At 41.5% G+C, this 144,179-nt stretch overlaps 1 protein-coding gene across 6 annotated transcripts; it reads left to right on the top strand.

Annotated features, from left to right (window-relative positions):
• The first annotated feature begins 29,621 nt into the window (after positions 1 to 29,621).
• Positions 29,622 to 113,476, top strand: CTDSPL (CTD small phosphatase like). 6 transcript variants are annotated; one of them, XM_080639446.1, is made up of 10 exons: positions 67,359 to 69,764; positions 71,283 to 71,320; positions 78,690 to 78,844; positions 85,973 to 86,005; positions 89,240 to 89,293; positions 92,582 to 92,683; positions 97,018 to 97,074; positions 104,045 to 104,137; positions 105,774 to 105,959; positions 108,061 to 113,476. In XM_080639446.1, the coding sequence occupies exons 1-10, from the start codon at positions 69,700 to 69,702 to the stop codon at positions 108,184 to 108,186; spliced, it is 909 nt and encodes a 302-aa protein (XP_080495572.1). In that variant the 5' UTR covers positions 67,359 to 69,699; the 3' UTR covers positions 108,187 to 113,476. The 6 variants fall into 6 exon arrangements, with proteins under 6 accessions (XP_080495573.1, XP_080495577.1, XP_080495575.1 ...); XM_080639447.1 differs by lacking the exons at positions 67,359 to 69,764; positions 71,283 to 71,320 and adding an exon at positions 29,622 to 30,181; XM_080639448.1 differs by lacking the exon at positions 89,240 to 89,293.
• Positions 113,477 to 144,179: the final 30,703 nt, after the last annotated feature.

The following is a 144,179-nucleotide window of genomic DNA, read 5'->3' as shown; positions in this document are numbered from 1 at the left end:
CCAAGACGAGATGAATCAGGGCATTTACAGGACTGTGCAGCACAATGAGCATCACAGGTTGAGTTGGTAGGATGTAGAACAACCCACAGTGTTAGCTTTCTACTTAGAGGAAATGAGACTGCTGCAAGGTCAGGCTGGGAAAGCAGGGTGCTGCGAGCACCATCTGTGTTGCAAATGCAGCGATGCTGAGGGAGCAAGATGCAGTCTATCAGCCAGGAAGAATATGAGCCCAAGGCCAAAAGTGGGGATATCTGCCCAAGAAGCAAGAAATCTCTCCCTCAGCAGACGCTGTGGGCTCAGAGCCTCTAACAGCTGGCGACTGGGATAATGCAGACAGGCAGTGCCGGTAGTGCCCTGAGCCATAGTCAGGGAACCATGCAGAGGTGACCACCATGGGGCATTCATACCTTCTCAAGGCCCACCAGCCCCCACATGCCACAGTGAGACCCCAGCTCTTCGGGTGCCTCATTGGGATGCCAAGCAAAGCCAAAACTGCATCTTTTCAAATCAGAGAGAGAAAAAGCAGGGAGAACACGTTTGCATGTGACCTGGGTGACACAGGCCTGCAGGCACAAATTACATACTTTGCAAGTGGGATTTGCTGTCATAGGAGGAGATTTGAGTGAGGCTGTTTAAAATTCAACTAAACTCTGCCTGCAAAGAGGATGGCATGTGGTCTTCTTTTTCAGTCCCCAGGGTGACACTGTGATGTTTCTAGCAAGGAAATCCCTCTCCTGCTCCCAGATTTGGGTTTTGCCCTAGGCATGGGATTCATATGTTGCACATGAATCTCTGGCTGCTTTGCAAGCTCCAGGCCAGAATCACTGTCAGTAAGCACCATGGGAATTGATTTATGTCATCAGAGGGTCTGAGTTAGACAAGCTAGGGTTACAAAGCTCAGGAGATATTCAGTAGATTTCCCCTACCAGCTCCACTGTGCAGATGGAGAAACCAAGGCAGAGTGATTCATGTGCCTTTCCAGTGCACACAATCATAACAAGAGATCATGATACAGATCTGATCACCTGGTTCGCATCATCTGGACCGGTGTCCATATCCTACTTTCCCTGCAATGAGAGTGACAAAAGAAATGGTAGCCATGCACAGAGGCTCCACCTGGGATCAGAGGCACTCAGAGACACTGAGTAGTGGTGCCTTAGAAGTCTGTTCTATGTTGTCATTAAAATTTTTCTCTTGCTTGATGTGCAATACCCAGCATCAAGGGACTTCTCTCTCTCTTAGCCTCTAATCCTACTGACTTCAGGTATCCTATATGCCTGCCCTCTTAGCATCTCTCCCAAGGGATATGAGGATATCATAATGATATCCTCATTACATGAGGATGATCATAACCAGTGAAGTTTATCATGGTGTCAGGACCCATTCTGAAGGAGATGAGACCATCTGCTAGCTGCACAATTACATTCAGCCTTCTCTCCTCTAAACTTTCTCCATTGCCTCTTCTAAGCTGTTGCAATTTCAAAGGAGGAGACAGAGAAGATCCAACACCCTGTTCCAGAATCTCGGATAAAAGAAGGCATTCTGAAGAAAGTAGTCAGAATGCTTCAAGAAAGGCATCTCTTCTGGGCTATGCTGAAGGAGTAGTCAAATTCAGAGTTGCTTCCACCAGGAGAAATTGTAGGATCAAGATCTCCACAGTGAAATTGTGTCCATTGAGAAAGTTCTTTTTTTCTCTAGAAATGGTGGAAAAGATCTGAAAGCTGTTTCTGAGTTCACAGCTTCAATCCATTTTCCAGATAACTCAAGAAGTGAAAGTCAAATATATTATCACTCTCCTATTTCCTCAGCAAATGCTAACAGTGTTCCTGTGACTACGTTCATTGAATATTCTCTCTATAGTTTTCTGGTCTTTCTGACTCTCTTTGGACATATACATAGTGATATACAATTAAACTCTCTCTTCCATACGTGGTTTGCACATACTTTTGCTTTGATTTGTCATAGATGGCTGTATTGCAGTGATTTTATTAAGTCAGTTATCTCACAATACGGAATTACTTAATAATTTTCTCCATTTGACCTCATTGACAGAAACAATGTGTTCAACCATGTGTTATGTCAGCTCTTAAGAATTTTAAGCAATCTTGCAAGTCCTTGAGCGGCTCCATCTCTTTGTTTTATCAATGGGATGATCAGAATATATGACTCACCGCAGTGCTAAAGGATCTTTCAATCTACTGAAGAGAAGCAGGACACAAACTGAAGCCAGAAGTTCAAATCAGGCAAATTCAGATGAGACAATTACCAGTCACAGGGACAACCTATCAAAGATATTGTGGGACTGCCTATGTCCTGAAGACAAAATCCTTCTGATTAAATTACAGATTTAATATATCTACAGGGAAAAGCCAATGCTGACTCCTATCTCGCTATACACCTTTTAGTCCCTGTAGATATCTAGTCTATGAGTTCTATGTAGTCTATGGTTCTATGAGTTCTATGTAGTCTATGGTTCTATGAGTGCTATCTAGTCTATGATTCTATGAGAACCAAAGAGTTATTCTTGTCTTCTCAGAAGACACATCTAAAACTGAGCAGGTGCATCATGCCCTTGGAGTGCACATTTCCTACTACCTATGGTAAAGGGAGCCGGAAGCAGCCACATTAAACATAACTAGCTATATTATGAATGTCTAGTTAGGAGAGAAAAACTCCAGTTTTGGTGCCCAGCTCCAAACAGACATGTCTAGTGCTCTTTGGATATGTTTGGTATCTGCACCCATATCTGCTGGCAGATATGATAAAAGACCTATGCAGACTTCACTTCTCTGGAATTTCATGCCATCCAGACCTGGGTCTCCTTTAAGCCCTTTGTCTTAATTAAGTCCTGATGTCTGCCACTGCAGATGGCAGGTATCCTGGGTATCAGCTGTTTGGGAAATCTGGAGCATCTTGCATAGCAGTCAACAGAGTTGTTCATCTGACCAAATGAATCACTCTCTGGGGTCCACTGATGAATGAACAAGATCTCCACTCACTGCAACTCAGACACTCCATGCTCTTGCGGGCACCATTCTGCAGACACTTGCATCTAGCTGTCACCCTCTGTGAGCTGAACCCTACCCTTTGTATCATGCAGGGAGCTCCACTCTATTGACAACACTTAGGTATCTCACACCTCTTGAGGGTCTTGGATGTATCTTGCCCAACTTCTAGCAGCTGCTCCAAGAGGTGGGGGAGCCTGTAGGCCTGCATCATTTCCTACCAGACCTGTGTGGATGCCCCAGATTCCCACAGCATTTCAAAACAAAACCCCACACACCTCCGTTTAGGCAACTAAACAGTGCTCCGCATGTTTTCCAGGAACAGACACATTACTCAAGAATGCATTTCTGGATACAACGCAGAAATACGTGGGTGAATATTCATGGTGTATGTATACAAGTGTTCAGACTCAAAGATCAAATGGTGTTTCTGGCCATAAAGCTTCTGAATGCTCCTTGCCTATCTTACAGGATGTTTGCTTTGTTCAGTTCATTGGTGTATGGGAGACATTTTTATGGTGCTTTATCACAGCATCTCAAAGTGTAAATGATTTATATGAATACCGATGTTTATTCTACCAATGGGAACACTCAGTGAAGTTAAATAATAGTCAAACAATACGCACTAGGACAGAAAACCACAAGCTGCGTTTCACACATGTCCATAAACAAGCTCAGCTTATCAGAAAAATAGGTCCAAATGTGTAAGGGACCAAAGCAAGCTCTTGATTACGCCAGCTTCGAGTCCATAGCCAATGTGACTATTAGAGTATTTTCAGATAAGCAAGTTATAATCCCTGTTGGCATGTGTGAAATAAGGAATTGGTGACACTCATTAAGAAAGAAATGGAAAAACATGAAAAAGAAAGTAGCTTTATTAGTGCTGCCAGTATTGAATTATTGGCATTCAGGGCTGTGGCCAGGCTACGGTGAGAAGGCATCTAATTTGCGTGCCCAACACCAACATATCCTGCTAGGGAAAAATGCTAACTCTCTTGCCTTGGAAGCAAGGGGGAAGGAGGGCTAGAACTCAGCTGCTGCAACGAATTCCCTTTCTCCACCTTCCCTGGGAAAGCCATCCCCCTTTCAAGCTCCCCACTCTGTGCTGGCCAGGTCATAGCGCTCTGCTCTCAACCCCACAGGCTGTCTACAGCCTTATTCATAAAGGCTGATCTAAGATATTCAACCGCTCCTTTCCCAGCAGGGAGGAAAAAATCCTGGCTCTTTGGAATCTGATGACAATATTCTCAGAGACTCAGGGAAAGCAGAAGAGGGCTTCAGCATTTTCCCCATCTACTTGTGTCCAAGCCCTCCAGGTGCAGACTGGGATCAAACTCTGGCTCCCCTTGCCAGCAGTAAAAATAGGAGTTTCCAGCAGAGTGTATTTTTCCTAATTGTTCCTGGCAGGCATTTCACTGTCCATCTCTCCATAGGCAAACCAGCTATCAGTCCCTCCACTAAAACCACAGCAAATGAGGTCTGGAGAACGAAACTGGAGATGACAGGGAAAGCCTTAAATAAAAAGGAAGAAAATAAAAAACAAAACCTGTGGCAAGTGCATAATCAAGTCAACCGAAATGCCCATCTGCACTACCAACAGCAGGGTGACAAATCCGCTCAGCAATGGTGCGAGAGGCAGAGCAAAGGCCCAGCAAACTATCTGAAATTCAGCACCCTATGATGAGTTGCTGGGGCCAGGACTCGACTTTGGACTAGCCGGATGTGGAAAGGACAATCTAGTGCTGCGTGCAACTCCTGCTTTCTTCCAGGAGATGCTGGTCTCCCGACTGATCCAGCACTAGAGGGTAACAGTGAGTCAGGCTGCTGGTGCTACATGGCTGACACAAGTCTTGGTGATTGAGATGGAAGGGTTGGAAGTAATGAGAGGTAAGAGAAAACGCAGGGGCAAGTTGCACCCCCAGTTGCTGCCCTTGCTACGGGGCACTTGTGGGCCTGGGCCACACCAAGATGAGAGAAGCAAGTGTGCTGGCAGGGTAGCCCTGTGTGCTGGCGGGAGAAGAAATGAGGAGGCATCAAAATTGGGTCACTAAGCTTCATGGAAGTGCAGGACCATGGGATGGGAGCCCAGGGAAGGGGATGAGGAGCCTGGTGGAAGGCGCTTTCTGCCCCACACAGGATAATTTTGGCCAAAAGCCCACTTACTGCTCTGCTTCTGCACACAGAGCAGGAGGTGTTTTCACGTGTCACTCTCAAAGCCTGGGTTGCTTGTATTTAGCAGCTAAATTACACGCTTTTGAACACTTAATGCAACAGAAGCCCAGTGTAAGGTGTAAACCCACAGCTTGCTGCTTCTTCAGTTCAGGACCTCATCTTCTGGACGTGCAAAGCTCTGCCAGACACCTGAGCTGCCCGCAATGGCAAGAGCCAGACCTGCTGCCCATGTCAGTTGGCATCGAGCCTAAGACCTCATGCTTATACAGAGCATGCAGCAGATCAGCTCTTCTTAAACAGTGCTTGTATTCCCTGAGGGGCTGTGCCCGCTCATGCATCACTTGGTAAAGGTGTAGTGAATTATTTTCATCTTTAAAGCTCCAATTTTTTTTGAATCTTTAATCAAAATTGTAAAGCCTAAGAGTAGGTTCTCTAGCAATTGATGTTAGGTATCTAGTGGTTAGAAAGAACCAGCAGTCAGGACTCCTGAGTCCCATTTTCAAATCTCCCACTGACCCTCTGAGTGACCTTGAAGAAGTCAATTAATTTCTATGTCATTTTCTAGACAGGTAAAAATGAGGAGATAATTCTTCCCCAGCTCGCTGGGGGATTGTGAGACTTAATTGTTTGCAGGGTACTTTGCTATCCTCCCACGAGTGTAAAGGACTTTTACTGTACCACAGCTGGAGGAAGGCTGAAGCTTAGCAAGGAAAGTCATGAATCCTTCAGGTCTGGATCTGCAGTGCTCAAAGGGCACATGTGTCTGCTGCAAGGAGGAGAACCACTCAACCCTGCATCCCATGCCCTGTACATATGGATAGCAACTTTCCAGCATGGAAAACCAGCAGTGCTCTGCACCAGGAGGTCCAGCTTTCTCCATCAGCTGCCCTAAGGCTTTCATCAGCTCTGGAGGCTGCTGTTTCATCACAGTCGTGTTATGGGGTCAGAGGAGGAACCAGCTGCTTCCACCCAGAGCCGTTCACACACATCCATCTTGCATCCCCCCAGGCTCCCAGCTTTGGCACATTTGCCAATCCTCACCGGTAAGGTGCTAATACCTCACCAACAGGGATGCATCAGCAGCTGGCAGCCTTTCAGCATCCAGCCACAGCTATCAAGTCCCATCTGGGATATTAGCTGCTTTGTGAAGATTACCAAAAAATCCTTTAGGGCCTTCACTTTGCTGGAAAATTGAATATTTTCAGATACAGAACGAGGTGATCCTTTCGTTCTGTTGCAGGTCTGTCTGCTCCACTGCTGAGGTCAGTGGAGCTGCGTCAGGCCAAGCCAGCCTGCCCTGGGGTGTAAATGACTCCTGAAAGAAACAATTTCTGAGTTTATGTATGTGTATATATGTGAAAATTTATTTTTGCCTTGAAGGAAAGCTTGTCACTGCCCTGTCTGCAGAGCTGATCACTACACAGGTTTCCCTGGGCAGAAGAGAGGAAGAGGAGCTGCCATCAGGGAACCCCATCCAAATTAACCTACTTACCAGGTGGCTCTCCTGTCTGCACTAGGAGAATGGCTGTTCGTTTGCTTTAGGCCATTTCTGGGTGAGGAGTAACTAGAGATGAGTAAAATTCATAGAATTTCTGCTCCCAGGGGAAATTTCAGCCTTTGGTCGGTTTGCATCCCAAATCAGGCCAGTTCAGCAAAATGAAATTCTGGTTGAACTCACTTGAAACAGTTGGATTATCTCTGGCAAAAAATCGGAAACTTGGGAAAGAAGGGGGGGGGGGGGGAATGGGGGGAAATGTTCTTTTAGTTACAGGAAACTTCCCTTTTAGAGAAATTGTATTTTTCACTTGTTCCAACCCCAAACTCCTCCAGAACAAATGCCAGGAATTCTCTCATCTATTTATACTCAGTTTGCTGTCTGGGTCTTATTGTACCTGGCATTTGCTGTGCTATATGACCGTGTTGCAAATAATACCAAGAACATTTACGTCGTGGAAGTATTGTGGAGGGAAGGTTTCCAAGAGCCCTTTGTTAACCTGTTGTCACCAACCTGCAGGGACTGTTCCACCCTGCCAGCAAGGCCCCAGAGCCCTGTGGCTTTTTGAACACTGCATCTACGACAGCATGTGTATATTTGGGGGGGGCTAAATGCTCTTGCCAGTGAAAAAAAGAAAGGCAGCCACACTGTGAATTTCTGTCAGTTTTGCCAAATGAATTCATTTAGAATTAAAAAACCTAAGTTGCTTGAGATAGATTGCACTATGAAATGTCTCTATGTTCAGAGCTTTCCTTTCACTTTGTTTTTCTTCTTAATGTGAGAAATGCTTAGAAGTGGACTGAAATGTTTTCTCTGGGATTGAGCGAAACTTCCTTAGTAGAACAGGAACAATATAGATGTGTATAATTATCTTTCACCATTGCCAGCAAACCATAACATCTCTTACTCACATCGTTGTAATTGAAAGCATCATGGGACACCCGTTAAAATTGAAGCTGTTTGCAGTTGGCTTGAATCCAAACAAATAACTCTTAACTGAAACTCCTGTTTCTACACAAGGAGCCATGAAAACATTACCATAATGAATATCTGTTGGAGCTTACTTTGGGGGACAACTGCCAAATGGTGGTTCTGAATCTACTCTCATCAATTCTGCTGTAATCACAGGTAAAATCAGGTCTGTGGACTGCTGTTTTCTTGGTATTAAGCTAATGTCAACACGAGACAGATTAGATCTGGGATAAGATTCACCTGACCTCATGTAAATGTCTGTATTTGAGTTCCCTTTGCAGTCACAGAAATCTAGTTATGACAGTCTGTGGTGCCTATGGAACAACTCACCTCCTCCTGAAATAGGTGTCTAAAACAGTGTGGCTAAACCACACCTTGAAAATACTTTCGTCTCTACGTTGACTGCAAAAACAGCCCCAGGTCACCAGCTCTGATGGAGACACTGAGGGTGTAAATGTGCAGGAAGGAATGCAGGCACCTAAATACAGGCATCTCATGCCTTTTGAGATGCCCTGGTGTATCTCACCTGGCTTCCAGTTGCCAATGCAGAAGGGCACAGATCTCACACATGTTCCATCACCTATCTACCAGCCTCATGCAGATGTCCTGACAACATGGGTCATCTAAAGTGGCACTTAATGGCTGATTCATTCTCCTGAAGTTGCAGGAGATGAAAATCATTCCCAGAGTCCTCAGGACGGCCAGACTTGGAAATGCACAATGTGGAAGCTCTCGTGATGGGACCATATTTCCAAAGATGGATCACGTAACAGCAGCCTGCAGCGTGACAGTCCTACCCAGATCTTTGTGAGGTTACCCAGCCGAGTAATTCAGTCTCTTGTTACCTTACATAAGACACATGGCGAGAGGAGGAATTGCTGTGGAGACTGTATGATGCTTTCTTGAAAGGTATCTGAAGTAACTTCCAACCTTTTGCCACCTTCTGTATAATCACTTCCATGATTTTCCTGCTGACAAGTCACACCTCTTGCTTTGGAGGGGCAGCGCCAGGCCAAACTGCCCTCCCTCTTCGCAAGTGCAGAGCTTGCTTGCATCACGCTAGGAAGCAGGAGATTTACACCAGTGGGATTGCGCAATCGCCCCAGATAAGATGAAAGTAACGTGTCAGCAGTGTATATGTCTTTATCTCTGTACGTAGGACATATAGGAACACACAGATCTCTGTGGGGTCGATAGAAAAAAATATCCCCCCCCTGCAGTTTGTCTGGACATGAGTGGTGTAGAGTGGGTAGCACCATTTGACCCTGTGCTGTTTATCTGCTAATAGACCAGAGCTGGCACTGCTTTAAATCACGCATTTCCCTTTCACTGTCATTTATAATCAACAGAGATATTTTATGTTTATATAGCTTCTTTCATCCTAAGGATCCCACGGGGGGTTATGAGGCGTGATCCAGATGTGCTCTCCTGTTCTGCAAGTAGACTGGCTCATGAGGACATCATGATGGGCTTCATTTGGGAAGAGCCTGTCTGGGCATTGTGCCCTGGTGGCTTTTTTGCTCATGGATGTTCTGATCAGTGGTGGTTTCACAAGTAGTAATGGAAAGAAGCACAACCATTATGTTCAGATTCCCCTGTTACAAAATACTTCCTAGAGGATGGCTTGAGAGAGAGATATGCCCCGGGGCAAGAAACTCATGAAAGTGTAATTTCTGCAAAGGGCTGTATGTGTAGGTGTTTTAGGGACCAAATTCAGATCACATCTCAGAAAGAGGACAAATCCATCTCCAGAGATGACTGACTGAAGTGAAAACAGATTGAACAGTGGTTTGATTTTAAAACCCTGAGATCAGTGTAAACTACACTGCAAATCTGCAGGTCTCTAATAAAATCTGGAGACCTCAGCTGTAGATGTCTATCTCTGAACTCATTTGCTAGACTCCACTAGAGTTCATGAAAACCAGGGTCTTATAGGGCATAAGTCAATATGGCACATCTTGTAAATGTCTGCTTTTGGATGAGGTAAATTCCTGAACTGTAAGGGGGTCCAGGATGACTACTCAGAAGTAATTGTCCATTACAATTGACATTGCAGATGTCTAAAGTGAAGAGATATGAATCTTACCAGTCTGTACCTTGTAGCAACACCTGTGAGCCCAAAACAGAGCAAGGAATCTAAACAGTAAACAAAAGTCCTTTCATCTTGACATCACTTTTGTGTCCTACCAGAGCAATGGAGGAGATCTAGCAAACAGCACTAGGCTCTTTGTTACTTTGCATCCATATGACGAGCCAGAGAAACAGGCCTTGCCAGACAATCCCTCTAACAGTAGTCAAAAGGTTGCTTAGTTTAATTACCCAGGCCAGAACGTGGTATAGAAATCAGCAAGTGCAGAACCACTGATTCACACATACCCAGAAATAACAATCCTGATATTTAGACCACTGAAGTAAAAAGAGTGGGCTGGAGATAGGATGAGAAATAGTAATATTTAAAACATGACCTATTTTAATGTTTCTTATAATGACAATTGTGAAATTACAGGATGAGATGCAAGTTTCCTATTTAGCAAATTAAAGAGAGGTTTCTGGGCTTTCCAGGAGCTTCAGACAGCTTCAAAACCAGCACAGATCAAAACTAAACATCATCCAGACTAATCACAGTCCTGATCAGAAGAACAGATCTAAGAATACTTTCTCCAAGCAACTGATTCACAATTGATGGAAGTCTTTCCACTGACTTCTCTTGGTTTCGGATCTATGTGGAGCTATTTCCCATTAAACACAGATGATCTTAGCCTGGTGCCTACAGCTGCTAATAGAGGCAGTGTTTGCCTGTCTGCATTCCAGAGCTAATGCACATTCCAGCCCCTGCAGAGGACTTTGCCTCACCTCCGACGCACAAGGTCAACTCACCTTTGATCCTCTGCATTGGTGTAAGGCTATCCGAGGAGGGCTGCATAATGACTCAGCAGCTCGCTGCCTGCTATGTTTCTCTCTTTAACTGGATTTTTTGCTCCAGTGAGGCTGTTCTCAGAATGGCTGAAGCTCACATGCCCGATCTTGAACCTAGTGAGAGCACAATTACTGAGCAGGTGTAAAGCTGGCTAATGCCAGTACAACGCAGCTCAGGCATGCGTCAGGCGGGATGATGTGTCAAATGATTGTTGTTGTTGCCACGGGAATGACAACACAGGAGAACAGCATCACGTAACAGCAAGACAAACTGTCACATGTCAGCAGGGTATCAGCTTTCACCCACTTCACCTCAGCTGGACAAGGGGACCGTGATTTGGAGACACTGTGCACATTTGGGAGAACTTTTCATATCAACTTGATGAGGCCTGTTTGTCCTGCTAAACCCCAGCAGTGACTGATACTCCTGAGCTCATGCGACACATACCAGAGTCTTAAGATGGCCAAAAACCACAAGACAAGTGACCAGTGGAAAGGTAAATTGAGGGGAGGGCCTAAGAAATAGCACATAGACCAGGTATGTCAACTACTTTCTTAGTTCCCCACTGCCTTTTGTGGAAAGGAGTCTGGATATCTGTTTAACTCTCAGGATTGTCTTATGATGTCAGCTTAAGCAACCTTGTCACTTCCACTCTTTCCTTAACTGAAAGTCTAAATCACACAGCTGCCTCAACACCAGCCAAGCCTGAGAGGTCTCCACATAACCTAGACCAGAAGAGATGTACATGAGTCAACATGCAACCTAACAACTCTAGGTGGGCCACACTAGAGACCTTAGTAAAAAACTTACCTAGAGTCTTGCAAAAATCACTACTGCTAGTAAAGTCCCACTGAACACTGGCCAACATACCACTATGTCACATAGCTCCCTTCAAACACCTTTAGAAGGACATAGCTCTGAAGACACCACAAGTACCCCCATCTCACTCGCTGCATTAGTTCTCCCTCAGTATGAACCGTCATTAAGTACATTAATTAGTGTTGTTGGGAACTCTTGAGAAAAGCATGGACAAATACTGAGCAAATACTTAATGCCAAAAAGCCTAAAATATCTCAGCTTTACCTAGTTTATAGTGTATCGTAGTATCCAACTTTCATCACAGGGGACAAAAATAGCTTCCAACGATATTATCACTTTGTTATAATGGGCTAAATTCAGCCCTGAGGGGCTATAGAAATTAACGGACTTTAGCCCAACATGTGGTTAATGAGAATGGTCTATTTCGAGCCCATAAGGTACCATACTTCTGCCACTACAGATTGTCTGGGAATAATTCACCTCTTCAGAGACACTGTATTCACTTCCAGCCCTAGCTATGTTTGCTCTAAATAGAGGCAGTAAAAATAGACATCAAAATGAAAAACATTTCTTTCAAACTCCAAATGCCTCTGGCTCTGATTTTGATCTCGCATGCGGTAGAAGCTCAAGTGAGTGAAGAGGTTTATTTCTTATTTGTGACAGTAAAAATGAAATGGACCCACCATGTTTAACATTGCTTTAGAATGCAGAACATTTAAGACAGTAGCTATACACTCAGAAAATGTTAACCCTGGTTAAACCCGGCTAACCTTTACTTCTTCAGATCTCTTCCTATGGATAATCTCTCTGCATCTTCTGATTTTTGTAACCACCTAGTTTCTAACTTCCCTGCCCATATTGCTAAATCCACCTCCCTAGAAATCCCTTCTCTAGAACTTCAGAATCAAATTCATCTAGCATCAGCTTTCTACCTCTGCACAACCATGTCCTCATCTCTAGAAAGCATGTAAGCTCATATTCACCTGTTCAGATGAACATGTGTTTATCTGTAAGAAGAGGTGCATAAGGATGCTTTCTTGGAAATCTTAGTCTTAGCCTCCGATTTGAACTTAGCCTTTATGTCTTTGCTGCTGATGGTCATTTTGAAACCAGGCACAGCCACACAGGCTCAAAGTATACCCTCAACTCTTGTATCCAAATTCTCCATCATGCCCTCTATTTTCCACAAACACTGAAAACCTCCAAAAAAGCAGAATGCTCCAGAAAGTACTAAACTACAATTCAAGTGGTGCCAGAGCTTTCAAACAGTCTTGTTATTTTTCATATGGATGATTTGCATAAAAGATCTCATATATTCCCTCTTCCTCTTAAAACTTTTCTCATCTTATTCTTAGCTGAAGAGGTAACTGAGGAAGGATCTGCCCTGAATGTTTGAATGTAACCTAACAAGTTTTAGCTACGCATCTTCTAGTGGACTAAATTTTGCCAGGGAGAATTTTATGTTCCAGAGGCCAACTATCAAGTCTGTCTGTGCTCATACTATCAAAGTACTTCAGCCTACAGAAATGGGTGACCTCATCCAAGCTACCTACGGGGAAGGCTCCCTCATCCATGTGAACTTCCAGACAGTGGCTGCACACTGTTTGGGACAGCACTAAGTGGCCTGGGCCAGGGATCATTCTAACAACCAGAAAAAGTAGAATGCAAATTATAGAAGGTCAACACTTTATTTCACTATTGTAGAGGCATTCTTTAAAACCTTCCCATCATCACCAAAAAAACCCACTGGATCAACTATTTCTGGACTACTTGCTTTTAGCTTACAGGATCTCCTTTTCCTAGAAAGAAAGAAAAACGTTCACTGATGATAAAAGCTGTGCTAAGTGAAGCACTTCTACATCTTTCCTTTGGGATAAGCTTACGATTTCATTCCTACCGCTTATAACTTTAGCCCACCAGACTTGCTGACTTTCAGCAAGATAGCCATAGGTGGGACTTGGGACTGTAAGTGTGGACTCAGGTAGACTACAACTATGTATACTAGGGCTTTCTAAGGAGGCTAAAGAACTAAGTGCCCAGCTTCTTTCAGACCCAAAGACTCTACCTGGTCTTCACTGATACAAACAGTACCTCCCAGCAGACCACTCTATGTCCCAGCAGAGGTGGAGGGGAGGACAGCTAAGGTATTATGTTTCATCTTTTACCACCTCCAAGCATACTTCATTAATTACTTGGATCACAATGAAATAAAGAGCTGATTTGAGATTCTCATCTACTTAGTCATTTGTTGACTTTCGATAAAACTGAGCTTTGTCTTCTTATCTCTCTTTGCCAAACAAAGAGGCCAAGGCCAGCAAGTGAACCTCATCTTTCACACTACTCACCGGATTCAATCAGTCACGTATTGTAGTTGATCATTACATTTTCTAGATAACTACTTGCCCTCTATTCTATGATACAAAAAATGTTTGGTGCGCTAACCAGCATTTAATGAGAAGGAGGAGAAAAGACAAAACTTCACTGATGATATATCTTTGTTATCAGTTCCATCAGTTTAAAACTGGCAATAATTTCACAATGTGTTTTGAACATAATCAGCAGGAATAACTTGTCTCTCTAGATGAAAACACAACCTTTATCCTCAATATACAGACATTATAACTCACTCTCTATGGAACATTTTAACATAAAAATTGCCCAATGAACAGACTTCACCATATTTTATCATTATGATTTCTGAATCCTCAAAATATGAATCTAGTCTTCCTTCAGGAAGCTTTGAACACACTTAATCCATTATACAATTCATGTTAAAGGCCTAGCCCTTCCTCATGGATGCTCTATGTTTCTTGGGAACTACCTCTCAAATATAACCACTATCAGCTTCACTTTTCTGACTAACATATCTGCTCATATCTGTCAGGCCTCTCTTTTGGAAGATATTGGACTTTCTTGGAAACAAGCTGACATGTCCAGCCTATTTTTTAAAGTCACAATTCCTAATTAGTCACCAAATCTAAGGGAAAATGGAAACATTAAAGACTTTGAAAATCTACTTTAGAAACCTCATCATCAGTTCTGAAAATCTTAGCTTTGGACAGAAGCCCTCATGATGGAAAGACACCTGTACACATTTGGTAGTAGTGATAAAATTTTGCCCTCATTTATAATAGTGTAATTCTGGAAGCATATTTAGTTAGTCCCTACAACTATTTCCTTTGGCTAAGTGTAGATTTATACATATGTAACAGATTACGACCATTCTCCCACCCACTCCAAAGCTTTGGCACCACATGTATTTATAGTATTATGCATACAATGCCAACCTCATGAAGTTCAACAAAGCGAAGCGTAAGGTCCTGCACCTGAGTTGGGGCAATCCCAGGCACAGCTACAGGTTGGGCAGAGAAGAGATTCAGAGCAGCCCTGCAGAGAAGGACTTGGGGGTGTTGGTCGATGAAAAAATGAGCATGATCTGGCTTCAGTGTGCACTTCAGGTGGGCCAGAAAGCCAACCGTATCCTGGGCTGCATCAAGAGGAGCGTGACCAGCAGGTCGAAGGAGGTGATCCTGCCCCTCTACTCTGCTCTCGTGAGACCTCACTTGGAGTATTGTGTGCAGTTCTGGTGTCCTCAACATAAGAAGGACATGGAACTGTTGGAACAAGTCCAGAGGAGGGCCACGAGGATGATCAGGGGACTGGAGCACCTCCCCTATGAAGATAGGCTGAGAAAGTTGGGGCTGTTCAGCCTGGGGAAGAGAAGGCTGCATGGAGACCGCATAGCAGCCTTCCAGTATCTGAAGGGGGCCTACAAGGATGCTGGGGAGGGACTGTTCATTAGGGACTGTAGCAACAGGACAAGGGGTAATGGGCTAAAACTCAAACAGGGGAAGTTTAGATTGGATATAAGGAAGAAATTCTTTACTGAGAGGGTGGTGAGGCACTGGAATGGGTTGCCCAGGGAGGTTGTGAATGCTCCATCCTTGGCGGTGTTCAGGGGCAGGTTGGATGAGGCCTTGGGTGACATGGTTTAGTGTGGGGTGTCCCTGCCCATGGCAGGGGGCTTGGAACTGGGTGATCCTTAAGGTCCTTTCCAACCCTAACCATTCTATGATTCTATGATACAGTAAGCAACCACCCTGTAAAATAGGAAGGCACCTCCAGAGAATGAATTGTTGCCAATAGCAAAGAACTGGCTAGTTAAAAGGGTGGTTAATGGTCTGAACTGAGTGACTAACAACATGTCAAGTGGCTTTTGAAAGAATGCTTGTATTTACTCAGTGGTCAATTATTCACTCATAAATTCATTGGTTTCATTTCCTTGTAGTCTATTTCCTCTACTATATATTCATAATCATCTTCTTATAAGTTCCCCTCCTACAGTTACTAATTATTCTCTATGTTCACCACATACCCTTTTGTGCCATATAGATGGTGAATATTAATTCCCATAGAGAAGAGGGTTTTTTTAATTAAAACAATGTTCCTTAGAAAAAAAATAATGCAATAGCCATCAGTTAAATTCAAATTACATCAATCATACTTCCACTGTTCCAAAAGGTTGATTTAATCAGTACAAAGTCCACACGGTTTCAGTACAAGAACCATTCACACACATTACTCTTTATTTCTCTGGAAGATGCACTTACAAGGTCAGTATCTGGTGCAATCAAACAGTATCTCAGCTACTCTGGAAAAAGATGGGCAAAAAGGTGTGCTCCACAGGATGTTCTTCTGAATAATCTATAGGAAGACATCTCAGACTTTGCATGATATCTTCACTCCTCCACATGAACAGGATAAGGTACAATGAATGGAAGCATTTGAAAATATGTGAAAAATATATGAAAATACACCACTAAAAATAGGGGCTTAGATTCTCTGGGAACTCAAAACTATTAACCTCTACAGGAGACAATCAAGTTTCACACCTTTTTCAATGAGGATATTTTCCCCTTCTCCCCTCCCCCCCCCCAAAAAAAAAAAAAAAAGGTGCATGAACTTTTTAAGGTCTGCAAAGGGAGTTTTTCTGCATCAACACTTCTCTATTCTGTTTAGTCAAAGTAGCTGAGAGGGAAGGACATGGTCACCGAGAAACTTGAACTAGATGAAGAAGAGTAGTCTGGTGAGTCTTACAGAATTCAGTATTTTAGATCTTGGCTTCAAGGGAACAGGTTAAGAAACGTGCAACTCCAGAACTGGATATCATCAAATATTTATTGCATACACCTATACGTTACACAGGACTGAGCAGCTATACATGGTCATTCATACTGTAGTTGCATGCTATTGTATGCTTTTCTGTTACGTGCAAACGTTATGTGTTTTAAATACCTATTTGGCCCTGAGAAAAGAAAAGAATAGTAAGTTCTGTGGTAGAGCAGTCTTTTGGTCCAGAAGTTGGATTGTCTCCTAGAGCTATCTCATAGATCTGCTTTCCAGAATTGCAGCCAAACACACACAACACCCATTAAAGTAATTGATTGCTCTGTGAGCTTAACATTTCAATATCCCAGGATCTATAGATTACAATACAATATGCTATATCATAATATATAGCAAATAGCATTGAAGTCATTTGGCATCAGCTAAGTAAAGATCAAACAGAAGATGGATATCAGAGTCCAGAAAGAGGCACAAGGGATATGTTAGAAGCCAGTAGCCAGCTGTTCAGAGTTTAACCCATCTATGATATTTCTGTGAGGGCTGCGAGCAGAAAATCCCATCCCATTATCTCCAGAGAAGGAAGAAGGATTGTGAAGAGAGAAGAGTGCATTATTAAAGGATAGGCCAAGTATAACTGAGAGCTTATTAAAAAGGGAGGAGGATGGGTAAGTGGAGAAACAGCTTGCTAGTCTGGTTCTATTAAAACTGAAGGCCAGATCCTCTGTGTAAATTAGCACAGCACCATTGACTCTGGTTGACTGGTTGAATTCTCTGACTTTATGGCAGTTTACTGGCTGACATTTTAGCCCACTAACTTGAAGCACTGCATGTTTTCCTGTGAGCTTGGTGTTTGCTCTGTCCCACACACTTTTTTTTTTTTCCTGCCAGAACTGACAAAATTTTGCAGCTGAAACATCTGAGGAATGATATCTCATCAAAGATGGATGTTTCCATGGAAATATCTGTTTCAGATGAAGTTTTTTGAGTCTTTCACAGATAAAATATAAATAACTGGTTGGACAAGTTTTCAATAAATCAAAATAGAAACTTTCCTGGAGAAGCTGAAATGTTGTTTGGGTTGCATTTTTCCTCTTTTCTCTAATGAAGAACATGCAATGCCTGAAGAAATGACCAAAATGAAAATTTGCTGAAAACTTCCAAGAAATAAAACCATGTATCAGGTTATTCCCCCACAGATGCCCAGATTCATAGCCCTGAGGGCAGAAAGACATAATGAGGAGCTGGTGGCAGTGAACGCAAGGCAGAGAAGTGCTCCTAGCTTCTCTCTAAATGAGGGCCTATTCTTTCTCCCTCTTTCCCCTGCTCCTCCCTTCCCACTCATTGCAGCTAGTGCCTCAGACTGTAATCTGCTGGAAAAAAACCCCAGAGCAAGCTGCGCCTCCCCTGCACCAGCCGTTGCCGATAGAGAGATCCTCTGACATGAATCTAGAGGGCTATTTCTTCCTCATTTTGAGCACTGATTTACCCATACAAATGGACCGACATTTAATCATATGGGAAATACATTCAATGGGTGAAACTGCTGTGACTGTTTCCCAAAATATGATCCAAAGGAAGAAGAACTGGTTATGGAAAGTTATGCACTGAAAATGATTTTACAAATGAATATGTTAAATAAAATGCAGAGTTCTGTTCAAACACATAGAGGAGTCTGACCAAAATGGAAGTTGGTAACTACATATCTGAGAGCCTTCACTGGGAGTCTCAGCCCAAGAATACCAGAGGGAAAAGGAATACATCCAGGATCCTGCACATAACCTACCATGCCTACATCTGTGAGTACTTCCATGCCCCAAAATAGTACTGGGGAACCACTCTTTGGAGGTCTTACCCAATGTGTGTAATGACAGCCAAGGCTGTGCTTTAAAATGCGAAGATAGTATTGAAGGTAAAAGATTCAGTTGAGTATTTCCAGGTCTTTACCTTACCACCACTACCCAGAAAGCTCTCTGTAAATTAAATGTTTCAACTTAATCCCTGCTTCTGGAAATGCAGTACCAGCTTCCCTGTCACAGTTCAGTATAGAGAAAAATCTAAGATGACTCCCACGATTGTGGAAGACAGCTAGAGCTACCAGCTGCTTTGAACATTTGTAGAGGAATACTTGGGGACTGGTTGCAAATACACCAATATATTCCACTTTCCAGGAGCCTGAATTATGTTTGGCAATATATAGGAGAGAACTGCTGTTGGTGTGAAACCTCAGCTGGGAGGTTGGCTAGAACAGTGCGTAACCCTACACATGGATTAATATGGTCATGCTATTTTATTGCTGTGCGTAAGGTCCTGTAAAGAATACGTCACTTGACTTACTTTTCACATATAAAAAATAAAAGGTATGTTTAAATCTTTGGTTAGCTTTAGGCAGCGCTTAGCTACTGACCAGTGTGGATATCCCATCTGATGGAGCTGAGGAAAAGACAAGCAGATTTGTCATCACTGACAAAGTGGTTTTGTGCAGCAAGTGTGAAAACGCAAAAAGAACTACTTATTTTAGTGGAAGCAAACTCCAGCTTTTCCTGTGATCTAGTTAGGTGAGATCAGCCAGATTAAAAAAAAATAGTTTGTTAAACCATAAATGCAATTAGAATCAAAGAGCCTGCACCGGGGATAGGTGTTATTCAGTGAGTGTGAGGGGTTGCCAAAATCTGGCTCTGAATAGTTTTGATTAACAAACCTGAATCTGAATTGCTAGAGAACTGTTCATTTCGTTAAGCCATTATTCATGGTCTGTGACTGGTCATAAGTAATGTTCTGCATCCTGATGAGAGGATTGAAGCTTACATGGGAATGATGAATGCCTGACAGCAGATAATGAATAGTGTACTTTCCTCACAATTCACAAATGCTCTAGGGTTTCTGAATTGTAAACCACCAGGCCAACTCACTGAACAAGTACATTGAAATAACATTCCCAAAAGCAGCAGGATTTCAGCTCTTTCTCTATGGGGTAGAGTTTCATTTCCCTAATCATCAAAGCAGAACGGGTCAAGCAGGTGTCCTAGAGCTGCTTGTTGCTTTTGTCCGAGACCCAGGCAGTCTGCAAATACAACCCAACCCCTCAGCCACAAATTCCTCCCCTGTGAGGTCAAACCCCAACTCTCTCAAAAAGTACTCACTCCATGACCTGGTCATTTCCACTTGTAGTTGGAGATGCATTAATACTTGCAAATAATAACCCACACTAGTACATAAATAGCAGCCAATGGAAGCCAAGTAATTCATTTATCAATGTATCAGCCAACAGACTGTCTTAATTATTTAACTATTCTGGTAAAAGCTAATGCATAAAGAACTTAAATGGTGCATGGATCTTGCACAGGGCCTTCAGCCAAGGGGAAACTTCACACAAAACGCCTGGTGGTTCAAAGTCTTCTCTGCATACAAACGGAACAGAGTACGCCTCTGCTACATGGACCTGCAGGAGTACTTGCCAGGGCCAAAGCATTGCAAATGATGCTTGGACCAACATATTACAATACCATTTTCCAGTTTTATCATAGTCTCTAAACACCAGTGTCATTGTTCAAACCCACCTGGTAACTCAGCACCACACAGCCACTCGTTCACACTGCTCTTTATTCCCCCCACCCAGGGCGGGATGGGGAGGAGAATCAAAAGAATGTAAAACTCACGGATTGAGATAAGAACAGTTTAATAACTAAAGTACAATATACTACTACTAAGGGAAATAACAAGCAGAGAGAATATAAAACCAAAGGGGAAAGAGAAACAAAAAAACCCTAAATAATAAACACAAGTGATGCACAATACAACTGCTCACCACCTGCTGATATCCAGCACAACCCGAGCAGCGATCAGTCTCCTCCAGGTAACTCCCCCCAGTTTATATACTGGGCATGAAGTGTTGCGGTATGGAATACCCCTTTGGCTAGTTTGGGTCAGGTGTCCTGTCTCTGCTTCCTCCTGGCTTCTTGTGCTACTCCTCACTGGCAGGGCATGAGAGACTGAAATGTCCTTGATTGGGGAAAGTGCTACTTAGCAACAACCAAAACATCAGTGTGTTATCAGCATTATTTTCAGACTAAAGCCAAAACACAGCATTGTACCAGCTGCTAGGAAGAAAATTAACTGTATCCCAGCCAAAACCAGGACAACCAGGATGACTTTTACCCAGTCATATAGATCTCCCCAACTGAAGCTAATGCAAGCATGTGAGGAAAATGTTTCATTCATTTATTTTCTTAAGGGAAAGTGAAATGTAGAATTGCTGTCAAGAGAAGCTTGAAGAAAAACACCTGAGAACATCAAGATACACGTGTTGCAGCTGAACATTTGATAGTCAATCACATGCAGAACACTTTATCCATGACAGACAAGAAAAAAATTGTTTGGCTTGAAATATTAGTACTTCACGGGCTGATCTTTCAACCAAGCTGAAGAATCAATTAATTGAATTAACATGGCATATCAGTCTCCAGAGCACTCAACATTTTGCAACTATGTGAAGTCTGTTGCTTTGGCAGGCCTGCCTACACATTTTCAGCTAAGAAAGGTACAATCTATGTGCTTCCATTTACAGCTACGTCCTTGCTAGCTGTAAATGACAGCAATGGCACTCATTAAGCTGGTGGCTTGGGACAGGCTTCAAGCAGGGAATGGCTCATGGGAGAATCACAGTTCAGCAGTAGCCTGCTGGGATGGCAGCTCCAGAAGTAAACAAGCAGAGGTTTCCCACTGACCCAGCATCAGTGACAGCTTTACATTTTTTTAACAAACGATTGCAGTTTTATGAGGCAATAGTACACACTCTGCAAGTCCTTTGTGTCTGCTCATAGGGCTGAGTTCCTGCATCCCACTGGGCCAGTCGGTGCTTCTGTTTACAGCGGCTGGCTGAGACGACCCGGAATTATGGACTTTGCTTGTCTTCTAGGAGTAGTACACAACTTACCACACTACATTCCTTCCTGTGTCTTTACCGGGTTAATTATCAAGATCTTAAAGGACAGCTTCAATCTCAGACTAGACAAGTAGCAGACTGGGTAGTCCCAATGCTGCCACTGTAACTGCCTATGTAATCTCAGTTGAGTTATTCTTATCCTAGATGGGTTTGGGTTGGAGGGGACCTTAAAGCTCATCTATCTCCAACCCCCCCTGCTATGGGCAGGGACACTTTCCGCTAGACCAGGTTATTCAACGCCTCACCCAATCTGGCATTTTCCTACTCTTTCAATCCTTTGGTTTTCCACATGAAATTACATTTCCTTTTACACTTCAACTGTAAATCTTTAGGCTGTGGGTCACTTCCTACTGATTTTTGTACAGAATCCAGCACAATGAGAGTAATTTTGAAAAAATTATTATCTTCATATCATCATCAAATTTTTTTATTAACCTTGATTTCATCCTGGTTGTACTATATAAGTGCATCTTCCAGATGCTTAGACCATTCTGTAACTTGTAGGTATTTATCAAGCAATCTGTTACATGGCCCTTTTACTGGAATACAGAATCTACAGTGAAAAGTATAGGATATTACTCCAAACAATTTGTGGATGACCAATGTCTCCTGCTTTGGGAGTTGCTAGGAACAGGTCAAGCAGCAGCACCTCCATTAGCTTTGCGTATTCAGGAAAGCAAAGCTATATGGAGCTCTTGGTGTCCACTGGACTCCTTTTCATTACACAGACAAAGACAGACACAGGCGGCAGAAGGAACAACTGGAGAAAAATACTATTCCCAAGCACAGTCACAGAATTTGTTTAAATTATTTCTTCCTTTACCCAACAAATGCCACCAAGTTTCTTTGAAGCTCTCCAGCAACCAGGTGCTGAAGATCACCCCACATTTGAAATGCCCTGCTAGGAAGTTCTCCAAGGGAAAGCCCCTAGGATTGTAAGGCTAAGAGGTTTTAGGAACTTTGCTTTAACGATTTCTTATCCCCTACCCTTTCTGTGGTTCATTTTCCTTCCCTCTGCCTTACCACTTCCTCCATCTACCCTTCCCCCTCATAGCTTGTGTATGGAATTCATACATGCCTAAGGCTCCCTTTCATTACATCTGCAGATACTCTCTCCTCACTTTTCCTCACTCACGCCTACCCACTTTGATTCTGATTTCTCTGCTTCCAGCCACATGGACCATGCCGCCATATGAGAAATGCTCTTTCACATTCTTGATGCTCTCATATTTCACTAACAGCCATGTGAAGAAAATTTCAATCAAACAAGTGGTCAGAGTGGCAAGCAGGCATAGCTCCAAAGACTTCAAAGACAGTTTGTGGTTTTCATGCTAGCATTTTTTGTGGTAGTCATTCACTGCTAGTTAGGTCTAGTATCAGCCTCAACCAATCAAGGCACTTCACTTTCCAAAGCCAGCTCATAATTAAAAAGGAAGGCCAGTAGACTCTCAATGATGATGCAATGATGTGCTTTCAGGTGCATTTCTAGGCATGAGGCCAAAAGCTAAGTTACCATTTATGCAATTTGAAATGAACGGCATAAAATTAGGCACTGACTAGAATTTCTCATTGCAATTCTTAATCATTTTGACTTTATTTTCCCAACAGTCAGCAGGTTTTTCTTCTGAGAAGTCTTTTTTTTTTTTTTTTTAAATTAGATGGCTACTTAGCATGACTATCAGTTGACTCAGATGTCAGGACATTGCGCTTACAAGTGCAATTTCGTGTTCCTTACTCCTAGTTTTCTGTTTCTCAATTAGGCTAAATTCTACTGCCTTTATTCATGCGATTGCTTTATTTCATAGCTCATACTAATGATTTCGGTAGTGACTCCTAGAATAAATTACCACTTCAGTGTGCCAAGATGGCCTGAAGTCCTTGCTGACGGCTGTTTCAGGCCTTTGTCATGCCTTTCTTATCCCATTTGATCATCCACAAAGCCAGGACTTTCCCACAGCTCATCAGCTGGTTCCCCCAAAATTGGTAAACAAATACCTTCCCATGGTTACTGTGCTTAATGGGAAAGCATAACTGCATCACTAACGTGGCATGCATCTACTGTCGCTCTTACCAATTTTGCAATCTCATCTCGTATGTCTGTAAGAATGGTGTCTTGTCTCAAAAAGATAAGTTTTGTATGTCACAACAGTTGTGTTGGTCAATGCCTCACTGAATCAGGTATTATGTTGGTATTTCTCACATTTGGTGGATAAACAACACACTTCAAAGAATGAGTACCAGCAACTGAAATAATTCAGAACAGTTAGAAGCATTAAAATGCATGAACCTATAAGAGTTATCGAAACATCATGTACCTATCCTATTACCCTTCAGTGGAAGTCCAGCCAATTCAGCAGATCACTTATATAGCTGTGAAGATACCCACCTAGGCAGGTGCATGAGGTAGAGCTTAGTTATGGAATCTCTTCTTGGAAATATGTTGGGACATTTACAATATAAATCATGGGACAAAATCAATTACTTATCAATTGTGTCTCAGAATACCTAGAGTGCAAAGCCAAATCCCCAAAAAGATAGTGAATTCCAGAGTTAAGATGATCATGACCTAGCCTGAAAAGGACAAGCTGCTACACTTGATGCTATGTAGCCTGAAGGGAATGTGCAGTAACTAGTTACCCCAGTGCCTTATAAAATCTACTCCCAGGCTTTCCACAGTTGCTATTAATAGGAGTTATAAACAGCCATGGAACCATAACACAAGATTAGCTGTTATTATATCTATTTCGCAGATAAACTATCTGACAACTAGTAAAACTGAAAAGGAAACCAAGCCTCTGCAGACATATTGGTAGGAATGCTACAGCAGGATACTGGAGAACAGAGTGCTCACAATGGGCAACTTGATAAGTGCAGGGCCAAGTTTTATCTTATTCTACTGCTGTGCTCAAGTGAAACAGAAGTACAATCAAAAGTGAAGTCCTGCTACTGTTGTCATGTCTCCACTGTGGTCCCTTGATGACACAGAATTCCCACTTCTCATCTCTGACCAACAGCAAGAAGTTCTAGCATTGGATATGGTCTAATGCTGAAGTTGCTGTTGTCTCCTAAAAGGTTCTTTCTGGCCCTGTGGCATTGCTTCCCTAGCTTGAAAGAATCAGAGTAAGGCATAATCTGGTGTAGGCAAAATTATTTAGCCTAAGGAATTTAAACAGTTGCCTTCAGTCAGCTGGTTTTGACCAAGTGGGAGCTTTACTTGAAAATGTCTCTGCTAGCTCAATTCTGGTGGCAGTTCACTGCCAGCTCCGAGACATTGATGAGCACCTTAGGGCAGTAAATACTGTTTAAACTCGACTGTATGAAGCAGAAGACAAAACAAGCACACCCAGTGGGTGGGAGACTTGGTCAGTCTTTGAGAAGGCTGCGACATGATTAGGTTGCTTGCAGGCTCTCTTGCAAAGGTGCATCATTTGCAATTATGGAGGACTTGTAGGTCACAAGGTGATGAGCTCTACAGAGCCTTCCACCTGTTGGTCACCAGCTGAATTCAACTCAGCACCAAAATTACAGCCAGGTATTTTAATTATATGTTCACTTTAAACTTCATTGAGAACTTTTCAGGCATTGTTTCTCATGTGGGTGTCTAGCATCCGGCACAACTCAAGCTCATCTTAGTTGGGTTCCTTAATTAAAGTTTCCATATTAGGAGTCTATAGGAATTTGGGGTCAAACATAAACTGTTAATATGAGGAAAAAAAACCCTGCAAACCTTATCTTTGGCATTTATTTAACCCAAACTAAGGACTCATATTTTCTGCCATCATATGCACAGTGAAAAGTCAAGGAGAATTAAAAAACAACCAATCAGCAACAAACAACAAAACCAAGAACACAAAATTCGCAGTGTTACCTTTTCCCCAAAAAATCCTTTTATTGGGGACCAAGGAGGGAGACAATTTATGTTACAGTTTTTGAAAGAGGGTTTCATGAATCTTTCTGGGCTTGACAGTAATACCGATTGCTCCCAAACAACTCAGCCTGAAACAGAAAACTCATAATGTTCAAGTTAGGTATAGTTACAGCTGACTGGCAAAGGGACTTAGAACGGAAATTTTTATGCAACTGCTACTTTATGAACTGCTGCCAGATCTGAAGATAATACTAAAAGGAGCCATTTTCTTCTGATTGATTTGGTACTCTTTTATCCTTCTGTGAAATGACAACAGTAACCTCTAAATGAGTTTTCTCATTTCTTTTTGCACAGACAAAAAGAAATAAATACACCATATTCAAAGGCATAACATCGTTCACAGCACTTGGTGAAACAGAAAGTGATTAAGTAAGTACAAATCAGTTTAATAAATTCTGATGTGAGCAAATACTGCAACTGCTATGTTTTACTTCAGTCAAAGCAGAGTCCCAGCACACAATGCTCTGCAGTTTTCTCATCAAAACCTCTTATGCCATATCAAATAGGCCACTGCACTGGAATCACCGCTATATTTTAAGTAGATTGTGTTAACTTTATGAATGCATCGTAAATTGGGAACTCCATAACTTTGTATTGACACTGGATTACTGTTGCAATTTACCATTGCAATGGCACTATTTAGGAAGCAATGAATGAACTGCAATGAGATAATTAAGGAATAATCTCCATTACTTCTAAGTATACAAAGCAATAAACAGCTGCCAAACCCGATTAACAGCTGAAGCAAAGACATTTAATCAATCTAATAAACCATTTATTGCAAGAATAAGCGGCTTATACTAACTATGAGACATCCTATTGATACAAACTGCAGTATTTTCCTTTAGGATGCAATATCATGAGACCTTGATTGTTTTTCCATTAAAGTCAAGGATAAAACTCACATTGTGGGCCCAGGGTCAAGCCTTCACTGAGCTGATACGAATGAAAATAAATATTTCTTTTTAATGTAGAACAGTTCTTCTAAAATACATTTTTCCCCCCATTACAAAACATTCTATGGCATTGAAAGGGGGACACGTAGTGGCAAGGACAAATGTCACGAGTCATGATGAAAATCTGGGTCTCCTACTAGCTTGTTCTGCAATTTCCTGCGAAGTATTGTTTTGTCTGTGCCTCCACCTCCTATCTGTAACATGGAAATGAAACCATTCACTTGTTCCATGGGATTATTTACGATTTAGTTTATGTATCATATAAAGAAACATAGAAGATACTGTACACACTTCAGAGTGCCTCTAAAGTAAAAGCAGAAAGGAAACAACATGGATTGCTCTCAATTCTGTTACAACTATCTCATAACTAGTGCAGGAATGTGAGTTAGGAGGGTGGGAGAGTCTGGACTGCAGTCTCAGGAGGGACTTGTTTCCCATCTTACGGCAGTGCTGCCAGTACAAGTACAGCTAAGCTTCCTAAACTTCCACTCTCCTTCCCACTGCCCTGCAGAAGCATGGACTTTCTGTGGCTCCTAGTGTGCTATCAGTTCCCTGCTCTTCTGTTCTCCACTTTATACTGGAGGGATGGGGAAGCCTGCATGACAGTAGTAAAGGGAGAAGAACAGGGAGAGAGATCATCTCTTGTCATGTCCTCTCACCTTACTTCCACTTTATGTATTGCCATAAATAGCAGCTCCCCCTCTAAACGGAAGCACTAAATTCATTAGCAAGATGAATAAACAGCTAGCTGTTGGACTGAAGTTTTACAACGCAAGTTGCAAAAACATTATTACTAACATTTAAAACATACATAACACATTGGCTCAAGGTGAACACTGTGTTTGTCAAGCCTTACAAAATGTGCTTTTCATGAGACATTTATATCTCCTCATCCCTGCATAGAAAAGTCACCAGAGCACATGTTCTCCTACCATGTTATAACTAATTGCCTTTTCCCTGCAAAGAAACGGAAAACGCTTTTAGTGCTGGATGACTCTTGAACTTGCTCTGAAGCAACCCTTTAGTCTTAATGCTAGTAGGAAGCTACTTTGGCTTTATCCAAATATAAATATTGATACAGAAACTCATACCATATAATAACAGAGGTATGAATTTATTGTTTCAGCAAGAGCTTCCATGCAAACTAACCCTCAGATAATTAAAAATGCCTGAAGTGCCTGGGCAGGTAAAAGATCAAACACTTGCTGGATTACAACATAACTAGCAGCGTGATAAAGCATCATAATAGCTTAGAAGCAGGAGCTCACAACCTTTACAGGTAGCAGGACTAATTCCATCAGCCAACATGTACTAACTCCTATTCATCAGTGCCCGATCTAACCTGTAAGGGACTGTTTGCAACTGCAGGACTCCTGTCTTGAGAAGAAAAACCAAACAGCAGGTTGAAACTTGCACAATTAGATGCAATGCAAGCAGTGGCATTGCACTTATTCCCTGTGCAAGCGTTTGTCATAACAGCAGGATGGGCAAACCTAAAATACAAGTCCCAGAAACCTGCAATACTGGTATCTCTGCATGTACTGCTGCTTAAGGAGTGTTAGTTTTGGGAGAGGAAACACAGCTAGATTTAGAAAGGCTTTTTCTCCATGGAACAAATGCAGTGATTTGGACACTCACAGCAAAATGTTCAAGTGTGTTGACTGCAGGAATGCACTGGGAGTGAAAAAAGGCCCCAGAGCTTTAAGTAACTTTCCCCAGAAACTAGATGTGGCACTACTGCAGGAGAGAAATTCCTCGAGGCTGGGCCCATAGTCTCCTTGTATGGTGGAACAAGAACAGCTGCTTGCTGCCACTGGAATTAAACACAGTAGTCATTTCCACAACCTAGCCTGGCAGTTGAAATGCATTGGCTTTGCTACTGTTAAGTAAAACTGGTCAGCACCACATACCTATATATATATATATTTCAGAGGCACACAGGCACTAGCTTTCTCTTTCAGAAAGAAAAAAAAAAAGAAAAAGAAAAAAAAAAAAAGACATAGTTGTAACCAATCGAATAACTGCAATTCATGTCACACACCAGCTACAGGATTTTCCCATTAGTTAACGCCATTTAAAATACCTGTCCTTTTGTAGCAAGGATGCAATAGAAACCTCCACCTACATCAGATTTTCATTTTCCTAGGAGAGAAAGGAGGCTGCAATTCCTTATTTACGTTAAGCGCATCACCATGCTTTCTTAAAGATTTCCTCTTGATTTTACACGCTGACAGCCTCATAGAAGAGCTGTTGTTCTGAGTTTGCTCCCCCACCTACCTTCCCCACCATCGTGCCCAACAACCAGGCTAGAGAGCAGCTACTTGAGGAGGGTGGGAGGAGCGGGGCATGCACACTGCAGCCTGTTTCCTCAGGCACCAGCGAAGAGCAGCATCGGGAATTCCTGGAGAGTCAGACATGCTTTTTGAGATGCTCTAGGAAAAAAAAGAAGACACAACAGTCTATTTGCTCCAAGAGAGGCTGCCAAGGCTGCCTTCGGTACTGTCTAGGTGCACGCTTGCCACTGAAAACCACTTCATAGCCACCTGTAAAAACATCTTGCTCCTCAGCAGCCAGATCTCCTCCTCAGTTTATACCCGCTCCTGAAGTAAACCGGCTCACCCGACCCAACACTGCTACGGGACAGCCCCCAACAACAGACACACCACCTCACCGCCTTCCCGCCTCCCGAGGCCCCCATAGCCCCGAGGGCCCCTCAAGTGACCGCTGGCCACGCCCCCTCCCCGTGGCCACGCCCCCCCTCGCCCTCTGCACGCAATGATAATTACTGCCCTCGTAGCCCCGCCCCGGTGTAGTCCCGCCCCTAGCCGTGACCCCTCCCCCTTGTTTACCGCGCCGCGGGCCCCGGGCGCTGCCCGCTCCCCGCCTCCATGTTGGAGCGTCCCGCGGCGCGGGGGCGGGGTGGGGCGGGGCGCGGGCCGCGCCGGGCGGGCTGACAGGCTCCGAGCGCGGCGGCGGCGAGGACGGCGGCGGCGGGTTGTGGCGCAGCGCGGGGAGCGCGGTCCGGCTCGGCCCCTTTCCCCTCCCTTCCTCCCCTCGTACTGCGCTTCCCTTCTCGCCGGCGCACGGCGGCGGCCCGTGACCCGGGAAAGGGAGGGGGGAGGAGGAAGAGGAGGAGAAGGAGGAGGGGGGGTAGCCCGGCGTCGCTCCGCCGAGTCCGCAGCGCTGCCCGCGGGAAGGGGGTGGGGGGGAGGTGGGAGGGGGGCCGGGGGACGCGGGGATGAGATAAGCGCGGAGGAGGGCGGTGGCGGAGGGGGGTATGTAGGGATCGGGGGCTGTGCCAGGGGACGCGCTCGGGGGAGGCCCCGCGGGGCGACTCAGGTGGATGCGGGGGGCGGCTTGAGGCGGGGGCTCGCCGCGGGGGGAGGTGCGGCGCGGCGGGCCGGGGGCACTTCCCCGCCTCGGGAGGCGGCAGCGGGGGCTTGGAGGCAGCGCTGCCCGGAAGGGAGAATTGGATTAATTGCTGTTTCCTTCTTAAGGGGGGGTTGATTTGCCGCCCCCCTGCTCCGTGAAGAATTGGCGCCTGGAGGAGCGGCGGGGGCTGCGCTACCGGAGGGGCCCCTGTGCGCGGTGCTCCCCCCCTTCAACCCTCCTCCTTCCCGCTTGGCTTCGCTCCTGGAGGAGTTGGGTTTTTTGTTTCTCGTTTTTAAATACAAATCTGCGTATTGATTTTTAAACAAACAAACAATCCCCCCTACACACACGAGCCTGCCTCTGGGAGGGAAATAGCCAGGTGGAATCTCACTCTGTTTCCATGGACAACCCGTCCATTATCACCCAGGTGACTAACCCCAAAGAGGAGGAGATCCTGTCCTGCACTCAGGATAAAGGTGAGCCGCTTTCTCTCTTTCTCCATGTTTGCTGGTTTCTGGTTTACTTGTGCTCTTTTTTTTTTTTTTTTTTTAATTTCCTTTTTTTTTTTTATTTTTTTTATTTTTTTATTTTTCTGGAAATCACGGCTTAAAAATCCTCGTAGTAACAACTTGCATTTTTCAGTGACCATATAATCCTCTCTAGGCTGCTGGGAATAGAGGAGGGCTTGTTAGGTTTGGTTTGGTTTTGTTTGGTTTTTTTTTTTCTTGTGGGATGAAGGTATTTGCATGAAGGTCTCTGAAGCTGTTTGCGTGGATACAGCTGGGAACTTGTTACAGTGTTTAAATATGGAGTTTAATCAGCAGTTGTTATTTAAATGAAATACTGCTCCTTGAGGGTCAGCAAGGTAACTTTGTAAGGTGGTTGCTTTGCAGCTAGTGTTCTGCTTCAGGGAAAGGATACTTGTGCTGGATGTGTTGGAAGGTCTTGAAATCTCAGCTGTGGAGATTTTAATTCCCTCCTTCCTTCCCATTCTCTCCCTGCCTCCTCCTCCTCCTCCCTCCCCCCCCTCCCCCCCCGAATTTCTTGGAAAAAGGGTGTTTCCTGATTTCTGTCTCTGCTTCCCTGTATTTCTCCCTGCTTCACATTGAAGAATCTGTGTAGCTTTCAGGTTTGTTGTTGGAGGATACTTGTGAAAGGATCTCTGAAAGTAACATAGGCTACTTCTAAAACCTGGCTGTATTTACTCTGTAGATAAGTAGTCGTTGCTTGCGTAAGGCATCACACTTGGGTGGTGTTTTACTCCAAAATAAGACGAATCCAGTCTGGCCAAAGGAGCTGCTTCTCCTCAGAGTCTAGAACTTGGTTGCACTTAACCTTGTTTCCTCTTGGAAGCTTGGAGGGGTGCTTGGGCTGTGAGTGGTTGTGTCCTTGCAGAGGGCCATGAGGAAGGTACAGGTAAGCAGCAGGGTTCGAGTTGTGGGAGAGATTTTGGAAGTTATTTGGATGTGAGATTTATGCTTTGTTACAGGCACTGCTGGTGAAGCAGGGAGAAAGGATGGAAATGAGAAGTAGTGTGGTGATGTAGGTCCTTAGTAGGTGCGGTACTAGACCTCCCAGTGGTCTTCTGAAAATGGTAGATTGATACATCTCCCCACAAAACTGATACTTTTAGAATCCAGAAAGCTTCTGGTTTTGTATGGCTTATTTTATAAATAGTGAGGGGGCCTCTGACATTAGAGACGTTTCTCCCTGTGACTTTCAAATGAAAGGCTGTACGGGACGTATCCATCCTGTCATCTCACCAGTGTTGACTGCAGAAGTAGTATGGAGGTAGATTTAAAAAACATCAAAAAAAACCCTCAGTGTTTTTGTTTTTTTTTTCCCCAGTATCGGAGTGCTCTCATAACTCTTGAATTCATATCACTTGTGAAGTGATAGTTCCATGACGAAGCCTTGTTTGCCTCAAGATTTCTGATGTTTTCCTCCTTTTTAGCAGTATGGAGCATGGGGCATCTACAGTAAATAAGGTGCTGTTGCTTTGCCTGCGATGTCTCCTAAGACCCAGTTTGGAGTAGACGTAGGTGACACTGTTCTCTGATGTTGTTGTGATCTTAATGGGCTATGTGGAATGGAAGAGCTTCATTAATATTGTTAGCAGCTGGTTGAAATTTTAGTGTAAAAAGGCCAGTTAAGACAAATAGAGGAAAATCTCACAGTTCAAAATAAGAGTAAGCATCCACATCAAACAAGTGTCTTCAGAGTCCTCAGCGTGGTGAGCTACGCTGCATAGCAAAAATATGCATATAACTTGCATAACTATGCAGTAACTTGCATAATATGCATTGTATTCTTGCTGTTGGTTTGTCTTTGGCAGAGAATCATGATGGTCTTAATTGTGCAGCAGGGGCTGCGTGTTTCCAAGGGTGGGCTGAGTCGAAGGAGGGTAACTGGAGTTTGAGATGAGAAAACTTCAGGACAATTGTAGTACAGGAGATGGATTAATGTTTTTTTTTTCTGGGTTTTTTTTGCTGTGTTTTTAAATGTGGTTAAAGCACATGCTTTGGATTGACTATGTGCTCTGTGGTGAGACTTGGATCACGCCAGAGCAACTTTTGCAGAGAGAGAACTGCAGGTCTGTCTGTTCTGGGTGCTGGAAGGAGAGTACGGCTTGCTCCTGCCTCTTCCACTACAGGTTTTCCCACTGCTCGAGGTACGGAGCTTGTGAAAACCCGTTGCGCTACCTGCCTTCCTTGCGTGGTTGCGTATCGTGTCACCCAATTTTCTGCTAGATTTCTTAACAGTTTCAGCAAAGCCTTGAGGTCTCATGAGCTCCGAGAGAGCCCAAAGCTGAGATGAGGAATACAGATAGGTTCCTAGTGGGAGAGTGGCGTTTCAAGTGGGTCTTCACTGCTCATTCAGGTTGAACTGAATGTGTTGGTACAAATGGCTAACCAATATGTTAAGGTGTAATGAACTAACTCTTTATTTAACGAGTACAAGGATCGCTTGAGCCTATCTTCAGAAATTTTGTAATACAGTGAATTGCAACAGCACTTTACTGTGTGAGCAGACTGTCTAGTTTAATGAAAACCTCCCTTTTCCTCCGAGTTTAACATTTGGCTGCCAAAATGTGTACGAGGGCACTAAGTGGCGTGTTGTAGCTTCAGGAGTCAGGGTTTTCTTGGGGGTTTTAGGACCTTCTTCTGTTGATGTTTCTCATGCAAAAAAGTATTTTTTTCTTCTTAACATGGAGAGAAGTAGTTTTTACAGTAGCTGAACAGCTGCTAAATAATACACGTGTATACCTTCAAGTGTTTGATTCTTTTCTTTTCCCCCAGGATTTTTTGAAGCTTTTAATCAGCTGTGAGTTCAGCATTTAGCTTATTTTTTTTATTTTCCAAAATGTATTTATTTTTAAAAGGAGCTCAATGTGCAGTATATGCTTATGCCCAATTTCTCTTCTGCAAGGGAGGACTAATGGCAAAAAGCAGAGCAGCTCTCTGGTCGTGGAGTGGTTGTAGGTTTGGGTTTGGTTTTTTTTGTAAAGCAAATAAAAATGCCATAATATTTTCTTGCTAATCCAAATGTATTTAAATTAGCTTTGAGATAACTGTAGCTGTGATAGCTTGTTGAAGATGAGCTTGTTAATGCTAGGATGGAATTGTTAACTTTTTTTTAAACAAATGCTAAAAAATTTCAAAGGTGGAAAAAACCGGACTTGGTACATGAGCCATTCCCTAATAAGTTGCCACATGGTGGTGCACTGTATTTAGTTGTCTGTCAAAATGAAAGCTGAACATGGAAAGTTGCCTCAATCGTATTTTATTATTATTTTAACGTTTGTTCAGTAACATTTGTTCTGAAATGCCTGTGGTGTTCATGCTCCTGGAGGATTTGGTCCCTGTCTGTGTCATTAAATTAGTTCTGGCAAATAGAAACTGACATTCTCCCAATTGGAAGGGATACATAGGTGATTTCAGATATTTTGAGCACTGAATGGAGGATTTAAGTCCATGTTATTTTTATAAGTAAGAAAAATAGTAATGCTTTGCATAAATATTCTATGTTGTGGTCATTCGGCACTTCTGGAAGTTGGAAGCATTAATGAGACTTGTAACTTGAAATTAAAATGGAGACTTAAGTATATCAAAAGGGGTTTGTTACATCTGCAGTAAACATGAGCAACTAAGAAGAAACAAAACCTACAAATTAAAACTGAATATCTGAAACTCTGTATAATAAATTCTACAGATAAAATCAACTGTTTATAAGGAACATATTACTAATTGAACAGTGACCTCTAATGTAAAATTCATGCAGTTAAACCTATAGAAAACTCTGCAATGCTGGCAAGTCCTTGCACTGAGTGTAATGCAGAGGGTGTGACTGTGGATGGGCAATAGACATTCAGTCCAAAAAAGTGAGTTTCCCTTTTTCACCTACGTGATTTAATTTGATCCTAATCAAATAATGCAAATTCCTGTCTGTTTCCGTGTGCCAAGTCAAGTAGTAGCGTAATAATAGTCCAGCCCTTCTTCACGTACTACCTTCAGGCTGTGGTGTTGTGTTTTTTATCTTCAGATACATCTCTTCTGACTTCCATAACATTTGTCTGTCAGCTGAGCATCAATTTTCAATTATTTAGAGTAACTGAATGCTTTACTGTCCCTACAGAAGTGTATTTTCTTCTGCAATAAATTATTTGAAAAAGGCTCGCAGTGAAACATAAACCATCATAATTTTTTTTATGAGCAGTGTAATTCCCTGAGGATGCTTGCACAAACAAGCAAACCTTTTTGCCCTCCTTTCTTTCAAATAACTTTGGGGAAACAACAGCATAGAGACCACTCTTCATTATAATTTAAAATAACAAGATCTTAAGTTCTCAAGTTAAAAGCCCAAATAAGTGTCTTTAATTGTGTCATAAATAAAAGGCATTTTGAAAATATATGGAAAAGTTTTTAATATTCTTTTTTGCCATTGCATCAGCAGGATTCAGAGTATTCAAACACTGTAACATATTTAAATGTTCCTGAGATGTTGTTTCAACAAATTTTTATAATATTTATGTCAGAATTTCAACTTTAAAGTAGCATTTAAACCAAAAGATGTGGAAACCACTCCAGCACTAGCTTGGAATGAGGATTGCTTGCAGAGGGTAAAATTTTAAATCATTAACTAATGACATAGTTGTTATATGAAACCAGAGTAACCATACAGTAGGTTTTATGTTCCAGGGAGACTGTAGTAACCTGTAGTAACCCAAGATTTGATTTAGGGTAGCAGTTAACAAGCTGAAGTATACTGTCAGTAATGTAAATCATAATTTATATGAATATCTAATATTCAGTCCCTGTCTGTAAGCTGCAGCGTTATCATTTCTTCATAGCACTCATCTTAAATTCATTCTTGTTTCAGTGCAATGGTCTAACTAAAGTGTTCAGAAGTTTTAACATGCCTTTAAGAAACTAAAGTTGACCTGTGTTTTGTCAATTCAGTGTTCAGAAATGCGAATAGCATTTTTGACATAATCGGTAAAACACAGTGTGATCGATGCTACACTTCAGCTTTCAGAAATTTAATCTGAACATTCCAAATAAGCCCCCGGATAATGGCTCCATATTTGTTTCTTTTAAGTGATATGAAGTGAAATGCTGAGCAAGTGACAGCTAGGAGAAATGAAACTCACTAATTTGGTCACTGTTGGTGGAAGATGCTGTTTTCCGTTTGCCTGGTAGATTGGTATAACTGTGGGAAGCTTCATCATTTGAACATGAAAATAGTTGCAAATTAGTTATAGCCCAAAATTTTTGTATATGTTGAATCTTAAATGGAAGCAAGAGTGCCTTTGTTTTTTGTTAAATTTTGAGCTGGAAGAGTTGTTTGCCATGACCACTGTGGGTGGTACTCAATATTAAATTTTCCATTAAAAATCCTGTTTCAGGCACTCCTGGACATAGAAATGTTAACTTGAGGAGTGACTTTGTCCATTACTCAACCCTACCTAATGGAGAATTTCAGATGGATTACTTGGTATTAGATTTGAAGTGTTTCTGTCTGCAAGCTCTAACATTCACCTTTTTTAAAAAACAGGAAAAGCAAAGATAGGTCCAACTCCCTGCGTTCTTCCATTATCTACATTTTTACATTTCTTCCCTGTGACGCCCTGGCACAGGTTACCTGAAGAAGCTGTGGCTGCCCCATCCCTGGCAGTGTTCAAGGCCAGGCCGGACAGGGCTTGGAGCAACCTGGTCTTGTGGAAGGTGTCCCTGCCTGTGACAGGGGGCTTCGAACTAGGTGATCTTTAAGGTCCCTTCCAACCCAAACCATTCTATGGTTCCTTAGGTTTTACCCAGTGTATAGATCGGTTGGGTAAGATGTGAATAGTTCCTCCTTCTCCTCCCTGCCAGGGAGATTTGTGTTGGTGGGAGAGAAGCAAGGCATATAGATGTGTGTAGGACCAGGAAGAAGAAGAGAGCTGCCAAAGTGCTCCAGCCTATTTCCAGAACAGAGTTGGGAATATGAAGTCCTGGCTTTTGGGGGCTGCTGAGCTCATTTGGGGGCTGATAGTGGGACAGGGAATAGCTTCAGTGTTTACTATGGGCTCCCGACTCTCTGACCCCATCTGTCCTCATACCGCTTCTGGGCACTGGGTTCTCTCACAGTGAAGTCCATGTGTCTCTGCCCACCCACTTGGGTGGTTATGTGTATTCCCTTATCCCAGTTCATAAGTATATCCAGAAAGGGGAGGAATATCCCAAGCTGAAATTGAAGAATGACTGATAGAGCTTATGAGCAAGCCTGTTCAGATGTTTAAAGACCACATCTGGATTGTGCCCAAGGGTTATATACCCTTTTGACTCCGTTTGACAGTGGAGACCAGCTGGAAAATCTCACAGAAACACTCAGCAGCATCTCCTAATTTTTCATGTGTCTGTTCTATTGAAGGATATTGATACAAGCTGTATTGTTAGTGCTCATCTTCTTAGACAGGAGGCTCAAATAGGATCATATGGTATCGGTGGGTTTAAATGCTGTACTGAACTTCCAGAGCTTCTTGTAGGGGCTGTGGGCAGGCAGAGGGGAATGATGTCTTTTGTGTTCTAATGTAGCTAGAGCCTTTAAGAGCTTCATATTTGAAATATTCATCTTCTATAAATTCTACTTTTGCTGGAGTTTGACAGGAGCTCGCTTAATGTTTACTTGGAGAGGTTAAGGCATAAAATGGACATAGATGCGACAAATGTGGGAGGCATAAGTAGCATCTAAACAGATCAGAGTAAAAATATATTCCATGTGGTCTACTGTGGTATAGTTTTGGCCTTTTTTGTATTTCTAAAATGTTTTCTTTAAGACAAAAAAATTGAAGTGAGTCCTATACAGACCAGTCTTTTCCATACCAGTTACTACTGTATAACATAGATATTAGCTGCAAAATTCCAGCTTTAGACAAATGAGCGGGGAAAGTTCAGTGTGTGGTGTTGGGCTTACATAAAGTTTGTAGGCTTTATTCCGTATGTTATCAAAATCACTTGCATAATGGTGCCACATCTTGTTTTCTTTGTGCAAGATAATGAAGTATGAGTTGTAAGAAAAGAAAATCCCATTATTGGAAGTGTTTTGCTGTACTAGATACTAGACTTCTGTTATCTAGAAAATTTATTGTGAGTTAAATCTGAAGAAATATTTAGTAGACTTGGATTCTAAGGATGTCAGGGGTTTTTAAATGAGATTTTTTTTCCTCATTTCTTTTTGCAAGTTAAGAGCCATTACTCTCTTCTGAATACTTATTAGTACCTTTAAAGCATGACAGACAGGAGCAAATAGGGTACTGGAGAATGTATTTTGTACTGAAGAGCAGCCTCAAATGAAGGATACCTGATCTGCCAAAATTTACGTGTATGTAACTTTTAAGACTATTTATGAAAATTCAGAACAGTTTTGTAAGAAATATTTCATGAATGTCAGGCTGAAGTTAGAGTTTGTATACTGATGGTTTTCTTTAAAGTCAATTCATCTCTGGTGAGTAACTGGGAAGCCAGTTCTGTCAGTTGTTTTCTGCCACTGTTGCAGGACCTCCTGATTTGGTTGGTAGAAAGTGATGTATTGATTTTTATTCAGTGCTGTACCCCCCCCCCCCCATCTCTTACTTCCTGAGTTGTCGTCCAGGATTCCCATCAGAATTAGCAGTGAAACTAATCTTGGCTGTTTTCCTGCCTGCCGTAATCAACAGTAAAAGTTTAAACTTTCTGGTTTATTTGATGATTTGCAAAGCTTGGCCATCTCGTTGGTGTATAGCACTCCTGTCCTCACCTCTGTGAGTCAGAGAGATGTGTCTTGAGCACCTGGGGATGAACACACCTAGCCTTGGAAAACATTTTGGGGTAGATGGATCAGTTTCCGTCTTCATAGCTGTCAGAAAGAAATTCTGCCACAATGACGCTATTACAGTGGACACGTGTAGAAGAATTCAGACATGTTTCTTTGAAGTAATATTTTTAGGATAATATGTTAAAGGGTGTGATTTTGCGCAAAGCTGTTCTGAGCATACATTTAACAGTTTGCATGCTGTGCTGCTTTGTTTTTGTCCTCCAAAGCTGTTTTGTGTATACATGGCTGAATATTTACATACTTGGATTGGTTACCTCTGAAAGTGCATACATGTTACTGGGGATCTAATGATCCGAAAGCTTTGGTGAAGTTCCAAATGGTAGGCATAGGTTCTGAAGTTGTTCTGCAGTCTAAGGTTTGCTTGAACTGTAGAGCTGGAAATTTTTCCTACTGATATTTCATATCAATACTGAAATTTTTCCTACTGATGATTTGGGAAAGACAATGTAAGCGTGTATTTTACTGGAAGTTTTGGACTAAAGCCTGAACTTTTTTATTCTCTCACTTGCTGCATTTTTCCTTTTTTCTCCCCATTATAAGTTTCTGGATTGCAACAGTTCCTTCTTTGTGCTGTGATGATGCTGAAGTTAAAGGGACTCAGAGGTGTTTGCCACCGGTAGCTGTGTCCAGGGACAATTCTGGTATGCAAAGCTATAGTAGATGTTTGGAGAGTGAGATGGTGCAGTGGTGAGGAGCCCTGGACCACACTGCATGGACAGATCAGCCCCTGACACATTGGCTAAAATGGTGTAGGAGCTATCCTATAAGGAGAGACGTTCTCTGTTTCTTAACTCCTTGTTAAAATCTAGGAAGAGTAAAGGTCTTAATCTTGTGTTTGGTGTAGGATCACTGCTGCTGTGTAGCAGCTTTGAGTCTTAAAGCCAAGACATGTATTTCTTCTTCATAGCAATTGGTTAAAAGCCTTGAATGTAGTATTTAAAGGGAGGAGGTGCATGAAATATAACCAATAAAATAGTTAAGGTATGCCAAGGCTCTTTCCACAGTACAGCATGGGTTCGTAATTAAAAGCAGAAACGTACAATCATAGAATGGTTTGAGTTGGAAGGACCTTAAAGCTCATCTAGTCCCAACTCACTGCCATGGGCAGGGACGTCTTCCAATAGACCAGGTTTCTCCAAGCCCCATCCAACCTGGCCTTGAACACTGCCAGGGGTGGGGCAGCCACAACTTCTCTGGGCAATATCCCATTTGTGAGTATCCCATTTGAGTAAAAGGCATTTGCTCATGCATCGTATAGGTGCCCTGTGTAATCCTTGAAGGTATGGTTGCTAAAATAGGTTATCTGGGGATTCCTAAAAAAGATTAACTGACAGCAGTTTGTGTTTATTATATTAAAAGTAATTTTTTGACAGTACTGAAAAATAATGTTATAAAGGTACTAACTGTATTTCAGCATGTGAACCGTGTCATTAGTCAGTAGAGGAAGAAAGAGGAAAATGCCTTTAATGACCAACTGAACATGGCAAGTATCTGTATTTATATTGATTCTGAACTCTCACCAGCAGTTCTGCTGTGATGGGTTACATGTACTGGAAGATGATTCCTGCCACCAAGTCATGTATTGGCCAGCTGCCAATTCTCATGACTTTCTGTGATACTAAGCTGATCTTGTTGACAATCAGTAAACTGAAAATGGTTTGAGAGTTTTGGAATGGAGGGTTGGGTGGGGGAGAATGTTAGCTGAAGAATTAAAGAAAGAAAAGGAACAGAGTACTGGATGCAATCTGCAGTGCAATTCATTTGCTAATTACACATTGACATAAATTGAAAAGTCCCAGAAGGAGGGGGTTTACAACATAACTGTAAAACAATTTGCATCTGTGTAGAGGTCTCTGCTTATCCACAAAGGAATGAGATTTTAAGTGGATTTGTTTAATCAGATTTGTTGGGAGTACATAGTTCTGGGACTCCTTCTTCCTCAGATTTCAAAATCTCATGTCTTTCTAGAAGATTCCCTCTTTTGTTAATACTGATGATGTCAAGGAAGCAAGTAGGGTGAAGTTTAATGGAGAATGAAAGTGAAACCTAAAAAAAGTCCAGGAAATGTCCTCCTTCATTTTAGAGTGTATTGAATACTTGAATGTTTCTGGCTTCAGATTCTTATGGACAGTTTAATGCACAGTTTGGAATTCTAAACACTAGCAAATTCTTTCTGGCTGTGGTGGAAAGGCTGCTGATAACTTAGGCACACTAATTAGTATCACTACAAAGAGCATTCATTGTTAGTATTATGATAGTTTGGGTTTTTTTTCCCCTCTGAGTCTTTCAGACTTGTTGGTACCCACGCTACCCTACAGTTGCCACTACATTTTCTTTTCTAAACGTGTCATGATGACAAAAGGAATAAAAATTTGAACAAAACTGCAAATCAAACTTGGCAGTTTGAAACAGCCATCTGTTCGCGTCTCATTCCAGGATTTACTTGTACTATTACGCTGCACTTTATTATAAATCACCTGTTCAACATCGTTCTGGCAGGCAAATGAGCTCTGAGAGCCGAGTGTTTTTAAAAATGTCACTACCTCAGTTGTTTTGGCAGTGATGGTTTCTTAATACCTTTAAATCAAACAGTTGTTCGCCTTAGTAACAGTATGTAGTTGTTATTATTATCTGATGTATAAACCTGTAATATTATTAGAAGGAGAAGAATAAGCTTTCAGACAAAATCTGCCTCAGCTGCTAGAAGCAAGTTTGACAGATCACTAAGGACCAGGTGCCCCTAGAGCCATGAGTGTGTGCATGAGATGCAGAGCAGCACTCAGGAACTGTAATACCCCATCTCAAAAAAAAGATGAGATCAGCAGGAGGTTTTGCTTCATCATTTCTGTTCAAAGTGTCCTTTCAGGAAATGTCCTAAATAGAAACAATGAAGCTCTGCCATTTCATTTTGCACAGTGTAATATGCTAGATTAAGCCCTGAAGTGCAAAACTTCATGTTGACCCTGTGCTGTTGTAGTTCTGTTCAGACAGAATTTCCACAGTGGTGAATTCCTGTTGCACCAGGCGGTTCTGATTCTTCCTTCCACAACCCAGAAGTATTTCTTTCACCAAACTGTTCAAGTAACACTTGCAATCTTCATAAACTGTGTATCTAAAAATACTTATTGGGGCTTTCCAACATAAAAACTAACTCTCCTGTGCTCCTAAATTCAAGGAAACCAAAAACCAACACACACAGAGAAACAAAAATGAACCCAAACAATAAATTTCCAGTAATATTAGCAGGGATTTAAGCTGTGAAAAGAAAACTAATAATGAAAGTGTCAGAAAGCAGCTGTTTGATGATGACCAGAAGGGCACAGCAGTACAGTTCTTAGCAAGGTAGCCTGGCACTGTACAAAAAACTCCAACACCTTGAGAAAGTGTGGATGTTAGTGTGCAAGCATATTCATTTGTCAGAGTGGTGTTTGTACTAAAACATAGAAACTACATTGGTTTTGTTTTGGAAACGTCTTCGGTGGGTGCTAGGGAAAGATAAGAGTGTAATATGGCTGAGCTGACTCATTTCAGAGTATGCTGAGATAGTCCTAAATCCAACATGTGGAGATTAATATCTGTTTAGTTTAGGCTTTGTTTATCCTTAGTGATGTGCATAGGGGGATGTTAGAATTCACTTCAAATAATTTTAGAAGTCCATAGGTAAAAATAAACCCTTTTTTTCAGCAGATGGTAATGCACCTGCTTATGAGAATGCTTGATGGTTTTCTTTTGTTAATGGTGGTCCAGGATTGAAGGAAAATGTTTATGTTGGCCGCTTTAGATTACCAGTTGGAATCAAGGTTTTTTTTAAATTATTTTCAAGTAATTGTCAGCCTCATACATGCTGCTCTTTTTTTTAAAAAAAAAAAAAAAATAAATAAAAAAACCCTGAAATCATACTGCTTCACTCCACAGAGGCAAACCTGATCTCAGCATTAGCAGGGGTTAAAAAAAAAAAACCAAAACAAAACGAAAAAAACCAGAAAAAACCTCTGCAAGTATTTTATTGTGAAGATAATTTCTAAAGTCCCACTGCAGGTGGACTTTGTATGATAGCCTTCAGGTAATAAATGGCTTTGTCTTATCTTCTGCTAATAAAGTCAAGGATGATTTCTGTTTTGGATAGCAATTATATAGTTTTGAATTCCTCGTAATTCTGACTGGAAAACAGGTTCACAGCTTTCAACTTCTTAATACCTGATTAGGTATAGTCAGCTAGCTGGCTGTTACAAGTAGTTACAGAAGTAAACAAGCTTTCGTGCTTTAATTAACAGTGTATGTGCACAGCAGCTGTGATTGTCTGAGACTCCGTATCCTGTATTTTCGGTTAAATAGCTGATAAAATGTTGCAGTTGTGGAAATGACTACCAAGTTCAGCAGGCAGATGTCTTTGAAAGCAGTTTTGGTTTTGTTTTCTATTTCATCATACAAAACAACCAAACATTTCTTACGGTTTGATGGTGTTATGTTTGAACAAAATAAACATTGAATATTTTCCTAATAAGGTTGCTGTTCGTACCCACTATTCAGAAACACTTTTTCTCAAGTTCACTAAGTGGCAAACCACCTGTAAATTCTTGTTTTTTCTTTGCAAAGTCTGCATGGGTTAACTTCTCTGTAAACAGTTGTCTTGCTTGTTAAATAATAGTGAAAATGTATTGGGCAAGAGAGTTGAATATGAGTGTGTTAAATTCTTCAGTTGTGTTCTAAGGAAAGGGAGCATCAAGTATTTACTAGGGAAGTTGCTTTTTAATTCTTCTAGTTAAAAAATAAAAACATCAGCAGAACGGAGGACTTGGATGCTTAACCTGAAGACACTTTTTTGGCCATGTTTGGGTAAAACTGACCACTAACACCCTTCCCTCTGGAAAACATCACATCTATTCATATCACTTCCCAGAGGTTAAATGCAGCCCTTGAAACAGTCGCAGGAAATAATGCCTATGTGCGTCTAAACTATGACCTGCCTGTTGGTCAAAGTTGCCAAATACACCACTTTTCTTGATTACTGGGAGGACCATATGTAATTATTCTTGTCCTGTGTGGAGCTGGGAGGTGCCCACAGCCCCGACACTCATTGCCTATCGTGTACTCCCTTCCTTGCTGGCTGTTTTTCTTGCTGTGTTTATTCACAGATACTACTGTGTGTGAATTTCAGCTCTTCGGTCTTTTCTGAGGCAAAGCTGAGCCAGATGTTCGGTTGCCCCTCAGCTGCGGATGCTTGACTGAAAGAGATGGTGTGCTTGCCCATCTTTGCTTTTAGTTTGGTAATATTTTCTTAGAAACAACACTTTCTGCTATCACTAGTATATTAAGTACAGTCATTTGCCTTGCTTGGAGGAATTCTAAGTAACGCAGTACTTAGATATCTAGTAGAAGTTTTTGGTCAAGTACTCAAGCTGTTGCTAGCAATGCTGGAAATGTTTTCATGTCTGAAAAATGGAAATGCTGCTGTGCCATACTGAGTGGTCAGGAGCTTCAGCTGATAAAGTTAGAGGTCAGGGCATCTTCCATTTTGTTCAGTGTGTTTGGATATTTTTTGATTTTTGGGGAGGGGGGGCTTGATTAGAAAAAAAATCTTTGCTCAATAAAAATTAATGTAGCTTTGTAATGTGTGCATGTAAATAATGTGGTTTTGCTTTTATAATTGATGGAGGAAGCACAGACACTTGTAGAATGCAGTTGATTGTACTTCTGTAGTTACCTGCTTTAGGATGATGTGAATGCTGTTCTGGGGACTTGGTTAACAGTGAAGGAAGTGTGCACAGTTTTCCCCTGACCTCCATGCTTGGCTCGCAGCAAAGATAGGTGGAATGGAGTTCAAAATCCTGATTTGACAATTTTGTCATCTGCTCTGCATTCTGTATGTGCTGCACTGAAATGTAACCAGGGATACGGACTTGCAGAGTGCCACCATTTATCTGTAGCTTCTCTTCAGAGGAGGAGGAGAAGAAGAGGGAAAACTTGGCAAAAAAAATCTCAGTGGTTGTTGGTGGTGTTCTGCTTCTCTAAGTTTAGCAGCTTTGGGGGTGGTTGTTAAAATGGGCTCTCCAATTTTGAAACCCACTGCTCTGAGCAGCATTAGGTAATGTGATTCTTCAGCCTGCTAGAAGTGCATCCTATGCTGCAGTTTCCAAACAAAAGACCTGGCTGAATTTAATCAGTAACTTAGTAAAAACTGAAAAGATTCTAAAAGTTTCCCTGTTGCAGCCAAGAATTGCATAGTTTGCTCATTGATAAGCTCCAGGCAGCTTATTTGTGATTTTTGGAAGTTTACGCCATACTGAAATCATACTGCTTCACTCCACAGAGGCAAACCTGATCTCAGCATTAGCAGGGGTTTGTTGTTTTGCAACTGTAGAGAAACTTCTCCTTGTCTGTTACGCAGCTAGGAGAACAATATAGAGGGTTATGGAAAGGCTGCATTATTCCAGGGGCCTTTCTGGTGGGTTTCACATTTTCTATAGGATGTTAACAAATCTCCCACTGCAAAAAGCTGCAACTGAATCTGATAAAATATCACCTCATCTAATTCCTTCCCTGATGGATTTTGTCAGCTGGCTTCCTGAGTGAGTACCACCTGCATTTTTATATGCTTACCATTTGGCAGTTCCACAAAATCCATTTGAATTTTCTGTTTCTGAATTAAATAAGTATACTTGTGATATTGTGATCCTTTGCTTAATTATTTATGAAAACTCTTTGTAAGAAACTTTTTGCTCCCTGATGTTCTGAAGTGAACAGCATCAAAAGGAAATCAGTACTCAGTTATGGAAGGGGAAGGGGATTCATTCATCTGGAATGATAGCTAATGTTGGCTTATAGAAGGATGAGATGCTGTGGTGGAAAAAAGGGGAAAGATCACATGTACATGAGTATTTTGAGTGGATCTATCACCTATACTTGTTAATAGTCCAGGGTACTGCTAAGGGGAAAAAAAAAAAAAAAGACCAAAGTCTGTATCCTGTTGGAAGAATTGCTGTACTTTTCTTTCAGCATTCAGGAAGCATAAATTTGCTGCCCTCATCAAAATGAAATTTTCATAGCTCTTTAGGGCTGCTGATATCTTTTTATGGATTTCATTTGACTTTTTCAGTGGTTTGGGTTTTGGCTTCAGGTTCCTCTTATCAGTGGAGAGAATGGCAATGGCAATAGAGAAGCCTTCACAGATCAGCGTGGCCATGACAGGGATGGGGGGGGTCTGGCCGATACTGTCCTGGTAGGGCTTCCATTTTCCTAGTACACATCTTCCTTCTCTAGTGAACTTCAAGCTGCAGTATTATGGAATCTTGTCTCATCCCACAGGTATGCATGGCTTGGCATCTGTACAGGACTTTGTTTGTGTGAGCTTAAGCTCTAGTTCAAGGGGAGGCATTTTAGTGTAGATCCTTGCTATGTGTTTTGGGTTGGGAGGGTTGAATTTGCAGCAGACTTTAAACTTCTGTTCTGAAATTCTACTTTAGGACTGGATTAAATAATTCTGTAAGATCAGCTTTATGCTCAGTGGCATGATTTTAATGGTACTAGTCTTCGATACTAAGGATAGAATTTAGCTTGCTGCTGGAGCTTGACGCAGTGAGATTCATGATGCAAGTTTGTAACTTTAGTGTTTACAAGGCACGTAGCAATTTGTGAGATGCTAACGTTTTTCACCCTTTTTCTGTGAACCGTGATTAACAAGGTGATATTTTATTTCTACTAGCAGGCTATGGCATTGCTTTCTCTATACGTCTATTATTAGTGTCCCAGGAAGTGATTTAAGGGAATGAGGATGCCTAAATAGTGAGGATCTAGAAAAAGAAGACAGAATGATATTTTGGGGGTAAACAGAAAACTGAGAAAAAGGAGAATAAGGTTTCTAACATTAAACTAGAGGAAAGGTGGATGAAAGTTTTTAAAGAATTCAATGTGCTGTAAATGTCAGTTAAAAAAAAAAAAAATCACCTTTCGGATGTTGCACAAGCTCTTTTTAGGTTTTCTTATTTGGCAGTGTAGTGTTTCAAGATAAAAATACTAAGCTTTAATTTTCTGCTACATAAAAGAATTTAAAAGAAAAGGATTATTGTTCATACGAGACTGGCAGACTAATGTTAGAAAGGATTTTTTTTTTTTTTTTTTTTTAACTAGTATTTGTATTAACCCGTTAGTGGTATTTCAGCTGTTGCAAATAGTCATGTATGAATCTTCAAATAACTGGGAGTTAGTTATTACATTTTGCTTCAGGAGCATAAACTACACATAAATATGTTATTCATCTGTAGGTAACAGGATTTGTTACTGTGATGGGGATTGGCCAGTATCACCATACCATAATTTAGGTCAGAAGGGATATCTGCAGGGCTGAAGATGCTCTGAGAGTTGTTCAGTCAAGTTTTTAGTATCTTCAAGGATGCAGATTTCACAGCCTGTCTGGGCCCTTCTTCTGTTCTGTAATTCCTAATATTTAGGAGGAATTTATCCTGCTGCAACTTGGACCTGTTGCCTTTTCTACTACTATTCCAGTGAGATGGAGTCTCACTCCATCTTCTCTGGGTAGCTGTGCCTGCTTAAAATGTTAATCTAGATACGCAAAGCAGTAATAAAATGCTTGTTTGTCCAATGTTTCCCTCTTCCTTAAACAGTTCTTTATTCACTTAAATACGATTCTTCTGCAAAAAGCTTTCCCTTCCATTATGTTTGCAGTGGATTTAGTTTAAGGGCATATAATCATCTAAACCGTTTTTCAGTTTAGCATAATGATCTCTTGAAGGTATTTACTTTGCATGCATGGTTTTTAAAATTCTCTAGAATAAACAAAATCCCACTTTCAACTAAGTTATAGTATGTGTCAAACCCCCCTCAAAATCATTATGTCACATAGGAAAATGGAAGTTGAGTGTATTTGAAAGGGATACTCCTCTTTTCCAGCACTCCCTTGTTAAGGATTTCACATGCTGGTTCTTGAGACACCATACCCAAGTTACTAAGTGTTTCAGTAAATAACAGTCTGTTAATCCATGAACTTTTTTTAATTGCCTAGTGACATATTCAGAAAAACGATTTGGATAAGGGTGAAGACAAAGGCAAAATCAGGCTGGCAAACACTCGTGCTTTTTATGCTCATGTGTTGTACAGTGGTGTATGTCTCAGCCAAAGTCAGTCTCCCTCCTTCCCCCCCCCCCCCCCCCCCCAACCCACACCCTTTTATTGGGTTAATTTTCTCTCAAGAGAAGATGGGAACATATGGCCAGTGGCAGAGAGTTCTGCCAGAAGATTGCGTAACTGTGGTTTTACATCTTGAACATGTTACATCATTGTGCATTAGGCTGATAGCTGCAACATAGCATCACAGAATGGTTTGGGTTGAAAGGGACCTTAAAGCTCATCCAGTTCCAACACCCCTGCCATGGGCAGGAACACCTTCCACTAGACCAGGTTGCTCCAAGCCCTGTCCAGCCTTGAACACTGCCAGGGATGGGGCAGCCACAGCTTCTCTGGGCAACTTGTGCCAGTGTCTCACCACCCTCACAGGGAAGAACCTCTTCCTCAGATCTCATCTAAATCTCCCTTACGTCGGTGTAGAGCCATTCCCCCTTGTCCTTTCACTACATGCCTGTGTAAAAAGGCCCTCTCCAGTTTTCTTACAGGCTTCTGTAGGTATCGGAAGGCTGCTCTAAGTTCTCCCCAGAGCATTTTCCTGGAGGGCTTTTTCAACCCTTCTTTCATTCTGCCTGTTCTTATTTTCTGTGCCAGTTACTATCTTATGTTGCCAGGAAGTTCTGCAGGACACAAAAGAGATGGAAATGTCAGGCTGGAGTCTGTATCTTTCAAAATACTCCTCTTTAATAAACTATTACTAGCATTTGCAGCTAACATAAGTCAGTACTAAGCTTACTTGATTTTCCTCATCTGTAAAAATGAGTTGCTGATAGTCGTATCTGTGCAAAGGTGCAGCCAGAGCAGGGGTTAAAGATTGCAACAAGGGACAACTTACCCCTTGCAAAATGTTCTTCCAAGGTTACAGAAAACAACTGTAAAGACTAAATAGTGATTTTGTTTGGTGGTATTAATACCCAGGGTTCTTTGTATTTTATTTTTATTCTTTTTTTAACTGTTGTGGATAAGATGATATTTCTCTGCTGCTTGAATTAAACTTTCCCAGGACATGTGGGATGACAGTATTTTGGGGTATTACTTTTTGCCCTAACTTCTTTTAGCACAGAACCTGCAGAAGTAAAATAGTTTAATGCTTCATGCAACACAGCTTCCAGAAGAGAATATATACTTTTAAAAGTTATTATCTTAGCATTTCATCAGAATACCATGAACACTAATTTTCAGTACAGAAGATTCAAAAAAAATTATGGGGTAGGTATTCCTGTAGAAAATCTGTACCTTGTTTAAAAAAATCCCTCTGAGTTCTGACTTTAAAGAAGAACAATATGTGAAATTCCTAACATATCCTCTCTTTAGCTTCAGCTTTACCTTTTGCTGTGTCCTTTGTTTTATAGCTTTAATGCCAACTAGTCCATAAGAAGCCAACTCTTCCTCTTCTTTTAACTACATCGTAGTAGCAAGTTGCTTATATTCTTTTAATTCTGTCAAATAAAACAATTTGTGATAATTACTGCTTTGGTTTCTCACATTATTTGGGCATACAGCTCTATCACACTCAATAGCACATTTTCTGATAGTTTGTTTTGGTGACAGTGTTAGTGTTTCACTTCGGTGTTTTGCTTTAAGATTAACATATCATTAAGCTGCATAATAAGTTACAGTCTTTATTCTCATGCAGTGAAATGACAGGGGAAGGCGGGGCATAGCTTTGCAGTTTATTCAAGAGAAGCAAAAAAAGAAAAAAAAAAACCAACCAAAACCCAGTAATTTCTGGAAGTGGATTAGCCAATTACTTGGCACTCCATGGGATTGCAAGGCCAAAACTGAAGCATTTACAGTAAAACTCATGCGCAAGGAGGTGGATTTTTTTTTTTTTGCCAGATGTTACAAAACACCAAGCATTTGTACAAAAATAATCCGTGTAACTAGTTTTGCATAATTTGGGGACTGATTTACTGGCAGTATTTGGTATGTTTTTATTAATACATTGCGCTGTATGTCTCTGGTATGATGACTAGAGGTCTCTTTAATAACTGCTGTTCGGTAGATCAGCAGTTAAAATACTGTCTTTGCTTTTGGAGGCAAGAAGTTAATATTTGACAGCGTATTTTTGATGTGTTACTGAAAATCACTTTGTATGAGAGCTCTGCTACTATTTTCAGTGCTTGTTGTGGGGCTCTCTTCAGTAAAACTGCTGTCAATGATAGCTCTGTGGAAGCAAAAATAGCAGCTAATCAATGTGTGTGTTATCCACAGTGTTAAGCACTTAAATGGAAAACAGGTTTATAAATAAAAAATCTCTCCAATGAGATGTGGCAAGCTGCTGCAGCCTCATCTTCTCTTTCTGTGTGTTTGGCTCCCTTTCTGGACATAAGTTTAAACAGGAGTTGTGTTAGGTAGAGGAAACGTTGTGTGGTTTGGGTGTTTTTTTTTCTTAATGCCCCATAGGACTTTGCCTTTAAAATGGGATTCCATGTGGAGTAGATCACGGTTGTTTCTCTTCTGACCTTTCATCAATGGTGTATTCTCTTCAGTTACTATCTTGACTAGTACCCCAAAAATCAGGGCACTAGGCTATCTACTAGCAAGTGCTCCACATACAATTCAGTGTAAAAGCATTTGGAAATCTGTACTCGAAAGTGTTTCAGAAGAGTTGCTTCAAAAGTTCTTGAAACATAGAAGGTCTCTGTTGGCATGGAGGCTTGGGGTGCAGTCCAGGTAGTAGTGCCAACTGGTCTGCCACTGGTAATCTGTTGGATTCTTATTTCCTAAAACAAATAGTGTGTTTGGAGTGTGGTTAATATTTACTTATTACATTGCTGTCCAAAAGACACTGTGTTCTCAGTGCACACCTGCTTTTTATTGAGACAAGGTTACAGCCCTGTTCCTTAAAAACAGGGGTCATCAGGTCAGTTCCTGGAAGTATATTGCATCTGACCTCTCACTGTCACCTTCATAAATGACACTGATTTTCTTCATGATTCATCATTTTCTCATGACTCTTTCTGACTTCATGAGCTACTTGTAGAGCCAAATATGCCAAACAGATTGTTAATTGTTGCGGTTGCTTTTACTGGACTGTATAATGAGACATCTCATGATGGAAAGGTGGTTGGTTGTACGTGTCGAACACCTGATAGATGAACATGTCGCCATTGACACGAAGCATTACAAATGTGCCTGTAGTAATTTCATTCATCGCTACAAATGCGATTCTCTTCATCTGCTTGGCACGCATATATATGCAGAGTGGCTGAACAGATTTAAGCGTGCCTATATGTCAAACGGTAGCCTAGTTTGAGCACGGTGGTAGAAACATTGATGTTATGAGAGATTGTTGTATGTTTGGAGGCCTCCTCTGTTAGCTGTGCTGAGTGGTGATGATGGTTATTGCTTGAAACATGACGGGAACTTCTTAGTGTCAGTATAAGCTGCAAGCATTGTTGGTCTTGAACATTGTTTCCTCTTTGATTTTGACTCCTTGAGCTCTGCAGTTCTTTTTTTTTTTATATATGTTTAGTGTTTAAGCTTCCTGTTACTCTGAACATTTGGACATATACAAGGCTGTGTATATATATATATATCAGCTATATATATATATATATCGGCTGCATATATATATGTCAGCTCAGGACAACCACAATATAATTTTTATCTGTTCTTGTAAGGATGCTTAATAATGGTTAAAACTGTTGGTGGTCAGCTTATATTCTCTGCCTATAAGAAAAACTTCAAAGAATTGCATAGCATTTCACTGACCGCTGAGCCTGTGAGCCTGTGATTTTACCAATATGCTGCACCATCTTCAAAGATGGGTTAAGAAACAGTCAGTACAAAATTGCATTAAGTTTTTTGGTTGGTTGGTTGGGCTTTTTTGTTCTCTCCAAGGCATTTGAGTTCAGAATTAATTTAGAAGAAAAGCTTAAAACAAACAAACAGAAAAACCTTCACTAAAAATAAACCCACCAAATAAAAATACTTTTATTTTTGTGTGATTAGTCACAGAGTGAAAATGCTGGTCTTGGTGACAGCTTTCATAAAGGGAGCTGGGCAGCTTTGCAACTGAGGCAGAAAAGGCTGAAGTCGGGCTCTCATTTTCTTCAAAAGGGGAAACATGTCCTGTTGAAAGGTGCTTATATGGGGATTTGAGCAGAATAACAGATCGCTTTGGTGTGTTCCTGCATCTCTGGCACTTCCTAAACTCTAAAAACAGCCTGAAGTTGTCTTGGTAAGAAAGAAAGATTCATCCCTTAAGGATTAATTTGCACCTCTCTTAAAATGACTTTCATATTTCATCTAGACATGAAGGTTGGTTACAGCAATTAGTTTTTAAAAAGATCAGAGTTGTGCAGTAGTGAAAAAGGATTGGTGCGATGCAGACAACATAAAAGCTGTGGCTGTGAAAGGAGGGGATGCAGTTTGGGCAGAGTCCTTCCCCAGTGACAGACCACTTCTTTAAGCCACACAAGAACTTTGGAGATCTTGGAAGATGCTGGGAAGCGATAGTTCGTGGTTTGCACATACGCATTGTAGGGTGGATTAAGATGTACTTCATATGAACAGCAGCAGTGAAGATTGTAAGTTTAAAATAATGTTTGTGTTTGCTGTTTGAAGGCTGCCGCCCTCTGCTGTGGTGCGTCATAACAGCTTACCATCAGTGTTGTCCTTGCTCAGTGTAGCAAGTCAGCTTCAGGAGTGCTCTTTGTTGAATGGTAAAGCACTCAGAGGCTTTGTGGTGAGTCTTTATGACACATTAATTAAATACTTCATTTATGGAGTTAAAGAAAGAGTGAGATAAAATGTTAGTAATAATAAAACTTACTGTAAAGTAGTAGCACCAGAAAGCTTCTGTAGTGGCCATGTTCTGTAAAAACATATCTCTTCTGGCTTTAAAGTAACAGGGGAGATTCAGATTAGTTATAAGGAAAAAATTCTTCACTGCAAGGGTGGTGAGACACTGACACAGATTGCCCAGAGGAGCTGTGGCTGCTCTATCCCTGGCAGTGTTGGAGGCCAGGTTGGATGGGGTTTTGAGCCAAGTAGAAGGTGTCCCTGCCCATGGCAGGAGGATTGGAACTAAATGATCTTTGAGGTCCTTCCAACCCAAAACAGTTCTGTAATTCTATCACTCTCAGCATAATAGGCTGTAAAAGTGAGCACTGCTAGTGATGTCAGTACAATTACATTGGGTTAGATAGCTTTTCTTGGACATCTTTGCATCCTTACTCTGCTTTCACTGAAGTACCTGAAGTACATCTTGCAATTAGCCTGTGCCTTATGTTGTGTGAGTCCCAGAGTGATTCAAATCATGAAAGATGGTGTGGAAATTATTTTTGTAGCTAGACCCTTGGGGAAGGAGTGCAGCAGGGGACATTGTCCAGCACATCCTCCTAGCTTTCCAACAGGCTTGATGTAGGAAAGGCAGCCAAGAAATTGTTCAAGATGTGACTTTGAAATCATAGGTAAGGAGGCACCAAAAGTACAGAAGTGGAAGGTGGCTTAGAAAGGGTGACTCTGAAATGGTGACATTCATCAGAGGATTCAAGGGGAGAAGAGACAGAAAGAGAGCAAAACCATTAAAATCAGTGAGCTATGAGATGGCAAACCTCAATAAACTCTGAGAAGTAGGAGACATGACTCAGAGTTCTTTCAGATGCAAACCTGAAAGAGAAAGAGGATTTGAGATGGCAGTTTAATAGAGTTTTTTTTATTATGAAGACAAGCACAGACTGTCCCAGTTCAAATGAAGGATAGAAATTATAGTAACTCACAAACTTGATAAGTTTTTCCAGCACAAGAAGAAAGGAAGGAAGGAAGCATGCAGAGAGTCTGACCTAGTTTCCAATAGGGATGATTTGAGCAGGGATAAGTATAAAATTTTTTTTGGTGGTGCTTTTAATTTTTTTTAATTAATTTTTCATGTCCTGAGAGTTGTGCCTGCCAGAACATGCACCTAGCAGTGGCCATGGGGAAGATGCAGAATTGGCAAGTATTTTAGTAATGAAAGGAAGACAAAGGATTTGGTCTTCCTTGCTCAGCAGGAAGAGGAAGTAATCAAGTTCTGACGCTAAAATATTTTATTAAAATGGGGGAAGGGAAGCTTGTATCAGTCTTTGGCTAAGACTTTAATTGAGAGCAGATGGCAAATTAAATCACTGGATGCTTAATGGCTGGTGTGAAACTATACAACTTCAGAGCTGTGAGCTGTTGTTACCTTTGACACCCTGGGAAGAGTAAATAAGCTTCTAAAAAAAACCCTAGAAGAATGAGCGTAATACTTAAGCTGCCTTATTCATAATTTCTAATTTCGGTTCTCAGAAAGGAACACAAAAACATAAGCAACACTGCAAGAAACCAAGGAAACCGATAATATTCAGCAGATTTTTCTTTTCAAAAATAAACCCTGTCAAAGAAACTGAACTTACTTCTGTAACTTGGTAACAAGGGAAGGAAAAATTAGTAGATTACCAGGAGTTGAAGTGAGGCTTTTAAGACTCCAAACTAGAAAAATGTGGTCTGCATATAAACTGCTATAAAATGGCTGCAGAAATCTTTGCGTAATGTATCAGTAGTTCAGGGCCTTGAAAGGGATAGAGCAGGTCTGTTCTAGGTCTGGCACTGATCAGTCGTTAGTGACCTGGATGATGCAATGAGGAATATACTGAATCTGCCGGTACTGAAATAAAAGACGTACTGGGTGTTTCCACTAAAAATAGAAAGGGGCTGGGTGAACTAAATGTATATCCTGTGTTTTTCACATTACTTTGTCAGACTATTTCAAGATTTTTGTGGAATAATCCACTGCAAAAACTGAGAAGAAAGGGGTTGTGTTGCTAGTCTGTAGAAAATCCTGAGATATTTGTAGTAGTTGGATTTGACACGCAGCAGTAAAAATAAGATATATGCCTGTTTACACATTCCAACATGACAGCTGATTTGTAAGCATGGTGAAGTCGTCCTTCTGTACCCTGTTTTAGAAAGACTTCTTCTGAACTGCTGTGTAAAGCTTTGAGCAATGGATTTGGATTTGAGAGCTTTCCAAGGAGCTAGGAGAAAGAAATCAGAGTAGTAAAGCTGACCTGCAGTGAAAGGCTAAACAGAGAACTTTTTTCATCCTTGGGGGGGTCCTGGTTTTTGTTTATTGATATATGTATCTTTCCATAGTTTCTGTGACTGCAAAATTTCAATAGTTAGTTTGGCAGCAGAGATCACACTTGTGCTGGTATTGGCATACATTTTTTAATACAGAAAAGGTGTGCTGGTGTGGTTAATTCTGCATGTAGTTAATCTGTGTAGAGTCACTTCTTTTTCTTTGTTCCCACTTCTCCTTGCTGTTACATTATTAGACATTACAGAGATCCCATAGCCATTTACATGTAGTGGAACATGGAATAAAGGATGAGTGTTCAAAAGCATCAGGTTCATTCATACCACTGGCAACACCTTGAGTCAGGAAGCTGAACAACCTAAAAGAAATCAATTCAGCTGTCACTTAAAGCAGTAGCCCTTCTTCCCTCCCTTTTGAGAAAGTACCTTTTCTCTTAGACATATTGAATGCTTTTTGTGGAATACCTCAAGAGACTGATGGGTCCCTAATATGTCTTCATTTTGTGGTGCCCTGCGCACATCCTGCGGTGCTTTTGGTGAGTAGCTGGTTTTATAGAGCAGACCACAGTCATTCGGAGATGCATCAGTTCCTTTTGATGAGGCTCTCAATACAACAGTTGGTGTTTAAGTCAACAGTAGTTTGCTGCTGTGCTGTCTACATTTTAAATACTATAAAATTATTTAGAGTAAATCCAGTAAAAGCTGTAGTGGTATTTTAGTCAGCAACTGAAGGAGTTGTGAGTCTGGAAACTGGATAGTCCTCCCCTTCTTAAGTGGCATGTATACATTTAATTGAGTTGCAGATGGTTTTATATATAGTATAGCAGTTTTACTTAGGGTCAATAATTGAGGAAGCACCAAAATAATTGGAAAGGATGACAGGAAGGGTTTTTTGCTCTATTTTAGACCATGAAGTTCAGGAGGAAGGAATTGAGGAAGCTGCTGGGAGGGGGCCACACAGAGAAATAACTTTACCAAACACTACATTTTAAGATACAGAAATTTGGTGCTTGGTTGGTTGGGTTTTCTTCTCCTGTGGAACATACTGGGGGGGTCCTGGCAATGTTGTAATGGCCAAGAGAGTAGACAAGGAGATTCACCCTCTTTGGTTGAGAAAGAACCAAGCTGTTCAGAGGATGAAAAGGTCCGATGGTAGAATCCAGAGACTGCCATGGACTGAGCAGGTGGAGCAGCAGGAGGGGAGAGATGCCTTAGTGCAGAGAAACTCAGCTGCTTTCAGACTAAAAGAAGATAAATCAGAATTGTAGACTTCTTTCTTCCTTTACCCCCTTGATCTATTGCAGTGGGTTCCCAGGCTGCTATAGCCAGGCTTTTCTGCTTGCAACCACATCTTCCTCATCTTAACCATCTCCCACAAGTCTGCTATTGCTGCCACTTCCTCAACCCTGCACAAAAGCCAGTGAAAGTGCTTGAGAGCAGCTGCATCTGGCTCACATCAAGTGACTGAAGTGTAATGCTGAAACATGTGAATAAAGATATACGACATTCATGGTTATCTGGTTGTAGTGGTGTTGCAAGGTTTGTTTGTACCTTTAGATTTGGATTATCTGCTCTCTGTCTCGATGAATAATGTTTAGCTTGTTTGTTCAGCTGCAGGAATTTGTTAATCTTTCTCTCCTTCAGAAAGAAAATTCAGGGAGAATATGTTTGTAGTGGTAGCTGGAAGAGAACTGAATGTTGAGGATTAAGCTTGAGGCCCCAGCTTCCTGTATAAGGGGATAGGAGCTCACAAACCCGAGACGCCAGCCAAAAGGAAAAAGGGTAATGGACAAACATAGCCCATGCTGTTTGCAGCACTGTGTGCCAGCAGCTGCTGGGTGGACTTCCTGCTGTGAGGTGCAAGTGACGTTTGGGACAGGCACTGCCTAGGCAGAGCTGCCCTTTCACTGTGGAGCTAGATTGAGAGCAGCTCAGCAGATTGGCAGTTTCTTGTTTTAACAGTTCAGAGAGCAATATGGTTTTATTTCTGAGAGCTTTAGGTAAAAAAGCTCCTCATATGAATTTTATTATTTAAGACTAAAGCAAATGTTGAGAAGTAGGAAAGTAGAAGGTTTTGGAAAAAATAACATGAGGGTTTCAGACTCTAGTTGAAGAGCAGGAGGTTTGCAGGAGGCTGGCTCTTGAGCACACTGCAAAAGTAAGCAACTGGGGAATGATGATTCCAACCCTTTCTGGAACCTCACTTCCCTTTGGAAGCTCAGTTAAAAATGTGGTTTTTTACGGGGTTTACAGCTCGCTTCCACAATTTCTGATGTGGGAACTCATCACCAAATAATGTTTGCTAGGTCTCTACAAACGAAGCATTACAGAGTCTCTGTTTCCTGTGTGTTGCACCTTAGATTTGCCTTTTTGTAGGTAAAGTGAAGAGCCATCTGAAAATCTAACCCCGAGTGAAATCTTTATATGCAAATAACTTAATGATGGTTTTAAAAGGATTTATAGGAAATTAGGTAAAGAATAAATTTTTTCATTTCTTACTCTCTTGCTGTGGTAAAGATCAGAGTATCCCAGTTGATGTGGAATGTGATACCTTAAAGATATCTTCAAAGGGTAATTTGGCTGATACTGGCTTAAACTTGTGGTTGCAGCCATACAGTTGAGTCCATAACATTTCTTTCAGTTACCTTAAGAAAAATTACTCTTTATCTCTTCCCCCATTTCTGTTCATCCTTCTGGCAGAGGCAATGCATAAAAATGAAGACAAAGTTTGTATTTGGTGCATTTGTACTTTATTCCGCAGATTTTAGTGTGCATGCTCCTTTCTCAGAGGACACTTTGTCCAGTTCTTTAAGTGTTGTTAACTTGGTGGTAGCTTCCTGGAAATGATACTTGAAGGCTCCAGGGAATTGAACTCTGCGATACTGTGTTCTAACGCAGCCTTGCCAGACCCAAACACTTAAAAATTCTTCCATGGTAGCAATCTAATTGGACTCTTGCTTTCTGATTTCTGAAACATCTGGGTTCATATTCAGCAGTTTGTTTATTTTTATAGAAGCCTAGGAAGGACTAGGAAGCCTGAGGCTGTAGTGGAGCCATCAGCCTGCAGTCAAGCCTTAAACGAGCAGCACAAGATGCGGCCACTGTTCTTAGAAGGACTCTTCCTAGAAGTTTCCATCTTTTTAATAGGCAGTTATTTTGCTCCCCCTGCTCTCTTACATAATTTTTTCTGCTGTAAATGGTTTTGCTTGTGGGATTTGGTTTTATTTACATATGTTATTAGTAATGTGGACTACAGATGCCTACTTGAAATCAGGATTCTCTTGTCTCCTTCATGTAAACAAACCCATTTTCATGAATGGCTGAAAAAAATCTGTTCCACTTCAGATTATAACAGTGAGTTACGGATGAAAATGTATTATTCTCCTTATTGTGGATATGGTAAGCGATTATCTTTTTTTTGATGGCAGTTACATCGCTATGCAGTATTGCTTTAGAATTGCTCTGATAAATGGTGAAGTATTTTGTTAATATTGCTCAATTATGGAACACAACAGTTGATAGCTTACCCTTACTTAAACGTGTGTGTGAGCCTTTTCAAAGTAATAGAGCAAATATAGTACTGCTTCTGGAGGTTTAAAAAGAAGATTTGTTCTCTGATATTAAATTTTTAATGTATTATTCATGAGGAAAGCAAAGCTGAAAGCTTTTTTTTTCCCCTCAGTAGAAATGAACTTGAAGAATACATTATCTATATAGGAAAAAAGAAATTATGTAAAAGAATCTAACTCTTGCTAATACTGGAGTGGTGTATGCAAGTACGATTGGAATTTCCTCAGGGAAGAGAAACTGGAATTTTGTTGAAAATTAGCCGATATGATCATTGAATAATTCATACTATATTACTGGAATTCAGTTCCTAAAAGAGTCAGGGTAATTCTAGCCAGAATATCCTTTTTAGAAGGACAGAGTGACTGTATGTTGAAGTTACTTTAAACTCTATGTCTAAGAATTATTACCTCTCTGGTTTGGATACAGAGCTGGGCTGCATATTCTTGTTACCTGTACCACTTTCAAGCTAGCTTTTCCAGGTGTGTGCATATGCATGCCATGTATTCATGCATGTATGTGTATCCTGTTGGTTTATTAAGGCAGGCAGAATGTGCATGAGCTTTTTTGTCCATGGGTTGTAAATGGGATTTGAAGAGACATTTAAAGCTATTTAGCATTATGTAATACAATAAATTCTTTCAATATGGAATATTTTAAGCATGGTACAAATTTAGGTTTATAATTATTTTTTCTGATGTACTAGCACTATAAACAAGTATAAACCGAGTGACATAATACTTAGTGATCTTTTTGATTTTTGCTTTTCAATGTACTTTCTCCTTCCTAGATCATGCTTGATGTAGTTGCCTGAAACGACTCAAGGAGAAAAAGTACCAAGTTGCATGTTTAGACAAGAGCTCTTGAGATATGTTTTTTCCATTGCCTTACTAGACTCTTCTGCAACAATTACTTTATTAATAGGAAAAATATCTGTAATTAGTAATATCCAAACACCACAATTATATTTTGTGGAAAGCGCAACTTAAATTGTTACTTAAATGCTAAGGACCTCACCTAGCAGTATTTCCTAAATATGGTTAATGTCATTTCTGCACGTTGGGTAAAACAGTGAGTGCGTGATACCACTTCAGGAATGTAAGCTACCTGTGATAAGAGAATAAAGTTAGGCTATTACAAGCTAAGCACTCCTCTAGACCTTACTATTAAATTATATAAGCACTTCTAAATTTTTAATATATATTCAGCCCCAAGCTCCTAGTGAAAGGCTGTATGTGTACCCTACCTAAGGCTAAAAACAAAGCGGGAAATGTTTATAGGTGGTTTTTTGCCCTGGGTTTAAGAAAGTTTGTTTTTTTTTTTGATGACAAGGAACCACAAAACATACAAAGCCACTTGTGCAGCAAAAAAAAAAAAACCAACATGGGAATTCATAATGGAGCAGAAAAGTGAATTTAGTTTTCTTTAGACTTCAACTTGTCTTACTTGGTGGGGTTGACCTTTTCTTCTTTGCTTTGCAGTATAGCTATCCTATTGAAAAGTACAATGCAGTATTGTCTTCTGTCACTTGATCCAGAGTTTTAAGGAAACCTCAATTCCGTGTCCCCAGTTGTCACTTGGAGCAGTTAGTACCTTCTGGTACTACTTTTTATTGTCTGTCCTTTTAATGAGAGTATCCAAAACTTGTGGTTGCAAGAGAAACTACATATTTCTAATTTTTTTCTTTTTTTTTTTTTTTACATATTCACTTCCAGCCACATTCCTTAATGTTTACTGTGAAATTTCCAGTGACATAAACCACAAACTAATACAGATGTTTGTACGATAACCAGAAGAAAAAGAGGAGTGCCACAGATTTGTAGAACTTGCAATGTTTGTAATGTTATTGATGAAGATGCACCTATCTTTGGGACTCAATAGAAGACTTAATATCGTGGTGGGAAACTTAAAACCTATGGCCAAAAAGGAGGCACAAACATTACATGAGTGTTGTAATTACCTCACATTGTTATCGGAGGGTGGTGAAGCGTGTTTTAACATGTGGCTTGTTGAAGGTATTTGGAAATTACCTCGTCCTTCATTAAAGGAAGGGATGAAACAGCCTCTTCAGTATTTGGGCTCACCTATAAATGTGCTAGGAGGTTAAATAAATTTTTGAGCAGTTGAATTTCTTCAATCAGAAAAAAACCAAAACCGCACAAGTTTTGTGAATAATGTGTTTGCTGAAGTACTGCGTAAGTCAGTGTCCAAGCCATCCTCTGTCTGAAAAAAACCTCTTCACCTTCACCTCTTCACAAAAGGAGGGAGGAAGAGGAGAGAAAAAACTTCTGTGGAAGCTTAGAGGCTTTGTGGTCTTAGAGCTGGTACACATAATATTTGTAGCAAATAATTTTCCATTAAACATCATCAGACTTTTCTGTATGATGGCATTTTTATTGCAGCATATTAGGGAGAACTCGTGGGAGTTTGGTGGAATCCTGAAAGCTGGGGTACACTGGATTGGTGCAGGAGGTTATATTTGGTGTCCAGTGTTCCCGATTCAGCCTCCTTGAGAAACCTCATGTTAAGCTCTAGTCATACAATCATAAAATGATTTGGGTTGGAAGGAACCTTAAAGCACATCTAGTTCTAAGCCCCTGCCATGGGACTCTGACAACTGCCACTAGACCAGGTTGCTCCAAGCCCCATCCAACCTGGCCTTGAACACTTCAGGGATGGGGCAGCCACAGCTTCTCTGGGCAGCCTGTTCCAATGTCTTATAACCCTCATGGGGAAGAATTTTTTCCTAATATCTAATCTAAATCTTGCCTCTTTCAGTTTAAAACCATTCCCCATGTTCTTATCACTACATGCCCAGAGTTTCTCTTCTCCAAGCTGAACAACCCCAACTTGTCTCCATAGCAGAGGTGCTCCAGCCCTCAGACCATCTTCATAATCTCCTCTGGACTCACTCCAACAGCTCCATGTCCTTCTTGTGCTGGGGTCCCAGAGCTGGCTGCAGGACTGCAGGGGAGGTCTCACCAGAGCAGAGTAGAGGGGGAGAAGCCCCTCTCTTGAGCTGCTGGTCACGCTGCTGGTGATGCAGCCCAGGATGCGGCTGGTTTCTGGGCTGCAGGTGCACACTGCCGGGTCATGGTGAGCTTCTCATCAATCAACACCCCCAAGTCCTTCTCCTAAGGGCTGCTGTCAGTCCGTTCTCCACTCAGCCTGTAGTTGTGCTCGGGATTGTCCTGTGTTGTGTTTTGTTTTTCTGAACATTTTCTATTTGTATTTTTCATATGCAGATTAGTAGTTTGGAGTGGTTAGGAAATAGTTGCACTGATACGGGTAGAGGAGTAGAAGGCTTAAATGAAGGGGTTATTTTGCCACATTTTTAGGATAACAAGCTTGATAGGTTGTTTCTGGTCTTGGCTCACTCCACTGACTTACAGGAAAGACTAAAGTGGTGGTGTGGGAGATGGTGATCTTTCCCCTAACTGTAAATGTTTGCAATCTAAACAGCTGAGTATTCATCAGGGACTCTCAGTGGAGAGAAGCAAGGAAAAAATGTGGTAGTTTTAGGGTGGGTTCTAGTGTAGACAAATCAAATGAATTATACTGTATGAGTGCTTATCAGCTTGGCTTTGTGAATGCTGCCTGTGGTCAGCTGGACTGAGAACTGAGCTACCAGGAGGTTAAGGAGAATATCCACAGAACTTACTTTGGATCTATAATGTCATTGAAACAAAAGAAATAATAGCTCTCTTTAATGTGGAGACCCATGACCCCCCAGACACTTCCCACCACCAGTGTCTGGGTCTTGGCAGGGGATTTTTGGCAATGTGTGTCTTAAACACACCAGTTTGTTTATTTTGTAGGGCTGGAGTTCTTGGCTTGTGTTTGGGCCATGGAAGGGGACTTGTGCCTTTGTTCATGTGCACATATGTGTTATTGGAGTAGAGTCCTTAAGGAGAAAGGAGGACATCTCTGTAGCATGGCATGGGTTAGCTCCAGATTTTTACTGTTCATCTTTGTTAAATTTTGGTCTGGGAAAGTCTTGTTTGGTCATGCATTTTTGTCATGTTTTCCTATGTCCCCAAGAAAAATTAGATCCAAGAAAGGCAGTAATGAAGCTGATATGCAGCTATTTGTCCTTCTTGTTTTGATTATGCAGGAGTGGAAGAGATGCCAGGTATTTATCTTGTTTTGCAGCAGGCATGCAATCGCATACAATGTTTTTCTGCTTTAGCTCCATATAGCTTCAGGAGATTAATTCAAATGCAGAAGTCTGTTTAGATTTTAGTAATTCATTGAATAGGCTGGGGCTGGGCAGAAGGAGCTAAATGGGCAGGGAGAGGCTCTGCCTGAACTGATAGCACTCAGCCAGCAGCCAGAAGAAAGCTTTTAAAATTGCTTATGCTATTTTATAGTACAGAACATAATAGTTATTATTTGGGCCAAAAGGGATTTTTAAAGCTATTAGGATAAACAATGCAGAGAGATGTGGCAGGTGTCTTAGGCAACACTTTACACAGTGCAAACATTGCTGCACGCTGCCAGGTATCCCGAAGGCACCCGTGCAGCTTTCGGTTAGAAGTTGTTGTTTCCATCCCCCTCTTCCATCTCAGTTTGAGTTATGACCCACATCGCAGTGGGGTCTGTTGTATGAACTGAACACCCGCATACAGAGCGGGTGCAGGCATCTTAACCGCAATCCAGCAAAGTCTGAGTCAAAGCTGCACTGAGAGTGTAAAATCACTGAAGAGGAGCAATGCTGAGTGTTGGTGCTGGCTGGGGCTCTCTAAAGTTAGAGCCTGTTATTTTTGGGAGAGGGGAAGGGGCAAATTGTGAAGATGGCCTTCTAAGTGCTTCAGTAGGTATAGACTCCATATGATTAACATGAAGAGGTATTGACTTAATATGATTTAACAGTTATGGGTCCATATGCATGGGATTTTCCATCTCAGCTAAGTGGAGTAAATGTAGCAGATTGGTCATCTGGTTTGGTTTCCTGCATGAGATCAGCAGCTGCTTCTCTTCCCTGAGCCAAACTGGGACCTCTGCTATTAGAAGTGCTGGTAATAAGACAAGAATCCTACCTCTCTAGGAGATGAAGAGTAAGTGCTCTGCAAGACCTAGGTTTTTTAGGTGCCAAGAAAAACAGGACAGTAAGATCTGTTTAATGTAATTGGTGAAAGTCTGGCTCTTCTACCCCAGGAAAGAATAGGATGAGAAGCAGTGAGGATAGTATTGTGTCATCATGTGCTAAATAAACTGCTCACCCTTGCCACTGCAACAGTGATGAAAGAAGACAGCTTTATTTCTGCCAGATTGGGCAGAGACCAGCTGATCGGGAAGTGTTCTTTGTAAACAACTTGAGCAAGAATGTAGGCTGAGAGAGGCTGGGACCTAGGCGAGCTGTAAAATTCAGAGCAATTTCTGTTGCATCATGCCTCCATTATCTCTAACAATCAGCACAAAGGCACATCCCGAAGATGTAAGCTAGGAAAGATTTTTAAGTTTGCTAATGGGCACAGGTGCTATTTTTACCTTATACTTTTGTTAAGATCAATATTTGGCCTTTGTTTTGGAGAGAACAGGAATGGGTTTTGTAGAATGCATCCACGTAACTACAAATGTCATCACTTTTGCTCAGTAAACAACAAGAAGTTACTGTGCACTTTTGGGTTTGGAGTTTCTGTTTGAGTTTTTGTTGGTTGGTTGGGTTTTTTGGGGTTTTGTTTCTTTTTGGTGGAATTAAGGAAGCAGTTTATTTTTGACTTCTCCAAATTTATAGTCCTGAAGACACTGGTTATTTAACATCTTCGGTTGTTACACAGCAGTCATTCATGCTTTTTCATGACTTATATGTAAAATAGTAAGTGGGTAGCTTCCTGTTTTATAGGGTTGTTAGAAGTTAAAGCATAGGTATTAAATTGTGTGCATTCCTTTGAGTACAAAGTTTAGGATATTTCAAATAGGTCAAAAGTACTTTATGTTCTGGGTATTTGGAGAAGTAATTAAACGTGTTTGCAGCTGTTCCAACCTGCAGCTGAACTGTCAGCTTGTTTAAGGCACCAGAATGCTTTTAAAAAAATCCTCTCCTGTTAAGCTTAATGGAATAAGAAAAATTAATTTATTTCTGTTTTTATTATCTGAATTTCTGAACAGGCAATAAGCTGTGGCTTTGTTCTAGGAAGGGATTGCTGGAAGTTGGGCAAGTTGCACTGCTTTTTATGTCAAAACTCTAGTAACTTTATCACACAGGCTTATAGTTTCCTGTGTCTTTTGTTTTAGCTTTCTGAATATCATATTTCCAGGTGGGAATGTGCTGCTTTTGATGTTCTGGGAATGCTGAATAGGTAAAATAATCTTGAGTCCAAAGGAAAAGGTCAGAAGAGCTAGGAATGAATGTTTTTTGATTTATTTCTTGGAATCAGTTGAAAGTACGCTTGCTATTAAGGAGTACCTGCAGTCCATGCTCTTACAGGGAGTGCTGGCATTGGCTGAATTATCTTGTAGACTGTGATAGTTACCATTTTGGGCTTTATAATTCTGAATGAGAAATACTACCTTGATTTATTTATTTAATATATAAATTGCAGACTTGCTGAATGAAGTAAGTTGAACATGTTCTGAAAGGTGGTTTTGATATTTAGCTCAGCTTTGTGTTTTGGTACTTATCCAGCCAGTGGCAAAATAAAATTTTTTATATTGGACTCCTAAACATTTTGAAGTAATGGCAGATGTATATTGGTTTTGACTGTTCCTTCCCCTGTAGTCGGGATTTTTTTTCTGTAGTTGATCAGGATTCAGATAGACATCTAGATGTTTTAAACTTAATATGAGTACATTACGCTTGTCTTTCAAAAATGACAGCATGTATCCTACTGGCCTTTTTAAATTCACCCCAGGGAAAAGGAGTTTGAAAGCAAAGGAGAGCAGGCTCATGCTTCACCAGGGCAATGCTAGGTATTTTAGCAAATAATTAATGAGAATTTGCAGTGTGCTTTTGTGGGGTTTTTTTGACTTGCCTCTTAGGAGCGTAGCAGTAAATGCCGTTACAGAAAGATGAACTACAGCTTAATTTTTTTTTTTGTCAGAAATATCTGGCAGTGCTGCTCTTCTGCAGGTGCCACTTCCATTGGACTGAAAACCTACAGCGGTTGACATTGTAATTACTTTAGATTTAATGTAGCTACTGAATATGTGCAGATCTTACCAAAAACTTAACTTCATCACAATTCTGTCTAGCTTAGCTGGTATAGGCGGATGCAACAGCTTGAAGAAAAGAAGCAGCAAATAAAATTGCAAACATTTTTTTCTCTCTGTATTAAATGTTCATAAATACTGTAAGTATTAAAAAAAATTGATTTATGAAGGTTAATCTGAGTTTGGGTGAAATCTACTCCATGGAAGCTAAAGCTAGAGGAGAAATTACTTTGGCAACAATTCCTCTAAGTCAGATTCTGTCCCAGCAGATACGCTGAAGTGTCTTCTTGATTAGTTGTTGAGAAGACCATGCAACTTAAAAGGCAAGAATTAAGTTTATAATCAAAACCTGCTGTTTTAATTTTGCTCCCAGAAGCACTGGATTCAAATAACCTGCTAAAGTAATACTGGCTGTAACTTGATTTCAAGAGCGTTTTTAGTTGTTAGAGCTATTAGTTTTAGATTATATTAATGACAGAAGCACAAATGATAGTGATTTAGAGAAAGTTTGCTCTTCAAATGGACGGGATTCCTCTTCCTTTTTATCTGGATTTCATAACATAGAGATATTTGGGGAGGGGCAGGGAGAAACAGGGAAAAATAGTAATTGGTCCAAATAACTACATCTCTATTAAAGTGAATGGCTTTTTGGAGTTTTGAAACTTCTGTTTTTTCAAAGAAAGAAGGTAAGTATTTCATAAGTAGTCATGCATGTTACTTACTCCATTAAGACAGAGTCTTGTCCAGAAATTACATTATTTAAATGGCTTGGGTACTATAAAAAATGTTACCCGAAACACCATCATTTAAAATGTGTACTTTCACGCAGAGTAGATGTTTTATGAGAATTGCACTCAATATCCACAAAAGCAGTGGGTTGGGAGAAATAAGTAGTAATTGGAAATGGGCATCAAAGGAGCTATAAAAAAAAAAGGCATTCCAATTTTGGGTTTGATTTTTACTATTAGGGATGTATCTTTTGGGGAGCAAACTTTGGATGAACAACTTCCCTGGCAGGAAGGAGAACTGTAGCTTGTCCCAAAATATCCCCCGGGAGTGAATGAAAAACTCGTAAGGCAAAATGGAGAAACAAAACCTTTTCTTGCAAGGGAGCACTTTAACAGCATTTTTGAGAGATTGATATGTTAGAAAAGAGCTGTTCCTAGGAAAGAGATGAGAAAGCTTGCAAAAAATAGGCTAATATAGATTTGATGTCTTACTGAAGTATTTGCTGCAAAAAGTACAGTTGGGAATGCTGCTGTCTCTATGGGAACATCTTATGGCTATATTTAGGAAAAGTAAATTAAGCTTAGTCTCCTCAGATGAGCGAGGGTTTGATATGGCTTTGGTTGGAAGTGTGGTTATTTTTTAAGGGGAAACCACTCGAACAGTGAACCACTTGTTTCATACCTTTCATGTCAAAAAAGAGTATCAGAAGTGTCATCTATGTTTGGGTCAACGCTTTCGAGGCAGGAGACAGAAAGAAGCAAAGCTTAATTTCACAACCTTAGGTGGTGAATTTGGTCGTTGAGGGGGAAGAGAACCCAAACTTCTATTTTAAACTGAACAAACTTGATAAGGAAATGAGCCAGTCATAGGTATGGTGCCCAGCCATATTCCTTAGGTTTGCATCATGCTTCAACTTGAAAAATTAATGGATTGGAGACCAAGATGTGCAGACAGTGGATAGCTTGGTGTTCTGCACACCATGCTGTGCCTGTGGAGCACATACAAAGGGAGCTTTAACAGCTCTTCAGTAACTTCATCCTGATTTCGTGGCATAGCTACCTAAGCAAAGTGAAGCCTGGGGTTGCAGAGGCCATGCATGTGTCTGTGCCTCATGCGAGTGTCTGTACAATTGTACAATGTGTAATAAATAGGTTTAGAGAGTGTTTTCTTTAACTTGTTTTTCACGTGGTTCTGTTTAATCAGCATTGGTTCAAAGACTGGGTATTTTATTGTATCAGCTTTGAATTAAATTAATGTTTGAGGAAAACTGCAACTGCTAGAGCTGTGTGATGGCTTCAGATGCCAGACTGTTGCTTGCTTGTATCTGCTTTTCCTATGTGTTAGCTGCTTGGCATTCGGAAAGTTGTTCTTTTCTGCTCTTCCCACCGTGTTACGTGTCAGCACAATCCAAGGCAGAGCAGATCGGATACTGTACATAGTTTTGCTCTATAAACACATGCTTGTTTACATTTGCTTCACTGCCGTTTTGACTGCTCCTCTTCCGATGCCAGAGGGTATAAACCGTGACTAACAAGACTCTGAGATGCTGCCATTTTGACCCCATGTGCTGCTCATGTTTCCATTTGTTTGTTTCTTCTTTGCCTTCCCTCCAAGCATTTAACAAATTATTATTAAATTTCTTCCAGAATTTAAGAGCCCAACCTGCGAGCAATTCAAAACAGTTGAGAAACACGAACATGTGATTTGGTTACTAACTGTTACTTTATGGTTGAAGACAAACTTAAGTGCTGAGTCCTTGTTTGTTAGTGCTGTGAATAAAATGGAAATGAAGCAATCCCCTTTTTTGCAAATAGGGTGTTGTGGGTTTTTTGGTGTATAAAACCTAGTTCTGATTGACTGTTGCAGCTTGATTGTAAGCTGCTACTAATATTTGGCAAAACCATCTTGAAATATACACTCTGACACATGTGCAGTTACTGCTTATTTAAAGCACCCTGCAAAAGCTCAGCATTGCAGATTTTGATTCTTTAAACTGGGCGGTCTTTGCTGATCCAGCTTCACAAAACTGTGACGTGACATACACCAACATTGCAAATGCATCAGATTCTTTTTATCAGCAGAAAAGGCCGGTTTGGATTCATGGGCCACATCTGCTGGTGAACTTTGTGCAGTCTGCCTTGGGTTTTCTTTTTTTCCCTTCTTTTACTAGAAGAAAGGTTTGTTTGTTGGCTGCCTGCTCGGGGTGGGACAGGAATGTAATGCATGCACAGACTGCGCAGTATTTCCTGTTCAACTGCCGCTCCAAACCTCGGCACTGGGAAAATCTCCAGATTGAGCAGCTCAGTCTTTGCTCAGATGATGAAAAAATGCTGCAGCTTCTGAAATACTTTGATTTTTTTTTACAGAAAATATATCTTTGTAAAGTGATTCTGCATGGTGTACTTTAAATGTATCAGATTCTATGGATATTGCTTTTACACTATTTACAAATTACTGCGGCTGAGACAAAACATTAAGCTTCTGGAAGCACTGTAGGTACAGAGAGATGGCTTCATAATGTTACTGCAAAAAGTCATGTTTATTTTGTAGCATAATATATCTTCATATTGTTGCCTGTGTAGTTCAGTTAGCTTTGGTTTCCATCCAGCTAAAAACAGTAGTAATCTTTTGGCACTGGAGCTACATTTGCATTATTTGCTCTATTTTCTTTTGCCCTTAAACTGTTCTGAAGCATCGCTTTTTTGTTACATGAATTTTACTTCAGAAGTGAATCGTAGAATCAGCAAATGTTTTGGGTTGGAAGAGACCTAAAGGATCATCTAGTTCAGGCTGAGAGAGCTGGGCTTGTTCAGCCTGGAGAAGAGAAGGCTCTGGGAAGACCACAGAGCAGCTTCCTAAAGGGTGCCTAAAGGGGACCTACAGCTAGAGAGGGGCTATTGACAAGGGCAGTATTGATAGGACAGGAGGTAATGGCTTTAAAGTGAAAGAGGGTAGATTTCAATGGGATATTAGGAAGAAATTCTTTCCTGTGAGGGTGATGAGGCCCTGGCACAGGTTGCCCAGAGAAGCTGTGGCTGCCTTGTCTGGCAGTGTTCAAGGCCAACTTGGATGTGGCTTTGAGCAACCTGGTATAATGTAGGGTGTTCCTGCCCATGGCAGGGGGTTGGAACTTGATGGGCTTTAAGGTGTCGTGGTTTAAGCCCAGGCCGTAAATCAGAACCACGCAGTCTACTTCCCCCCCCACCTTTCTTCCCTCTGCTTCTGGAGGGACGGGGAGGAGAATCAAAAGAATGCAACTCCCACGGGTTGAGATAAGAACAGTTTAATAACTAAGGTATAACACAAACCACTACTGCTACCACTGATAGTAATAATGATAAAGGAAATAACAAGGAAGAGAATACAACCGCTCACCAACCGGTACCTCGCCCCCACCCCGCAGGATCCAGCCCTTCCGGGGACTCTCCATTCTACCTCCTGGGCATGATGTGCTGTGGTATGGAATACCTCTTTGGCTAGTTTGGGTCAGGTGTCCTGTCCCTGCTTCCTCCCGACCCCTCCTCCTCCCTGGCAGAGCATGAGACTCACAAAGTCCTTGGTCAGTCTAAACATCGGTGTTATCAGCTTTGTTCCCAGGCTGAAAGTCAAAAACACAGTGCTGCACCAGCTACTAAGAAGGAGAAAAACTGACTGCTACTGCTGAACCCAGGACAAAGGTGAAGTATCTTGTAGCAAAAGGAAAAAAACTTTGAGTTTGATCACTTCTGGCAACAAACATTTAAACTCCAGTGCTCCAACCTTGCCTTGACTGTAGTGTGAAAATGAGATGAGGGGGTTTATTTCTTCTTAATTTTTTTTATCTTTTTTTCCAGGTGGCTCTGGGCCTTTGTACGTGTGGCAGCTCGGTTACAATTTCAGACTACCACCTGTAAAGTGTGGCTAGCTATTTGTTTTGTTTACTAATTTTACTTACTTTTCTTAAGCAGATGTATATTTTGAAAATTTATATGCATTGGCTCCCCTGGAATGTATGAACTGCTGCGGCTCTTCTCAGAAAAAGCATATACTAGGAAAAGGCTCAACTATGAGCTCCATGTACGTGTGCATAATGCATATATGCTTTAAAAAATGTTGTACATCCTTGTAGCACCTTTTTTGTGTGCTCAGCAGTTGCTTTGCCCTACATGAAAAGGGTGTGAATAGGTCAGCCTTGAAGACCAGGGTATGCATAGTCCTTGGTGCACTCTTGCAGGATACCAGTGCTGATGGGGTGGGTGGATAAGAGCACAGGACCAATACCAAGGCTCTTCTCTAGCTTTGAGGAGAAGCCAGGCAAGGATGGATGGGCACATTCGGCATCTGTTTAAACACTGTCCAGCTGTTTCTATAGAAGGCAAAGGAACAGCAGCTCACTGGCTCATCTTGCTGGAGTTGTTACTAGAGTGCTGCTGGAGGTAGGCATCTCCTCACTTCTCCTTTGTATTCTCATCCATCTTCTGTCCCTGGCTGTTCCAGTGGCAAGCATTAAAATGAAACTATTAAGTGTTAATTAGTTCCTTCTTGGATCACAAGGAGACTTAACTTTTCAGTCCTTTGGAGGTACTTTGGAGTAGCATGTGCTACTTCTCAAAGTTGGAAGTGGTCTCAGTGTAGCCCTGTCAGCTTGTCGAGCACTGGAGCAGGAAAGGAGGCAGCCAGTATCCACACTGTTTGATTTGAACTTGATGGTATTTCACCCAGAACATAGTTCAGCAGGTTAATTGCAGGTTAATTACGTTGTTAAAAGAGTTTTTTAACTTTCCCAGCTCGTTATGAAGTGTGAATGCCCCTGAAGCAGTGGCTCTGCCTTCATTCTTTGAGCTGAATAAATGCAAAGACTTGGGCTGTCAGATACATTTCTTTTAACACAATATTTTCTAGTAGCAACCCACCTAACTTTTTAGATACTGCAGCAGTGTAAGACAGCACAGGTGTGTTAATCATAAAATCATAGAATAGTTAGGATTGGAAGGGACCTTAAGATCATCTAACTCCAACCCCCCTGCAATGGGCAGGGACATCATGGCTTATATGGGAAGCTGACACAAAATACGAAGGTTATATCATGGTATGTAAGTATGTCCAACCAAATTTCAGTGTGCGGACTGAAGAGACCAAGTCTTTTATGGTTTTGAAATTTGCCTTGGGATCCATCAAGTTTTTTGTGCTATTTTCAGGGTTTTATCCCTCTTTGTCAGTAAAGAGGTTTCTGTGTACAGCTGGTGTTTTTAACATTTTCTAGCTGTTTCTCATGATGCATCACAGTCTTGTACAGAGAGTGCAATGCTGGCTTCTCAGTTATGTATTAGAAAAATTACTTCAGAATTTCACTGCTTTTGATCCTTAGACAATGAGTATCTGATAACCAGCAGCAGGTATTTAACCCATCCAGATTTGAGGACTGCAATGAATTAATTTATATAGGGCAAAAGAAGGAAAAAAAGCACTCTAAGCTGCTGCAACAAAAATATTTTTAAGGCTTTGTTTGGTTAGGTAAAGGCCTTTTTTTATTCCTACAGCATTAGATGTCAGGAGTTGACGTTCACCCCAGTTATGTTTCTCCTTTTGTCCTAGGTACTATGTGAAGGTGTATTGTTATAGGACTTTTGCAGGTATGGAAAGCAAACTGTAACATTCTGATATCCTCTAGATAACTTCTCTTTGAATGAGATTAACTGTTCTTGCATATAACCATTTGATCTTAGCGTACAGGTGCAACTTCTGAGCTTGTTTTCCAAAACATCATGGAATGGGCTAATGAGAATGATGTTCAGTTTCCCCTAAAATTCCTAAAAGTTCATAAATCAGATTGACATTTTTTTTCAGATCCAAATGCAGTGACCTACTTGAAATAAAGTCACGTAAAGAAGAGATTATCTCAAAAGCAAAACCAAGTTACTTGTTTACTGTTTCCTCATGTCCCCCCCAGGTGGGGACCTGTCTTGCATATTTCAGCTTTTATTTCTTGGACCCTTTTCCATGTGATCAGGTCCATCCAGAACAGACTACTAATGCAGTGCATGGGAAAGGGTTTGGCAGGGAGGAAGAGTTAAATGTCTTAGAAAGTTTTTTCTTTCACTCAACTAGTCTGGAATCCCTCCCTTCAAAGAAGTAATTTTGGTGGAAAAAACAAAATCTGAAGTTTCTTTAATTATGTTTGGGGGGGGGGGAAGAGAGGTTGCCATCTTCAGCTGAAATGATGATTCTGAGGTATATCATGTCAAGTATAAACAGAGCAATTTCCTTGGGTTATACGTGTATCAAGGTTAATCCGGGTGTGGGTGGTTGTTGTAGATGTGACAGTGCTGTTACTGCTATATTTTCTTCGAAGTTTACGTGGAAGATTAAACCTTTCAGTGGTAAACTGCAGGTAACTCTGGTTTTAAAGGCCATGTGGGTGTCACATGCAGATTTGGCATCAATTGTTGTAAAATAATTCCTGTCCCGGTCAATACATCACAAATATAGGAGCCCTATAAGAAAATCTAATGGTTTTCTGCTACTTAACTGTTTATAGCACAAGTCCTGTAGGATATAATTTTTTTTTTTTCTAATGGGATCAGATACAGCCTTTTACGAAGCTTAAGAAATTATGCATCTCTAATCATGTATAAATTTCAAAACTGCTTCCTTTTGAAGAAAGGCTTTGTTTCTTACCGCTTTATTCTGACTTGTATCTTTCCATTTCGTATTATAAACAAACTTGTTAGCAGAGAGCTCACGATACGCAGATGTTCCTTTTATTGCATTTAGCAAATTCATCTGTAAAGGCACGGGAAGTCTCTTCATTACCCAGTTTAAGGGGAACTGGCTATAACATTCATTTAATTAGGAAAAATTCAGCTGTAATTAGCTCACTCGTGAACTTCAGAGGGATGGGCTGGATTAGGAACCCTCCAGTCAACCCGTGGTGGCTTCCTGCAGCAGCACGGGGTTCATTGTACGACAGCGGCACAATGATCTGGGTTTGTGAATTCACACAGCAACAGCAAAATTTGGTGGAAGAAGCCCTGAACTAAACTTCTGTAGCATATAGTACATGAGGGAAGAGCTTTTTCTTTACTGTGTAACTTGTGCTGCTGTTGGAACTGGCTGGGTGGAAGAAGAGCAGCTCAGCCCTTCTGTCTCCAAAGGATGGTCTGAATGAAAGGAGGTTTGAGAAAATGGCATAGATGTCTTCTATTAGCATGCTCTTGTATTAATTTCTATTATAACGTTTGTAGTAGTTGGGGTTTGTTGTTTTGTTTTTTTCTTTCTGTTCCCTTTGTATAACCACCAAGTATGGTTGTGTATCTTCCATTTAAACTTTTGTCATTGCAGCAATTTATTTTAAGATTTGCCTTTATCTTTCCTTAAGCCCCTCCCCAGGCTTACTAGTGCTGTGGGTTCATTAGGACTTTCTAGAGGGCCTTGATAAACACGGTTCTGTGAACCATTTTTAGATTCCAGAAACTTGCAAGCAATCAAGAAGTAACTTGGGCGCAAGCAGTGAGTAACACACAGGTTACGAGCAGCGAGGCTTGCCATTAGAAGTAACATCTGGAAATTGTAGGTGAGACCCTGCATTTTCAAATCAGGGGAAACCTGCACCAGAGGGACTTTGCTTGTAGACAGGAAGAGCTGTGCTCCTGTTTCTGACCTTGTCTGCAAATAATCTATTACAAATTCTGCTAATTTGACAAAATGCATTGCTGAGGGCAATAGCAGACCTGGAGAAGAAGTTGTGCAGAGATCTGTGCAGTCTGCTCTTCAGTGTAGCATTAAACCATATGGAAGTGTCAGAATTTGTAAGGGAAAGGAGTGCAGACTTGTTTGTGTGTGTATATGAATGTGTGTGTGTATATATATGTGCTGCATTTGTCTAGAGATTTAAAACTTAACTGTGAAGAGTTGTAGGAAGGTGACATGATTCTGAATTACTAACCTCTACAATAGCAGATGAAATTAAGTGTGGAATTTTCTGCATGGGAAGAGATAATTCTTGACTTACATTTGCATTGATGTCTGAAATATCTGCTAATGAAGAGATCTTAGTGTTATAATAGAACTTGTGAAAAATCACATTAGCTTGTTGTAAAACTCAAGATATGAGGAATTATGAGAAAAGTAAGAGAAGAAAGCATTTTGTGGGTGTGTAAATTCATAATGCTCATCTTTCATCCTGTGGTTCTTGTCTCTCTCCTCCTGCTCAAAAATACTAGAGATGGTACAAAGATCAGAAACAAGTAGGGTCAGAGTTAAGGAACAGCTAAACTGCTGACTGACCTGTGGACCTTCTTGCCACAGGATACTTTTGGCACTAGAAGTTGGTGCAGGTTCAAAATGTGATGGGACAACTTCATGAAAGAGGAATTTGTTGAGGACTGTTGCATGGCTTCAGGTAAGAAGCCCTTAAACTGCAGTTAGAGTGCACCTGGGGGATTGCTAGGGGAAAGCATCACCCCAGTCTTGGTTGCTCCTTTCTTCAGCTCTTCTGCAGATACCTGCTGGTTACAGTCTTCACAGATAACATGTTGTCATATGGTAAAGTTGTTTTGCCTGGGCTTTCTTGGTGCACAGAGTTTGTGTTTGGTATGCAGTGCTCAAGATGTAAAAGGTCACTTAAAGTTGTCTTAAGCCGTCAGTGGTGATAGGGATAATGGGTGTAGTACTTATGTGGATGTCCTAGGAAATCAGTTCCAGAAATCAAGGCTGTAACTTCCAAAAGATGGAGATGAAAAGAAGAAAAAGTCCTCTAAATTCCATATGCTGTCTGCTGCTCAGACTTGGAGTTTAGATAATGCAGCTTACCATTCCAGTAGCATTACTACCTGCTCTTAACTATGAAGCTAAAAGCCAGGTTCTGTCCTCTGCAGTTTTTTTTCTCTTTAAAATTTGCTGGCATCCAGAATAGCTGAGTTTATGGTACTAATTCAGTATTAATGCTTCTTTACACCTTCAGAGTTAGTTATATTTGTGCCATCACTGTTTTAAGAAAAGCAAACAGCACGTGTATTGGGGCAGTGTAACTAGGGAAGGAGGAACTATTTTCTGTGATGCACATCACTGTTGTAGTTGCTAAAAATGAGGTATGCAGATCTTTCAATGTACCTGTGTGTGTTAATACAGCATGGCACATAATGCCACTTGAGAAGTTCTCTTCCTTACTGCACCCTAAATTATTATTTATTAAGTCATAGTAAAGTCTCTATAGTATAGTATGGAAAAACTTCAAACCCTGATCTCCTTAAAATAACATCTAAATTAGCGGAGAGACCTGTTGAAACACAGCTGTGTTATGAATGGCAAAATTGCAAGATGAAAAACAACATGGAGGATTCTTTTTCCTAGAACAAATATTTCACTTAGTGAAGGCAAGTGGCCAGATTTAAAATGTACAGTTTGATCATGGAAGACAGGTATTCTTAAAAGAGTTGAACAAATCAGCAGCTTTTGTCTGAGATTTTCTTAATGTTTATTTAGACTATTTACTGTTTACTGCCTCTTTCTGTCATCTAAGTAGAAGAGATACAAATGTTGGTTCTTAAATGGTAGTGATGTTCCTGCTGATCTGCTGCACAGCTGAGACTTCAAGTTACGAAGTTAAAACCGCTGTTGCAATTTATACCTGATTGAAAGGCTTGCTGCAAACAGCAGCTCAGAGCAGAGAGGTAGAAACAGATCTGAGGAATCACTAGAGATGGGGGGCAGGGTGTGTATAAGCATCTCCTGGCCACGTGCATCCTCATAAAGCCATAACCATTGGAGCCCATGTGACATCCCAGCCTTCTCTCTGTTAAATGTAGTAGTGTTTATTGGGCAGCATGCCTCTTGAAAATTTGAGACTTCATCCCTTAAGCTGTTAACATGGCTCTTTGCATGTCCAGCCTATCCTGGGTTTGATCTTCAGCGTTACAAGGTTTGGGGCAAACATGACGTGGCTTAGGTAAATTTTTGCCTTGTATGCTCTTTGTATTCATTAACCTCCTGAAGACTAAGCTCAGGAGTACTCTGCAACGTAGAATCATAGAATCATAGAATAGTTAGGGTTCGAAAGGACCTTGAGATCATATAGTTCCAACCCCCTTACCATGGGCATCTCTTATGCAAACATTTGGTAATCAGCTTTTCTTGCTTAACACTAACTTTCTACTAACTTGATAGACCCAGCCTAGAATATAAACTCTACTTTATTCTAAAATGCAGTCTTGGCTTTTGGAGGACTATTTTATGCATAAAAATTGTTTGCAGAATGAAGTTTAATGTTAACGGTCTTGTACCTTACTAAGTCTAGGAAAAACAAAAGCTGGAGATGAATACTTTTTTCATTCAAAAAAGAGCATTTCTATTTTAAGCATTCAGATGTGATTATTTGCTGTCAGATTTTTAATTAGAAGCTGAAAACAAAATATTAAAATTATTAAAAGGTTTCTGTGGCACCAGCTATAGGGAGCAGGACACAGCATTATGCTTCCCATTATAATTTCAGCGTATTTCAGTGTTCAAGGTCAGAAAGCAGTTCTCTCTGCCTGAATGATACTGCAGCAAACTTCCTTGTGCTTGTAATTCGAGTTCTCTTTAGAGTTGTTTTCCAAAAGTCCGTCATAGCTACGCAGATATCCTTCAGGAATTTCTAGACACGTTTCTGCAAATGTATTGCAAGCAGAATGTGACATTTTGAGAATGAGTCTTTTACTGTAACTTGTAAGAGCAATGACCACAGTTTTCTGTTTAACTGGAGTGTTGAAAAGCAGTGTTTAGATTGGTTTTGGTTTACAAACGTCTTTGAAGAAACAGTTCCTCAGACGCACAAGACTTGCACAAATCTGCACAATTCTGACTTTATTCTGTTATCTGAGCACTTCTTTAATGGTGAAAGTTAAAAACCATTTCATTTTTGATACAAGTACACTTCCGTCTTATTAACAATTAATAACTGAACATTAGCACTGCTCACTCCTTTAATATGTATTTTGACAAATATGGGAATATGTACTATACAGGGAACAGAACGTTAGTGTTGGACCTGTTGGACACCTTGCAAGTGCTTTGAGAGGAGAAAGTATTGATGGGTAGTTTATGCCAACCCTACAGAATCAGAAGATTTTGTGCATGTTTTCAGAGAGCGCTTGGCAGTTCACTCAAAATCTGCACCATGAGGCTTTCTTGTCAAAGCAGATACATGTACCTGAGCACCTTCAAAGCATGGTGGTATCCCTTAAGTCTCCATGGGGAGATCTGTTCCATCTCGTACACGGTTCTTCTTTCACTGAAGTTTTCTTTCTAGATTAATAATTGTATAATTTGTATTTCTGATGCCAATTGCCTTGATTGCATGAATTATTTGTCATACCAAAGAAGACAGATGTATGTGGCAGTTCCCTAAATCTGAGGAAGGAAGGAAAGATGGGTAATTATATATGAATGTGTATAATGGGACTTACTAAGAATTTCACTTACCCTCTAACTTTGGGATAGGGGAGGTGTTTTGTTCCTTCTAATGTAGAATGTAAAGAAACTATGTAGTGTGTAGAACTAAGTGGATTAATCCACAACTTTGATAGCATCCTTTTTTTTTTTTCCCCTCTTTTTTCTCAGTGTAATCCACTTTTTAAAGTTTGCTACTTTAAGATGGGCTGCTGCATAGCTGTGAAAAAGGACTCGACAATAACTTGTTTGGGCATGTATTTTAAATTAAATCATTTGTTGACTCAAAAAGGAAGCCATTAATCTCTGTAGGCTAAAATATTTCTCTGCTTAAGGATAAGAAGGGTAAGTGGATTGTGACTAAGGTACAGCAGGAGGGTGCCTGTGTCTGACTGGGGATGTGTGATGGTTTTGCACAGTATTCATGGTAATAAGCAGTTACTTACACGATTAACATGACATGGTTGCGCCTCATTGTGGTACTGTGATAACAAGCTGAGTTTTGATAGCATTCAGTACCACGTGTTGCAGTGGTTCAGATAAACATCAAAGGCAGAGGGCTGCGCGAAGGGCATGAGATGAAGAGGGTGCACCTGTGTGGCCCTGCCCTGGAAGAGTGCTGAGTCCGTCAGCTAGGGGACTCGGACGCAGGAAACACACACTTCTAGCTAACAATAGATCATTAATCATGGTGATCAACTCGAGTATTACTTAAAGTATTCTAAAAACTTTTGCCAACTCATTTTATTCCAATGCGTGCTCAAGATCTGTTTTTAGGAGTTTGAATCTTGGGGAAATCACATCTTATATGCATTTCTTTTCTCCAAACTTATATCTACAGTTGTTCGTCTTTAAAAATGCTACACTTGCTTTTGTAGAGCTGTATGCAATTTTTTACCAGTTTGTTTTTGTTATTTTATTGGTTTTTTGGTTTGTTTTTTTTTTTTATCCTGGAGTATCAATAAGCAAGTTGAAAAGAACAGCCAGGACTCCTGACTTTGTTTAGTGACACCCTCTCCAGATTTGCTTCTGTAGCCAGTGTTACAGCCCACAGTGCTGCTGTCTGTGTTATGTCTTTTCTCCTCCACAGTGTTGTCAAACAGTAACAGAGGAAACTTTTTTTGACCCTTGCAGGAGTTTGTGTTACACACATGATCATGTATTAGGCTAGAAAATGTGCCCAGGCATCAGTAGGCATTTTTATTGCATACTCTTCTATTTTAGATCAGTTTCCTTCTTCAGACCAGAGACGCATTTAGAAGCATTTCATATCATTTACAGTATCTAATCTTGATGTTTCTAGGAAAACTTTAAGTGTGTTACCTTAGTATGACAAGACCTTTGTACAGAGATCCAGGTTGATTAGTAATAGACTAACATCACCATGTGAGTTTGACAAGAAAATAATGTGTTGAAACATGAGGAAGGGGGGTCTCAATATAATGGAAAATCTCTGTGAGGCTATCTTAAGACTTGTGAAGGACTTCTGAGGTAATAACCTTAAATTCAATCGTAGTCTGGAAAGCTAGGTCTGTGCTACATGAATTTATTTTTCTTCTGGTTTGTGTTTCCTAGTGTCCCAATGTAATATCAGCTTGAAGAAGCAGAGGAGTCGAAGTATCTTTAGCACCTTATTCTGCTGCTTTCGTGACTACAATGTCGAACCACCATCTACCAACAGCACCAGTGCTCTGCCTCCTTTGGTGGAGGAGAATGGAGGACTTCAGAAGGTAAGGCCTTTATCTTATTTTGCTCTTATATGGGTCTTTTGTAAACAAGGTTTAACTCTGTGCTTCTGAAGGCTTGCCTTAGTAGGTTTCCCTCATGGGGAACATTTTATTTATTAGAGGAAAAAAATACTGTTTTGGTGGGGAATTGCTAATACTATCTAGTCAGCTGCAATTTAAAATGGAACTTTTTTTGTGGAGGGTATTGGCACTATTCATTTGATAAGCAAGCAACATTTAAAACCTGAATAAGACACTAAAAATATTTAGACTTCTCATAAAGCTTGAGATGCTGAGTTGTCTGTGGCTTTGGTTCTCTTTCCGACTACAGGAAGGTTAAAATGTGTCCACTGGAGTGTAGTGGAACCTCTTTGAATGTCAGTTGAAAGGGGTTTCAGTGACATAAAACCAGTTTAGAATGGGCAGAACATAATTGTTTGTACTTTTTTTTAACCACTTCAGAGGCATCAGCTTTTGGCCATTTTTCTGGGTTATTAAGTTTCCTTTACCTAATAAGTCAAATTAAATGATAGAAATTTTCAGCAGTTCAAAGCATGGCATGTGAGAGCAGCATGTTACTTTCACTGAGTTTTAGTAATTGTATTGCTTTAACATATTCATAAAATCAAAACACAAATGATTTAATGTTCTTTTTAAATCTGATAACACTGAGCATTTGTGTTATGAACCAAAGAATCTCAGTTCAATATAGCAAGCATAGGAATACCATCTTTTCCATACCACATTGTTTTTCTGCACTCTCAAAACTCTGCTAGTCCCATACTCTCACTTGAAACATGATTCCCCTTGCACTTTTCTAAGACTTTAAAGGATTGCAAATACAGGATTATCCATGATGGGGAATAATAGCAGAAATGGAGGTGTTTCTTTTCTTTTCACCCTTCTGCTCTTCACAGTAATTTTTCATGTTTGATGCAGCTGACCTTTTTCCTGCCTTGTGCAGTCCATTTTATTTTTGTTTTGAATTTTGCTGGTTATGTTTTAATTCTGAAAAGCTCAGGAGAGAGCAGAGGAGCTGTTTGGTGGGAGAGAGGAAAGTAAAGCAAATTAAAGTGATGGAGGCTGAGAATATGTGTGAAGGTAGAGTCTGAACTGCAACAATTCATGCTGAAACTGCTCATATAGAGATGAAGTGCACTGAAATTCTTTTGCCAAGAGCTGTTGAATGTGTATTTTTAGACTTATTTTGCCAGCCAAAGTACATTTTTACTGAAATGAGGAAAATCTAGACTGGTTGTGCTGAAGGGAAAGCTGAGTAGTGTGTAGCCTGTGTGCACATGTTCACCTGAGAAACAAAGGAATGGGAAACTAGTAAGATTTCCCTTTCCACTGTGCTTAGGGAATGGAAAGAAGGAAGGCGGCTAATGGCAAAATTAAAACTGAGAGAAAGTGGGAGTTCATGACAAAGGAAACATAAAGAAAATGAGTTTACTTTAGAAAATGTGAGTTAAAATGTTCTAAAGTCAGTAGTTTTCAGGCTGCATTTTATAAGGCACTTAATTACTTTCTAAATATATCTTACACCTTGAGCTAGTGATTGCATGTACGTTTATATAAGCTTCCATCCTCACTCTGTGCTACCTTCGTAAACAGTTTCGAAATTGTGCAACAGTTGTACACAAGCCCAAGACAAAAATCACAGAATTTGTACAATTACCAGACTACAGCTTAATAGAGTAAAAAAAAAAAAATAAAAGAAAAAAATAGAGGAATATGTTTGCATTTTCTGCAAATAGAATGAAAGGCACTCAGATGCTTACGGATCTTTGCTGAAGAAATCAAGCATAGCTAAGCTTTTGGGTGGTTCTTAAGTGAGTGGAAATAAGTCTGTGACATTTCTAATAACATTTTTATGTGGTTCTGTATGCTCTTTTTGAGTGCTAAGATGGTTAGTGTAAGTAGGAAATTCTTTCAAAGAAAGAAAAAGAGATCGAAGACTTGGGTACATTTGAGTATTGTTACACTGTCAGGCTAGTTGCTTTTTACTAGGAGAGCTGTGTTTTAAAACTGTGCAGGCTGATTGAATTTGGCCAAGTTACACTAAGCATCTTGTTTAGATTCAAAAGTGATAAATAAGTTGGGGGAAAAGTACATGCTGCAGTGGGCCTCGGTTTCTAAATTGATAAAATTAAATATCCAGGAATGGCAAAATTACTTGGTGTAGGAAAGAAGAAAGCCTGACAACACATTGCTTAAACTCCTCTGCTGTTTAATTAAAGCGATTTTGCATTATTCTGACCGCCAGGTTAGAATAGTTTAAATTCTGTTGAGCTGCTATTCAAATGGTCACGGACTTGTGTCTGTTATCTTTTTTTTTTTTTTTTTCTATTTTATTAATTATCACCTCACAGGTGAGATCTGACCCTGGCCCGGTCAGTTCATTTGCTGTGACCCTTTTCTTTAAAAATGGAGAAGGAAAATTGCACAATAATCTTAGATAGTTACCGTTAGAAACTAGTGTAAATTGGCTTGGATGTGCTTTCCTCCTGTCTTTACTGTTCAGTAGAGTTGTTACATGAAAATCAGTGATAAAAACTTCAGAGGAAGGGAAGGAATAGAGAAAGCTTCTGCCGGTTTCACAGGAAATCAGTGTTTGTTCTGTGTTGCTTCTGGCATGTTCTTGACATTTGAAGTTGATGTGACAAGCCTACTTCTAATTAGGAGTCTCAGTTCTTTCAATGCTAACCTGTTGTAAAGGAGGGAAAGCAGGCAAGAGTATTTTAGAAATTGAAAACACAATTCTGAAATATTATTCAGAGTAATTGTGTTGTGTGATTTTTATTTTTATTATTATTATTTTGCTGTATTAGAAAAAATTAAATCAGTGCTTGAAATAAATCAGTGCTTCATTTAGTGTCTTCCCATATAATGTGACTTGATTATGCTTGTCAAGTCACTTCTTCGTAGGATTGGAAGAAGCACCAATCTGAACATGTTTTTGAATAAACAGGGGTTTTCAAGTGCTGGCTTCTGTTAGGAAAACAAAAAAAAAAAGCCCAAAAACTTCTTTAAAATACTGAGTTAATTTTTAAACCTTCTACTCACAGAGCAGCTGCTTGTCCAAGTGTGACTTTAATACTGGTAATGAATGGTCCATTCTGTCTCTAAAGTTTCAATATGACATTTTTTCAATAGTAACTTGTATTTACTGAAACTGTTGTATATTTGTTTTTCTTAAAATGCAGCACCTTTTTAGTGCAGCAGAAAAACATATTCTAAGATGCAATATCAACTACGGTGGGTATATCAGCCTGTCTGCAGCTTGGATCCTGAGCCAGATGTGTCATTGGGAGCACATAATGTTCAGAACTCATGAAATCCTTGCTAATTTTTTCCTGCCTCCTCAGCAGCAGGCAGCTCACCAACACCTCCCAGCCAGGATTTTATTTTTAGGGGCCAGAGTGTTGGGAGAGGGAAGTGTTTCTTGTTTTCCTCTAAATAAATTCAAATCTCTATTTCTATTCTTCAGTTAGCAACTTGACTCAATTTGTGTATTTTCTGGACATGCTTCTTGAGTTAGGTTTTTGGTTTTTCTTGGTAAATTTGTTAGTGGAGTTTTGGAGTGTTTGCAGACACAGATTTCATCTGCAGGTTTCAAGGAGGGATCTAGATAAAGGTGAGAGAAGCTGGATGCAAACTAGCTCTTTGTTTTCCCTTTGCTTTCAGTCACGTGGTGGGTGAGGGAGCTCTGACAAGTCTATCGACACTTTGCCATTTCACTTACAACCCACTTCCACTAGAATCATCTTTGCTTTTGTTTCACAGTTAGATCCAAATCGGGCAGATGGCTCATGTTCAAGATGAAGCATGAATGAGGAACGGGTTTTTTATGTTGGTTGGATTAGAGGAGAAGGTCTCGATCCACACCCAACAGGGAAGAAGACAGATTTAGAAGAAGGTTTATTCTTGGGGCAGCAGCTGCCCCTGCTGCTTTCGCTGTAACAGGAATGAAACCAGAAAGGTCAAGTCCTTGAATTTGCACCTCACCCATCCTAACCACTACAAAAGTTAGGTCTCCTTCTTCACGCTGCTTTTTGGCTGCACAATGCTGTCATTTCCAAGGTGATGCTGGAAAGCTGTTTAGATGACCTGTTGTTATGTGTCCAACACTCTACTTCAGGGATCTCTACAATACAGTGCAGGAAAAAGGATCTTCTCTGTTCCACAGGAATATGGGTCACCAGAACAATAAAAATAGCTTGCAGGGAGCTTATTCTTGAGGCCAAAGGTAGTATCTCCTTCATCCGCAAGACATAGAGGAGCAACACGAGCATGGACTCTGATGGGGAGACTATTAATGGCATGTTTTCCAAACAGACATGGAAACCAGTCTTACTCTCCAGTGTGGAGGAAGAGAATTGAGATTAATGTAAATAATAATACCTTTTCTCCTGCTTAACCTTCGTTGGTCAGAGCAAGAAAATGCCTAGTGTCTTGTATGGTTGATCGCTATCAGCATGTGGTATGGCAGGTCTATTTAGAAAACAGAATCCCCCTTAGCGATGTTTGGTTCCCCTCTCTCTGCTTACTCATTCTGACCTTACTTGCCTCCCCGGAAGTTTTCTATATTGAGACAAAGCTCAATATTCCAAAGCACTAAAAGAGTAAAATAGCAGCTATATTTTTTTTTTTTTAAAGAACCCGTCATGGTCTAATATAAGCTTTGTGTTACAGGAATGAACATGATAAATCTGTTCTGATCAGCAGCTTCTTTAAAGAGGTTATTCTTTAAAATGAAATGTCTCCCTCCTTATCTTTGAATACAAGCTGTTCTAAAAAAAAAAAAAAAGCCAAATAGCATGGCCTGTCACTTTGTGCTCATTGATCCTATATGCAAGTGTAGGCAGACAGCATTAATGAACAGACACAGTATAGAAAACGTTGTGTCTCAAACTAAGATTACGTAGCTAAGGGAAAAGATAGGAGTTATCATTTCATCTGTATATATTGTGCCATGAAAAAAATAAACCACCTTATTTCAATGGCTGAACAAATCAGTTCCTGGGTTGTCTTAGTGATACAGTAGGGAAATTTTGGCATTCTAGGAACAGCTTTGTCCTGTTACCAGCATCAGGAGCTCATGTAAAATCTTTAACAAACGCAGTCATCTGTCATCTATTTCAAACGATAACTGTTATGACCTATTTCCCTTCCTGTTCCAAGGCATCAGGAAATGAGGCAGGACACTTTTAAAAAGTTTCCCATAGCAGGCTTGTTTTTAAAAAGCATTTGCCTGTTTGTCAACGGTTATGCTTTAGCAGCAGAATTTTGCCTGTATCTTTCTGTTTGTTCTTCCAGTTGTTGTCATTACCATTTTGATTTTGGCGTAGATACTTTAAGGATTCCTCTTAGGAGGACACTTTTCTTCCTTGGTGTTTTTTATTTAAGAAATTCTGCATGAAAAATAAAGCAAACAGTAATGCAAGTCCTGTAGCAAGTTAGATTCTGGATTCCCACAGAAGTCATGAAGTTTAACAGTAATACCATGGGATACAGCTCTTGCTTCAAGAGATTGCCAAAATAGAAAGCCAGTTACGCCACATTGAGTGCCTCTTGAAGTTTGTGGGAAATCCTAATGTGATACAGAGCTATATTTATGTCCACAATTGAGATAATCTTGTACCGTAGCTGCTAATATGCCTCTACTCTCATAAACTGTTTTAATCTGTTGACAGAAGCTCCAGTTGTATTTTATTCTCTACCAGTGAACGCAAAAAATGCCTTTCAAAACAAAACACAGGTTTGCAGTCTGTGTTCTGCCTGTGTAACTATACCCTTGATAACAGTTTGCTCACCAGCTAATCTAACTGGCACCTACTCAAGTCCTCCTTTCTGAAATGGCCCATGAACTTCAGATTATGTTCCACTAACAGGATGTTAATGTGCCAAATTATGTATTTTTTTTTTTTCTTTTTGCCAGTACCTTAAGGAATATTTAGATCCTTACCATTTCTTATGTTTGCTTTTACAGAAATCAGGTACTTTTTACTAAAGCAAACTTCTTGATAGGTCATGGTAGTGGTTGCTCTCTAGCTGCTTCATCAGCTTCTCTGGATTTTGGTTAAATGTTAGTAAAAATTTCTGCTGTTCTAGCAATAAAAAAGAGGACTTCAAAAATAGTATCGAATTACTTTTGTCAAGGATGTGTCAATACCGTGTTAGACTCCAAAAGAAGTGAGCACAAGACTTTTTCAGCTGGAAGAGGACGTTCTAATGTTGCAGATAGCTCTTTCAATAGGTAGTCAGTCTGCTGGTAGTCGGGGGCCTGTGTTGTACAAGTAATTAGAGGATAAAATCTTTTACCTAAGCTATGTTTGTGCTAGAAGGGTCAGCTTCCTTTTGTGTCCACCAGAAAACAAGTACTTTTTTAAGAGATTAGAAAATACAGTTCCTACTTCCCAAAACCTCATATATTTGAGTTGGTGACCCTGTGACCAGCTGTTCTTCATTTAGAAGCTGTCTTTGTGTCCATATGTCAGGTCCCAAGATGAGAAGAAAAGGTCAAGTTGACCAAGACTGTCTTGCCTTCTCCCAGGTACAATACGGAAGTGAGACCATGGGAAGAACACTTGATGCTGTTGCCTCTTTCTGGGTGAAGGGAGAGATTCCTTGGATTAGTTTGAGCATAGTTTCTTTCTTGGACATTTTGCTGTTGCCTAACTGAAAATGTTTTTTCTGAGGCAGTTATCTCCAGTGAAGTTAACTTCAAGGAGTGAGCTTCTGCCCTGCTACCAAGATCTGTCTAAGCCTCTTGTTGCTGCAGTGAAAATAGACAAATATACCCATTAGTAGATTTTAAAGCTGGAAAAAGTTACAGTAAATACAGGTTCTTTCTTATTACCATCTCTTATTAACCATAGCATGGGTTTTACCAGTCCAGTCTCCTGAAAATCATGAGTACCAGTATACTAACATCATTTCAGCAACTAAAATGCAAGATCCTGATTTTATTTTTTAATTTCCTTTTCTTTTACCCTGGTTTCTTGAATACTTTGAACCTTTGGTTTAAAATGTTTGAGTGCTACATTTACTGCTTCAGACCTTTGTTCTACCCTTTAAAAGCCATTACCCTTACAGTGATTTTTTTGTTTGTTTGTTTTTTTTCCCCAGGGTGACCAGATGCAGGTCATGCCTATACCAAGTGTATGTATTTTTATCCCTTTTTCTTTTAATAATTTTCATAATTTTTGCTTTGATTCATCTTACGTTGCAGTCTTAACAGGTCTGTTTTGTGTTGCATGTTAATAAAATGATTTTATGTTCTGTCTGTAATGTAGACTTGGAGATGCATTGAACTGCTTGTGTTGTACAGGGGCTTAAACAGAGTTTGGGGTTTACATGGGTTTTGTATTGGATCTCAGTTATATTAATTCCTGAAGTTTTTGTCATTTTGAAAATGCCTGAAGTAGCATGAAGGTTGTAGTTGCTTATTTTAATAGAGACAAAAAGTGACTTATCAGCACTATGTGAGAGACAGTTACAAAAAACTTTCCCTCTAATTTTTCCCTGTATTCCAGTTGAAGAGTTAGAAACTGCATGATTTGTTTGAAACAAGCCACTTTAGGAAAACAAAGAGTACACTGGCCATAGCTGTATTACTGCACTCTTTGAAGATGATGCTCTCAGTATCTGCTGCTTTATGGGCTTTAATATTTCTGCTTATCTTCCTTGGATTAAACTTGGAATGCTGTTTGGCATCTGAATTATTTTTCAAAACTAAATAAAAGGAAAGAAAAAAAGTTCTTCAAACTGAGGCTTTGAATTTAATTAAGTTTAACCTTTTTTGGTCAAAAAGCTGCTCTTTTTTTACTTTTTTTTTTTTTTTTTTTTTTAATTCTTCTTTTTTGATCTCCTTTGCTGTTTATAATACTTTATTATTGCAGAATTTTCCAGGAAATGGCAGTGCTAATGTGTGGAGTTACTGACACAGCCCACTTTCTTGAGATACTAGGTAGCTCTAAAGACATGACTATTCCCCAAGACACTTTTTTTTTTCTTCTTTCTCCTTCCTTCTCATGTAACATTACAAGGCCTTCCACAAGAGCCCTGTCCATGCTGCAGTGCAATAGTGTCAGGAGCTCACTAAAACTGTGGATCATGTCCCTCCTTCACTGCTTTTCCTTGGACTTGACTGTTATTAATTAGTGTTTATTGCTTACATATTATTTCTAATATGAAATTACTTCTAGTACAGCTCATGCATATGTTTGCATACATATGTATGTATATGCACACATGTACATGCATATAATTTGTACATGTAGATATTAAAGAAATAAGAATTGAAACATAACAAAATTTTGAAATGAGAAATGGTCACAGCTTTGTCAGGTACAAACATGAAATGAGACACTTTTCCAGAACACTATCTTTGCACTGTTAAAGCAGTGCTCTGTTAGATTCCATTAGAAAATTAATAGTACAAGAGGTTTCGTCTATTCTATTTTTTTAGTGCAACTGTTACTTTGCTGACCTGTATTCCCAGCACCCTAATAAGGCAGTCATGCCATAGAGCTCTCAGTGAGCAGGTGACTTTAAACGCACTCGTTCCTCTTCTCCAGTGCCATCTGATGCCTTCTTCCAGCAGGACATGAAAGTGTTGTCAAGCAACCATCACCTGCAGGCAGTTGTGTGACATTTACTGTCCGAGTATCAGAGTGCTTCTGGCTGGCAAATAGAAGCCAGCGAGCATTAGTATGTAATAGTCTAGATAAAGACAGAAGTGAGCTGCATACGGAGGAAGTGGTAGGAACAAAGATGTAACATTGTATTAGAAAAATGCCTAAAACTAAAGCAGTTCTCTTTGCCAGTCTCACAAGAGCTGTTTGTCCTGAGTGCTGCAGCCCAGAGGTTCACTCTGAGAAAACTCTTAGCCATGTGTTTAAGACCCATTAAGGCGTAAATTCTTGATGCTCTGCCGCACAGGGTCATGGATGAGAAATAGGCTATTTGAACTGTATGTATTGTACATACTATAAACAGACACAGAGTTAGCTTGGTCACAGTTAAGTTAGATATTTACTTTTCATAGAGCTCATTGCAAGTATGATCTCTTCAAATGTTCAGATAATTCCTTAGTGACTCTGAAAAGAGCATTGCCCACTCCCCACTCATTAAACTTTCAAGTTGAAGCTTCCAGTCAAAATACAAGGTTTTCATGCATGTATAAAATCTGTCAGCCTGCTGGGGTCACACATTTGCAAACTTCCATTGCTTTATGTACATATGTGCAAGCTAGTATATCTGTATATAATATATATATATATTAGTATATCAGTATATCTGCTGCTCAATCATTTTTCTGTATTAGTTGCATTTAATTTAAAAACTTGAATTAATATGAATTTTCACTTGGTTATTGATAGAGATAACCACTAAACCAGAAACATTCCAGCTTCTGCTTAGGTTCTTCAGAAAAGAAACTGTCTGACTCTTGGGTTTTGGTTCTTTTTTCTAAAGTTGAACTTTATCCTTTTTGTATCTTGTATTCTGAAACTGTTTTCAGATAAGGCATAGATTAAACAGCAGCATAATTGATTTGTTCCCCAATAATGCAAAATTATTACTTTTTAGGGTTAAAATAAACACAAAATGTGGAGGAAAAAAAAAAAAGACCCAATACCAGCTGACACAGTATGTTAGACTTGACTTAAAAATACGTCAAGTGTAGTTCATGATGCTTGTGCATCTGAACTTCATGGAGTATGGTAGAGAAATAAAAGCAGACCCATAGCAACTTCAGCACTTGTTTTCATTCTTTTGAATGACAAGGTAGATGGAAATACAAAGCCATACTCATGGACCTTCTTCAGCGAGTTGGAGTGTCCATTTCCTTTGTTCGGTTTAAAACCCTGGTGTTAAGGAGTGTACCAAAATCGCTCTTCAAAGTTTATGCAGAAGTTAAGTCTCAGCACTGGGATATTGGTTTTTTTGTTTGTCCTCACCTACACTTAGACAATTTCTTGTTACAGCTTTTCTGGAAGAAATTTTGTGAACTGCCCATTTTATAACAAGAACTGGCATCTTTTGACAGCTGTTTAAGTGGGAATAATTTATCTTCTATTAGAGTATTTCTATGCATAACTGTTGGGAGAAGCTGTCAGCTATGTAGAGTGCAACTGAAAGTGTGAATTGAAGGGAACATGAACAGCAAATTAATGTGCTGCACTTAGGCGAGACAACATTTCCAGTATACAAAGAAAGGGCTTATTAATTCTGACACTTGTCTCTGTGGGAAACACGGCCCTACAGGGAACAAAGGTTATGATTGTTTTATACAGTAAATTTCTGAAAGGTTTGTGTTGACCAGCTGTTTATGCTTCAACCAAAAGTCCTGTTTCTTGCCACCACCACCCCCTTTTTTTTTTTTTTCCTTAGGGAATATACTATTTCCACGAGACTGAAGCAGTGCAGCAGTCGTTTCACTACAAGGTCTGTTAAGCTGATCAGCCATGAGACCTGGCTGGAATGCATAAGTCCCAAACAGTGACTAGTTTTAAAAGCTTTAACTTGTATACAATTTATGTCTTGTTGGAATTGAAGACCAAGCTAGGACTTGCAGTACTGAGATAGCATGTGTTATTTCTCTGCTGAGTTCTGTGGAAGTCTGCAGTCTTTGGGAGAGTATTGTGTATTAAATATGAGTTTCTGTTAGCCACAATTAAATACTTCTTTTAATCATCCTAGATATCTTTAAAGCTACTGTGTTTAAAAAAGGAAATTATCAAAGATCCATAACTATTCACTATTAACTGTGATGTAAATCTGGTAATTGGAACTCTTCTTGGATATGTCTCCATTAGTGAGGAAATTAAAATATAAAATTGAGTAATGCTTGTTTCTCTCTGAAATCTTTGATACTCTTAGCATGTGGAAATTGCTTTAGATCAGAAAGCTTGAACAGCAAAACAAATTAACTGGTACCGTAGGTACAAATTGTTTTAAGTTCCTAAAGCCTCAAAATTGTCATCCTTGCTCCAGAGTCCTGCACTTTATGTTTAGCAGCCTCTTATATTGCCTTCAGCATCAAATAGTTTCCTTATCCCTTTTAGATTATCAGGGTGGCAGATGTGTTTTCAGAGTTGGGGGTAACAGAGATACAGGTTTTAAAATGGAATATTTATTTCTCCTTATTTTTAAATGTGCCAACTGTTGGCCATGTGTCTTTGAAAACAGGATCAGACTGAATTCAGGAAGCCAAAGCTTTAAAAGAAGTGGGAGACTTTCTCCAAGAGGAACCTTGAGGTGTAGTCTTTAGGTGAAGTTAAGTCAGTAGTTACACATTTGCTCCAAAAGCAGTACAGGAAAGGGAGAGAAACTCCAGCAGTAACCAGTGTCTCTGTATAGATGCTGTGGGTAAGCTTGTTTCTCTCCCAGATGCTGCTTTTGAGAAAACAGAGCTGTAGGTGGATGAACATGATGAGCATGGGCTGTTTCTCACCATGCAGTCATGGAATTCAGGTTCTCAGAGTTGAAGGTTCTCACATTTTGTAGTCCTTAGTGTATGTCCAACCTTTTATCGATAACAGGCATACTAGTTTCCAGATAAATAACAGATATCTGTGATAAAACAGTGTGCTTATTTTTCATATGCATGTTTTTATATTGAAGAATATATTTTTCTATATATTTTCCATACCTACAGATATTTTCTGTTTGAAAAAATAATTCACATAGCAGAAGAAGTTGATGGCTTTGAACTGCTCGTGCATGTTAATTTAGTCAACAATTCAGACTAGATACTAACAGTTTTAAGAGTACAAAAATTAACTGAACTATTATTTTTTTTTAATAAAAGTACTCTTAAGGTTTCTTGGGACGTACCTACTTTTTGTCATCTTTATAGACAAGAAATCAGTATCAGAACATGAGTTCTGAAGATTATTGTGTTTAAATGAGTTTGCTATTTTCTTTCAATAAGCTTTTGATCTATTTAGGTTGCAAGTATAGATCCTTCTTATTATAAAAAATTGAAGTGGGATACCTAAATACCTTTGAAATACTTTTAAAATAGGAGTGAGAAACCAAAATTCTTTAGATCTGGTCCTAGATTCAAAAAGCAGAGGTAGAGCTCAAGCAGTTATTGAAGTAACATGTAAATGGGACTGTCTGTAACTGTAAAAGGCTGTCCTATAAATTTCAGCCTGGGTAAGTTACTGTGATGGATGGATAGTTTATAGGCATTAAGCAGAAGTTGGTTTTTTTTCTTGAAGGTCACTGTTAGATGTGTGCTGAGAGAAAATCCATCGACACAAGCAGCTTTTAAGCAAGGCAGTTCCCATTTTGGTACCTGAAGAAACTGTTGTTGATGTTAATTGTAAAAAATCTAAATCAATTTCAGTAAGCATTCCTAAAAAATCTCCCAATAACTTATACTTTAGCTAAAGACACTTCTATTTAAGTCCAGAGTCTCATTTGTTAGTTCATTCAAACAAGAGCTTACCAGGCATCATTGGCCAGTATCTATCAACTTAAGAAATCAATCAGTGGTTAATAATCTGTCTCTGGTACTCTTGGGTGTTCAGATGGTACCTGACTCACCTGTTTGTTGCCCACTCTCTTTGAAGGGGTGGCCTCAGGTCTCTGCAAGCACCTCTACAAAAGGCTGCTGGAAAGAACAAAAATGTGATAGACTCATCCTTATCAGAGAAACATTGTCTGAACAGATTATAAGCTAGAAAAAGAATGAAGTTAGAGTTCTGTATCCAGTTCTTTATTAATTTAATTAGCTCTCAGTCTTGAATTTCTCCCTACTGATAACTTTTCTATGAAGCTAGTCATTTTCCTTTATCAAAACCCCCTTCTTTAAAGGAGTGGCCAGGAGCATTTCAGCTGCAAATGGAAGCATTCTCTCCCATTTCTGTTATTTCAGGAAATACACAGTACCAAAGTCTGAAGTAATATAACTATATTACAAATGGAGATGTTAAAATGTGGAATGAGCAATCAGTATGTGACTTTCTGCATTGCTTTACGGAAAAATTGTCAATTCATGTAATTGGTACCAATTTATAGTAAGGGCAGCAAACAGTAGAAGAGCCTAGTTTGGGTTCTTTACTGCACTTTTAATACCTTGATTGAAACATAATCCATATAAAAGCTGTTGGTCAGCACCTGCACAAGTGGTAAAAATGACAGTGGAGACATGTCCTGGAAGATAAAACTAATAATGGCATCGTCCTTCAGGATTGGTTTCTCCACTTTAGCATCTTTCATGGCAGACAGAAACAACCATTTGTGTAAATGTCCATCAGTGTGGTATGGCTGGAAATATCATTGACTGTGAATGGGTTGACAGCAGCAACCAAAAGTGATGCAGTTAGGGAGGACACTGGAAAAAGATACCATTGTACCAAATGTCTTGTTTTTCTTTGGGTTTTTTTTAACCGGTGGTGGTGGTTTACCATTTTAATTTCCAGTGCTTTGAATATCATACTAAACAAGTTTCATTTAAAAAAAGAAAGAAAAGTCTGAATATTGCGTGATTTCCATACATGTGCTTGCCATGAGCTGAGAAATACATTGAACTCAGAGTCATGTCCCTGCCCACGGCAGGGGGGTTGGAGCTAGATGATCTCGAGGTCTTTTCCAGCCCTAGCTATTCTATGATTCTATGTATTTCAGCTCCCAGTAAATATAGAACAGTAATGTTGGCAGAGTGCCCCTTCAGTAGATGTTTTACTGGTTTTTGTTGTCTTTCTCTTTTCTTTTTGTTTTTAGCCACCAGCTAAATACCTCCTGCCAGAACTGACAGCATCAGACTATGGGAAGAAGTGTGTGGTCATTGATTTAGATGAAACTTTAGTGCACAGTTCATTTAAGGTAAGTAAATTCAAAAGCGATCTCTTGCTACTTGAATCTGTCAGTGACTGTTGTAGGAACTATTAAGCCTCTTAACACATTAACCGGTCTTACAGGCTCTCCTAGGATGCCTGGTAGTTCTCATTGTTATTTCTATGAATATTCATCCTAATTTAGCTGTAAGGGAGTAACACAGACATTACTATATACTTGATTCTGAGAAAGTCACACTGATTGCAGTAAGGCCTGGAATAGTTACACTCTTCATAGCTTTAAATGGTAACTGTTCCCGCAAGAACCTGTATTGTAACAGGTACAAAACTTGCTGCTCTGAAAACACATTTTACTTTTGATGTTTAAATGATGTCATAGTCTAGGAGAACGAAAACTCAGCACAGTTTCATGCTAGGTAGATACACCTCAACCTAGTAGATTTTGATACCAGTGATTGCTGTGCACTGTTGCTGGAGAAGATTGCTTTCCCTTTCAGGCTGCTGTCCCTGTGGCAGTAAGTGTTTTTGAAGTATTTAGCTTTCACAACAGGAAAGCAATTAGCATTTAGCTGTTATGAGTCAGTCATCTTCTAGAAGCAACTTATATAATCCTTCAGATTTCAGCATGTGGTGGAAGTGGTGGTATTTTTCTATTGTTTAATTAAGGCTAAAATTAGAATAGGAGAATTCAGAAATACAGATAACTTAAATTGGCTCAGAGTACTGGTAGCATTTCTGATTAGCAAATGTCAAACATGATAAAGCATCTGCTGGTTTCATACTTTGAATGGAGAATTTATAAGAATCAATAGTATATTTCCTTACTAGTAGCAAGCTAGAGTTACCACCAACTTCATTGTCTTCTAGTTTTGGTTGCACTCCATTTTTCACTGCTAGCATGAACTCAACATTTTAATCCTGCAGTGTTTAGTTGCCAGCATTTAAATATGCAAACCATAATTCATGTTGTGGTTAGAATTTGGCTACAGCCTGTCTTTGTTGACTTAAAGAAGACCTTATATGGAGATACTGGAACAAGTATTTCTGTGCCTCAAACTGAAACTAAGATTCTTCTCTATTGAGACTGATTGTAGAGAACAATTTGTGGTGGTGTACAGCAATCTCTTAACCTCACTTCCAGATCCTTGTCTTCTATACCCAAACTGAACTTGCACTAAAGAGTTTTCAGGGATACTAGAAACACAGCTGGATTGGGAAGGGGAGGGACTGTGCTTTCCTAATAAAATAAGAGTCAAAAAGTAGGAAAGGAAAGCTGAATTTAAAAGTCCACATTTACATGAAAATAATTGAAGTATTAGGCTTAGTGTTAGCTGAAATGTAAAAGTTGCTTTCTGAATTTTGTGGGTAACTTTGTACTGTAATTTTTCTGGGTTTTGAAACAAAATGAGATTCAATTTAGGTGGCTTTTAATTTCTCTTTTTTAACCATTTTAAAGAAGTGCATGTTTAATGGTTGACAAAGTGTGAATCCTTTCTTGTAGAATTGAGGTTTGCCTTTATTGCAGAGTGCTTTCGTAACGGGCTCATTTTAATCATCCCATTTATTCGAATGATATTTAATGGGTATTTAAATGATGTTAAATAGATATTTAAGAAAAATCAGAAGATTGTTCTACTTAGTCTTGAACACTGAGTAATTTTTTGTGTTAGGGGAAAAAAAATGGTCCTTTTTTGTGAGAGTTAAACAGCATTAGGCAAATGTTGGAGTTTGTGCAGTATTAGAGTCTTAATGGCTATGATGGCATTATCTTAATGTTTAAAGTCCAGTAATGGGAGTATGTAAGAGAAAACCAAGTGTCAGAGGAAATAGCTTTAGTTGTTTAGTGGCTGGCACTGTTGGTGATGCTGTTTGGATTTTGTTTCATAAAGGAAAATACTTCAGCTGAAGTAAGGCCATTGTGGTCATCAGAAATGACAATGGATTTCTAGAAGAGCAGTGGTTTTAATACCTATATGCACACTGCTCTGCCTTGAATAATCAATTTACTTTTGAAGTTTCTTTCAGGTTTTTGTGGGTTGGGATTTGGTTTGGGTTTTTTGCCCCCCACAAGAACATGCCTGCTCTCCCAGGCAGGTCCCTACTTAAAAGCTGTAAAAGCATACATATATTTGTGAATTTTAGTACAAAAGGCTTTATTTAAAACACCTGATATTTTAAAATTCATAATTCTGTTATGAAATAGGCTTCATATTTCAAATGCAGAAATTTTTTTTGACACAACCAGAGATGGAGAATATTTAAAGTGCTCTTTTATGAAAGCAGTAACATCTGAAGGAGGGTAATTCTTGTCTTTTTATGCCCCTGCATATTTGTGAAGCTTTAAGGAGGTACTGGTCTTTCATGTTAAGTACATGTTAAAGGAATAAAGTTTGGGGTGCTTTGGCAAGAGTAAAAAAGAAATAGATAGACAGTATAGTTATCATTCCCATCATAAAACAATAATAGAGGCAAAATTCATAACTTATTGAATCAAGGAGATGTAAACATGGTTTTGTATAAAATGAATTAAACCACATGCAAGTCTGGAATGTAGTCATATTCAAAACTGTCTGTGAAACACTTTGAGAACATTTAAAACTCTGAAGCTTTTCATTAAATAGAAACTGTTCTAACTGAAGATTTTCAATGGGAAATGCATTGTCTCCTTTCACACTCTCTGTGGTTCCCACTGTAGGCATGTACGTGCTTCATGTGTGCAACTCCAGAAACCTTTATCCAGCAAATTGCTGCAGAGTTCTCTCCTGTCTCCCCATCATGATGAAGTCCAGAACCCCAGTCCATGCTCTCTTCCGTATGGCTTGTGCCAACAAGAAAGCTATGTAGTACCTAAAGTACAAGTGGGGAAAGCAAATAGGTAGTTGAGAGTAGTTTGGTTAGTGTTAGAGTTTAAGGGTGAATTTTATTTGTTAGCACAAATGAAGTTGTCTAAACAGAATGTGGTTTTCTCCGACACCTGGTTGGTGTTGCTCCTGTTAACTTTCAGCAATTAGAAAGTTCAGTAATAGCTGTAGTTTTATCAGTGGACTTCAAAACCTTAGCAACTTGCAGTGACCTATTCTTTTTCTGTTGCTACAGGATATTTATCTTGCTTGAGGGAGTCATGCATACCTAAATTTTTCAAGTGCGTGCAAGTTTCTTCAACGTATGCACAAAACTGGCACCCGCTTGAAAACTGGTGGCTGACTCTGACAGTTCATTTGGGTTTCTTTCAAGATTCAGAGCATTTTTGTGTACCTGTTCTGTGACTATTGGAGATGATGCAGAGTATCTTCTGTCTGAGGGGCTTCATGTAGGTAACAGAAGGCAGTCTCCCCTCTGTCCTTTTCAGAAGCAGAAAGGAGGATATATCTTGGACATAGCTTGATGTCAGCGAAGTGAAAAAAAAATCTAGATTGTATCTGCATGTGTTTGGGGAATTCTCTAGATCATACTACTGCAGCAGTCACTGACAATGGTGTTTTCCAGCCTCAGCTGCTCTGGCAGTATGATTGCCAATACTGGTTGGTCAGGACAAGTAGATTCAGTGTAGCTTCTCATTTGCCCTCTGACACAGCACCTGCAGTTGTCAAATCAAGGTATCTTCCTTCTTAGCTTGCTAGTGAGAGAGGGTGTTGCCTTCCATAGGAATTCTTATGGTCATTTTGTTTCTCTGCATTCTAAAGTAATTTTACTTGACCAGCAGTTTTTCACAGTAACTCTTAAGAAATAAGTTGTACTGAACAGGCTAGAAAAGTGGATTCAAGGGCTTTGACAGACTGGACCTGCACTTCCCTTTTGAATTCAAAATGCAGTTTTACATGATTATTTTGATTTGTATAGCATGTTCTTGAGGGATCATGTCTTGAGAATCAGTTAACTATGCAACTTAAGGCTTGTTACAGCTCCTGATTCAAATATAACCATTAGGTATTACTTTTATCACTGTCTTTACTTTGAATTAATTACTAATTGAAGTCCCAAAGTAAAATAAATGAAGCACATAGCTGAATTTCTTTGCCATCATCCACACAGATCTGAGGAAGAAGTTAATGCAAATAGATGTTTTTCCTGGTAGACACACTTGCTGGTAGAGTGGGGGCTATTCAAGCAGTACAGTATATTACACTGTATGATGCCTCAAAATATGAGAGAAGAGGGAAGTTCAGTACTTGGTGAATGCAGCTCTGTAAGGTTTCTGACTTGTGTGTGTAAAGGGTACACACACAGAGTGTATCTGTATAATCAGTAATGCTTTTTAACTTGTTCCTGAGAAGTAAGTACTCTTCTCTTTTACCCTCCCAAGGTTTTCCCTCTAATTATCTTGTTTTTAATGTTGATTTATTTCGTTGTCATTCTTTTTAGCCAATTAGCAATGCTGATTTCATCGTTCCTGTTGAAATTGATGGAACCATACATCAGGTAAATGCCATTGTTCCTTTATCATTGTTCTAGTAGCGGAATTGTCCTTAGTGCCATGAAGGATTATATTTCTCCGTTTGCTGCTTTACATTCAATAGCTTGCCCTTTTCTGAAATGCAGAAGCTGTGTACCCTGGAATGCCTGTCATCCAGACAGGCATCACTGTTTGATCGAGTGTGTAGTTTCTAACTACTAAACCTCAATTTTAACTTTTTCAGATTTCCAGAATATCTCTTTCAGGACTTTAATACTTGACTCTTTATCAGTTTTAAAACATTTTCAAACAGGAAATGATCGAAGGATGGGTTTTCAAACATTGCTGGGCCTAGAAAAAACTCCAAATACTGCATTTCTCATTCCCCCTACAGAGAAATGGGACATAAATTGGCTTTAATGTCAGTCATATGATTAATGTAATTCATGTGAACAAAGCATTATAAAAGTATTAAGGAAGAACATACATTTCTTAGGGTTTTGTGGCAGTCTTTAAATTCTGTCCCTTTTCTTCCTGTAAATAATTTTAAGTTCCTCTGATAGGACTTTGCATACACTTCAGCATCTTTAAAAGCTCTGCACAAAATTGTGAAGGGAATAATTTTTGTCTTTCTCTTTAAGAGCTTCAGTTGAGACCTTGTGAAATGGTTTTTTATAAATGCAAAACACCCGTAATTTGAAAATCAGTCCCCTTTGTGTATCATGGCTTGGTGTCTTTAATCAGTAGTCATTTCTGAAAACTTTGAATGGACTAAATTACAGTGCCATGCATTTTACTCTTCAGATAGACATTAAAGTTCTTGCTGGAGACTGGTTATACAGGTTAATGTGAAGCTGAGCCTTTCTGGTATATGAATCTTGCGAATTGTTTGAAATATCTTCTGTTGGTTGTTATAGGTTACAGATAATGCGGTTACTAAGTTGTAAATCTGCATGTGATTTAATGGAGATTTTAAATATTTTTTAAAATGCTGGGGTTTATATTAATTACTTGGACAAATAGGTTCATATTTTGATCTTGGAACAATTCATAGATCGTGAAGATAGTTCATAGTTTTGTTTGATCTCCTGTTATGAAAACTGCCCATGTAAGTGTCACTCTTAAAATAATTACTAAATACCAGTCAGTGGACTGAAACGTGTTTTAAAATGGTAGTTGCTTTGACCGTTTTTACACTGTGCCTGGTTTATGTAGAAAAAAATTAGTGTTTTGTGTACTTAAACATGTAATGTTCACCAGAGCTGAATGCTTAAAACACATAAGTGATGTTTTGGGAGGTTTGTATTGTGATACTGTCGGTCCTCATTTGATGTGGGCTTTAGTTGTGATTGGTGCTGTAGTGCAGGCATTTTCTCTCTTAAAACTGCCTAGAATGCTTTTGAAAGGGAATTAAATAGTTTGCCTAACAATTTTGAATGGCTTAGGGTTGTGGTCATTTGGCTTGTCAAGATTATGTATTTGCATCTTGAAACAAAACCCAATAAAAAGACTATTGGGGCTTTACAGTCAAGAGCTTTAAAAGCCTGTTGCTTTTCCCTTCCTTAGTGCAAACTTTGAGATTCTTCACCAAAAATAATGCAGTTAGGCTCTCAAGATGCCTCCATGAGGGGGGAAGAATTAAAAATGGTCAAAGGGAGTGGATTTGTGCATACCCTAAATGTGAAGAGGAGGCATGATGCTCCTGATGGAGAAGGTCAAGTGAAGTTAATCTCTGACTGTGCTTTGCTGGAGACTTCCTATGTAATTTTCAAAGAAATTGCTAAATCACTTTGTCTTTCAAGTTCTAAATCTCCAAAATAGGTAAATATCTTGGTTGCATCTGGGTGGTAGAAATGAAGTTAATTGTAAGGAATTTGTGATCCTTCAAATAAAGATAATTTATATCATGTGCAGAATAGGTGAAGTTTTGGATTCATGTATTCGTAATACCTCTGCAAGCTAAGTAATGTACTGTCACCCAGCAGTCTTCTGGGGCTTTTTTAACTGTTGCAATCTAAAGGGCGAAAGTGGATGTTCTGGCTTAGCCAGATGTGCACTAACACAGGCCAGAGAGCTTTGACAACTGGATCCCACTTGAAACCTGTAATTCTTTATTCACTTAAGGCATAAAAAACCCAATACTAACAATCTTTTATGTGTCAGAATGTCATGTGTATAATGCTTGTCTGTTTTCTTAAGCAGTTTATATACTCAAAAGATTATTCACTGGCACTGGGAAATACTTCCACCTGTTTACAGTATCACAGGGCATGTGAAGTGCTGTGGGACCATACTATTCATAGTGCGTATCCCTACCTGCTTTACCAGTAAGCCTGGTATCTTAGCAAGGAGGAGATTGCCTGACAGACTGTTGTGGTACTTGAACTCTGCCTCAGACAGAGCCCCATGGAAAACAAATGCGGAACACCATTGCAGAAGTGCCCATTGAGAAAGAAATCTGAAATTATATGAGATTCTTCAGATCTTCTATACCAAAAATAGAAGTCATAGCAAAATCAGTTGCTGTATCCTTGAAAGAGTTCTGAGAAGACTGATTTATATAATGACTTTAGTTCATGGTAAATATTGTCATTTTTTGTTGTACAGCAGAGGCATTCAAAGGGCTATCTTTAGTCTGGGGAGCTTATTTTCCCTTATATCATTTGTAACCCATAGGTCAGAGAGACTCTTGTTCTTCTATAAGGAGGACAATTGAAATTATTGTCTTAAAGAGTGCTTGGATAAACCAGCTTCCCTACATTAAAAAATACTTTTGAGAACAGCCCTTGTGTCTCTCCCATCTTTCTTTCTCTAGCTTAATTTACCTTATCTTTAGAAATTATTTATCATTTTATTTTACAAGGAAGTAACTCGTGTGGTGGCACCTCCCATCTGTTATGGGGCTTCAGATGCCTGCAGAGACTGTGCCTGTCTACCCGTATGCAGGGCAGCTAAAGTTACAGGAGATGAATCCCACGCTTTGTGTTGGAAATGATGGCACAGATACAAAAGGGCATTTCTAATGCAAGCTGACACTCCTCTGGCCAGTTCTCTCATTTCTCTTTGGGTTCTCTGAATAAAAGGAAATCAGAGCTGGTCCCTTGCTCAACCAAATTGTAAGTGAGAAACTGTGGGAAGTCCAGTGAAATGTGTTGCAACTGAGAGTGCTTTTTAGAGGAAACTTACTGAGGGTGAAAGCAGTAGCTGGAGAAAGATATTTAACCTGTTGGTACCCTTGACATAACTTCTGTGAGAACACAGCTTCTCTTTTGCAGCATGCTTCCCATTTAACAAGTGCAGAGCAATCACAACCCCAGATTAGAAACCATGTGTTAAATATAGCATTAATCCCTAAGGAGTGGAGATTCATGGAGTGTGGATGTCCTTTGTCTTTTGTCTAAATTCACTTGCAGTGCCTTTGTGCCCTGCTGTTGGTGACAAAGAGTAAAGAGGGCAGCCTGGAAGAGTCTGATTTGGTGTTACTTGGAATTTCATTCTTGAATGTAATTTGTTTATTGGGTAAAATTAAGTTTTAAGGTTTTGGTGCTTTCTTTGTTTTTTTTTTGTTTGTTTGGGTTTTTTTAATTAATTTCTTATTTTCAGTTCTTGAAAGTTAAATGTTTGGCATGTATACTTTGAATGTAATTTACAAAATGGTTTTTATTGGTGGGGGAGAACGCTGTTCAGATAATGAACTTCCTTTCTATAAAGGACAAAATTGGTTGATTTTTCTTACAGAAGGCTGTGGCCTGGTTCAAGTAATCCAGGATAGGCTGTATCCATTCTAGCTGGCCTATTCTTGGTTACTTGCACTGGGAGGCAACCAAAACTGTGGGAACCAGAAAGACAAGGCTCAAGGACACGTGTTTATTTCAGCTCGCTGTTAAGAAGATCATGCAGCCTACAAAACAGGAGAGTCCGGGAGCTTGAGTTGTCATTGGCAGATTTCTTTGTCATTATTGAAGATTTTGTTATTATAAAGCTGGTTTCAAAAGGCAATTCCTTGTGTCCTAATTAAGAGATTAAAATCAAGCTGGGTTTCTCTTTTCATTTTACAAATACAGAGTCTTTTTAGGTTAAAACTGCTTTGGGGTATAGAAAATGTATGTGGAAATACCAAATGCTTGAAAACAATTAAAGATAATTACTTGTGCTCTGCCATTAGCATCCCTAAGTACAGAATCCTGTGAAAACATGCCTAGTGCCTGATTTGTGCCTACATTTTAAGAGCAGGGTTTATTTTAAATCTATTTTTAAAAAGATTGTATTCCTCTAAGTTCTTACTGTGATAATGAAGAAATTAGTGAGTGTACAATACAGGAAAAACTGGAGTTGGGTTTTTTTAATACCCTGAAGACAGTATATAAATCTCAGAAAAATGCCAGGAGCCAGTTAGTCTAGAGACTTAAACTGAAGACATCAGGCAATGGAGGAAAAAGCCAAGCCACAAATAACCATGCGGCATTGAGATTCAAGTCTAGCCACTAACAAAGTAAAAGGGAAAAAATTCCAAGTGAGGAGGAAGAGGAGAAAAGAGCTGCACTGTCAGCTGAAGAAAGCTTTCTATGTGAAGTAAACCAAAGAGATTTTGTAGCCCAGGATACCAGTACACTTGCAGTTGCTTCCAGTGTCTAAGTAGGATTTCTCACAAAAACTTCAAGGAAAATAAAGGAGAATAACCAGAGTATTAAGATCAGTTGTTCTGGAAAAAAAAAATTGCAGATATTTGCATTTATAAGCCTATATAAGCCCACGCCTGTCCGCAAGCCTGTGGTTAAGGAGCTCTTAGTTTGTAGCTACTGGGTTGATATACTATATGCTCTCCTTATGGGGGAGGTGAGTTATGTTGCAAGCAGCAAAGTTCATATCCTTGGCTTGGAGTTTGTAATTACATTCCAAGTGGAAATACTTTACTGACAGAGGCATAGATAGGGATGGAGAGCAAAGAGGAGACTTCTTTTGCTGTGGCTGTAAACACTAAGGTTTTAGAAGGGAAATTAATACTAAACTCCAGCACTTACTATCCAAGACTGACTTTTAAGACTCTGTGTCCATTTTGTTCCCTAAAAATAAGTATGAGGATATAATTTAAGGCTAAAGACTTAGGTATTTCATTAGGAGCTGTAGAGTTATGGAGCAGCTTGCATCCTGCTATCTTTCCTCTTATAACTGGCAGATGGGATAGTCTCTTTCCCAAATACCCAAATGCAGAGGGACTGCAGTTGTCTTTCTACCTGTGTCTTTAACTTGAAGATGTAATTTGGAAAGGAAATGCTAGAGAAAACTTTGTGTAGTAAGATTTAAGTGAAAAATCAATTGCATTGTTATAGGAGAGGAAATTACTTGGTTTATGCCTAGTGAAATACAGGAAAGTGCTGTAATTATCTGGAAAGAGAGTGGTGTTGGAGTACATCTGTTAACTGTCTTTAATTGATAACGTCACATTTATTTGATTGGTTAGGTGCTACGGTTGTTTAAAAAATACAAAATCTTGGGTTATAAATTATCTATATCAAAGTTTGAATGTATTGTTTGAATTTGAGGGGCCAGAAATAATTCATAGAAATAAATTTGAAGCTGAGAAAGTCTTCATGCTATGAGCTGTATGCTACATAAAGTGAAAACGTAATTAACATTTCTGCTTCCATCATGAAGGTACAGCTCTATCATACATGCTTTTAATAAAACTCTGTTTTTAGAATGAGGTTTTCAATTTCAATTTTGCAGCTTGCTTTCTTCTTCTGCTAAAGGCTTTTATTGTTGCACTTCAGTTCAAGCTGGCATTTCCATATTTTTCTCCTTCAGGGTTTTTCTCTGGGTCCCTGATGGTTTTTACCTCTTTATTAATATGAATCTAGTAAAACACATACAACTAATCTAATTCTACATACGAAAGAAAGAAATTCCTGAAATTGCATCAGTCTTCAATTCTTCCTGAAGTCAATTCTATGCCAGGCTTCTCCACTTGAAATTTCTAGTATTAAGGATCACTTGCCAAACAGAGAAGTTAAAATGCGGCTGGTGTTTTCTCTCAAACTTTTAATCCAACTGCAGCAACATAGATAAATACTATTCAAGCAGGCTGCCCTCTTCAGCTTCCCACTATATTGTGACCTATTTCTAAGTTTTCTGAGCAGCAGTTATCTTATCTTGGTATTTTCTGTGAACACAAATGTTCCTGCTTGCTCTAAGAAGAGAGGCAGGGAGGCTCTAAAATCTATTAATCATACTGTTGACAGTAGGCAGCCAAAAGCTGCCTGTATGGTTGTCAATGCAGAAAGACAATGTAGTGTTGCTGAAACCAAGCTGCTCCAGAGAGGAGAGATCCTGAATATTTGCCATCTTTCTGGCAAGGTCGCAGTAGAAGATGCTGTAGACCTTTGCCACCAAGTTTTGAAAGCAGCATTTGCTAGAAGGTCTACATGGTGCTGTGAAGGTTTTTGATGAAGCCTCTCTGCAGAGCTGGTAACTGTGTAGTGAGATACGGTGTTTGGCACCTGGAATGAGACGAAAGGAAAAAAAAAAAGGAAGAATTAGCCACAGGAAGAAAACTGTTCCCTATTGTGCAATTCCTGTCCTCATAGAGGTTTCGTCAGATTTATTCCTTCTGTAAAGCTCTGCAGGACTGAAGACACCAGCACCAAATTCATTTCGGTTGAGAGATCTGAATCCTTGTTTTTTGAGAAGCCCTGCTGTCACTCTTTGCCTTTAATGAGATTTTTCAAGAAGCATCACTCCAGATGATGCACAGTATTTGCAATTGCATAATCAGCATGGGTCTTGGCAGCCCATGCATTCAGATTTCTCATTATTGGATGTCTACTTTTATCTTAAATACTTTTTTTTTCTTTTCAGCATTTCATTTGAACTGCTTCCATGTTAACTTTTGTTTCTTCAAGCGTTTAGATTATAGGAGTGTATTGTTTTGATTATTTTTTTCTTTTCTTTCCTTTTACCTTAAGGACTATTTGACCTAAATAGTCGTTATCATTCCAGGTTTATGTATTGAAACGACCACATGTGGATGAGTTTCTTCAGAGGATGGGAGAGCTCTTTGAATGTGTACTCTTCACAGCCAGCCTAGCCAAGGTTTGTTCTGCTCTTCATCTCGTTAGCCCGTTCGGTACTGGTCAGCGGACTTCTGGGTTGGGTTTTCTATGGATAATTATTTCCACAATGGGTACTATCTTAATTTTTCCCCTTCTTTTCTGCTTCTTTGTCTGACAGTGTGTACTTTGTCTGCTAGTGTGTGGGTAAGTGTTTCCATGGTAACCCCATCACATATGGGCTTGTCTCATAATGTAGCCTCCATGCATTGCTCATAATGCCAATATGAAAGGCTTACACAAGTTACCATGGTTATAGTGAGAAATTAGAACAAATAGCGTGCGAGTAAAGCACTGTATTAAAGCTGGGCATGAAATAAAACACACTGTATTTAATGCTATCTACACGATTAACCAGTGATTCAGAAATTCACTGCATCTGAAAATTGGAACGTATTTTCATTCTGTCAAGGTGCAGTTGCAATCTGGAGTTAGAAAATCAGACATTTTGCAAACCTTGAATCATCAACAGGAATATTTTGTGCCCTCTGGTCTCCAGTAGTGGTAGTACCTCGTAGGTAGTTTTGTGGTAGACATGTGTGTAGTAGACATCTTAAATTCTTCACTTCTTTCAGTGTGTTGTATTTGTGGTGTCTTATTCGTAAAATTATATTGCTTATTTCTAAATAATACTATAACATAGTAAGCTTTTACTTCAACCTAGTGTAGAGATGGTGGAAGGGGACAGGACCCTGTTTGATCTACTTTAGTGCCGTCTTATCAGAGAATTCTTCCCTGCAATCTGTTTACCGTGTTCTGTTCAGTCACATTGTGAAAATCCTAAAAAAGGAACAATTTCATACTGCAGTTACATGTCTGGCAGTTTTCATAGTCAAGAAAGATGATTGATTTTGACATCAGTTTTGTTTCCCAGTTTAAAATAAAGTGGTAACTCCTATCCTGCAAAAAAAAGTTAACTACCATTTTCAAGTACATGGTTATTTCATGTTCTAGTTTATTTGGATATTTTTCTTCGGGCAGTTTATATGAATTGTTGGATTTGAAGCTGTGTCTCACTTAAAGTATCATCTTATGTATAAAATGAGAATTTCCAACTATTGTACATGACTATTTTTCCTAAGAATATCTTTGTCTGATCCTTTATGGCCCAATTATGCAGTTTGGTGATCTTCAGATTCTTACTGACCCAGTCGCTCCAAGGGTATCATTTGCTAAAGCTACATCAAGCTGAGATGCATTCATTGCAGTTTATCTTTGGAGGCCCATAGAAATGAATTGATTCTGGAAATTACTTCATATAATTTTCCTGTTAGCAATGGCTGATTTTATGGTAATAAGCGACATCTCTGGATCCAGCAAATTCTAGGTAACTCCTAGCGTAACTGTAAGTTGGCTGTAAGAACAAAACCCAATTGATAAATCACAGAAAGCATTAGAGTGCAAGTTAGCCTTCCATAGAAAGATAACAATCCTACTTTTGCATTCTGTCTCTATTAATCACTTCAGATTTGCAGGCATGCAAGTTAATTAACAAGGAGCAGGGAAGAAATTGAAGAAAGAACATTTTATCTGAAATTGTGTCCCTTCTTTTGTATAGTTCTGTGCATTAGCCTTATTTGCACATTGCTAACTTCATGTTTCTAACTTCTATTTTTAAGTATGCAGACCCAGTAGCTGACTTACTTGATCGCTGGGGTGTGTTCAGGGCAAGGCTCTTTAGAGAATCCTGTGTTTTTCACCGAGGAAATTATGTGAAGGATCTGAGTCGACTGGGACGTGAGCTGAGTAAAGTTATTATAGTAGATAATTCCCCTGCATCTTACATCTTCCATCCTGAAAATGCAGTAAGTATTCTTACTATTCGAGATACTCAAGCATTGCTTTATCTTTCTCATCCTTGCCCAGAATTCCTGATTCAGAAAATAGCCTTTCAGAACGCTAACATGTCTTAGTTTCTGTATTTTCTTAGACTGCAGGTAGGTTTTGTTTCCACTGTCAAGTGGTAAAGGACTAGGGCAAACTGATCTTGACAGTGTGTCATAATCGTGACTGTTTGTCTGCTTTCAGTTTTAGCTATTAGCCTTCAGTCAGTCAGTTTTTAGAAATACCAAGCAGTGTAGAACCTGAAAAACTAAAGTAGCTCTAAAAAGCAAAGCTGCCCTCCAGCATTATCTTTTGTTCTTTGGAATGGTGATTTCAGAAAGAATGGCTTTTGGTACTCCCATCTTTTTTCATTATGTGAAAGAAAACGTTTTATTAGACACGATAATTAATGCTTTGCTGGTTACTATCTGAGTTTTGTATTCGTGGCTAAGGGGAATTAAAAAATGAAGATCCTGTTGTGGTGTTATGCTTTTTTTTAGGTATTTTTGTGATAAGTCGCTTCATGATTAGAAATGTTAGTCAACAAGTTCATCAGGTTTTAGGAATAAGGATAAAAGGCAAGCAGCAGTACTTCAAGGGAGAATAATTTGGAGCCATGCACGTTTTAACTGTGTTTTGTATCAACTCCAGAAGCTGTGGTGGAATGGTCTGGCACTTGTTCCATCCATTGCTCCAGTCAGTACAGATGCTCACATCTGTTTTGTAGCTGCCAGCATAGCAAGCTGGAGCTCCCCTTAGATCTACTGACTTTTAAAGAACCAGGCTGTGCAGTGTTTTCTTTGATGTTTCTAGGCTGCGTTTTCTGTGAACTGTTAAAATTAATGTAGGAAATTCTTATCAGGAACACCGTTTTGCATGGTCCTGCCTCTCTGGGATAGCTTTTTTATTTTTAACATGAGCTATTTACTTTGCAGCAGTCAGCTTTTAAGATCAGATCCTAATACTGTGGTGCCCTAAGTGATCAGGTGAAAACATTTTTCTGGTTGGTGCCACACATGGCTTAAAGTTGCTATTTATAATAACCAAGAGCTGTAGCTGTAATTTATGTTCATGGTTAAAATTAAAAATTAAAAACCTGATCCAGATCATCACTTGCCATCTCAGAATTCGGTGCCAGGAAAATAATGAGCTGTAGAAATTTGGGAGACGAAATTAAAGGCCTTGTCAGAGTGATTCAATCACACATAGAAAAGTGCTGCTAGCTAACCAATGTTTGAGTCTCTGCAGAAACCAGAGCTTGTAACAAGATCCAAGATAGTCTTCAAAAGACCTCAGTATACTTGCATAGTAAAGATACACAGAACTCCTTCCCTAAATCCAGCCCACATATTTAAGAAGTGTTATTATGTGCGTTATTTTCTGAACCGACTTGCAAGGTCTTATATTTTAATCGAGAACTGTTCTGTACTCACTGTTTAAATATTTCCACTGCAATGTCATGCCAGAAGGGGTTGCTGCTGCATGCCTATGTTTAGTGACTCACACTGATAATACTTAGACAGGAAAAAAAACTTGCCTGTAAATAGTGTCAGTACAGCTTCGTAACCTGTGTCTTCCTTCTAGTTTATTGTGAATAGAATATGAAGGCTGCTGAGCAAATTCAGCTGTCCAGTATTGGGTAATGTAGGTTATCTGGACACTTTATTGTAAGTTGTTTTACAGTTTGATTTGGAAGGTCAGCTGTTTTGCAGTTTGATTTGGTGGACTTACTAATTAGATATCCCTGTGAGGGTGATGAGGTACTGGCACAGGTTGCCCAGAGAAGCTGTGGCTGCTCCATCCCTGGCAGTGTTTAAGGCTAGGTTGGATGGGGCTTGGAGCAACCTGGTCTGGTAGGTGTCCCTGCTCATGGCAAGCGGGTTGGAACTAGATGATCTCTAAGGTCCCTTCCAACCCCAGACAATCCCGTGGCTTGAACCTGGTGCTTGGCTTGAATACTAATGACCAGCACTTTGCCTTACTGTAATGGCAATGAGTATTACAGGGCACCTACGTAGGCAAAACTCATGTGTTCTTCACATCGTGAAGTCGTCTTAGTATTTGCTGGTTGCTGTGTTTCAGGTGCCTGTGCAGTCCTGGTTTGATGACATGACAGACACAGAGCTGCTAGATCTTATTCCTTTCTTTGAAGGACTAAGCAAAGAGGAAGAAGTTTACAGTATGCTTCATAAACTCTGCAACAGGTAGCCCTTAACTTTGACTGACTTCTGCTACTAGCAGATAGAGGCTGTCTCCCATCTTTTTCAGCTCTTTCAAATGTAAGCTTTGGGGAGGTCACCCCTGTCAGAAGTGCTACTCTTGATCTTCCTGTTACATTGGACACGAAGGACAATCATGAGTGATGCTTTTAAGCCTTCAGAAGCCTGACTCCTAAGGTCATGTGTTCAGACTACTTTTTTAAAGGAAAAAAAAAAAAAGAAAAAAAAAGAAGCTATTTTAAATGGGACTCTTTTAATGAATTTCATAAATGGACATCTTTTACTGGATCAGCTTTTCTTAAAACATGCCAAAAAAGAAGCTTGTATTTCAGCAGTTGAATTTCTCTCCCTTTCTTCCCCTCCCACTATGCAGACAATTTAACCCCCCTGCTTAGAGCAGTTGACCTGACTCTGAATTTTTTTCTTACAGAATGAAGTGCCTTTTTGAATGTTATTTTAAGATAAAAATTCATTTTTGTATAAGACATATTTCCAGACATCTTTTAGTCTTGTATTGTCTAAATGCTTTAAAAGGAAAAAGGAAAAATTTTATAGAGCACTGTAATATATAACAAAGGAAAAAGTTGAAACAAAGATGCTGGGTTCCTGTCTCCATGATGACATTAAGTTGTATTACATTTTGCCATGCTCAGAAGGTTTCAGTGGTTGTGGGAGGGGTGATTTTGATTAATTACATGGTGGTTTCACTGATGATTTTGGGCACAGTTTTGGACATATCTGCAGTTGTTTGAGTATTAAGGAATAATGGAATTGGGAAAATAAGGTGGCTAATAGATCTAAAGCACCTTTTATTCTAGACAGATGAAATTCTATTGTCTCTGCTTACGCACAACTGCCATGCCTCTCGTTTTTTGGAAAACCATTATCTTGGGAGAATGGGGAGGAGATCTATTTATTAGTTTTAAGATTCTTTTCTTAAAAAAAAAACCACAAAAAAAATCTGGGTAAGCTGGATCTGTATTGAGCTGTTTAGAGTACTTTTTTCTTTTAATTGCTGCTACTGTATACTCACCAAATGGAGTTGACCATCGGCTGTTAAACTGTTTTTGCCACTGTGCCTGTGCTATGAAACATTTTATCTGTAAGCTGCAAACTTGGGCAATAAATAAAATACAGGCTTCATAACCCACCCCAATGTATTAATCCTATGGTATCTGATATACCAGAAAATTCAGTTAAAGGTGACCTGTAAAAGATTATATTTTTCTAATTTTTTTTTTCTTTTTTCAGTTGGGATGAAGCCCTCTCCTTTGTTTGGTATATAAAATTGCAGAAAATATTTTTCCCACATCTCTGATTCATATTCTTCTTCCCCAAGGTGTATGGTGCAGATCAGTAGCTTTATTGAGTCTTGCTAAAAGGGCGGAAGTTGCTAGCCTAGACTAAAATTGGTCCTCTGGCTTTGGGGTTGAGTAAGTCTCATCTCTGAATCTGAGAACCTGCTTAGCATCTTCTTTAGTGTCATAGATCCCTTTCAAAAGAATAACCTTCTAATATTTTATGCCTTTGAAGAACAAGGCGTGCCTTTTTTTTTTTTTTTATCCCGCTTACCAGTGTCACCTTTTAATTATTGTACACACCAGAAATCTACAAACATAAAAATTACAGCTATGTTTGGCTGTTGTCTGAGAAAACTAAGTGATGTAATTGGTGCTTCTAATTAGCCTTGTGCTAAATACTGAATAGTAGATCCCCCTTCGCCTTTTCTATTTTTCTCAAAAAGTCTTGACGACTTGGAAAAACATTTTTGTGATGGACTTGGAATCATCATCCGTGTCCAAAACATTGGTGAAGCAGCTTAACAAATTCCTTCATAGAAGGGCAGGCCAGCCTACACAGGCAGTGAGTAGGTTGTCGTAGGTGCAGTATAAAACTGAAAGATGACTTCGGCCCCTTGCAGGACAGCTGTGCACCAGCTGCTCACTCTGTCTGGTAGCGAGGGATGTTAGAGGCAGTCCCGTGACGCTCGTGAGTCTGTACGGCATCACCGTTTTATTTTCTTACCAGTTGGCGTTACCTTAGTACTGTATAGTTCTGTGCCACAACAAAAGACAAAACTGTCACATTAAAAAAGAAAAGTACATTGATAAAAAATGAAAAAGAGTTAAAAAAAAAAAAAAAGGACGTATGGATTCTGGTTAGTCCATTAACGTTTACTTTCAGTTTAAGATTGTTTAATTTTGTATTTGACTTCAGAGTAATGAAACTCTTAAGCTGCCAAAAAGTTGTTCTCTGAGCAGTATTTTCATCTGTGTTTGTAGCTTCTATGCTTCAAATACAGTTTGCAGGGAAGTATTCAGGTTGTAGTTAGTTCTGCAGGTATGATAGGAATGGCTGAAAAAAATTCAAAGATTTCTCGCTAGCATTAGACCAAACAATCTTCCAATTAGACAACAAATAACCCCACCGAGACATTGCCATGTAACGGTTGTGACCTGTTGTATGTGAGACAAACCATGTCATTAGTTTGCATTTATGAAAGCAGCGATTTCATGAACCAGTTGCCTTAAGTCTGTGAATGAATGTTGATTATTAAAGTGTCTTGTATTGTTTTAAAATCCACATATAATGGGCAACTGAACTTCTGCACCAGCTTCTGTAGGAACGGTTCTGATGGTGTTCTCTACTTGTTCTGTAATGTTTGTTTGGGCTCTTGAAATCACCAAATTTCAAAAAACAGATTTATTTTTAACTTAAAATGACATTTGGTGACAATGTAAAGGAAAAAACTTAGCAACAGCTTCGATCTCTGCTAGTATTTTAAGAGTATTTTCTGTAACTTCTGGTGAAAAATATCGGTGTTTTAACTCACTCCCATTGAAGTAAAACTTGGAGTGCTCTGCAGTCAGGTTTGGACTTCCCTGGGTAATCGAATTTGGCCAAAGGGATCAAACTGTCATAGTGGTTTATTTTGACACTATCATCGTACTTGAAATTTCAAGTGTTAAGTTTGCGTGACTATACATAACGCTATATAGTTAGGGTTTCTAGATTTTAACAAAGCAATATAGTTCTGTCCATAAAGTCAGAAAATGAGTGGAATGTTTGTAAAATTTGCAATACGGGTATTTGATTGTATTTTAAATAGGAAAAAAATACTTGTTTCCTAAAGCTCTTGCATATTTTGAAGTGCAGTTAATGCATGCAGGTCACCAGGGCTGTTATAAACCCTGGGTTTCAATTCTATTTCTGGATATTATAGAAGTATTAAGATGTCTTTTCCAGTTGGTCATTCTGTTCAGCTAAAGAAACAGTGCTGCCTGGCCTGAAGTTCTGTTGTCCTTTTTATGTTGGGTTAAAAAAGGTTTTTTGCCTGTATAGGTATTTTTAACTTAAACTGTAAGGCAGAATGCCTTAGATTCTTGAAATTCAACTGAAGTGTTATGATTAAATTGCCATTTGTAAACTAGGGCTGTGCGCAGAATACTTGTTAACCACCAGGAAGTGTGGCGGGTTTTGAATGGAGGATCGTAGCAAATGTACAGTGTTGCTGTGTTCATTTGGGTGGCTTTGGAAGAATAATTTGTCTATTTGTTTCGCCCTTTAATCTTTTCTTTGAATAGCAAAGCTATACATGGAAGAAACTCAACACCTGAATACATTTGGTTATCAATGTATGCAATCACTTTATCACAGCATGATTTTGGTTAGACTGGTTGGGGACAATAAAGTATCTAAATGGCAGTGGTGTGTACGGATGTTGCAGCTTCTGAAATTTCAGTGTAAAAAAAAATCTGTAGCTATATAATTTGCAAACACATAATCGTATGTTTTACAGATTCTTTTTAAGCTAATAAAACACAGTACCGCACAGCCCTATTTGTAAAACAAAACCAAGTTTGTGCCTCTGATTTCCAAGGTGCTGTGATGTTGTTATGCCTTTGTGGGGTGAGGAGGGCAGGTGAGACTTGCGTGAAGCAATTGCTTAAAAATCTCTGGGCTAACTATGCAAAACCAGCTGTCAGTTTTCTGTTTCACATTATATTGTAAAAACCCATCTGACTTCTTTTTTTGTCTTCATTCTTGTTAATGCTTTATTGGGAACTTCTTAATGGAGGAGTAAGCAATGGAAATGTTTCATTTTTTCACTTTTTTTTTTCTTTTTTTTCTTTTTTTCTTTTTTCCTAATAATGGAGCTGTTTACACTTTAATGCAATGAACAATCCAGCAATACTTGAGAAACACTACAGGTAGCGTATGAGTGTTTTCAGGAAAGAGAAGTGTTGTCAATCAGGTATTGAATGGTTTCTTTACTGTCACAAATAAAAAAATTTAACAATATAGTTACTTGTGCATGTAATACTTCTCTGGGAAAAAGAATTTCTGCACTTCCCCTTCCGTAATAGGCACTGCCCTAATTTGAGAGGAACTTTATTCCTGCTAATGCACATCACGTTAGATAGTAAAATCATCCATTTCTCTTCCACTCTCCTCCCCCTCTCTTCTTTTTAAGTCATGTATGTGACTCCTTATTGAATGTCCTGGCACCTGCTTGTGCAAACAGAGCTAGTGAACTACTGATGAACTCGGCTGAATAAATTGATAGTGACTCTTGCACACGTTCCAGCTATTTAGATCTCTTGGATGAGATCATACAATAATTTGTTCAAGTCTCAAAGCTGTGTGACTTCTTTTGAAGGGCTTACTTCAGCTTCTTGAATTGCTGTTCTTAACATCAGTGCCATACCCAAGTGAATATCTGAACAAAACACTTTATTTGTTTGGAAAGTCTATTTTGGGATCTGACACAGTAAGACATAGGCAGAGCCTTCCTTTCTAGGAAAAGGCACGTATTATTAATGCTTTATGAGCAGTAAACCTCAGGCCTGTTAGAATAAGCAGCTGGATCAAGATAGCACATTAGTTGCAATTAAAAATAGTAGTTAGCTATTCCTGTGATCGGTTGGAATGACCTAGACTGCCTTTACTTTGTACTGGTGGGTTGGATTCTTTGATTATTTTTAGTTGTATTTTTTTTAATTATTATTATTTAGTTTTACCAATCTCCTTAGCTACTACTTAGGATAAAGATGCCTTTCTTTCACTCAGTAAACAAGTATTCAAAATTCATAAAACAGCTCATTTATAGTGGTGAGAAAGATACTGTTGTTCTGACTGATGGAAACTAAGTGTCTGCAGAATCCAGAATACTTTGTACACGTATATGCCTTCCAGTACTTTTTCCCCTTTTTATTGTGTTCTGACTCAGAAGGAAAGCCAACTGCTCTAATTCCCTGCAAAATGGGATAGGGCTCTTCCAGGTGGGCTGCAGCTCCAGGGGATCCTGCAGTCTCCAGCAGTTTTCTTGGCAAGCGACCTTCGCGATCCAAACTTCCTACCAACTCAGCTATGCTGGCAGGAGACCAGGGCTCCTTGGTTGGTTCTGCTGGAGCTACTGGAAAGTAAATGATCTTTGGGTAATAAATTGGTTTGGACAGGTTGGCAAACTCAAACTTGGAAAAGTTCCAAGGAGTGTTTTGTTTAAAGCTTCCTCAAGTGTGATTCCAGTGGGAGCTCTGCTGAGAAGCAGGTTGTCATGTGTCTGCCCGATGCCGTGTTAATCAGTGTTGCTGAAGCACAGAGCATACACTAACATCTTGGACTTCATAGAGATCAATTTATGTCAGTAAAGCAGGTGTGCATCTGCAGTTACACACCTTCCCAAACAGCAGTTGAAAAAGGTTAGATTGGTCATTGCTGAAGTCTGCAGCAAACTGAATTTTTGAGGTGGTGGCTGTGCCAGCTTAGCTGTATCCTCCAGACCTTGGTGGACCCTGTGCTGTAATTGTGCCTCTGCCACTCTTATATGTGCAACCAGCATAGCTTAATTTTGTAACCACCTTTTAATTTAGTGCTTGTCGTGGTTTAAGCCCCGGCTGTAAATTAGAACCACGCAGTCTACTTCCCCCCCCCACTCCCCAGAGGGATGGGGAGGAGAATCGGAAGAATGTAACTCCCACGGGTTGAGATAAGAACAGTCCAGTAACTAAGGTATAACACAAATCACTACTGCTGCCACCAATAATAATAATGATAAGGGAAATAACAAGGGAAGAGAATATGATACCGCCCGCTGGAAAAGAGAGCCCGACAGAAAAGAGGACGTGCCCTTCCGGGTAGCTTCCAGTTACATCCCCTGGCATGACGTGCTGTGGTATGGAATACCTCTTTGGCTAGTTTGGGTCAGGTGTCCTGTCCCTGCTCCCTCCCAGCTTCTCCTCCTCCCTGGCAGAGCATGAGACTCACAAAGTCCTTGGTCAGTCTAAACATCAGTGTTATCAGCTTTGTTCCCAGGCCAAAAGTCAAAAACACAGTGCTGCAACAGCTACTAAGAAGGAGAAAAACTGACTGCTACTGCTGAACCCAGGACAGTATCCACCCCTTATTCCATACCATTCACGTCATGCTCAGATCCCACATTTTCCATATACCCTCACTCTCATTTCAGTGCATTGTTATCTTAGTGCACGGACCAATTCCTGTAAAGCTACTGAGTCCATTCGGTTCATGATGTTGGGCTCCATCTCTTGTAACAGTCTTTCAGGGCAGGAGAGGCTGTGTGCAGTGTTGGATCGTTGCCTGCTGATGCTGATCATTCCTTTACAGCAGAACTCATCCAGTTCTATCAAAGTTCATTCTCTGTTGGGATTATGGTCGGAGGGAAGTCAGAGCCAGTTGCTGGTGCCCTGCAGACTTCTAGTTGATGGCTATAGCAGGCAACAGCGTACAATTGAGTTCATTGTCTGTTTTCCCCTAAAATCAAATCCCCTTGAGGTACGCATCGGACTTCCCCATCTTCCCGCATTACCCACCAAGTATATCCAGGTCCCTGAGCAAAAGCAATCCCACGAGTGGGTTTGCCTTTACCTGAAGCAGGAATAACCCAGACTGTCTTCCCCAGCAAATTCTTCATGTGCACCACAGGAACTTTGTCCCCCTCTACAATATGTAAAAGTTCTGACTGTGCTGGGCCAGCCCTGTTGGCAGATCCTCTGGTGTTGACCAACCAGGTGGCCTTTGGTAAGTGTGTATCCCAGTGCTTGAAAGTTCCCCCACCCATTGCTCTCAGTGTAGTTTTTAACAGCCCATTGTACCGTTTGATTTTCCCGGAGGCTGGTGCATGGTAGGGGATGTGATATACCCACTCAATGCCATGCTCTTTGGCCCAAGTGTCTATAAGGTTATTCCGGAAATGAGTCCCATTGTCTGATTCAGTTCTTTCTGGGGTGCCATGTCGCCACAAAATCTGGTTCTCAAGGCCCAGGATAGTGTTCCGGGCAGTGGCGTGGGGCACAGCGTATGTTTCCAGCCATCCGGTGGTTGCTTCCACCATGGTAAGCACATGGCGCTTGCCTTGGCGGGTTGGTGGGAGTGTGATATAATCAATTTGCCAGGCCTCCCCATATTTATACTTCAGCCATCGTCCTCCATACCAAAGAGGCTTTAATCGTTTGGCTTGTTTAATTGCAGCACATGTTTCACACTCATGAATAACCTGGGCAATAGTGTCCATTGTTAAGTCCACCCCTCGATCACGGGCCCATCTATATGTTGCATCTCTGCCCTGATGACCTGAAGTGTCATGGGCCCACCGAGCCAAAAATAATTCACCTTTATGTTGCCAATCTAAGTCCATCTGAGCCACTTCAATCTTAGCAGCTTTGTGCACTTGTTGGTTGTTCTGGTGTTCCTCAGTGGCCCGACTCTTGGGTACATGGGCGTCTACATGGCGTACCTTCACCACCAGGTTCTGCACCCGGGCAGCGATATCTTGCCACAGTGCAGCAGCCCAGATGGGTTTACCTCTGCGTTGCCAGTTGCTCTGCTTCCATTGCTGCAACCACCCCCACAGGGCATTTGCCACCATCCATGAGTCAGTATAGAGATAAAGTACTGGCCACTTTTCTCGTTCAGCAATGTCCAGGGCCAGCTGGATGGCTTTCACCTCGGCAAACTGACTCGATTCACCCTCTCCTTCAGCAGTTTCTGCAACTTGTCGTTGAGGATTCCATACAGCTGCCTTCCATCTCCGATGTTTTCCCACAATACGGCAGGACCCATCAGTAAACAAGGCATACTGCCTTTCACTTTCTGACAGTTTATTATATGGTGGGGCCTCTTCAGCACGCATCACCTCCTCCTCTGGTGACATTCCAAAATCTTTGCCCTCTGGCCAGTCCATGATGACTTCTAGAATGCCTGGATGACTGGGATTATTCTTCGTTATCACAGGAGCTGGAGTAAAATCAGCTCTTCCGCTCCATCTGGGAACCTGCTCACCAGAGACTGAAGCTGCAGCTCTCATGGAATGATTAGTCTTGACCCTTGTTCCTATTTTCAATTCATGCACCCGTTCCTCCAAAGCTGAAGTAGGTTTTCCATCCCACTTCGTCATGTCTTCTCCATGATCCCGCAGGTAAAACCATAGGGTGGCCCGTGGTGTTTGCCTTCTATATCTTCTGTATCAAACAATAGGACGTCTTTTGTTAACAGCTGAGACGTGTGTTGGTACACGTGAGGAGCTGGATAAATCAGACAGATCGTCCCTCAATTGTTTGAGATCCTGGGACAGTTTTTCCACAGCTGAGATGATGGAAGGGGTGAGATTGTCTTCGAACTCTCGGAGTTTATGAATCATTTCATCCACTTTATCGTATAAGGAGTCTACATTTGAGAGTAACATTTTCGAGCGTAAAAAAGCACAACCCTCTGCCATCACTGCAGGAACACCTTCAAGATCTTTTGCTGTTTACTGAGAGCATTTTGCTAGGAATTATTTCAGCTGCCTTTGTGGGTTTTGTTTCTTCCCCTAGTTGCCTGTCATCACATTTCTGGGTTTCCTGAAGCTCAGCAAGAACCCCTTCATAGGCTGCCAGTATCTCTTTCTCAGTTGGGGTATAGCTGGCCTCAGATCCTTTGTATCCCCGACTCCAAAAGCCGAGGGGTCGACCTCGAGTCTCCCCTGGAGCTTTCTGCCAGAGACTCCAGGTAGGACCATTCTCCCCAGCTGCGGTGTACAGTACATTTTTTACATCTGGACCAGTCCGGACTGGTCCAAGGGCTACTCCATGAACTATCTCACGTTTAATTTGCTCAAAGGCTTGTTGTTGCTCAGGGCCCCATTAAAAATCGTTCTTCTTCCGGGTCACATGATAGAGAGGGCTTACAATCGAACTGTAATTTGGGATGTGCATTCTCCAGAACCCCACAGCACCCAAGAAAGCTTGTGTTTCTTTCTTATTAGTTGGTGGAGACATTGCTGTTATTTTGTTGATCACATCTGTAGGGATCTGGCGACGTCCATCTTGCCATTTTATTCCCAGAAATTGAATCTCCTGTGCAGGGAGTTGCTTGCTGCAACAGCTACTAAGAAGGAGAAAAACTGACTGTTACTGCTGAACCCAGGACAGTGCTGTAGACACATACTTGGTTGGGATGCGAATTGCAGGGGAATGCTGGATGAAGAAACAAAACACAGCTGGCCCCCTCGGCCTTCGTCTCAGGCTGGACTCCAGCTAGGATAAGGCTGTTGCTACATGAAGATGAACAGAGGAGTCGCCGCTGAGCCAGAAACTTGTCACCCCGTCTGAGAACCACTGTTCTTCTAGATCACGAGGGATGATGGTTTTGTTCATATGAATGCAATGTGCACCACCTGTGAATACCCAGCACCTCAATACATGTTGCACTTGGAGAGTCTGAGGGTTGTTGGAGTTACTGGCTTGACAGTGGGTTGTTTTCTTTGTCACATTTTAATGAGCTTTTGTGATGAAAACCAAATTCCTTTACGGTGTAGCTTTGTGATTTCTCTTTTCTTTTTTTTTTTTTTTTTTTCATGCTTTGATTCAGTTTGTCAATAAACTATCTGTGTTATTTTGTTTCATCCTCTTCATGTCTGATAATGCATATAGTTGAGGTCCACTCTAAGAGATCCCCTTCTCTCTCCACATGATGTTCTCCATAGGGGAAATACTGGGGAGGGAGGGGGGGTTAGGAGTGGAAGCAGAGACTTCGTAGGATCATACCAGAAATTTCTCATAATATCATTCCTGTCCCACCTCTGGACTTGCTGAGCTTTAATAAAGAATAAAGCCTTGACTGTTAAGTGTAACGGGCTTCCTCCTCTAGCAGCATGTTTGGCAGGTGGCTTCATTCCTCTTCTTTTTTTGTTAACCTGCTGGGATTTGAATAAAGTGATTGTGCTGCTCCAAAGCTGCTGAAGCCTGTACATTAGCTGGAGATAAGGAGCAAGATCCTGGATTCTGAGAGGGGATAAGGCAGCGGAAGAAAACATGATGCTGGGGTTCCAGGTACAACCCTGGTGTAGTTCTTGTGTGCAGCACCCCTCATACTGCACTCGGGGCACCCCTAAAGCCAGCAGTGGTTTCCTCATCTGTCTGCCCCTGGTTTGCATGGATTACTGGGGCTTAGAGCAGATCAGGAGGTGCGTTGCTGCTTTTTCTTCCGCGCTGCAGTGGCATCTGTCTGTGTCTGTTGTGCGTATATCCATCCGTGGTGGTTTGAAGCAGGTGATCTGACACTGGTTTTGGGTTAACCAGTGACAACCAGCCTGCGGTCAAATAACATTTATACCTGGAGTGAACCTGGGGAGCTGCCTTTTACTTGAGTTGGATTTTCTTAAGGTGACCAAGTGAAGCTGCTTTTCATCTGGTGTACGTCGCTTGAGTTATGTCTTCACACAGTAAGTAGCATGTGAGTGTCATGCTGAAGGAGTCTGGTGTAAGTTAAGCACTTGCTAGCAAGTTACCCCAAAGAATACTAAAGCCTGACGTATCTTTATGTGTTTTTAAATTGTAAAATAATTTTACAAATGTTTTTTAAGATTTTTTTATTTCTAATTGCCTAATCACCTGGTTGCTGCATGTCAGACTGTGAGACACTGGGAACTGCAGATACATGCATGTATTTTTATGCACCTGAATTTTGGGCATAATATATGGTGTCATGGGCCATTTTGTTCCTTAATGAATAAATGCGTTTATGAGGAGAGGGAGATTTTTGTGGAGACCTGAGCCCATTTCTAGCTTAGCAGGGCCAAGTGCTGTGTTAAAGAGTAGGGCTAACACTAAGCGCGTACGGTCCTGCCTTTGTCGTTGTGTCACAGGGCTATGTACCTGCCTCTGTAACCCTGTATTTTCCTTTTAAGATTTTCTTTAAATACTGGAGCCTTGATCTTCTCTGAATCCTCTGTAACACATCTTAGGAATTTGGTTAAGGCAGGTTCAGATGAACAATAGTTCACGGGCCTGATCCCTAACCTGCTGAACAGATCTTGAAATAATAACCGGAAGGATAGTGGCAAATACTTGGGATAATGATGGTTGCAGTTGGGAAAACGGTTGGATTGTTTCATCCCAGAGAGGAGAATGAGCAAGGGGAAAGGATGGAGCTGGGGGAGGCCCGAGGTGACTTTGTGGCTCTGGGCTGTGGTGGGCAGAGGTGTGACATGGGCTGGTGATGGGTGCGCTTGGCTTTTATACACCCATCAATCATCAAAGTTTGCTGGAAATGGAGAGGATTGTAAAGGCTTGGGCCATGCAGGGCTTGGTCACACCACGAGATGGTGCAGCTGTGCAGCGTTGGCTTTTAAAGGCGCCGTACAGGAAATTCAGAAGATATTCCCTCAAGTAAAAGCATCACCACAGCTTTGGTTTCTGAATCTCCTACCAGGTTTTGCACTCCACTGGTCCACAGATAGCATCTTCCTTGGGTTAAAAGGCTCCCTTAGTATTTCAGAGGCAATGTCTTCATTTGCCCAATGAGTGCTGAGTTTCCTTTGTGAAAGGAACTGGTGGCTCCACAGCAGTGTACAGGGCACATAAGTATTTGCAGTAATTTTAATTACTGATCATTTATTTTTCCTTCCATGAAAATACAGAAACATGTGATCAACACATGAGAAATACAGAGGGAGAATTCAAAAATACATCCTTACACCTTCCCTAGTGTGGTAAACTCTTTTTTCCCCCCCGAAAGCTTTGCTACTAACCTTTTTCTTTCTCTTTAAAGCGACATCATTTTAAATTGGGTTTTGGCTGAAACACATCATGGGGACAGTGGACAAATGTTAAGTCTCCAGGAGGGGGAGGAAAAAACGAAGGAAGAAATCCGGTGCCAAGCTGGCAGGTGTATAACAAGGCATCACTCCTGAGCGTGTTCCGCTTCCCTGCCGACCCGCGTGCACTGAGCCGTGCCGAGACCTGAGCCAGCGCATGGGGTGAAGGGGGACAGCAGCCGGGCACCCAGGGCTTGAGGCCAGGCCAGAAGGGCTGCATCTGCCAGGGGATGTACCACCCTTGCAGGGATGGATCTCCCCATCAGTGCATTATCTGGTTTTACATGGCCATCATGCTCTTGTTTGCTGCGAGAAGGTGGATTTCCAACATGTAAACCCCAGCTTGCGGTCCATCTCCTTGGCTTTCTGTTCTCATTGCATTTCCAACTGATGATCCTTCCCACCTGGAAGAATCTGCCTTATGAAGAAAGACTTAAGAGAGTTGAGTCTCTTCTGCCTGGACCTCACGACAGCATTCCAGTATTAAAAGGTGGCTGTAAGGAGTATGGAGGCTCTCTCTTCACAAGGATTTAAGGAGAAGACATGTGGCAACAGCTACAAGCCACACTGGCAGAGGCTTTGTCTTGAAATGCAGTGAGAACAGCCAGTTACAGGAACAACCTCCCCAGGGACGTGGTGGAGTCTCCATCACTGGAGGTTTTCAAGATGGCACTGGACAGGGTGCTGGATAACCCTACCCAGGCTTCCCTTCCACAAAAGGTTGGACCAGACGCAAGGTCTCGTCCGACCTCAGCTGTTCTTTGATTCTACAATTCCTACGTGTCTTCTTCCATCTCCTGGCAAGTTGTCCCTGGGAATGGGATGTCCACCTGTCCTGGTGAGAGAGAAGGGCTCTACAGCTCCAGCACCCGATGAGGGTTCATCCAACCAGTGTATGCCCAACAGCTCTGCCACAAACCCTCCAGCATACCTTGGATATGCTATTTGCTCAATTGTTTCCCCCTCTTTGGCCCTTCTTTTAGATGACTGAACAGATTTCCCCTAGTGTTAATTGTTTTATTTCTCCAAGTGCAGAACATCTGGATTGGAAGTCACACTAAACCCCTTGGAATCCTCATTAATTCTGGGGAGTGAAACCGCTCTTCTCATTCAGAAGTGTTTGAAAACCATGTAAATGAGGCCCTTAGGAACATAGTTTAGTGGTGGCCTTGGAAGGCCTGGGTAACAGTTGGACTTGATCTTAAAGGTCTTTTCCAACCTAGTGGATTCTATGATTTAGTCACAGTATTTTTATCTTGCACGTATTGCCATTTGAGTACACAAATAGAGTTACTAGAAGGGAAGTTGTGTGCTCACCAATGAGACAACATGAGGCCAGAAGGTTCTGATGGGTGTTTTCAGATGCATGTGGGAGAAGCAAACCCCATCTGGCATCACTGGGGAATATAATGCACCATGGGAGGAGCCGCTTGTGTTCAATTTGAAGGTTCATTCATCCTCTTACAGCCATCCACATTTTTTTACAAGATGCAGCTCCAGCCTTGAATCAGTCTGTTCATTAATATAAGCTACCCTTGCAAAGAGTGAAAAAGGTCATTCTTGTGGATTTAAATAAGCACCGCAGGTTTTCCTGCGTTCCAATGGTGAGAGGGAGGCTGGCTTCAAAGTTAAATCCCAGGCTGGGGTCCATGCCTGGGCCAAATTCCTGACTGCAGATCGTGGGCAGCCTCCAGCTGCATGGGACCTGGGTGTGCTGCCGCTAAGGGGATGCTGCTGCAAATAGCGCCTGCGTGTCTGTCTGCAAAACAAAGGTGTTCTTTGTGCTCCAAAATTCACACTATCTGTGAATACATATTCCTCATGAGATGTAGAATAAAGGTGCAACTCGACTAATGTAACCCAGCCAATACGGAGAATTTAAATTAAGAGGAGAAAAATTCCTTGAGAGGCATCTTCCAACCTTTACAGTGATATGTTGTGTGCCAGGGAAAAGGTCAGGCTCCAGTTAATGACTTGATGTTAAATGTCTCTCTGATCTCTCCAAGATCCTGTTTCTCCTTGAATTGTTTCCATAGCTTGGATGCTCTTGGGGCACAGCTGCTTCTCACCTTCACTTTGATGGAAAGGAAGGAAATTACCTGAGTTCCCATTCTCCGAGGGGTAAGAAAAAAAACACAAATAATATGTTTTCTTATATCTTCTGTAAAGGCTGCTGCCTTGTCTCATTTGATTCCCTGTCATCCTGGCTCTCCTGAAAATCCATGGTTTAGGAGCTGGAGGATAAATGCTTTTCATCTGCCTGCGGTGAGTCACCTGCAGATAGCAAAGGGAACCGGTTTTTCTGGCTGTTTTACATTTCCTAAATTTCAACTTCATAGAAAATCACGTTGTTCTTTTAACTTCTTCATAACCAGGTTGTCAGCTCTGGTGCTTTCTTGCTATGTTTTATTAAATACTGGTTTCGACAGCCTGGATTGCATAAGTGCTGGCTTTCACAGTATGGTATGGTGGGGTTGGAAGGCACCTCTGGAGATCATCTAGTCCAACCCCCCCATTTTCTATATTCTCACCTATATTTAGGGATCTCATCAGCAAAATGGGTATCAGCTCCGTCCTGGAGACAGAAGTGCTGAAGCAGAGCTGCTAATTAGCCATAATAGTGGGATCTCTTCCCTAATAACTTTTTTAGTGTTAGAGGCACTATCCCCCTAGAACTATTCTATGATATTAGTTAAGCAGAAATCGGATCGTTGTGAAACTCCACAATTCAAGAGAATGGCAGCTCATCCTCCAGCAAGATGAGCGGTTTGATAAATGTACAGAACTGCTCCAGCAAATGAAGTGGTTCAGTAGCTGATGAAACTTAACCCAGAGGGAAGTGAAACACAGGTTAGCTGCTGCTGAGATGGTTGGTGGGACAAGAAATCAAAGTTGTTTATAGGTCTCTGCCTTCAGGGCAGAAGAAAGCTGTTACTGTTTCGTGTTCCTAAGTGCCATTAAGGGGTAGCGCACTCATTTTACAGATGGGAAGAGGGGACACCATCCCAGATCATGTAGGTGACTTGTGGCAGAGCTTAAACATGGGCCCTGCTTCTCCTGTGTCCCAGTCCGTGGTTCACAGTGTGGCCTCCCCAAGTATCTTGTGAGTCTATGCACTCACCACCCAGGTACAGCTGCATGGGCTGTGGATGATGAGATACTGTCAGTCTTCACTTGACTGAGGCATGTTTGATTTACTGGTCCGTATAGGCTTGCAGCCCAAACCAGTAGGCATCCCATCATCTTCATAGGAGAGCATCACCCTCTCAGCTCTGTGGCACTCCTCCAGCCACAGATGTTTGCTGTGGTAAGGGGCCAGGCAGCTACAAGAAACCTCATCCATTGCAGTGGTGTGTGCCTTTGTAAAGCTGAAGGACTGAAGAGAGAGAAGTATTCTTAAAAGCCTAATCTTGCTGGTGTTTCCGTATCCTGCCATTGCATCAGCTTTGGTTTGGATCTGGGTCACCCAGGCTCTGCTCATATAATAGCCAAGAGCTAGAACAGCTTGGGTTCACTGATCAAATAAATTCTTTGCATCCTGGTGTAAAACCACAAACCATCTCCTGTCTCTGCTTCCCCACAGGTATCAATTCCCAGTGCAGCACAGGACCTCAAAGTGGCCCATCCACAAACCTCCCATCTCTTGTCTCATGGCACAGGCTTGCTCTTGATGTATTATTTTGAGCAGAAGCTGGAAATTTGGAGCACAATGTCTGGAGCAAAACTGGGACATGATTGAGCCTCAGCTGTAGCCTATAAAATCATCTTGGTGCCATATGATCTAACAAGGACTAACTAGGTGTGTTCTAGTGGATCATTTTGATGGAGGGGGGGGGATGCATGATTGCTCCCACAGACTTCTAGCTTCAGTCTGGGATGTCCAAGGTCTCACTGTAGGAGAAAAGATCCCGCCTGCCGTGGCACTGCTGAGAGAACCCTGCCAGGGCAGGTGTGACATGGAGCAGGATTTTGTGTTCTGTGATCTCCCACTGCTGCACTCCATGCTCTGGAGAGCTGGTTCTTCTGTAATGACAGGGATTAGAGCCTGGTGAGACTGCTCTGAGTGGCTTGTTTTAAATTACAATCTTCTATCAAAGCAAACTGCAAAGTTGTCAGTTCCCACGGACTTTCTGCTCACCTCTCCTGTTTTATGAAAAACAGTCACATTTTTAATAGCATTTTCAAAGTTCAAAACAGTTCTGTGTTTGTTACTTCCCATTTTTTCCTTAAATGAGCAGCAACTATAGCCTCGTTACTTTTATTTGCTAACAGCCTTAAGAGCTGGTCTGAGGGCTGTTATATATAACTGCACTAGTGCATTGAAAGAAACACAGATATGGGAAAGCAAAGGCTGCTGCAGTACTAGTGTTCTCTGTCTGGCCTCTAAACACTCAATTTTAAGTTGCAGCTAGCCTTAAACTACTATTCGGGGGAAGGAACTGGAGGGTGAGATGCTGATTTATGAATGATCCCAGTCCAAGTCTGTAAGCTGTATGAAGGCACGGTCCTGCTTTCCTGAATGTCTGTTCAGAGCTTAATCCTGATGCTGTGTTCAAAACTGCACAGTGGCAAGGTAGGAGGGGGAGAACGACTTTTATCAGGCGAGGGTGGGCGGGAGGATGGGAAGCACAAGCTGTCAGGTACCAAAGCTGCCTTGATATCTACAACAGAGGCAGCAACTTCAAAGCACTTCAGCTGCCTGAGTTGGGAAACGTTCAGCATCAGGAAAAATAACATCAGATGCTTTTTGCTAGGAAAATCGGTCTTGGGAGAAGCCTCCCTCATCACAGGTCAGCTCAAGTCATTAGGTCCCTATGGCCACAAAGTCATATTCTCTTGAGGTCGGTGTTTTCCCTGCCATTACCTGCTCCAGGCGATGTTAATGTCCATTTGTTGCCTGTACAGAGGTATGTAACGTACCTTTGCTCATCCTTTCAGCTCTCCTAGCCTGATCCAGAGTGCATTGCTTACAAGAAGTTTGATCAAAAATTCCTTTAGTCATGCCCAAAGCCCCATGGAAAGACCTAAACCCTCCTGTCTCAAAGTCACCTACTTAAGCTCTGTGGGGCTTTCCAAAGATCACTTCTGAAGCAGTTTCCCTCAGGGAGAACCCTTTCCTGCATGGTTTTGGTTACTGCCTTGCGCAAATCGAATTATCATGCTAGAGGAAGATAAAAGCGAGGCATCGTTTTAAACACTGCTGCTGTTTTAGGGAAGGACCATGTAAATCAAGTTGCTGTCAGTGGGGCTGTGAATGGAGTCGCACCTGACTGATGGTGTCCCAGCTAAACCAGGGAAGCGATGCAGGCGATGGGTCTCTGAAGCCATGGGGAAGCAATCTGCAATTCGAACACCATGAGGAGCAAAGGTGAGTTTTCCCAGTGAGGATAAAACTAGAGATGTGAGCAGGGAGATCTCCCTGCGTGATAAATCCAAGCAGGTCAAATATATGAATAGAGACCAGAAGCTGTGATGCAGAAAGAGAGTGGGGAGATGTGGTAGCTGACAAGGTCTGGATCACTTTCGCCATCCTTCAGAAGGAAAAACAACCACAAGTTTAAAAAAACAAACCCTTGCTAATAACAAAATACCATCTCATTTGAGGAATACACTCAAATGGGGAGTTCTGTGAAATCTGGGAAATACTGCTGCTGCTCTTCTGGATGCCAGAGAGACTTTGTTTGGAGCTGTGGTCAGTGCCAGTGTGCTCTAGGGCAGAAATTATAGATAATGTGGACTGGGAGTGCCAGAGAAAGGAGAGTACAGAAAGCATGGTCTGTAGGAAAGCAGCACACAGAGAGGTTCTTCTAGAAAAGAGAGGAGGTTGTTGTCAGGATAAACATCTGCTTTTCAGCACGATGTCAGATTTGTGTCATGTCTAGAAGACAGCTCTATTTTCAACAAAAAGATTTCAGCAATGTATTAGGAGTGCCGCACAGCTACGTCCTAGCTGCGAGGGCGCATGATGCAGTTGAATAAGATGATTGTTGCAGGTCCTTTTCAACCGAAATCTTTCCTCTTTCCCTATTTTTCCCATTTTCCCTCTTCTTTTCCCTTCTTTTCCTTTTTTTCTTTTTCTCTTTATTTTCCCTTTTCCGTTTTTTTCCGTGTTCTCTTCTCCAACATGAATGCTGAAGCAGGATACCTGAGGATCTATGAACTTCCTTTAGTGGAGGTATTGAACAACAAATCCAGACTGCACTCTGGCAGAATGTGAGTCTGCAGACTCCACAAGTTGCCAGGCACATATGGCCTCTTCAGGATCCTTCACACTTTGTCGCTCCCTGTGTAAGGGGGAACACCCCTCATCTAGACAAACAGAGCATGCACCCTGCCACCATCACTGTACTGCTGGTGATGCTTCTTTCCCTGGCCCTTTCCAGCATCTCTGGACAACAAGGCACCATGCATTTCTGTAGGTACATACCTGCAGCTGCTATTTTCTGGCATGAATGCATCTCATCTTGTAAAGCAAGTGTTCTGAAAGCTCCCAGTGGCAAGGAAGGATGTTCATCTGCTGATAATTTGCTTTCAGGGCAAAGCACCCCAGTGAAGCAGCGTTAGAGGAGCCTTTAGAAAGTGTAATCCAGCTGGGAAGGCTGGTTTAGGAGAGGAGAAAGAGGATGTAAGGAAATAGCTTCAAGCCTGCATCATCGGAGATTTTAAGTGCTTTGGAGTTTGGCTGAAAAGGCTGAGAGCTGGGGTGTGGGTTTTTATTGAATAATCACCACTTTGTGGGTAAAGTGAAAAATGTTCCGAAGAAATCTCTGATTTGTCAGTTGTTCGTGCAAAAAAGCAGCTCTGGACCATGCACTTCCCATGTACAAAGCATGGTTCTTTTAACATGGCAGGTCCTTTTGCTCCCCAGGCAGGTTATCAGAGCAGCAATCCCCATGCTGCCTGCTGCAGAGGAAGCAAAGACTGCAGCTGCCAGGACCAGAGAGATGGGCAAACACGCACATTGCTGCGTACTAATGGCTCTCCTTCAGCTTCACTCTGAAGCTGCCTCAACTGCCAGAAACTTGGAAACCAGTCCATCCTGTTCAAATCCCCTCCCTCCATCAGTGTGTTGGAGATGGGCTTTTCCCTTGTGTGACTGGAAAATTATTCATCCACCAGCCCAGGAATGCAACCCTGGAGGCATCGTTTGCAGCCCTCTCCCAAAAGGCTCTTGTGGAGCTGGATTTCAGTGTGGAAGGAATGTGGTCTGGAAAAGTCCTCCCAGTTAATCTTTGAGCAAAGAGGAGTCAAGTCCTGGTCTCATCCAAGATCTCCTTGTCTAGGAGAGAAAATGTCCTAAAATCAAAGGTGGATGCAGCAGGTCTGCCCCAAGGGCCAGAACTCACTTCCTGCTCAGGGTGCAAGTGCCCTGCCCCTTCCCCATCCCGAGCCTGGTGAGGCTCAGTATCACCCTCCTCCTCCTCCCTGTTTGCAAAGGGAGCGATGCTCCTGACTGCAGGTGAGGCATAACCTATGCAAACACAGCCAGAAAGCCCACGTGTGAGTGCACATTGGTGCCATCACGTGCGAGGCAATGTCCCTGGCATCTCGCTATCATCTATCCCCAAGCAGTTTTGGTAACAAGTGAAATTGCTCGTTGCATTGTGCGAATGCCCGCAGATAGAGCTGGTGTCCATTCGCTGTGTTGGATAATGTGTATGATCCAAATAAGCCAAGCCCTGGGTGTAAGGGAGGCTTTGCCTTCATGCCAGAAATTGCTAAGGTAATACTACCCTTTGCAGGGTGAGCTCTTTATGTGAGTGCTGCTGTTCAGAAAAGCCAGGAAAACAAAGCAAGGAGAAACACTAAGCTGGCCAAATTCTGCTGGGGAGCGGCACAATGATGATCTCTTGCTGGTATTAGGAAGAGTCCCATCCTACACAGAAGTAATGCAGGTTTCTTGTTTAGTGTTCAAACACGGTAACCAGAACTCCCTGGGAAAAGGCCCTTGGCTCATGCGAGCTCCTCACCATTGCTTTGACCGGTGCTAGTGTTTGCATAGATGAACCACCAAAAGGTTCTCAGGAGGACTTGGATGTATCAGCCTCAGGGCTGTTTTCAATGAAAATGAGAGGGTTTCAGGGAGCATCACAATTCCTCCCCAGCCTTGCATGCAGAGATGGATGGTGGCTGGGGGACACCATTTCTTATTGGCAACCAAGTTTGTAGCCATCTTTTTAGCTCCAAATGCAATACAGTAGGATGTATGGCTCACTGGGTAGTACAGGGAGTACAAGAGCCTTGAGTTTCAGCTTTGGTTTTGACTTCGTGAAAATCATTTCTGATAAGACACCTTAACTGTCTAGGCTGTGATGTTGCCTGCATCGTGGTGGCTGTGTGAATTCTTCAATCACTGAAAAGCTGTAATAATATAAATCATGTTGTTTCCCTCAAATAGCTCTTCGTCTTCCATCTTTGAAAAGTTCTGTGGATCCTAGTTAATCCAGCCATCATGTGGTCCCTTACTTGTGATCTTTGGGCTGGTCTGGCAAGGATTAGGTGGAGATGATGTGCAGGCGGTAGGTCACACAGGGAAGAGTGTACAGCACCCAGCAAAGTGCCAGATCTTTGTTCATCAGCTGAACCAAGGCTATGATGAGTATCAATGCCCTTCTCATGCTTGCAGCAGTGGAGCTCCTTCCAGCAGCGTGGCGTGACCAGCATCTGATGTATGGGGGTAATGGACCAAGCACACGCGTCAGAAGTAGACGGTGCTCTGGGCCCTTTGGGGACTGCGGAATACAGGGAGGGACAACATGCAGCAGGCTGACACTTTCTCAGTCTTTAGGGTGATTGATTTTTCTTGCTCCTTCCTGGTTGGCACAGGCAGGGCTGCATTCCTACAAACAATAGCTCGCTGTCTGGCTGGCCCCAGCACCAGCTACCTGCTGAGCCCTGTAACCCTGATCTTGGCTCTGCCTGCAGGTCCCCGGGCTCAGCAGCTTGCATGATTTGTCCTTTGCCTCCTAAGTCTTGACATTCATTAGTTCTGTTGAGCAGATGTGAACAACAGGAGATACTAAACCCAGCTCAGCAACCAGACACCTGCCCTAGGGAAACATTTACTCTATTTTGGTGAAAGACTTGGGAACAAATTCAGAAGTCCCTGAGGAAAATCAAGATGTTCTCCCAGCGCACAGTTCCCATCTGACACAGTACATGGATGTCCCCTAAGCTCTCCATGCCTGGGCACCACGTGTCTGGGCAGCTGCTATGACATCAGTTTTGTGGGGGAGGTTGGTATGGTTTGGCAGCAGGGCTTCAGGATTTTACCCCCAGCCCCTAGCAGAGACTGAGTTTGTGCAGTCACACGTGCAGCTGGAATGAGACGGGTTCAAAGTCAAGTTTGCAAGGGAGGGAGGAATTCTTCAGTGGGCACTCAGGTATGGTCACCAGTGTGAGCTATTGGGTTTCCCACAGTTGTGAATACTGCTGGTCTGCCTGAATGCTGAAAGACAAACAGCAAGGGTGAGAGCTCTAGCAACCCTGGGCAGTAAAGCCAGTGTGTTCTGCAACTGTACCTTTCAGCACCCTGTTAAACCATTAGGACCCATTGGCTTCACTGAGTGGTAAAGGACCAACTTTATACCCCCTGGAGAGAAACCCAGGCCACATCTCCTGCAGGGCTGGGTGAGCTGCTGGGGACACAAGTTGACTTTCTGTTCTTGCTTGGACTTCCCATGTAATCTTGTCCAAAAAGCGTAAATAACCTCTGCTCGCTTCAGCTCCCAGTGAGAACAAGACATTATTAATTCCTCATCTCACTTGCTCGCAGTGTGATTCCCATGAAAAGACGGTGCCAGGGAGCCTGGGCCTCACAGACGTCACCACCATGGCACAAATGAGTTATCCCTCCGCTGCCCAAGGGCTGCCATGGGATAACCTTTGCCAGGCTCACGCATGCATTAATCAGTGCCGGCATGGCTGAGCCTCCACTGTCTGGGCAGCCTTTGCTGCGAAATGTCTCCTTTCCAGCTGACGCTGGGAATCGCAGAGGCTCTGCGTGATGACCCTGACCAAAGCGTGCTGGAATCTGCTGGGTTTCATACGGTTTTCATTAGGGCAGAGAGAGAGCCCCTGAGGTTTTGTGAAACTCCTGAGCCATCCACCCGTACAGCAATTTGCAAACCCGCCCCGTTTGTGGGGATGTTTGGTTTTACTGATCCTCTGCTGTTTGTCTTCCTCTCCTCACTGTCTTCTTTTTCAAGGTAGACATGCTGCTCTACTTAGGGGAAACATCTGCTCCATACCATGGCTGAGGACTGAGGACAGGGTGGTGACAGGATGCTCAGGAGGAGGTTGGTTTTCATCACCAGGTTTTCAGGGTGATGTTTGAGTGATCTGGGTTTGTTCTTGTCTTTACTACCCAGTTTCTGCAGTGATACTGCTTGGAAATCCTTTTCCACTTGTATCCAGTACTCTCTCCCTGGTATTATCCTTATAACAGCAGGTAATAATCCCTACTACTGTCTTAAGGCAGACATGAGACAGGTAAGCATCTCAGTGCTAGGCTCCCACGATGCCTCACCCTGGGATTAAGTCTGTAATTCATCTGCATTTGCTTTGAGAATGGCTGAATCAGGATTTAAGATCTCTAGAAGACTGTAATTTAATAACAATAATCAGCAGCTGATGGTCCAGATCAGCTCAGCTGGTTGTGGCTTATGTAAAAATGAGAGAACCTCTCAGGAACAGGAATGCAGTAGTTTTATTTTCCCACACATCGCTCCCCCATGGTTAGACTCTGTGAAGTCCACCACGTCGCCTTGAAGTTCACCCCATTACACTCTCCATCTCTTTACCTAAAGGGCCAGCTCCTGCTGAGTCTTCATTGCCACCAAATACTTCCCTAAAGCCTTTTGGCATTCTGGAAAACCAGGCTAATTTTCTGAAGTAGTGGCAAACCTAAGCTTTTCTAGCACAAACCTCATTCATCCTAGCAGACAGTAACACGGAGAACATCAGGTACCCAAATTCCAGCATCAGCATTAGTATGGTTTGATGGTGACCTTGGGGTGATGAGTTTGGGAAACTTGGGTCCCTCTGGAGGCCTCCTCAGACAGAACAATGTTCTGAATAGATACGGATCTAGACCAGGGCCCCTGTGCCGCATTCCTCCCCTGGCTGGAAGGCAGCCAGGGCTGCTGTTTGCCTGTGCCACGTCACGGTCCCACCTCGGCTATCCTGTTTGCTCACTGCACCTGCTAATCCATGGCAGTGGCAGGCGAGAGCAAGTGGAGAGAGGTGCAGGGGAATCCACGCCCGCAGTGCACACAGGCACGGCCGGACACCGCAGAGATTGCCACCTCCCCCTGTGCCCAGGGCAGCTGCAGATTAACCTCCTGAAAGGTGACGGTAGCTCTCTTGCTCCAAGGCAGGAGCTGTTCACCAACAGGAGTCTCGGACAGACACCCTCTGTGTTTCTATCTGCATTTCCACAGATGTGACTTTGGAAAAGAAAACATGCTGCAGACTATCACTCTGAAAGCCTTCAGCAGAAGCCAGAGCTCATGCAGGAAGACCAAGGATTGGGAGGGCACTGGCATTGTATGCGTTTTCATCAGCTGTGTTCTCTCCCATCAACATAGTGCAGTTATAGTCACTGAGGTATTTCTCCTTGGTAGTAGAGGCTTAGAGTTGTGCCGCCCACATTCAAGGATGAGTTATAGACATTTTAGGATGTAGAAGAGGGATTCAAGGCTGACCAGAAGCCTTGGAAAACCTTGCTGTCATGCTACAAGATGTCATCATCTCTGGCCCTCTCCTTTCCTTTTGCTGGGGGGGTACTTTTTCCCATAGCCTGGGGAAACATGAGGCCTGTATCCCCAGTTCACAGCCCAGCATAGCTGGCTTGAAATGGGTTTTGCACTAAGATTGCCAAGCAATAGTTTGGAACAACAGCTACAGGTTTCTTCTGCCTCAATGTGGTAAACTCCTGTGCCAGAAAGACTGCTCCTGTCTTAACCTGCTTGCAAGCTGCTGGCTCCAGGAAGGCGAACTGCATCTCTAGAGCTCTCGCTAAAACTTGAAATGAGTATTTAGCCGTGTGTCGTGGCTTGCCAGGGCCGCTCCTTTCTTCTGAATTCAGAGGAAATAATTTGGCCCATCCAGCCCTGCCTCCATGGGATCCTCCATGCACAGCATTGCCCAGGAGCTTTGCTAAAATGGATCCTTTGCAGGATCAAGGCTTCTCTGTGTGCTGAGAGCCACTGACTGACACAAGCTGACCAGAGGAGCATGCAATGACTCCTTACATCTCAAGATGCTGTATCTCTGTTAATGCAGCATAGCCGTGCACCATGGCACTGTAGCACAGGAACACTCTTCACCGCCCTTCCCAGGGACCTTTCCCTGTTCCAAGACATTTCCATTAATGTCATTAACCATTAACCAGCACTGTTACCTGTCAGAGGCAGCTCTGTGCTGTTCGATCAGCTGGTGCTCTCACAGAGCACTTCCTTACCAAACCATTTCCTTCCAAAACCCCAGCCTCCACTGGTCCAAGCCTGCCAGGCCAAAGTGCAAATCTGTGTTCATTTTCCAGCATCAAACCTCCCCATGCACGCAGCCGGGCCAAATCCTGAGGCTGGTGCTCCATCCTTCATAGCTGCCAGTCATCCCTGCCTCATCACCACGATTAGATGGCCATCATCACCATCATGGTCATCATCACAGGTTAGATGCCGTGGCTGGCTGAGATGTACTTCCCAGGGGGTCTTTTGCTTCAACAAGACATAAGCCCCTACAAGTGAGGTCCTCGCATGTCCTACAGTCAATATACATGCATGTATATTGCTTTCTCATCTTTTTCCCCATAACAGGGATCACAGCAGATAAGGGAACAGTAAATTATAACCCAATCCTCCTCTACTGGATCTGCAAGAGGCACTAGACCTGTTAGAGGCACTACGTAGATTTTCATCTGGACATCGCGATTTTCCAGGGCAGAGGAATGCCTGAGCAAGGCTATGTGAGGAATGTATAGTAAAATGTCACATGCTTTGGTTGTGGGTCAAAGCAAGCTCTCCTGAAACATTCTCAGAAATCCATTCATTGCTGTGGCTGTCACAAGTCAGGACATTTAACCTCACCTAAGTAGTGATGGGTCTTTGCACTGGTGTCTTGGGCAACTTGTGGGGTTTTTTTTGCCTCCTTCCCTTGCTTTTGCAAAGTGTGAGGCCCCTGTGGTGTTATCTCATCTGCAGGGTTTGGCCCTTCCCTCTTCCTCCCAGAGCTCCATACCCGAAAGCAGGGTGGAAATACCTTTGCAACGTGTCATTTTGCAAACACATCCTTGGCAGAGCCTGTTTCCCCATGCACAATGTTAACCTTGTCCACAAACATGTGGGGTTGTCAAGGCTGAGGCAGATGTGGGCCATTACACTGCCAAACCTCGAGTTTGCACTTCAGCAGTCTTCCTCCCAGCAGCTTCTGTTTTGCCCCAGCATCAACCTGTGACAATGTCTTCAGTGTCTTAGGCTTGCACTGGGACACTCAAAACAGCCTCATCTGCCATCTGTATGCATGAAACAAAAAAATAAACCACATGGTCTTTGAGCTCTGGGAATAGTGAGTCAAGGCTTGGGACCAGAATATGAGTGCATCAGGTCCTGAACATAGGAAAAATAGCCGGACAAGAACATCTCGAATAATGTTCCACTTATGAAAGTCAGGCTATTCTGTTTCCACCAGTACTGAGTAAAACTGCTCGGAAATAATGTTTTCTGCTGCATAACCCTGTGGCATGGCCAGAATTAGCAAGAAGCAAAAGTGCCTACAGCTCAGCCCTAAATGAGCCCAAGTTTTATGACAAGCATTTTCTTTTCCTTTGGCGTTGACTGTTCTAAACTGCTTGACATATATTTCTACAGATTTGGGCTCTTTAAAAGCTCAGCATGATTATTTACTACTTCTTCACTGTGGTGATGGAAAGTGGGGACCGGCAGCTCAAACATCACCTGTGCATGAGCCTGAAGTGCATTATAAACTGTGCGTATAGGAATGACATGCTTTGTCCCAGAGCTCAAATTCATGTAGTCACAACCACAGAAACAGGTTGGTTTAAATCGGTTTATATCAGCACTGAAAAGGACCCAGGCACAGAGCAGCTAGTAATTAAACCCTTGATGCTAGGCATAATGACTTCATGTAGGAAAAGGGGAACTGGAGCACAATGGAGTTTGGTGCTGATCCTCTGAGACGTCTTCACCCCATCTTCTAAACGCCTCCCATCAGAGCTGCTGGCGTATGACCCACACCACTGGGCCAGTAGTGGACTTGGGGTTGACTCCAGCGATAAAAGCAGACCCTATTGTGAATTCTCGTCTTTTGAGGACTGGATGAAGACACAAAACATGGTTCCTCTGTTCCCTACAACAAAGGAAGTCACTCAACATGATGAAATTAAAAGAAGAAAAGAATGAAAAATGAAAGGTGAAGGCTGTTATGGGTTTTATGAGCTGTAGCCTGCAGACATTGAGGGATAAATTGCTTGCTGAGAGTCAGTTTTGCATTTTCATCCATGAAACTAAGATCTATGAAGTGTTCTTCAGATATGGGCACGCCCAGGCTGAATGAGCAGGTTCAACCTGCGCCCTCATTTGCAGCTATCTCTGTGGTACACCAGTCTGTAGCTGATGTCACAGGTATTTTGGGTGCTCTTCCTATTACAGGTCCCTCAGGTGGTCAGTGGACAAGATCTGTGGAAACTGTTGTTTTAAACCTCTTTCTGACGCCTGGTTTAGCTGATGAGCTGATCCATGTCTATTTTCCTTCTGTGTGGGTTAGTCTAAAATATTAAGGAAATGGCAAGAGAAGCCTGATGTGTAGGAATGGGAGGATTTGTATGGTTCCCAGTCCAGAAAACTCATGTAGTCTCTGTCCTTGGAGATATTTAGAACACATCTGGATGCAGTCCTGGGTCCCCCAACCGCAGAGCCACTGGCTCATGACAGTGCCTCCAACCCCCATCTAGAGAGGGATGTTCCCTCCAACACATCCAGCAGCACCATGCAGGTGCCCCGCAGGAGCAAATGGGAATGAGAGGAGATGGTTTATCTTCGGGTCATCCACAGCTGCACAGTGGCATCAGGGCAGCTTTTGGGGCAAGTGGCTGCATATTACAGATGCTTTTTTCTCAGGAAAGAGCTACAATATCGCAACAAGTAACCACAGACACAACCTTCTGCCTCAGAAGGTGGCTACAACAAACACTGCCAGCTTTGCTTGGGTTTATCATTACTTTTCTCCTGGGAGGGCAGCCTGGTTGCATGCTCCAGTGCTCTGTTAGGTCCTAGTTTCAGCCAGTAATCTTGACGGCAATCCTGACCCCTGCTCCCCATCACCCTGGGCTGCAACACTGCCAGGGCTCCAGCCTGCAAGGACAGGGACACGTAGCTCCCTGTGGGCAGGAGCAGGCGCTGCCCTCAGACGAACTGCACCAAAACTCAGGGCAAGTTGGAGTCAGCGACTGGAGTCAAGTCTTGAGCCCAAGCATTAATGTGTCACTGGGCAGCACCACACCTTGCTTTGTCCAGCAGAGACAGAGAAAAGGGGGGGTGAAAATCCTCCCCTGGCCTTTCAAATCTGGACAAATCGGGTTCCTAATTAAAGCAACACTTAATCATTACCACTCCGTGAATGCGGAGCTGGTGGACATTTGATGCAGTTCGTTGAAACTCTCTCATACTGGCTCCTTCTTCATCCTTCCGTGAGCCTGGGAATGGGTGTGATCTCCGAGTAGGAGTGTCTCTGTGGTTAAGTAGAGGATTGAATTACCGAACACTGCTGTTCCCGAGCTGACAAGGTAGCAGAACAGCAAACAAAAGTGCCTTGAAACTAGCTCACCAAAGAGGAGAGAAGGCGCTGGGTTTGGCAGAGAAGGGAGACCTGAGAGGACACCGCGCACCTTCCAGCAAGGTAGGTGCCTTCCCTGCACCCTTCTGAAGTTTATTTCTAAAGGCCAGCACTGCTGAATGACTTTCATTCTGTGGACAGTAAGAAACAACAACAAATAATTAATAGATTTAATAGGTTTTAAAGAATTTCTCACCTGGGGTAAGCCAGGAAGCCTTTACTGAAAGCAATGAGCCCATACTGATTTGCTCTCTCTGGGGCTGGAACATGCAGCTATCTCAGCTCATGAGAACCCGTCCCAGCTATGTATCAGCTCCATGGATACATGCTTTTCATTTAGCAATCTGCACAGGCTGGCTTTGATTTCACACAATGAGCAATTAATGGTGTTTTGTTTTGGCCTGGTTTGTTTAATGCTTTGCTGCCATGGGGATTAGCTTAAAGCTCGCCTGTCATTATGGGTCCAGACAGCAGCACAAGTTCTCATTGATAGCTCTGGTGTCATCTAATCGATAGATCTGCTAATGGCTGAACTGCTGGGTTGTTTTGCTCTATAAGTACAAAGTGTTTTCTCATCCTGTTCATTTGAGATGCAGATTGCACTGAGGTAAAAATTGAGTTGTAATGGAGTTGAGCTGCAGGCTTATTGCCAATATTTTGCTTAGGCGTGCCTATAAATACTTAACACAAAGGAGAACCAATATGAATTAGCATCTGTGGGAGGTTCACACTTATTCAAGGCTACCCTAGCACAGTTGTAAACAAACATCGCAACAGATGAAGCAAACTGGCCCCACCAGAGCAGCACTGAAAGCATGAATCATCCAGGTGCACTTTACACACCGCCGCTAAATGGGCAGATTAGAACCTGAGAAACAGATTAGGCAGAGCATCAGCCTTCCTCTTCTTTACCATTCCCTGCTGGGTGGGAGCAAATGTTAGCATAGGCACTAGCCAGCGCAGTGCACGTCAGGAAAGCCCTGACTGTCTTCCCTCACCTTCCAGGTAAGCCTCCCCTCCTCCTCCTCCCTGCACAAACAGGCTGCCCTTTTACTCCTCCGCCTCCCTTCCCACTGGCAGACACCTAGGCCTCATGACATTATTTCCCAGGCAGAACTTTGTGGCAACAGTTGCCAAGGTCTCCCAGCTGGGAGCGAAGGTTTTGTGCCATGGCCGCAAATGATGTCGCTCTAGTCTCCTGCCTTCCCTTGTATCCCTGGGGCTCCTCGTTAGGTTGAGACAACAAATCTCTGCTCTTGCATAGCCAGAGATGCTGAAGATGCTCATGGTGTTTCCTGATCTTTTCCATGGAGCTGTGCGAGTGTTTTCTGGACTTTAAGCATGAAGGTTGTTACCTTTTCAGCTATGGACCCCTTGGAGAGGTGTGGGACATGTGGCATGGAGGAGATGCCCCAAGGATTCTGTGACTTTGGGCTGGATCTGTCCTGCATCCTGGGCCTCCAGCACCACCCGTGCTGCGGTCATTTGTCCCCAGCCAAGGAGGAAACTGGCTCAGAAACCTGCCCCATGACTGGGAGACACTGGGGCTCTGCTCTGTGCCAGGCACATCCTGCTGGACAAAATGCCTTCCATTTTAATAGAGCCAAATGCATGATAGTCCACTTGGAAACAGAGCCGTGCAATGCCCTGTGCAGTGAAGGGGAGCTCTGAGCACAGTGAAAGCCTTTGGGCTACCTTTAGGCTACCTGGCCCAGCTGCATTTTAACCATCTCTGGGGAATACATGAGCCATCACCCCTCCTCAAGGTCCCTCTTTCACCACAGGGAAAAGGCTCTTTTGCAGCCTTCTGAAACTTGCTCTGGACGGACACAATGCCACAGACTGGGCTATGCATGAAATGTCCAACTGCACAAGGAAGGACTCCAGTGTGGACACACCACACCCAAAATACCTCTGTTCCAACTCTTTGTTTATTCACATATATTCCTCAGTTTCTGTTAGCCTTCAGAGAAACAGATCGTACAGTCACCAGGGGATACATGCTCCTACGACTCATTAAAACCTCTCCTTTCATGCTCTCCCTCTCCACATAATACAGCCCTGGAAATGGGCCTAATTGTGATTTATCCTGGATAAGTATGCATTTCCACTGTATTTCCACCCATTCTGGTTGTAAAACGAATGCAGAAAGGGATGAATATTGTCACTACATCTTTGGCACCCCTCAGTCTGAAAAGTCCTGTGAGAAGCAATCCTAATTTCCAGCATTGGGTGATGTGTATTCGATTCAGTTGCCTCGATTTCCAAGGACCTCTGCTTGAAACAGAAATCCTACCATTTGTTATCGATCTTTATCTGGGCCTATTCGTGCTTATCTGAGGCAGTGCTGGGTAGAGTAACTCTGAAACTTGTTATTACCTTATTTCCACGTCAAAGACATGAGACATAGGGGATGCTAAATTGCATGGTTGAGCTCCATTCTAGACAGTTCGTGTGGAATGAGCTATTCAGAGCAGCTGACCTCTCCTACCTAAAAATGTCCTGTTGCTATGCCCTTGGATGAAAGAATAGGTTTCTGACTGGCCCTTTATTTAAAACTGTTCTTATAAGAACAGCTGAACAGGCAGCACAAGAAATTATACTCCTTTTTTTGGGTTACAGAGACTGTCTAGATACCTACCTTTGCTCTGGGAGTATGCTACAGCCTGAATTACTGTACTTTGTTGCTGCATATGAAATAGCTGTCTGGATCTGAGCAAATCCCATCCTTTCCAGGCTTTCAGATGCCTGGTTCCCTTCCTTGTGCTCAGACAGAACACCCATTGGCAGCTCTGGGTGCAAAGGGCAGTCCTGAATGCATGACTCTCTCTAAAGCTGTTTGCGGTCTTTGCAGGGATGGTTTATTCATTTGGCTTTGTGCAGTTGACGTGTCACTTTGTCAAAGCTGGCCTTCGTTTCTGCCAAGAGGGGAGTTCACACTCTTCCCACGTTCATATGCTCTGTCCTGCGTGGACTGGGTTTCACTTTCTATGACAAGTGCCAGATGCACAGGCGCATGGGCTTGGGCTTTACTCCTTGCTGTGCCATGTCAGGGGAGAGGTCAGGCATGCAGGAGCCCCAGAACTGGGCAGCACAGGGTTTAGCTCACAAAATCATGATGCACCAACACTGACACAGCAAGTGATACCATAGGGGCAAAGTTATGCCTTTGTATTGCCCCTTGTTCCTCTGCCCTCATTCCCACTAATCCACCCCATCTCCATTTGCCCCATTGTCTCCCTGGACCCCTTTTCTACCACAACAGTGAATAGCCACCGAAAGCCATCTTGGGAAGGAGACACAATCATGGGGTCTCCCTCAAGGAGCAATCACTTAAAGCGAGGAGGTTCAGATAGAGACTGAGTGGCACCCACAAAGTCAGAGGAAGATTGAGAATGACCTCGCAGCAGCCCACCCAGTTTGAAAGGGCTGGATAAACAGTGATAAACACACTGAACTCAAGCCTAGAGGATAACACTGGTATGGGTGATTGCTGCCAAAAAGTCGTGTGTTGCTGGTGTTCCCTTGAGAGAAGATCCTGTGAAGGTAACTCATACCTTGGCTCAGCACCCCCTCCCAGTGGAAGCCTGGGTTGGGTTGATCGGTACTTACATGTTTTGACACAAGTTAGGTGTCTTTTGGCAGAAGTGTGTCAGCCAACATAGGCAAAAAGTGAACTTTACTTTGCAGCTCAGGAAATAACCCTTTCCCCTGAATAAATCCATTGCGTCTCATTGGGCTAGCAATGGAAATGTAGTCACCTATGGAGCACCATGCTTCAGTCCAGGTCATTTCATTTGCAATTCAAAATGTAAACCTGTTTTTTTGCAGAAGTCCTGGGTTTCTCTTCTCGCATTCGATGTGATGCTTACACATCCACACTGGAGCAAAACTGGAACAGTCCTTTTGATAGTTAATATTAATCTTGCAACTTCCCACTGGAAAGCCAATGCTCTTGGAAGCAGTTTTCCAGCTGGTCTGAGTGCAGCCAGACCAGCACTCCTGCTCCATCACCATCAAAAAAAAGGTCTTGATAGCAAGGGCTTATTCAACTGCACTAGTTAAACTGTGCACCAGGGGAAACCTGCTCTTTATCTTGCACACATACATATATGCACATATATGCATGCATGCACTTACAATAAGTAGAAAATGGTTATATGCAGCATGAGAATCATAACTTTTAGACTTGTTTTTTATAAGGATGGGCCAGGTGGTCACTGGTACTTGGGTTTAACTGTGGGTTTATTTATGATATTTGGCTTGGTTCATGCTGACAGATCTGGCAAGCAGAGTCTCAGGGCACAGTGGATAGGACTGAGCTGCCACTCTTAGAGAGGTGAAGCCCATCTTGGCAAACAGAGTTTTCCATCTGGGAGCTTTCCCTATAAGCAGAGAGGACAATAAGTCCCTCCTGACCAAGATTCACTGGATCTGCCCTAGACCCAGTGTTGACAGGAGGGGAACCGCTAAGGGAGAGTTCTCCTCAGACTTCGGCACCTGAAACTAAGACATGCAAATGAGACTGTGTGAATCCCACCCTCTAAGCCCCCCTCGTAGCCTTCCTCAAGGCTCTTTTAACCCTGCATAGGAAGTGGTGCCCTTTCCTCAGTTTCAGCTGGGGAAATGCCTTCTTTTCAGGGTTTCTCTTCAACATCCTTCCTGTAAGCTTCTGAAGTGCAGGTGCCTCCCCAGGGCTCAGGAAGGTCTTGCACAGGTGACCAACCACACGTGTTCTCCTCCCTGATGTCTCAGCTCTGGTTTTACTGAACTGCAGTCGGTTCACATATTCAGATAATGCTCCATTAAAATGCTGATGTGGGAAAGAATCATGAGTTTTTTCTTAGAGTGGTGAGTAATTAGTAGTTTGTGAGAACACTTCTAACCTGAACCACTTCTCTGGAAACCAGGAACAGGAATTTAAAATGGCTTCAGCTTTGTTTTCCTTCTGCGTGCATCTCCTGCCCTCACTGTGCCACAAAGCTCTGCCTTTGGATATAGTGCTGGTCCTGAGCCAGTGAGCTCTCCCTTTCACCAGAGGAGAAAGAGCTGAAAGAAAGGAGAGATTTGTTCATAATGAATTGGCAAGCTATGCGCTCGCCTTTCCCTTGGGATGGCTCTGTACCATTACTGACTCAATAACCTCATGAAAAGGAGCTGGAGGTGGAACGGATACCCCTGAAGTAGGTGTGCACCAAGCTGCATTTTCTTATTTGAGAATAATACACCTGGCACCATACCAGGGGCAATGCTGCTGCAAGGCACTTGCACGCAGAATGCTTTCAACAGCTTCTTGTGCCACTGCTTTTTTCCTCAGGGATCTTCAGAGAGAGGTGGGTTTGCATGGAAAGAGTTTGTTACCAGTCAGTGGGACTGATCTCAGGGGGAAGTTACTGCACTTCAGACTGATGCTGCTTCTGAGAGCTCTGAGTCTAATAGGGCTGCCCTCACCCTGCGGAGATGCTACCTGCCTGGGAGACCCTGCTGCTTTCAAAGGCATCCTAGAGAACAAGGACTTCTTGGGAAAGCAGGCACTCAAGAGCTGCATGGGTGCTCTGACCTTCTCTATAGGACACCACAGCAAGGGCTGCCAACCTCCATGTTCAGCCAATTTGCTCTGCATTTTCCAGCACCAGTCACTGCTGAGCACTGGGCTCTGCATCCAGAGTGATGAATGTGGAAACTCAGACTGCATGACTTGGTGGTAAGGCTTTCCGATCCAATTCATCAGTACATTGTTCTTACATTGTTGAGAAGTTTGCTGGGACAATACAGCTCTACTGCTTCCAGGACAAACAATCAGTTGTTAAAATTTTAGAGGAAGGGTTCAGAAATAGCAGCAGTTTGGGAAAAATCTGCTCCTACAAATCAGTTTCGCAAGACCATCTGCTTGAAGATCAGACTGCTGGAAAGCTACCAGCAGTGAGATAGATAGAGAGGACAAAGGAGGTCATAAAGAGAGGTGTGGAGAGATGAGCAAGATTTTCCGGATGGAGTGAGCTGCTGAGCTAGAATTTATGGCAGGTGGAAATGAGGCAGCTGCAGGGACTAGTCAAAATCAGAGGACATAAATCATGAGTTGCCTGCCCTTCTACATCAGATATCCTCTGGGGAATCTGAAGAGACAGATGAGATACAGATTGAGGGCTTTTGCAACTGGGAAGGTGGTTATATCACAGTAACTTCGTATTTCCTTTTGCTCATTGCTTTTAAATAAGGACCAGTGGTAGGATTGGAGAATTAGTGCAAAGCCCATCCTCATGTGGCTCACAAGGGGCTGACAGGTAAAGGCTAACATCACCAGTGGGTTTCTGGGGAAGACTGTGTGTAAGCTACTAAGTCAGAGATGCCAGAAATGGAAAGAGTGTGAAAGCCCAGGCTATACGAAGACACACTAAGCTGAAGGTCTGATTCTTGGTACTGCCTGGGAGAGAGATTGAAGATGGGGTAAATTTCCAGGGTTCAAGAGACACAGCTGGGTCCTGGGGAGACTGGTCAGCTTTTGTCAGACAGGGCGAAATGGTTATTGCTCTTGCAGAACCTGAGAACTGGCTAGGTGGGTCCAGGTTTCTGCAGCTTTGAGGTTACTGAGCAGAGAATTCAAATCTCTCCTGGAGCATAGAGCACTTCTGGTTTGAGAGGCCATTAACATAAAATCAACTCACTGGCTCTCAACTTCATCCCAGACTCATGAATGTTCACTCACATTAACTCTGAACAGACTTTAGCATCTCAGTCCTCAGCATCCCAGACTTTGCCCAGTCAGCAAAGAACAGGAAAGACCGGTCATCTGTGGTGGAGGTGGCTGCTTGGACACGATGTTATTTGGTGATCCCTGTCAGCCGTGCATGGAAAAAGGGAAAACCTGCCCATCTGAACCCAGTGAAGTGCCTTCTTACTTCCAGAGCCATTAATCCTGATAAGGTGAGCAAGAAGCTTCTTCACAAACTTAGTTCATCCTGTCCAGTACTCCATCTCAAGTTCTGATCCATCTCTACTGAAAAGAAGATTAAAAAATCCCTTCAACCCCATTCATGATCCACTTTAATGATTTGGTAGCATGGACACAGGATCTTTTCTGACTGGTGGAGGTGGCTGAACCATCAATCCATTTTATTGCCCTAGTGCCAAACTGATGGGAAGGCACAGCTTGCTGAAAGTACAGCACCTGAACAAGGGCTCACAGACCCTGAGGAGCAGAGCCCAGAAAGCACATCCTGGCCATTCAGCTGTCTCATTTCAAAGACATTAAGTAAAGACGAGCCTGCCAGCTTTCCTAATAAGCTGTTCCAATAGTTAATTTCCCACCATGATCAGAAATAGCTTCTTATTTCAAGGCCTGTTTTACATAATTGTAGCTGCCAGGCAACAGCTCTTTCCAAAGAGGCTGAAGTGCTCTCCATGGCCAGTCAGGCATGTCTATGCAACCCTCTCCTTGGCACACTGGCCACACAGAGCTCCTGAATCGTGCGCAACTTAGAGGAGGAGGGTGAGTTGAGCTGTACTTTGTCCCCTTTTGTCAGCCCCCAGACACATATCCTGTTCCCTGCCACATCACCATGTTCCAGCACATCCAACATGGATAGTGTGATTCAACTTCTCTGATTGCTACCCTTCCTGTGACTGTGCAAGAGGACAGGAGCTGTCACCGACATACACATGCACATATGGACATGCATGTCACAGGTGCTCTCACCTAGGCAACTTAGCTTCCTGACAAAAAAGTTGATAAGGATATTATGTGAGTGTGTGGCAACATGAGGAAGAAGTCAAGCCTCATTGCTTGATCTCCCTACCTGTCATTTCCATGTGAGAGAAAAGCCTCTTTTTCTCTTCCTGCAACAGGAAAATAAGACATTATACTGGTTGAGTACTGTGCCTCTGAACAGTCACTCGCTAGGCACGTTCACTGTTCAAAGCAGTGGTCCCAAGCTGTAGTTGATGAGCCACACAAGGAAACTCAACATTGAATTTCATTCCTCTGGGCAAAACAAGAGTTAACTGCTGTCCTCTCTGCAAACAAAAAATGG

This window comes from Psittacula echo (assembly GCF_963264785.1).
Source record: "Psittacula echo genome assembly, chromosome: 2".
In the NCBI taxonomy this organism is placed as follows: domain Eukaryota; kingdom Metazoa; phylum Chordata; class Aves; order Psittaciformes; family Psittacidae; genus Psittacula; species Psittacula echo.
Note: the sequence above shows the minus strand (reverse complement) of the source record. Positions and strands in the feature narration are given on the sequence as shown.

Excerpts from the sequence above, each read along its gene's own strand:
- CTDSPL (XM_080639446.1), top strand. The coding sequence starts at position 69,700 with ATGAACTGCTGCGGCTCTTCTCAGAAAAAGCATATACTAGGAAAAGGC. Across the intron at positions 86,006-89,239 it reads AGGTCATGCCTATACCAAGT|GGAATATACTATTTCCACGA; the intron begins GTATGTATTTTT and ends TTTTTTCCTTAG. Across the intron at positions 105,960-108,060 it reads TCTTCCATCCTGAAAATGCA|GTGCCTGTGCAGTCCTGGTT; the intron begins GTAAGTATTCTT and ends GCTGTGTTTCAG.